General features: G+C 46.8%; 1 protein-coding gene across 6 annotated transcripts; it reads right to left on the bottom strand.

Annotated features, from left to right (window-relative positions):
* Nucleotides 1-3,124: 3,124 nt before the first annotated feature.
* LOC146811339 (phosphatidylserine decarboxylase proenzyme, mitochondrial-like) lies at nt 3,125-108,881 on the bottom strand. 6 transcript variants are annotated; one of them, XM_085618437.1, is made up of 8 exons: nt 108,837-108,881; nt 77,915-78,003; nt 58,505-58,631; nt 56,725-56,955; nt 55,973-56,114; nt 49,798-49,944; nt 10,023-10,183; nt 3,125-4,452 (listed from the first exon to the last, which is right to left on the bottom strand). In XM_085618437.1, the coding sequence occupies exons 2-8, from the start codon at nt 77,965-77,967 to the stop codon at nt 4,228-4,230; spliced, it is 1,086 nt and encodes a 361-aa protein (XP_085474563.1). In that variant the 5' UTR covers nt 77,968-78,003; nt 108,837-108,881; the 3' UTR covers nt 3,125-4,227. The 6 variants fall into 6 exon arrangements, with proteins under 6 accessions (XP_085474563.1, XP_085474561.1, XP_085474562.1 ...); XM_085618435.1 differs by lacking the exon at nt 108,837-108,881 and adding an exon at nt 108,464-108,585; XM_085618436.1 differs by lacking the exon at nt 108,837-108,881 and adding an exon at nt 105,737-105,847.
* Nucleotides 108,882-144,179: the final 35,298 nt, after the last annotated feature.

Here is a 144,179-nt window from a genome sequence, read left to right on the forward strand (position 1 = left end):
AATTTTTTAAAATGTAAGTGCCAGGGTCCAATGTATTTTGCATGAGTCCACTGCAACTAGCACCACTTACTTGTCACCTTAAACTGTCTTAAGCTATAGGCTTGAGTCCTAGTTTTAACCTTTTTTTAAAGGAATATTAAATAGATCAATGCTCCACTAACAAATCCTAGAAAAAATGCACACAGATCGACACAAAGTGGTGGATTCTATTATATTCATGCCGGAGTTTCCAAATAAGTGCCTGTGCCCTGCATCATCAAACGCTGGCACAAATTAAGCACTAATGCCTACTGGGAATCCTTTGTTAACTCCTGGCAGGACTAACATTGGTTAATTTGCTCGTAAACTTAAGGTTGCTACCAAATTTGCCTTTGCGATTAAAGGCCTCTATGTTTTGTGTTGCCACTGATAAAGTGAAGGCTGTGAGGAAGCCACCTTGTGTCCTTGGTGGAAGTACCATCTAAACCATGAAAAAAGCCAACTTTACACATCATGGGCCAAATTATGGAGCTTGGGAAATTCCTTTATTGATTCATTCACACCAAATGGACTAATATCAAACCAACAGAAGAAGTAACACACAGTTTTGGAATTTTTTATGTTTTAAAAAAAAGAAACTTTTAGAACTATTTTTCACAGAAAGTTACACCCACTGTACTTCAGAGGACTCTGCTTCTGTAATATGGTGCGGGCACAGAGTTAAAGTGTTTCATCATTTGCATTGGGAATACTTCCCTTGTGATTGCATCAGCACAATCATCTGCATCCCCTTCGAAAATACCTGGGGGCGTGGGGGGCAAGTCTGCATTCGCTTTGTGTGCAGGGCACAGGGTTTTGAGGAGAAACAAGCATTGGCATAGCCAATAGGTCTCGCCTTTGGGAACTTATAAGTGTTTAACCATGCAACAGTTGCATAACTAAACACTTATAAGGTCCCAAAAGCGAGACCTATTGGCTATGCCAATGCTGTTTTAACTGCTGCAATCTATTGAAGCCTCACAGAGAACATCAAAGCAGCCGTGCGGCCGCGAAAGTGAAAGTAATCGCGGTGAAGTGCGACGCGCGCGCCCGCGCACATGCCTTGTAGGTCTAGGCTGGCCTGGTAGCACTTTTTGGAGCCCTCACAAAATGTCTCGACAGACCAGCGCATGCCCAATATCCCCCTCAGTAACACCTCATCCAATACTGGGAAAGTTTGTAGTGAACGTCAGTGACTCCGGAGGGGGCTCTGTGTCTGGGGGAGGGCTCTGTGTGACTGGAGGGCGCTGTGCAGAGTCGTTTGAATGCATGGGCAATGTGGGCTCTGGCCCCGGGCCCCAGCCTTTCAGGGGCCCCTGATAGAGCCAGCTCTGTTCTGCAGTCTTGTCGTGATGACCTGAAATCAATCCTACACTGACAGTTTTAAGCACCATTTTCCTTTAATTTATTTTTAATGTGGGAATGTGTGAGTCTATTTCAGACAAATGTAGTGACATGTTTTGTTTGTTTCATGCATGAGCCATAAAAACAAGTTTCTTTTAGATGTGAACAGGGCCTCGCGTATGATAATTGGAATGGGGGTCACAGAGATTATTTTAAGTGTGCTTTTTGCTTCATTCTTTATTTATAACCACTCTTTGCTTACGCTTTACGTTAACATTGATTTCCTTTGCATCTACCATAGTGCAAGTGTCCGGTCCAAAAACTCAGAGCGGAAACATTGGGTCCCAGTGACAAAGTGCCATCTATTTCGTCTAAGCGCATGCACCTGGAATCATCCTCCCCTGAAATAAATCATCCTGCTCACCTGGCCGCATGCCTCCCCCCCTTCAAACCTCAGACCACGCCTCCTCACAGACCTTCCTTCTGCTTCCCACCTACTCAGACCCACTCACACTCCACAGACCTGACTCCCCCCTCACCTCACGTACCTACAGACCGCCGTGAACCGACCCACGTGGCATGTATTTGGTGAGTGTTTGCTAAACTTTCCCCCCACACACAGCGGCATGTGATGGTGAAGTGAGAGCACAACCCAAGCGCTGTCTTACTCTGTTCTTTTCCGCAGACTTCCTCTTTCCCAGATCTTGTAACCCAGGTCCCATTACCTTCCCACCTACCACCTCACACTTACACTACATCTTCCAGCAGCCCTTGCGCTGGGGCTTGGCGTCTGCTGCCGCCCTTCTCTCTGGACATTGTGCATGGACACTGTTGTTTCTCATAATGCCTGCCTCTAAGTTAGAAAATATCTGTTTTCACAGCCCTAAGTGGCAAAAAAAAAAAAAAATCACATTTTCGAAATTTCGCAGGCAGTGTTGTAAAAATCGCTGCATTTTTACAAAACTGCTGATTTTGCGATTTTTTTTTTTTTGGGTGTAAATTGTGAAATCCTGGAGGGTCTGTACATTGTCCATGAATGGTTAAGCTAAACCTGGATAATTAACTATTATATGTTCATGGAAAAACTTTACATGTTCAGAGTTTGAAGGTAGTCCTTTGCACCTCATGACACTTCTGGCCACCTCATGCATTCCCTCTTGCACCCATAAGCTCTGTGTGTTCCTCTAATACTGAGCGATTTATGCAGACACTTTCTGTTTTTACTGTGTGCGCTTTGAGTATAAAAAGATCTCATAAGTAACCCAGGTGCCAGTCTTTATTGGCGGAGGAGGGGCTCTACCCCCCCCCCCCTTGGCAAACATAAAGAGTGTATGTTAGGCTAAGCAAAGACCTGGTAAGGCATCCAGATGCTATACATGTGCTAGATGCACAGGCTCCTGGCTGCCTGAGCTGTAGTTTGCCAAGCTGAAGATGTCACAGCCCTGTGGGCATGAACTCCTCAGCTCGGCAAAGTGTGTATGTGCTTGTGAGTGGTAGGTGCACGGTTGTGAATACATGGTGGTGTGAGTGTGCCTGTAGGTGGATGAGTGTATGTGTGTATGTGTATGCGTGTGTGTGTGTATTTGTGTGTGCACATGCTCCTGCTCGAATTACCAGCCGCCACTGTCAAGGGCTTCTCTGCACAATTCAAGAGTCATCATGAATCAATGCAGCTCTGCCCTCTTAAGACAATCTTATACAATCCAGTCACTCCCAAACTAGCAAGGTCACCGACTGGACACAATATTGAGACACAGGAGGCTTCAATTATTTTCAGTTTTATTAGATTCTGTGGCCAGCACAGACATTTTCCTGCCACAAACGTTAACAAATGTTAAAAAGAGTTAATTTATAAAAAATAAAACACTTTTGTTACTTCAGGTACTGCATCCATGTAGTCAGGGCAGAGAACCATTCCCATGGGAGGCTGCAGTCTGTATTGCTTTTGGCAGTGGCACTTGTGCATCGATCGGAAGAACACTGCCGCGTTGGGTGGCAGTTTTGTCAGCAGTATCAGTAGAGTAGATAGGGCAGTGTGCTAGATTCATACTGCGTCGATCTTGAGGTGGACAAGCCTTCGGTAGAAATTAGGTGATTTCTTATTAAGCTACAAGGCGTGACTACAGCAAGTCACATTCAGATGGAGCCTGGCTTTAGGATGTTTGGTAACTGTAGGCTAATGTAAGTATGGTGCCCATAAGGCACTTTCTCTTCCCTGCCCTTGTTGGCTTTTTAAAGACAATAAGCATTGGCTTATTGGTTTTCTAAGGCCCAGTGAGATGGTATTTTGCTGTTTCGGCCCTCCCTTTCTCCAAGCCACGATGGTCATTTTTGGGGCCTTTTGTTGCAATGTGATGACCTCTTCTCGTGGTGGCTAAAGTAGTCATTCATATACATCTGCCTGACATGCATATGGCTACTCCAATCCTTGCAGATTTTCTTAGTATTTGACCTGTCAAGAAAGCCTGCCATCTTAAGTAGAGCCCGCTGAGTCTCACTGATAACACCTCGGTTGGATCCCAGTTAGCAGTGAGTTTAAGTTAGACCACCATTCACTCACTACCAATACTGCCTGAGCAAGTTGCAGACCATTTGTTAAAATCAACTATAATTTCTCAAGATCATCAATCTTTAGTAAATACTGTGCAAATGAGCGTCAAGATATCCCTGTCTCATCAGGGCAAACATTTGTTGAGAAATAGTCCCCTAAGCTTTCATACTACGTGTACTGCCCTTCCAATTAGATGCGCAGACCAATTCCAGGCAGACACCAAGGATGACCTGCATAACCTCTTCCTGCCGTCTCTTGGTTCATGGCTTTGTCATCATCGTTCACGTTTTTATACAGCTCCACTGGGTTTTGCCTCAGGGGTTCCCCAGTGCCTCACCCACACGAATCTTGCTGCCGGCCAACAAGCCAAAGTCAAAGCGTCGTGGGGCCTCAAAGATCAGGACAATAGTGGAGCCAAGATTAAATTCACCCAGATCGGCACCCTTTGCCATGAAGACCCCCAAGGGCCCATAACGTTCTGTGTACCTTGCGTCATGATACCGTCCCTTCACATGGCGTGAGCAGTTTGTGCGCAGTTCCTGTGACAAACGGGAACACAAGAGTTTATTAGGTAGGTAAACAGAATGAACATGGAATATATACGAAGTCACAACGACTGGAGAAAGAAAAGGAGAGCAATCACTCAGTGTGCACTGCCGGAAAAGAAGTATAGACCCAAAGTGGAAAGCTAACCCCACCCAACCCTAAACCGACTTTTTCTCTCTCTCTCTCTTTCATTATCCCCAATATGTATAAAATGACACACAAAAGCTTTCCGAAGATCATTATATCATCCTTTCAGCCGGGATGGGAAAAATCCAATAGTTAACTAAAACAAACAATTGAAAAAACAATGAAAGCGCACAGATTTCATGTGTAGGGGAATGTGCAGAAAGAAAATTGCACCGCTCGCTTGGAAGGTTTTTTCACGTATATTTTAATAGCATACAATTCCAGCAATTATATTCACCTTTATCTGGCCCTATTGCCTTGAAACTCAATCCTACCACACTTCATGGTGATGGGTGTAAGGAGAATGGTGCAGTTGGCAATCCACTGTTCATCTAAGGTTTACCTATAATTTATTTCCTACACCCTTTGAGAATCTCTGGAGGAGAGCTGACGAGGAACAGAGGGCTCAGTAACAGGAGATCCTGGGAATCTATCAGTATCTATTGTGGAAAATGGTGCAGACCCTTTCAGACCCCTCTGTGATTAAAGTAAAGTTCACTGAACATAAAATTGAAATCAAAAACTCCCTCAAACTTTGCTCGTGGAAAATCAACAGGGTGGGAGACAAGACCCTGGATCTGAAATTGCAGCAATACCTACAAAGCTTTGACATAATTGCATTCCAAGAAACTTGGAGCGACTCGCCGCCTGCTCTGAATGGATTCAATCTGCCATAAAGAGTGCCAAATTTGGTCAAAGCAAGGGAGGCCTGGCTACATACAGCTCCATAAAGAGCATCTATGCTATAGAGTCAATGACGCATAGCCTAGCATCTCCAAACGCTATGCAAGCGCTCAGACTAACCCTACAGGGGGGGGAGGAAAAAAACGTGCAGTCAATTCTCATAAATCTCTACCTACACCCCCGCGATAGAACCAAAGGCATCCTGCAGCTGAAAGAGAAGTTAGAGAAAATCTTAATGGAAGAGCAGACCAATAGTCTGATCATCACTGGAGACTACAAAGCAAACAAGTTCAGGAAAACACCTGAAGACATCGACACGGAGGAGGACCCTTTTCTTTTCACACCAACACAAGATAATAATGTAGGCGGGAGACACACGAAAACAGCACAGAGACTTTTAGCAATCCTAGAGCAGCTAGGCTTACGATCTCTGAATGGAAGATTTCCAGGAGACCGCCCCCAGACCGCAACTTTCCACAATACAGTAGCAAGCACCACAACAGATTTAACATTTGTCTCCCATTGCGTGTTCCCAAATGTAACGGACTACCACATTGGAACCTCTGAACACAGCGATCATTTACCCCAGGAAATTACAATAGGTTCAATCTTCATAACACAAACTCTGCCAGCAAACATCCTTGATTCAGAATTTACATCAAATGAAAAGAGAATAAAAGGCAAAATGGATGATCCGGAAGGCTTCCTCATCCCTGCAAAACAACTTGTGGAAGAAGCACAATCTGCAGACTCCGACGACCTGAGAAGCTGGGAGTTGTTCACACGAAATCTAGGAAGCAAATATGGTGTAAAAACGGGATCCCACCCAAATAGGAACTCAGGACCTGCTCGAACCAAACGCCTCTGTCCCAATATTGGACATAATGTGCAACTGAAAAACTTTAAAACGTTGATAAACCGTGCACTCCGGAGACTGAAGGAAAGCAACGCGGATCCTATGACTTTACAAGAACTGAGGGCCCTGAAAGCTAAGCGTAGAAGATTAATCTGGCGCCTGAAAAAAGACACTGAGGAGGCTTTCTGGGGTAAACCTCTGCACGACATAAAAAACAAGAAAAGTGACCAATTTTGGTTAAAGGTCAACACTCTAGCCAACAGGGCCGGACTGGGAACCAAAACTGGCCCGGGCAAAGTGCTCGGCCGGCCCCCCCGGAGGGTTGGGGGTGCTGCCGAGCTTTTTGCCAGGGCCGGTTTTCGGCCGATTTTGTTACAGGGCCAATTTTGCAGCTAGGCTGCAAAAACGGCCTTGTAACAAAAAAGGCCCCCAGTGGCCCAAAACCGGCCCCCACCCGTGCGGCCCACGGGGGATTGCCCGGTGCCCGCTACGGCCAGTCCAGCTCTGCTTGCCAACCCGTTAAATCAAGGCATCAACTCTCACGCAACAGAAGAGGCTTGAACAACCTACCTACAAACTCACTTCAATAAAGGCTATGAACTCCAACTGCATACCAGTACTCTCCGACGATGCTCGAACATCTCAATCACCATCTAACACAATTTCAGAACAGCCTCTTATAATCACGAGCGAACAAATCTGCAAAAGAATTTCAAAGGCAAGGCGCGAGGGAGCTCCAGGACCAAATGGGATCCCGCCCATATTATTCAAACAAGACCCAGAATACTGGGAATCCGTATTAAAACTGACCTTTGAATCAATCCTGCGCAAATCGATGATACCATCCTCATGGAGGGGTTCGATCATCTTCCCCCCCCCCCATCTATAAAAAAGGCAATAGGGACAATCCAAAAAACTACAGGTTGGTAGCTTTTCTTGACAACGAAGCCAAATATTACGCAGGATTGCTCTTACAAGAACTAACATCTTGGGCGACGGGAATTTCTGCAATCCCGATAAACCAAACAGGTTTCTGTAAGAACATGGGCACTACCACCAACATCATGACTCCCTCACTAATGATAGACGCCACACTCGCCATAAAACAGCCCTTGTATCTATGTTTCATCGACTACAGCTCAGCGTTAGACCATATAAACAGGAATTTATTGTGGCAAAAACTAAAAAAGCTGAATATTCCACCGCTATTACAAAAACAGTTAGTCCTCTTGCACAGCAACACGTATGTGCAAGTCAAATTGGGCAAAGGAGACGACCTAACAAAAAGATCCCAACCACCAATGGACTAAAGCAAGGTTGCGTGCTCGCTCCGCTACTATTTAATCTTTTTATGGCAGAGCTTTCAATTTCCCTTAATGGCAACAACTCACACGCACCCAAAATAGGTGGCCTCCAGCTGTCTAACCTTTTCTACGCAGACGACCAGGTCCTCATAAGCCAGACACCAGTGGGTTTACAGCGTCTGCTTGACACTACATCTCGGTACTCGGAGGAGAACAAACTCAGCATTAATAGAGAAAAAACTAAAACTCTCTGCGTGAACTGACGCAAAAAAAAGACACAACTTCGTTGGCATATGGCATCATGTAAACTGGAAGCCGTACAAAACTACAAGTACCTTGGAATCATCATTAGCACTATGAAACCCTAAGAACAACATCTCTGGCCCAAATCTAATCCCCTTAATGAGAGTGATTCAGGGGAAGCTTATACCATCGATCAGTTACGGAAGTGAAGCTATAAGAGGGAGAGATGCTGAAACTCTGGATCGCACAATAATAAGAGCAATTCGTCTGATTTTTGGGTTACCAGGATATACTTCTCCTGCACAATTAAGGCTGGAGTTCGGGATACAAAGGCAAGAGCTGGCCCGCAAACGGCCATTCATCAAAAGCTGGTTCAAAATCAAAAGGGGACCACCGGACTCACTAAACATGTATCTCTGGAAAGAACTGAAGACCAAGGGGGCATGCCCAGCCCAAAGTTATCTGGAATATTCACTTAACCAGCTGGGTCTGCAGGAACTTTGGGAGGTACCAGCGACCGTTGCCAGCTTTAAAAACATTGTAAATAACGTGATCAAAAAGGAATCACTCATACAGGACAAAGCTGCCCTGACAGAACGTGCTCATGGCTGGTTTACCTTGCAGTCTTACAGCAAGGCATCTCCACAAACCTACCTCCTCACCAACTTCTCCAGAGCAACAAAATAGAAATTCCTGAAATCTCGTCTAGGCATACTACCATCTGTATATCACATGCCACCTTGGCTACGCCCCCCGAAGCCAGCAATTTGCCGACTATGTTGGGAGGGGGAGGAGGATATAGTGCATCTACTGACCATATGCAAGACCCTAAAACAGGAACGACAGACCCTGCTAAGAGCTTTCTTCAACAAAAAATCCATCCGAACCTGCAGACAAGCAGTGCTAGCATCCTTCTCTGGCAAGGAGATCCAACTAAGCTGTCGTCTGGTAAAATACTTATCCGCTGCAGAAACGATCATAAAAAGGCAGGCTACCCAGGTTGCAGACTGCACTACAACTGAACGGACCATGGTGCCTGCTCTGATGCCCTAAATAGGAACTTCAGAACCGTTAAGACTGGTACTTCATGCACCTTAAAGACTGTGCTGCTGCCGCAAATGGGAACTTTAGTAATGTCAAAGATGTATATCATGCACCTTAAATGTTTCGCACTAGGTAGAAAGACTTCTCCAACCTTTTTTTTCTAAGATGACCAATCTACCCCTTCTAAACACCCAAAGTCCTAATGCATAATTTTATTGCAAGTCCCCGTATTTACCATTAAACTCAGCATCCAACAATCTCCAACGAAGGCATTTCTCCTTACCCTATAGTAAGATTCTAAAAAAAACAGCACTTTTAGCACACAGCACTTTACCCTGTTGCGAGTTAGGCCGAATACCGATGCTCGTCGCCAATAACTAGAAGAAGCAGCCCCCACTGCCAGCACTCCATACCCTTTATCTGCAAGAAGCATTCTTTCTAGCTCTGCCCCTCTATTTAAATTGCTGCTAGACACCAGACCAATGCTGCTGGGCACCTTACGGCACCTCTCAGGGTACGCACCGCTCCATATTTATATGCTATAGCAAGTTATAGCCACAGCTACCTAGCTTTCAGCTCCCCCAAGCACTCCACGGCTATGCGCACATTGCTTCACTTTATGCCTTGCATTCTGCACTTTACTCTACATCCCTAGCCTGCCCGATACTTCTTTTTTTGCTGTTCAACACTTTTGGGTCAAATTTTACTGTATGTTTATTATGTTTTTACAATGATCTATTTTAAGTCACTAAAAAATGTTAAAAAGATAAGGAATTTATTGCATGATTGTATAAGTTTTAATTAACTGTACAATAAACTCAACTTCAACTTCGACTATCGGCGTTACATCACAGTGCCACTGAAGGGATGGCGGATACACTAGAATATTGCATTGTGAGGGATAAAAGTTAATAGTAAAAGACTAACCCAGAAAGCTCCACTAAGTCCTTGGCTTCATATAACAAAAGTAAAATAGAACTTTAGTGAAAATATGTAGTACACCCATCCTTCATGCAATGAAAGACAGTGAATGCACAAACCACCCTCTTCCCCTATCTCAATTTGCTCTATAATCCATAGGTAACATGGGTTAGGTTGGAGGTTGTCTAAGGGACACCTTCCCCTTTTTGTGCTGGTGTTCACATACTTCCCTCTTCAGCTGTCAGGAAGACTGAGTCTAGGGAGTGGTGGGGTGAACTGAGTGTTGGAGCAGAAAGAGAGTTGCAAGGCCCAAGAGAGCACTCACCTGATCACAGTGGATCTTTATGGAACCCACGTTGGTGGCACCCACTGCAGTGAGTGAGAAGAATCCGTACTGCCACTCTCCTGAGAGAACTACCCGCTCATTCTGGCAGAAGAGGCCTTTGATCCAGTGGGCAACTCCGGGGTTCACTGACATGAGAGATCCTGTGAGAAAAGGAGAGTGGTCAGCATTGGTGATACATAGAAGATCTCATAATTGTAGACATCAGGACAGTGAGTTTTTGTATATACGGTGGAGATGTGTGTGAAGTTGTTGTTCAAGAACTGGTTAATTCTTTAGGGTTAGTGGTATTGAAGATGGTCCATCCAGACAATTTGGTTCCCATTGCAGGTGATGTTTATGAAGTGGCCATGTTATGGCAGAGTTGTCTCCCATTGGTGGATCTGTGTGATGAGGTTTCCATGGGATTGATCAGTGCATGAGGCTGGTACTCAAATGTAGTGTATCCACTAGTGAAGCAGTGAGTGAAGTGCTTGATGGGCAGGATGAGTTCTCATTGGTGGAATGCTTTTATGACACTCCCTCTAAGGCTGGTTTCCGTGAGAGGTGAAGTTGGAGTGGGATCCAGGAGAGGCAGTTAGTCATGGGTCCCTCTTGGGTACGGTTAGTTCTGTTGACTTGTTCCCATGCATGTGTGAGGTGGCAACACCGGAGTTGGTTTCCATGAGTGCAGTGGCATTAAATTATCCCTCCAGGCCGGGGTTGGCTTCTATCAGTGAAAAAGAGTGAGGTAGAGGCCCTCAGCAGCAGTTTGTTACCACAAGTAGAGCAGTGTGACAAGAAGTTCTCTGATTGTGAAGAGTATGCCTAAGTGAGACCTAAGGTCAGCGAATGTAGGTATGGTAATATGTTGCCCTGTTCAAGGAAATTGTTTATGGGGTTAAGACTTTTCAATCCTCAAGACCAGAGTGGGGGAACGACCTGCTAATCCCTCTCCTAAACCTGAGTGTTCAATCAAACTGCATTTGTGAAAGTAAAATTCGATACTACACACACACACACAAGTAAGAACAACAGAACAGGTTATATTTGATCAATTGAGCCACTTAGGTGAGAGAAGTAACAGTATTGGTGGAGATGCAATGTATTGTTGACCTTTTTATTTGAGGCTGTGGGTGTGAGAAGCAGTACTAAAAATTGACAATACATGAGAGTGATTCTGGCTTTGCATATATGCTTACGTTTTTCTCTGTGTAGGAAAGCATTTTTTAATGAACGTGGAACAGTTGAGCTATTTATTCCTTGGTATTTAGAAAGTTTGTGTGTTGTAATAGTTTGACTTGAGGAGTTTGGGTTTTGTGCAACAACACCTTATGTACTCTGTGTTTCTACAGCCAGTAAGAAGACTTCTCTTGTTTGAGAGAGGACCACTAAACATAATCAGCTAAGCTAGAGGGCAAATATAGATCTTAAACACCATGGAGGAGATATAGGAGCTCTATGGGACCTTGCAGGCGACAGACTGGGGACACAAGCGATAAGATGAATGTGCCACTGTCTGGTCTGCCGGTCAAGGAAGCAGGGAAGCCATGCTACATCAGGCCCTTCAAGTCTAGCTTCAGCTAGGAGGTAAAGCAGTGTAGCACAATCCACCATGTCAAAGGCTGCTGAGAGATCAAGTAAAATAACAGCAACTGAAATCCGATTGTCTAAAATGGATCTTAATTCATCAAGAGCAGCGTCTGTGCCTCAGCAAGGGCGGAAGCCCAGTTGCCAAGAAACAAGTCATTGAAATTCTTCCAGGTAATAAGCTAGCTTTTTAGCTACAATTTGCCCAGTGACTCTTCCCGATGCATGGAGATGGATAATTTGTCTTTATTGTGTTCCACCAGTGCTCTGTCCAAGTTCCCCCTTTCGAGAAGAGGGAATGCAACTCCCACTTTTTGTCCAGTGGGGAGATACACAGATTGATGACTGTAACAAACCTTTACAAAGCCAATAGGTCTGACTTTAACGTGGATTTTGTCAATGCTGATTTGGCATTTTTCATACATGACCTCACGTGACTTCCCTCCTACACGTGCGATGGGTACCTTGTTATCTAAGATGCATATTGCATATGTAGCAGAGGAAATGTTTTGCAGGTTAAAAGTGTAATGTACTGATTGGTGCAGGTTGGCAGAGAGAGTGCTGGTGGCCCAAGGGATGGAGTGGAGAAGAATCTGGGGCAACAAAGAGCACAAACATGAATGGGACAGAGATGGGAATCTACTTGTAAGAACTTATTGGACAGATCTGAGGCAAAGACGAAGGACCGTGACAAATACTTCATAGGAATGTGGGCTTGGAGGAGAGTGGTGAAGGTGAGGTTAGGAGGAAAGGAAAATGGAAAGTGTGGTTTCTGCCCTGTACCAACACTTGCTGTAAAAGTCCAGTGTACACGAGAGAACATCAATAGAAGACCGAGCCATTAAATGAGAAATGTTCAATGGCAAAGGGTAAAATGTAAACCATTTATATCACCTTTCATTGGTCCATAGGACAAGACATGAAATTTTTTTTTTATTTTTGTAACATTTTATTTTTCCAAATAAAGAAGGCAAATTCACAATGCATTGCGTGTGGTAATTGCACAACCAAAAGAAATGACAAATCGCACCTGACAGTACATGCTACAATAATGGAAAAGGTATTGATACATACTGTGGCAATACCTAATAGGCTCCGGAACCCGACTCCCCTTCCCCGTACCCGCCCACCCCCCTCACACCATCCTACCAAGAGACATTAAATACATTTTTCATACTTAATGTGTGTCTTAGTTTCAATGAGCCCTTCAGTAAACATTAAGTCCCAGGAGGAGGCAGCCTTGGTCCAATCATGTCTGAGAGTACTAAACATATAAAGGTGAAGGAAAGGTAAGGTCACATATGATTGCAATATATATATTTTATATTAGACCATTGGAGAGAATCGGATTTTCACACACAAAATCAAAAATGGGTCGTTTTGGTGCCAGTTACACAAAGTGTACAATTGAGTGCGCAAGAGGAACAGTTTTGCATAGTAGCCTTTTGAGACAAGTGTTTGCAGCAGCATATATTGGGTATGTTGGTGGAAAGAGTTTGTTGGGTAGCATACAGGATGATAGCAAATAATATGACATAAAGTGGATGTAAAGGCCCCTTAGGGCCAAGTCTGGACAGAGACAATGTACAGAAGACCCTGAGCAAGCCCTTACAATTATCAACAAAAAATTAAGGCACAGAGCATGAAGGGGCAAGTGTCATACCTGTGCGCATTATTAAAAGGGATGATGGTGACGGATACAGTAGGTCTGAGAGAAGGATGAAATTCCATTGTCCACATAGAGGCACCAAGGGCCCAACATTCACTGCATCCTTCTAGCTGATACCGCCAATCAGTGGGGGAAACACTGCACGCGCTTTTCATTTTGCTTTAAATCCAATGGGAGGAACGCCATGTTCTGGTGTTCGGGGTGGACAGACGCAGAAAGCAATGCTCCAAGCATGGGGCTGGCTGGATACTGATTAACACCGCTGGCGTGCTTCGGTGTCACGGAAAAGCTGGAGAACAGTGTTGGCAACAGAGATTGGGAATGATCTGTTGTAGCACCATAAACATGACATTATCTGGATCACAGAATGGCTTTCTGTGCCAAGCCCTAAAGCAGGCTGCAAAATCTCTGAGTAGCATTAGCAAAATCATAGTTATTCAGCTGCCTCATGACAACAGGCAGAGCTTTATAATCCATAACCACACATAGTGCACAGCACAGTCAGGTACTGTACTCATGCAGCACAGACCTATTTGCTCTTGTGACTTATTTACCTTCAACTGGGATTCAGCTACACAACTCTGTAACTACATTCTTTGCACTTGACTTCACTTCCCACCGTGTACAGGAGCTCGGAAAGCAGTGATGTAGGTACAGACTGTTTGTCAGTTTCACAGTGCAGCAAAGTTGCTGATCTGGTGCTGGGTGATGCAACTACTTCTGTGCTACTCTATGTTGATCAAGAAGGGCTAGGAAATGCCTCCTGTTGTCTCCAGGTTATACTAGCAGGAATCTGGCCTACCTTTCAATGGCCATATGCCCTCTTATTTTAATTTTGTGGTTTTATATGGTGTGGACAGGGCCAAGGGGCATCAGAGCTCTTTACAAGGGTACAGTTACCAACAGTCATTGCAAGTGTATTTTTGTGATACAGCTTGGGGAAAGCAAAACACAGAAATGCGAGACTGTGTGGGAGATTATAGATCTAGCCCAAGTGTCATTCAAAGGGGAGAGTCTTAGGTTCCTTTTTAACAGCAGCATGGCGTGGCATCGTACAGAGGGTCAGAGGAAGAGAGTTACAAATTCTTGAAGTGCTGCCAGAAAATGATTGGTTCATGTATTGTTCCCGTTTGAAGGTGTAAGGCTCCGGGAGAAAGGATTGTAAGTTTTATGAACCATGTTTTCCACACAAGATTTTAAATTTTCAACTTGGCAGATGAGCGAAGAGGAATGCAGGGCCTAACTGACCTCTCACCTCAATTGAAAGCCATTGAAGGGATAGCAGGAGAGAATATTTATTTGGGTCCAGTAGCACATCAAGCTACACCATGCAGAAATGCTCTGAACTGAGCTAAGTGTGCTCTAGTGATGCCTGAGAGGAGTGAGTTCCAGTGGTCTAGTCTGGACAGAACTAGTGCCTGAACAACTGATTTTAAGTCCTGTTCCAGGATGAGATTCTTGAAGCCCCAGACTTGTCTTAGTTGAAACTGGGTGCTCTTGGTCATGGCTGCGATTTGACTGTGGAGGTTGAGCCGATTGTTGAGGATGAAGGATGGGGTTCTAGACAATGGTTGGTTGACACTCCACGTCAAAGAGAAATTTTCTCCATTCTTGTACAGGTAGGTTGGTAATTCTTGTCAGGGTGTTGGAGAGAAGTGTAATGTCATCCATGGATGAGGCCTTCATGTAGATCTGCGTAACGTCAGCATACAGGTGAAATAGGATCCCAGAGTTCCTAAGGGTCTCACAAAGTGGCTCATACTAGAGGTTAAATAGGGTTAGAGAAAGGATCGAAATTAAGGAACCCCTTTTTGAAGGGTGACTCATTTTGAGACAGAGGTCCCAATTTTTTGTACTTCGACACTGTTCATGAGATAGAAGGTAAACCAGTCAAGAACTATCCCGTTGATGCCCCTTCAGTTCCTGAGGATGCTGATCAAAGCGTGGTGGTTGACTGCATCAAAGGCAGCTGAGGGATTGAGCAGAACTAGAAGACATGATTTTCAAGTGTCAAGAATGCAGAGTGAGTCATCAACAATCTGCAAAATGGTAGTCTGAGTGCTGTAGCCCTGTTCGAAGCCAGATTGGAGAGTGTCCAGGAGGTTATTTGCGTAACGTGAGCCCCTGCGGCACAGGAGAGATCCCAACCTTTCGAGGGGCTTCCAAAACTTCAGTGGGCCCCTATTCTGCCCAAGGCCAGAAAATCTGTGAAGTATGGGACAAACTGGGGTTCATCATCTCATTATGCCGAGGGTCCCCATCATTTTACGTTAAGCCACTGTTGCATGGACGGGAGATGACAGTTGGGAGTCTACACAGCTTGATATCTCTTTACCTAGGAATGGAAGGGCAGAGGCTCGATGTAAATTGGCTAGGTCATATGTGTCCAGTGATCGTTTTTTGAAAAGAGGAGGGATTTGGTCAACTTTTAGACAGCCAGGGAAAGTACTTTCTTCGATAGAAGAGTTGACTAGGGTGTACCAAAGGAAGAGGAGCTGTTTGGTGAGATCTTTACTGTAGGAAGGTAGGATCCTTCTGCATGGTTGCCCCCACGTTTTGCATGGTGTTGTAATGGTTTCTGACTAGTCTGACTGGGATCCTACTAATCAGGACCCTAGTCTCTGTGCTTTCTCCCCTAAATTGTTATGTTCAGTACTTAGGTACATCCCAGATTGGATACTGGGGTACCCTTATCAGTCCCTAGTATATGGTACTAAGGTACCCGGGGCATAGGTACACCAGAGGTCCCCCATGGGCAGAAGTATGTATTATGCCATTCATGGGAGAACTTTCAAACTGTAACTACAGGCCTGCCATTGCAGCCTGGATAAGCTGGTGCTAGCACCACTTATGAAAGATATAGGTTCCCTATATCCAGGGTCACTGCACTTAAAACCTATAAGTAACCCCTATAGCAGGCCTTTTGCAATCCTGGAGACAGGGTGCCCCTGCATGAGCTGGACACCCCTACAGCCTACGGAGTCTATTCTCCCGGGTTGTAAGTGAAGCAGGCATATATCATATAGAGGGGCACAGCATAATTACGCGATGACCATCTCGAAATCGGCTGCAACGAATCATATCATGTTTGGTATGAAACATGTTTGAATCCTACACCATACCGTAAATGGTGTGGGAGGTATGATTCCAAGCACTGGAATGGGCCTCCATTGTGCTCTCCGTGCTCTCTGTGCCAGTCTTCTAGACCCGGTCAGCACAACATGGTTGCTGCTGACCAGAGACACGATTCTGCCCTCCTGCTGATGGGCCAAGCTCGAGCAGGGGAAGGCAGAACAATAGGTATCCTGTCACAGGGAGGAGTGACCACCTCCCAGACAGGATTTAGTGTATTTGCTTGCCAGCACCACTCAGTCTGCATGAGGGGCATATTTGGTGCCTCCTTGCATAGTCCAGTTCAATTGTATCCAAAAAAGGAGGGAGGGGGGGGACCAGGAGCAGGTTAGTGGTCCAGTGCCTGTGCTCCGAAAAGTCAATTGGGTAATTACTGTAAGGCACTGTTCCAGGGTCGGTCTGATTGAAAATTAACCCAGACCGTACCTCAACAGAGAGAAAGTAAAGAGAAGTATCTATATGATAGAGGTCTAGGGTGGGGTACTTAGGAAGGGGGGAGACAGCATGAGTGTCTCATGTTGCCCTCACACATCCCGAGGGATGTCATGCTTCATCATCGGGCGGTGCTCCTCGTCGGGCCGGCGGTGCAATGCCCTACGGGTCCCCCGAAGGGTCTCTTTAGCGGAGATCTTTTAAGAGCGCTGCCGTTTGGTGCATGCGGGTATGTGGAGGGGAAGTACCAAGGTCAGTGGTGCTAGTGGTGTGTGCAGGAATAAAAATACCTAAGGGTTACCAGGGAAGCTAGTTTAATACGAAGGTACCCTTGGTACATTAAAATACGTGGCAAAAGTGTTACTAATTAAAACGTGATGTGTTTAGTAGTAACTAAAGGTACAGGTCAAATGGTCGACATGTTTCGCGCCTAGTGGTGGTCAAAATGATCCGGGGCGCTTCATCAGGACCAGTAGAGGTGAATAGTGTGGGGAGAGGTGCCCAGACTATGTGTAGTGGCGGGGGGTAAAATATCGCCCTCCCACTCGGCAATAAAGGGGGGGGGTTTAGTGTCTCCTAAACAGGTGGTGTCTGCAGGGAGAGGTATGTTATGCCCCCTTTGAATTAGACCTAGATCAAAGGGAAGATAAAAGAAGGAGAAATGCAGAAGTTAAAAACATATGCGGACTGGCCTTGTCGGTCCGCATAAGTACATAGTGATCCTGAGAGATCACACTTTTACAATGAGACAGTCATAATGTCGTGCACCCTGAAGCCCAGGCTATTCTCAGATTTCTATAGGAGCGAGGAGGCGTGGGTGTGGTCCCATGCCAGTCAAGATGTGGTTGGTCCCGGGCCCCGGTGGCGGTCACAGAACCCAGCTAGAGGTTCGATAGGTAAACTGCTGTACCCCGCGGGGCCCAGACACCTCCAACCTGGCTGTGCAACGGGCTCACCCGGCGTGTCATCCACTGGGAGAGTCAAGTAGACACGTGTGTTGTATGTCCAACTCGAATCGTAGTTACAACACAGAAAGGTGCATTTAGAGTAATCTTACCTAAAGTAGGAGCTGGAGTTGCTCCTTGAGTTTAAAAAGCGGCGTAGGAGGCCCACACCATCTAGGGCTGTAAGTTGGAAAGAAAGCATAACAGTAGGAAATACCCAAAGGGTAAAAAGAACAAAAGTGAGGCGTTAGATTTAACTTACATCATAGCCGTTTGTAGAGCAGGAGATTTTGCTTACGTAGTGATCTGGGTAGCCTCGAATCATACTCACGGGTTGCTCAGGTGACGGCACTGGAAACCTGCCCGGTCCTGACGCCTGCTCGAAGGTGAATGTTGTTTGCCTTCCCCATTGTATTTAAAGACTGAGCCCCGTGATTGAAGGAGGTACCTGTTTCCGGTTCTGACGGCACGGAAGGTCATGAGAGGCCGGAGCTGCGCATGCGCGGTGAACTAAGATGTTTCCAGTGTTCTCTTGAGCATGCGTGAGGAGGTGCTTTTGGCGCATGCGTGGTGTGTGTTAGTTACTAGTGCATGCGGGCCTTGTTTACAAAATGTAAAGCCAGGAGCCAGAGACCAGATCACAAAAAAGTGGCAAAACATGGGTGTGACATTGTCTGCCCATCCTGTAAGATTGCCCGGGTCGAGGAGGTGATGGTATGTGGGCGGGGGCATATGTGAACTTGCTCACGGGTGTAAAAGATGAGAAAGTTCACATCCGTTGCAGGCTAATGTTTTCAATTGAGCAGTGCACCTAAACGCTAATGTGACACACTAATTATTCAGTTATGTTGCTTCAGGCTGGTGTAGAGCGGTTTACACATAGTACATGCACACAACAGTGTCAATGTCAGAGCTCAGTCCATGGGATATCGTCATTAAGCCCCTGGGTGTCTGTGTGCAGACGGTGCACCCAGCGTTGTTCACGCCTAAAGAGCGACTCACTACTCCAGTTATTGTTGGATTCCAGAATGGTCCATTGGATCGCTTCGCACGGGTGTCCTTTTTCCAGAAAGTGGTTTGTCAGTTTTGTGGCTGCGCGCGCTCGTCTGATGGTACTTTTGTGTTCGCTGATCCTAGTTTTGATGGGTCTGGTGGTCATGCCTACATAGTAAAGTTCGCAGGGACACGAGATCAAGTATACACAATTTGTGGTGTTACAATTCGTGTGCTTCCTTTGTTCCCACTTCAGCTCGCCAATTTCTAAGACTTTCGTGTGTCGTGTCGTGGTGCAAGCACTGCATGAGCCACACGGGTAGTGCCCCTTGACTGCTGGCAAATCCCAGAGAGTGTTCTCTATTCTCGCTGGTTTTTGGCGTGGCCGTGTATTGATCAGTTGGTCTCTCAAATTGCTGGTTCTTTTGAAGGCAAACCGAGGTGCTGGGATGTTAAGTGTATCACTATTGATGATTTTCCAGTTGCGGTTGATGATTTTTTTAATTTTGTTGGAGAGGGGGGTAAAGGTTGTGACGCAGGTGATCACGTTGTTGGTCTCGGGCTCTCTTGTTTCCAGGAGGCCCTCACGAGTGTTGTTTCTAGCCCGTTTTTTGGCTTGGTTAATTACTTTTACTGGATAGTGCCTCTTCGCCAGATTGTCAGATAGGGTGTAGGCTTGTCTCTCAAAGTCCTGTAGTTTGCTGCAATTTCGCCTGATCCTGAGAAATTGGCCATAGGGTAGGTTCTCCCGTAGAGCTTTAGGGTGGTGGCTCTTAAAGCTCAGGAGGCTGTTGCAGTCAGTCTCTTTTTTGTACGTGCTGGTGTGAAGTATCCCATTTTCTAGTTGGATCAATAAGTCCAGGAAGGGGATTTTCTCGTCACTGGAAGTCATGGTGAAGCGTAAATGGGGGTCCAGATTGTTGATCCACTCAAAGAATTTTATTGTCTTAGATGCCTGTCCTCTCCATAGGATCAGCACATCGTCTATATATCGTTTCCAAGTGACCATATGTCGATGAAATGGGTTGGCGTCTGTGAAGATGTGGTTGGCCTCAAAGTGTGACATGTACAGTCCCGCCAAGCTCGGCGCAAAAGTGCTCCCCATGCTGGTCCCTTGTACCTGGTGGTAGATGGTGGTTTTGTACATAAAATAGTTGTTAGTGAGAGCAAGGGTAATGAGGGCCGAGATGAAGCTTGCCGGTGTCGAAGTTGGAAGTTCTGAGTTATGTAACAGACTGCTTACCACTTCGATGGTTGCTTCCTGCGGGATATTTGTATACAGTGCTTCCACATCCAATGTGAGCAGTAAGTTGATTTCCTCAGTGTTTTCATCATTGATGGTTTGGATGAGGTTGAGCACATCTCTGGTGTCTTTGAGGTAAGCTGGAGTGGCCTGGACCAAAGGGCGCAAAAAGAAGTCACTGAACTGACTCAAGGGTTCCAGAAGGGAGCCTATCCCTGACACGATCGGACGGCCGGGGCAAGGGGTAACCCCCTTATGAATTTTAGGTAGAAGGTAGAAGTAGGGCATCCTAGGAGACGAATTCACCAGAAAGGCTGCTTCTTTTGAGGTGATCCATCCCTCTGTGGCTGCTTCGTTGACCATGGTCCTGATCTGATTCAGTAGCCTTGAAGTGGGATCGGTCTCTAGAATCTCGTAGTACTCAGTGTTGTTGAGTTGGCGCAAGCACTCCTTATCATAATCCTGTATGTCGAGGATCACAGTGGCTCCCCCTTTGTCCGCAGGTTTTATTATGATGGAATCATCATTCTGAAGGGTGGTCACCGCCCTCCGTAGTTTTTTGGGGAAGTTGTTGTAGGCGTTAGGAGGTTCTAGTCGGTTAACCTCCTTGAGGACAGCTTTTTCGAAAGTGAGGACCTCGTGTGGGACCATACCAGCGCTGGGGGTGAATTTCGACGGAGGTCTCAGGCCAGTGTCGTCCTCAGTCTGTGTTTGGTTGTCTTTGAAAAAGGCCCTCAGTCTCACTTTGCGAAACAGTTGATGCAGTTCCTCGTTGGTTCTGAAGTTATCCTCCTGTGGGGTGGGCACAAACCCAAGTCCTAGTTCCAAGGCTGTGGTCTCGTCGGTGCTCAGAGGTCTCGAAGACAGGTTGACGATCAGTTTTTTTGTTGGTGTTGTGCCATGCTTCTCGTTGTTCTCTGTTGGTTGTCCGGGTCTTGCCAATGTACCTGTTTGTTCCCTCTTCTTCTTCCTCTGCCTCTGCCCCTGCCTCTGTTCTGAAAAGGTGGAGGAGGGTTATGGAGGAACGGTTGCTGAAAACCCTGTTGTAGTGGGTTGTATGGTGGGTACCACATGGGTCCGTGTTGTGGGAATGGTTGGGGCGGGAAACCATAAAAAGGTGGTGGCCCTAGTGGTGGTGGTAATAGACCCTGTGGGTTAGAACGACGACCCCAGCTATTGTTACTCGAGTTGCTACCCGAAGAGTGACCTGAACGGTTGGACGTGGATGATCCATCGTCAGAGATTGTGTCGGTCTCTGTGGGTTGGAAATCCTCTTTTGTATAGGGATAGATTTTCTCCCTATCGAATCTCTTCAGGTCCTTTTGTAGTTTGTTTATCTTCTGGTTAAGCAGGTAATCTCGGTGGTCAGAGATTTCTGAGTTTATTTCTGCTAAGCGAGTTTTATATGCAGAAAGGCTGATACTGGTTTTTAGGCCGTTCTCAGCTATATTAATTTTGACAATCAAGGCATCCGACAACCGTTTTGCGGTACTGATGATCAAAATGATCCAATCTCGAGTGCATTTCCATGCAATTTGGCTCCATTCGCGTCTGAATATAAGGTCTTCCAAAAAGATCCTTGGTGCCGTGCGGACCAACAATCCGTTAGGTGCTGAGTTTGCTCTGAGGTATTCGGTCATAATAGAACCGTGAAGAGCGGTCTTAACCTGAAGTTTTTTGAGAGAGGTAAGGGTATTCCAGTCGCCTTGTGCGCTGGTCCCTGCTGTGTTGCCATCACCATCTAAGAGTGATGGAGTTCTCAGGATTTCAGCCACAATGTCCTCACCGTAGCTGAGGCCTAGGTTCTCCCCCAGGGTTGAAAAAGACATGTCTCGGGGAGAGTAAGGTTCAGGGAGTGGAAAAGGGAGTGGGAGAGGAAGAGGAAAGAAAGGAGAGGGAGAAGAAAAAAGGGGGGAAAGACAGGTGAAAGAGAGGGTCCCTCGGCTGATCCGCCGTGCTAAATACTGTATCCAAAAAAGGAGGGAGGGGGGGGACCAGGAGCAGGTTAGTGGTCCAGTGCCTGTGCTCCGAAAAGTCAATTGGGTAATTACTGTAAGGCACTGTTCCAGGGTCGGTCTGATTGAAAATTAACCCAGACCGTACCTCAACAGAGAGAAAGTAAAGAGAAGTATCTATATGATAGAGGTCTAGGGTGGGGTACTTAGGAAGGGGGGAGACAGCATGAGTGTCTCATGTTGCCCTCACACATCCCGAGGGATGTCATGCTTCATCATCGGGCGGTGCTCCTCGTCGGGCCGGCGGTGCAATGCCCTACGGGTCCCCCGAAGGGTCTCTTTAGCGGAGATCTTTTAAGAGCGCTGCCGTTTGGTGCATGCGGGTATGTGGAGGGGAAGTACCAAGGTCAGTGGTGCTAGTGGTGTGTGCAGGAATAAAAATACCTAAGGGTTACCAGGGAAGCTAGTTTAATACGAAGGTACCCTTGGTACATTAAAATACGTGGCAAAAGTGTTACTAATTAAAACGTGATGTGTTTAGTAGTAACTAAAGGTACAGGTCAAATGGTCGACATGTTTCGCGCCTAGTGGTGGTCAAAATGATCCGGGGCGCTTCATCAGGACCAGTAGAGGTGAATAGTGTGGGGAGAGGTGCCCAGACTATGTGTAGTGGCGGGGGGTAAAATATCGCCCTCCCACTCGGCAATAAAGGGGGGGGGTTTAGTGTCTCCTAAACAGGTGGTGTCTGCAGGGAGAGGTATGTTATGCCCCCTTTGAATTAGACCTAGATCAAAGGGAAGATAAAAGAAGGAGAAATGCAGAAGTTAAAAACATATGCGGACTGGCCTTGTCGGTCCGCATAAGTACATAGTGATCCTGAGAGATCACACTTTTACAATGAGACAGTCATAATGTCGTGCACCCTGAAGCCCAGGCTATTCTCAGATTTCTATAGGAGCGAGGAGGCGTGGGTGTGGTCCCATGCCAGTCAAGATGTGGTTGGTCCCGGGCCCCGGTGGCGGTCACAGAACCCAGCTAGAGGTTCGATAGGTAAACTGCTGTACCCCGCGGGGCCCAGACACCTCCAACCTGGCTGTGCAACGGGCTCACCCGGCGTGTCATCCACTGGGAGAGTCAAGTAGACACGTGTGTTGTATGTCCAACTCGAATCGTAGTTACAACACAGAAAGGTGCATTTAGAGTAATCTTACCTAAAGTAGGAGCTGGAGTTGCTCCTTGAGTTTAAAAAGCGGCGTAGGAGGCCCACACCATCTAGGGCTGTAAGTTGGAAAGAAAGCATAACAGTAGGAAATACCCAAAGGGTAAAAAGAACAAAAGTGAGGCGTTAGATTTAACTTACATCATAGCCGTTTGTAGAGCAGGAGATTTTGCTTACGTAGTGATCTGGGTAGCCTCGAATCATACTCACGGGTTGCTCAGGTGACGGCACTGGAAACCTGCCCGGTCCTGACGCCTGCTCGAAGGTGAATGTTGTTTGCCTTCCCCATTGTATTTAAAGACTGAGCCCCGTGATTGAAGGAGGTACCTGTTTCCGGTTCTGACGGCACGGAAGGTCATGAGAGGCCGGAGCTGCGCATGCGCGGTGAACTAAGATGTTTCCAGTGTTCTCTTGAGCATGCGTGAGGAGGTGCTTTTGGCGCATGCGTGGTGTGTGTTAGTTACTAGTGCATGCGGGCCTTGTTTACAAAATGTAAAGCCAGGAGCCAGAGACCAGATCACAAAAAAGTGGCAAAACATGGGTGTGACATTGTCTGCCCATCCTGTAAGATTGCCCGGGTCGAGGAGGTGATGGTATGTGGGCGGGGGCATATGTGAACTTGCTCACGGGTGTAAAAGATGAGAAAGTTCACATCCGTTGCAGGCTAATGTTTTCAATTGAGCAGTGCACCTAAACGCTAATGTGACACACTAATTATTCAGTTATGTTGCTTCAGGCTGGTGTAGAGCGGTTTACACATAGTACATGCACACAACAGTGTCAATGTCAGAGCTCAGTCCATGGGATATCGTCATTAAGCCCCTTCCTAAGTACCCCACCCTAGACCTCTATCATATAGATACTTCTCTTTACTTTCTCTCTGTTGAGGTACGGTCTGGGTTAATTTTCAATCAGACCGACCCTGGAATAGTCCAGTTCAAACCAGCTCTGGGAGCTGTTGGCTCCCACTCTGGCGCAAAACTGGACAAAGGACATGGGGAGTATCCTCCCCACTGTCCAGTTCCTCCCTTGGGAGGGATCCCTGAATCTTTCTAACCCTTTCCTTAGGGTACCGAAGGGCTTACCTGGGTGTAGGTCCCTAGATTCGTAGTGGGACACGATTCAATTCGGACACCACTTCAACTTCTACTGTGTGGGCACTCTGGACTTCGCTGGACTGAGTTTGGGCTCAACTTGGTCCCCCCTCAAGTCTGCTGCATCGTCTGTGCCTGTGCACCTTACAAGAACTTTCCAAGATCTTTGGGCTCCAAGTAGCCCCAACCTCAAGCATCTCCAGTAACCAGAATCTTCATCCACACCACATTGTTTTCATCGTGGCCTGCATCTTTTGGTGAGCTGTTCGAGGTCCTCTTGCGACACCAGTGGCTCCGGCCTGTGGGTCCTGTTGAGAGTCACTTTTGTTTATTTTGGGCTACCCTGATTGCTCGGGCCTGCCCTGACTCCCCTGCTTGTAGTGAGTCCCCTGGACCTTGCTGGTCCCGATATTGCACCTTCTTCGACTTCCAGATTGTTTGCTGTTGCCAAGGCTTGTTGGTGCTTCCGAAGGACACCAACCCCTCAAATCTCGACATCCGACGTGTGAAAGCTTGTGCACGGCTCCTATTCTTCCTACGCTTCGCCGGGTCCTCATAGCTGCAGAGTTAATGTCATTGTCAACTCTCCTGCAACACCCAAAATCGGTGGGCATTCGTTTTCCAGGTCCACGGGTCACTCCTGAGCAACATAGACTCTGTCCCCTCTGTTTGCAGGTATCTCTCAACTTGAATCCACCTTCCGATTCCACCAGACAATTTCGCCTTCTCCAGCAGTGGCACTGAAGTCCTCCATTGAGTTCGACTGCGGTTTCCGACACAACTTCACACATATGCACCGGCTTCCCTGGTGTAGGTAGTGTGGGTACTAGGGTATCCATGGGTGGGGTGGCTCTCTAACCTTCTGTATTCCACGTGGTTTCTTCAGGGTCCACTGGGAAGGGTCCTTAATCTTTAAAATTGCAACCGCGACTTACAAGTTGATTTGTATGGAGAACGCGGTCGTGTTCGCACACTGCCCATGATATCCGTGGGGGTCCTAGTCACTCAGCTTGGGTGGTTCCTTGGGTCCCCGGCACTTCTGCATCCTCTGGACATTGTCTTGACACGAGTCGTGGTTCTTATACCACTTATATGGTTTTGTTTCCCCCTGGGGTTCACTGTGTATTCTGTGCTATTTACGTAATCTCTATGCAAAGTATTGTGTGCATATCTCCGAGTAGGCGATAACTAAACATGTTACTGAGTATTATATAATAAATACATATTTTTATAAATACCTTGTGTGGTTCTTTTTCATTTAATGTATACCTATAAGATTGCATTCTGATAAAACGAGCTGCTTTACACTCCTTCTGGACTAAGCCTGAAGGCTGCTATCCACAGTTACCACTTAGAGAGCTTTCTATGGTTGTCTAAGACCTCTTAAACCACCATAAGGGCTGTCTGGACTGGTGCAGGGTGTCCACTTACATAAGTGTACATCATATACCCAGCCAGCCTCTCACATTTACTGATAGAACCATGGATAGCGTCAGAAAGGTGGTTTTATGGTTTCACCTTAGTTATGGTCTCCTTTAATTTTGGTTGAAAAGTCATTGCATGAGGACATGGGCGTGGTTTTAGAGGAAGGGTTGTTTGCCAGCCTGATTACTTCGAATAGATGTTTAGATCAGTTCTTTATTGTGTCCAGAACAGATCTGATACGCATTGACTTGGCTCTGAAAATATGATCTTTGTATCTTGGTCTCATGGTTCTCAGCCTAACCAGATTCAGTGGAGATGGTGATTGTCTATCTTTCTCAAGCTCTCTGAGGTACTTTCTTCTCTCACACATGTCTTTTGAGAACCAGGGTAGAGAAAGAGGTGATATTCCTCTATCAAGTTTTCAATTCATTTATTAAATTTATCTGTGGCTGCATTGATGTCCAGTTGAGGAGCTAGCGAGGCGAGATTCGGGTGTTTCTGCAATCCCTAAACCAGATTTTCTCCTTCTTTTGGATGGCCAGAGGTTTTAATGCACAAGAAGGTCACTGTGAAGGGGATTAGAAGGTGGCAAGGCCAATCTACTAGGATGAGATTATCTGATGTTAGGCGAGGGGCTTTGGATATGATTACATCCGAATTTAGCCCTTTTAGTGTGTGGGTTTCTGTTAGTGTTGCAGGGATCATTGTCACTAAGAAAGGAGGAGAAGGAGAAGATGCCCATTGGTTTGCTGCCCTTGGTACCCAAGTGAAGATTGAATTCACCCAAGAAGATGATGTTGTTGGAGCTAATGTATTGGGATGTGATGAACTTCATGCTTTCTCCAACAAAAGTTTTAATTTTGTCTGGAGGATGTTCACTTTGCATGTGAAAGAATGATAGCGATTCAAGGGAAGAAGCAAGCAACTTAGAATTATTGTGGACAACAGCTAAACCCCCACTGTGCCTGTTTTCCCAGTCGCAGCGAAGAGTAGAGCAGAGTGGTGGCAGAAGAGGGTCCAGTATATTGTTTGCAGCATCACTGAGCCAAGCTTCAGTGAAAAACTTGATGTCCAGGTAGAAACTCGTGATCGTTTTAATGAAATCTCAAGGCAGTGTTCAGCTCCTTAGCAGCACTTCTGAAGCATGCATCTGACAGAAGTGTTGGTGAGTTTAGGCACCGGGTCTCCAGGGGGTGCGATGGGCATTTAGATAAGGGTAGTGTGATTTTGTGTGGCTTTGCGAGGTGGGTCAGGGGGATCTGTGGTTCGTGATGATGGTGGAAAAGAGTAGGTAGCTTTGAGCTTGTTTGAGTGATTGCCTGCCAGTGGATTTGGGATTTTTGTAGCTTTCAAGGAGAGTGACTGTTCATTCTCATCAGGGAAGGAATACACCCAATGGGGTCTAGGGGGTGGTTGTTTCTGGGAATACTGAACCTCTGTGGGCAACATTTGTAGTGTGCAAGTGCATCACTATGCAGACAAAAGATTTGGCATTAGGGACCTTCCAAACGTAGCAGTAGTAGTTGTACTAGTAGCAGTACTAAAGTTTGAAGAAAGCTATTTTGAGCACGTTCAGAAACGTTCCTGGGTGGAGGTGGTAGAGAGATCATGTGCTCCACATCCATCATACTTCCTGACCGCGACTCCATCTTTCTCAAAAACCAATGCATCCTCGCTTTCCCTGGGGATATCCGGGTCCTTTAACATCCGTTGCCACCTGCTCACAATGCTGTTTTTAATTGGCGATACCGTAACTATTGAGCATTCCCGTTTTAGAATGAACCACCTATCTGGTGATTTCTCTTCAGATCCGTGCAACTGTTTGTTACCAACTCATCTGACTAGCACACAGGAGGACTGCCCATTAATTCAATCAGCGCTGCATTAACTACCGGTTGAATGTGGCTACGCTGCTGCTTATGGGCTGCTCCACTCCAAATGATTATATTCCTCCTTATTGCATGTCTTAAAGGGAATGTGTTCCTAAAGCTGTGTTGTATATCACACCTTGTGTGTTGTTGCTCCTCCTTGCCTGCAGTGTCGGACCAAGAAAGAAACACAGCCCTGGCAAAAAATTTCAAACTAGCCTGCTCCCTTCCTCATCTTTGTTACTCTCTTTTTCTCCTCTCTCTCTCAAAGCTCATGTTCACTATATGCAGGACTGGGCAAGTGACATCTCGTCAGGCCACTTGAGGCGATGTCGGCCACACTTGCCTCTATAAGCTACAGCAGAGGGACCCTGAATATTTAAATGTGTGAGGAAAACGTCAGGGAAAAATTCTATATAACAACAACAAGGACTTCCTACACCTATATACTTCAATTTAAGGCAATGTGTCCATATAAATAAGATAATGCCCACATGTACGGTGTACAAAAAATATGACTAATTCATTTATTAAATTTTTTCATTTTTTGTGAGAGACAAATAATTGTCCATTTTGAATTGAAAAATAAATTGAGTAAAATACATATTAGATATCAGTATTAAGAAAAAATCATGTCAACAACAAAACACACCGTAATGACATTAATAAATAACATCAAAATACAATACAGATACAAAAACTAAAAGCAATAGGGACAGAAATCACAGAAACAATTTTAAACAAAAAAATGTAGTACAATCAATTTTCTTAAAAAAACAATACATCATAAGAATACAACATTTAAACAAACGCCAAGACAAGCGCCTGTCTTGGCGTTTGTTTAAATGTTGTATTCTTATGATGTATTGTTTTTTTAAGAAAATTGATTGGACTTGTGGGCATTATCTTATTTATATGGACACATTGCCTTAAATTGAAGTATATAGGTGTAGGAAGGCCACACTTGCCTCTCCCTAAGATACTAGTCCGCAATAGGAGTCTCTTTTCCCAGGCCATAAGGGTAGCATATAGCGTTGCTACATTTCCCAGAGAAAAATTCTGACAATTCGTTCACAATTTAAGATTTTGCAAAGTCCCGACATGATCCCTACATACAACTGTATATAAAATAGCCTGCATTCATTTTTAACATAGCCTTTCTGACTTATCTCACTTTAATAATTGGTCAAGGAAAATACATTCCCATCGATATTTTTTCAAAATCTTCTCCTTTCCTGCTCGGAAATGTTGGTATGTATGAAATAGTTTTTAAAATGTCGAGGGTTTTTCATTGATTTCAGTTCTCCATTACCTTGCATTGATTGGAGGACATTTTAAGAGAAAAAAAAGATAAAATTAAGCAATTCTTATCTTTAAAATTCGGTAGCCCCACGCCTATCGGGAGTGCCGTCATCGGGCATGTGATAGCCGCTGAAACGCTCACAATATATTGGCAGTTTCCTGTTTGATCCGGGGACAGGCAAACAAACACAGCTGGTACGGCAACCGCGCCAAAAGGCGCACTTAAAGGCGGTAAAATAATCTGATGATGGAGTCGGTTACGGGTACTTCGTGGGTTTCCGGTAAGAAATTCCAGACAATAGATGAGAAAAACAACTTGCAGTTTTGGATTATTAACACTAGATGGCGGAACGGGCACGAAAAACTGTACGACTAATAAACCGTCTTCTCTCTTTGTATGTGTCGCAAGAATAATACCGAACTTACGTTTGAACCCTGCGACCTCGTTTCAGAATCAAAGTCATTATTAATGGAGCTCCCGGAGCCCACTCATGTATTTTGTTGCCTCCTTGGGACGATGGCTTTAATATCTTAATTCCAGCTAGAAAGTAGAAAAGCAACCCTTTTAGCCTTGGACCGCCAGTCAACTTGCTGGCTTATCTCCAGTTATTTGATGTTGTTGGCCAAATTGAAAACAGTCAGATTATGGGTCCCTGCATTGGTTAAGAGTTGCTAATCTAAAAATTCTCTTCCTCGGTCTATCGGACTACCCTGGTCGACCTTTACTTCTGATAAATTAATTAAATCAATAACTTGTCTGTATACTAGTATATGGTTTGCGCACTCTGTTTTTTTAATCAAAACACCCAGGGGACGGCTCAGTGAGCAATAAGCGTTTCCAACCCAGGATGCGGAAACCCTTATGAACCTAAACCGTTCCATAGAGATTTTAAAAACTTGCTCTTGGGCGGGGGTCTGGAATGGCAGCCTATACCATGAGCTCTCACCAGGTGTAGTGTCCTGCGAGACACGTTCTAGTGTCCCGCAGGAAGCTGTCATTCCAGCCACTCCCTCGAGGGCTGGACACACTGCACCCCCACACCCATCCATCACGGGTGCCACGAGTGACGTGGCCTGTCAATAAAAGAGCCCGAGTGCACGTGCTCGCGGCTGGTTACTTCACTACCTTACCTGGTGTCCGTGTGCCATCCTTAACATAATGGGGGCTTTAGGCCCAACATTACACTGGCGACGAGGCGGGTCGATAACCCCGCATGCACACTGGCCGGCCCTTCATCGCTTCGCGTGAGGGACGTGAGGAACACGGCAGGCGATACCCCCGGTGCCCTCCTTCACGCCACCCGTGACGGAGGACGGAAGAGTGCTCCTCATGTCGCCCGGTCATGCTTCCCTGCCCCCGAGAGGATCGGCGCCGCCTACACAGTGACCCACACATGCCCCCTGCCAGCATGCCAGCTGCAGCCCGCGGTAAAAGGAGGAAGACCCGTGTGCATACACAGTGCCGATGCTGCAGCCCCAGGATCCGACTGCCCGACAACTGGACAACTGAGGTTAGTCAAACGCTCCGAAGCGCCCACGGTGGCCCCGCCTGCTGTGTCCTCATGGCCCACCTGCTGTGTCCTCATAGGAGTGAAGAGGGAGGGCGCCGTTTTCAGCAACCGCCCAAGGCCCGGGGGAGAGCGCCACAGCCCTGCAACGACCGTGAGGTGCCCGCAGTTGCACCGAGGAAGCTGCCTCACATGACCCCCAAGAAGCAGCGGTAGGGAGAAACCTCCGGACCCATCCCGCTCCGCTTACTGTACAGCCCCGAAGCGCCGAACATCCTGCCGCACGGACAGCTGCCCAGCGCAGTGGTGCCGTTTGAAAAGGCAAGAATGGGCCCCGCGGCAGTTGCTGGTGGCGTGCATCGTCGCCCGGGAGCTCGAAGAAAGTCGCAGCAACAGGCCCAGAGACGGAACCGGCAGACAGCGCTATCTGGCGGCGGCCGCCACAGTCAATCAGCCCAGCGCCTCACACTGCAAATATATGTGGGTCCCTACCGGACAGGAAATGGAGTCCTCTGCCAACACTGCCAGTGGCCACCAGCTCCCCATGAGAGTCCCAGGCCCCTCACCCACGCATGCCAGGCAAGCCCGTGCTCGCGTCGCTGGACTCGTGTAGCCTGCCTGTAGAGGGGAAGCTGCTGCACCACACGCTGCTGATGACGACAGCGCCCTCTAGTGCGCACCCAATCTCCACGAAGGCCTGCATGCATGCGCCACAAGTCTCGGCGACACCACGCTAGGTTCGCCTCCTCAGCGCCAGGAGCAGCAGCGTGTCTGCGCCAGGGAGGAACACAGAGCATCGGCAAGAGCGCCCCTCCTTAAGGCTACCATAGCCAAGGAGAAGCAGACCACGACGCAACGCCACCCAGCGGCCACGTGCCTGCGCCGCATCTCAGGAATCAGCGCCCAAAACCTGCAGCAACCAGGGCAAGCCAAAGCGACGACCACAACGCCACCTGGTAGTTCCCCAGATGCACCGCGCCAAAAGACAGATGAACTGACTTGGCCAGAACGGTTAGCCAGCCGTGCCCTTTGACCGTCAGCCCAGGCAGCACCACGGACCGGAGGTGAGACCAGGATACCCCACTACCCTGCAAGAAGCACAGGATCAGCAAAAGGAGGTTTCACCGTGATCCTAGCAGGAATTTCCGCACTGGCGCATCCACAGAACGGTCGAGCACACTGACTGCCTACCGCGACCGACATCAGGGTAGCTACACTGCACCCTACAGGCCAGCAGTACGGGAGCACAGCATCCTGCTAACCAACCAGTAACGGCGGGCAACGGATCCAAGTGTGCGCACCATCACCACCAGGAAGACCGCCTGCTCACGACCAACAACTGAGACGTACGGCACCAGGTACTGCAAGACGCGCCCTCAGAGAAGAACGCTCATAGAGTGGCCCTCTGCACTCTGCAAGTGGGAACAGCCAAGATGCCTTCGAAGACAGCGAAGTCTCCAGGTAGCTGCCACACTCAGGAGCCCCCAAGGTGCCCCCAGCTACACCAGCGCAGAGCAGCATCATAGAGTCAAAAGCACTGCCTGCAACCTCTACAAAATACGGGGAGAGACTGACAAACCCCGCAAAGAGCTGTCTGAAACTCAGAGTTACACACGGACAGCCACCACTAGCAAGAATGGACGATTAGCTAGAACAGCAGCGTCTCAATGGAAGCTACCCCCAGCAGTAGCGCAAGAAAGACTAGTGCAGAACGCGCACCACACGTGGCTGCCCAACGCCATCGCTAGTGAAGAGGTCGCATCACCCGCCCTACTGGTGGACAGGCACAATCGCCAACCACACCACAGGCACCCCAAGTGCCAGAAGAAAATGTCCAAGAACAAGACATCTCCACAAAGAAGCACTGCTGAATGCAGGTAGGTGAACACCCATGTCTCCACCGCCCCAGCGAAGCCCTGCAGTGGGCTGAAGAACACGCAGAGTGTCCTCCTCAACACTGCCTCAAGATGGAGTCGGCGGTGACCCACGACAGGCAAGAGAGGAGTCGCACACTCCACGTGGCCGGCCGCCACAGCAACATGCGCTCCAACGCCAGCGACACGCGACTGAACATCACGTCGCCGAGCAAGCAAGGAGCGCGCCGGAGCAAAGGCAGAAGCCGGTGCCAGGACAGCGCCACCTCGAGGTCTAAGCGCAACGCCCTTGATGAAAGAAGAGTGACAGCCCTGTCACCCTAAAAACCGGATAAACACAGGTGGGCTGAATAGACCAACAAAAGAGAGAAGACCGAGGACTCGCCCAGCAGCCAAGAGCACACCCTGACACACCAGACAGCCACCGAGGCGGACCGACGTCCCTGGATACAGCTCCACGGGTGAACCGAACATAAGCCGCAGCAAGCGCATGCTGCGTCTCATCCCTACGCTTCCCCAGGCGACCGTGCATCCCCAAGCGTCGGCAGTCTAAGTCAAGTGGCATCCCTGCTCCTGTCCGCAGATGCCACGGGTGAAGATCAGCACTGAGTGTCCGTCCTCACACCGCCTCAAGACAGAGTCGGCAGTGGCCCCAAGCTAGGGAAGAGAGGATCCACACACTCTATGTGTCAAGCCGCCACAGACACTCCACATCAGCAAGGCGGAGGCACGTGGCTGCCCAGGTCCATCCTGACATCCAAACTCTACCAGCAAGTCACCACCACCTGTCATTCCGACTCACCACATGGCTGGCAACCATCATCACGCCAGCCATCAGCACATGCGTCAAACACCACTCCTCGGGTACCGATAGACTGGAGTCCGAAACCGTTGCCACACAAGACGACTAAACGAAATCAGAAGCCACCTGTGAACCTGGCCTACACTGGAACCGCGACAGCGAGTGCAAGTCTTGACCAAGACTCATCCACCCGTGAGGGTTGTGCATGCGACCAAGCAACGGCTCCTCGGCGGTCCTGCAGCTACCCCCAGACGGCGGTACAAAAGGGGGTGGTGATGGACGGAGCATCAGAACCAATCAAACACTCACACCCAGTCAACAGATCTGGGTTTGATCCATCACCGTTCTTTAGCCCACTCTGCCACCCCAGTTCAGACATGGCCATATGCAAATCAGTCTGACCCTGTGCCTCATGGGAACAGTCCAGCCCGAACTGCCAAGCCATGCCTTTCCTGGACCGGAAACAAGCTTCCTAGGACCGGTTTCTGGCATTTCAGCCGTTTTCAGCCAGGCTTGCTTGAATCCAGTGGCAAAGTGAACAAGGGACTCACGTCTGAGCATACCCTGCCAACTAATGGCGAACAAAGCGGTACAAAAGGGGGTGGTGATGGACGGAGCATCAGAACCAATCAAACACTCACACCCAGTCAACAGATCTGGGTTTGATCCATCACCGTTCTTTAGCCCACTCTGCCACCCCAGTTCAGACATGGCCATATGCAAATCAGTCTGACCCTGTGCCTCATGGGAACAGTCCAGCCCGAACTGCCAAGCCATGCCTTTCCTGGACCGGAAACAAGCTTCCTAGGACCGGTTTCTGGCATTTCAGCCGTTTTCAGCCAGGCTTGCTTGAATCCAGTGGCAAAGTGAACAAGGGACTCACGTCTGAGCATACCCTGCCAACTTATGGCGAACAAAGCGGTACAAAAGGGGGTGGTGATGGACGGAGCATCAGAACCAATCAAACACTCACACCCAGTCAACAGATCTGGGTTTGATCCATCACCGTTCTTTAGCCCACTCTGCCACCCCAGTTCAGACATGGCCATATGCAAATCAGTCTGACCCTGTGCCTCATGGGAACAGTCCATCCCGAACTGCCAAGCCATGCCTTTCCTGGACCGGAAACAAGCTTCCTAGGACCGGTTTCTGGCATTTCAGCCGTTTTCAGCCAGGCTTGCTTGAATCCAGTGGCAAAGTGAACAAGGGACTCACGTCTGAGCATACCCTGCCAACTTATGGTGAACAAAGCGGTACAAAAGGGGGTGGTGATGGACGGAGCATCAGAACCAATCAAACACTCACACCCAGTCAACAGATCTGGGTTTGATCCATCACCGTTCTTTAGCCCACTCTGCCACCCCAGTTCAGACATGGCCATATGCAAATCAGTCTGACCCTGTGCCTCATGGGAACAGTCCAGCCCGAACTGCCAAGCCATGCCTTTCCTGGACCGGAAACAAGCTTCCTAGGACCGGTTTCTGGCATTTCAGCCGTTTTCAGCCAGGCTTGCTTGAATCCAGTGGCAAAGTGAACAAGGGACTTACGTCTGAGCATACCCTGCCAACTTATGGCGAACAAAGCGGTACAAAAGGGGGTGGTGATGGACGGAGCATCAGAACCAATCAAACACTCACACCCAGTCAACAGATCTGGGTTTGATCCATCACCGTTCTTTAGCCCACTCTGCCACCCCAGTTCAGACATGGCCATATGCAAATCAGTCTGACCCTGTGCCTCATGGGAACAGTCCAGCCCGAACTGCCAAGCCATGCCTTTCCTGGACCGGAAACAAGCTTCCTAGGACCGGTTTCTGGCATTTCAGCCGTTTTCAGCCAGGCTTGCTTGAATCCAGTGGCAAAGTGAACAAGGGACTCACGTCTGAGCATACCCTGCCAACTTATGGCGAACAAAGCGGTACAAAAGGGAGTGGTGATGGACGGAGCATCAGAACCAATCAAACACTCACACCCAGTCAACAGATCTGGGTTTGATCCATCACCGTTCTTTAGCACACAAGCAGCTGATCCAGCGCAGCCTCCCTACAAGTCCCGCAGCAACCCCGACGACGGGCCTCCTCAGGCGGGAGAGCGAGGAGAGACATTGCCCCACCGACAGGTTACCGGTCACAGCCAAGCGGGTCAACAGGGATAGTCGGTCTAGCAACACTTCTGTGAATTCTCACTTGAGACTCCATCCATGGTCATGACGCAGCACCCTAAAAAGAACTGTAAGAACTCAACACAGACCATCACCGACGTAAGCCAAGGGGAAGCCATGCAAGACAGCAAGACATGGCAGTGTCAGCGAACTGACGTTATGCAGCGGACATCTCCAAGCCAGCAGTCATGTCCTGAGTCCCTCAGGTTAAACTACGGGTGTCCGCCGAGAAGGTCCTGCTGCAAGCCAAGTTCACCAGCCCATGTCTGATGTCGTCCTGCCACCTGACTCGAGAGACTGATGGACCCTGTGGTATTTAGTTAACTGTTTGTTTCTTCCTCGCAGGTTGGACTGACACTTTGCTTGTCCTTCAATAAAGTTGGGGAGGAATGTAGTGTCCTGCGAGACACGTTCTAGTTTCCCGCAGGAAGCTGTCATTCCAGCCTTACCTGGTGTCCGTGTGCCGTCCTTAACATAATGGGGGCTTTAGGCCCAACATTACACCAGGGTCAGGCAGGCTTATAGGCAGGGCTTCATTTGAAAAAGAATACGTTCTGGGGCCAAAGTTCTGCTCAGAAGCCCGCAGCCGGCGGCGTTGAAGGTCGGGGTGCGAAATACCAAGACTGCGTAGTCTTGATTGCATTTCATGCCTCTTTAATCTACTCCATACGCTCCATGTCTCTTTATCTCATGCTTGAGGGTTATTTTTCATCCCTCCTTTCTCCTTTTGACACTGGTTCTCCCTTTTTCTCTTCCTCCTTATTTCTCCCTTTTATATTTTTATCTCTCTCTTGCCCTGGATCAAAGTGTGCTAAGGAAAAATAAGTGCTGGTCCCTAAAAATGAGTGTTGGTGGGGCTCCCTGCAACCACCAGCTCAAATTAAACACTGCCTATAGCATGCATGTCAATCCTTCCGATTCAGGTGGGGGACCACCGATTTTAAGGCTAGTCTCCTGCCTCCTGATTCCTGTATGCAAAAACCTGATTCCTCGTTAAAAAGATGCACGGAGACCATCACTGTGGTAAGCGTAAGCTTTATTGACCGTCAGCCATCCACCTCAAGCAGCAACTGCCGACCACAGAATATTGCAATGAGAACGTTGCTGACCCCAACGTTCCCATTCTAATACAGACCCCACACATATCCCTTCTTACATTAAAGAACATAACAAATAACAATAAATGGAGAAACAATAAGCAATAATGAAACAATAAAGAAAACGCAATGTATATACAAGAATAATGCAATGATGGGAACACAAGAATGAGGTTGAAAGTAAAAGCTGAGAACACAATAGCACAACAACATCAATGCATTACATAATCACTAACGTGTGGGAGGTTTCCTGATCCGCACAGTACCCTCAGCTAAAACACCACTGCAATTCTCACCAGTAACAGAGGCATCATTGTCAAAACAACCATCCAACTGAGAACCACCGTGCTCGAACATAGCATCACGCCGACCACCCAGACTATCACGCACCACAGAGGTTTTATTCTCAGGAATAAGCTCGAATATAGCATCACGCCGACCACACAGACTATCATGCACTATGGAGGTTTTATTCTCAGGAATAACAGACAGCACACTCTTACTCCACACCTTTCCTCCAGCAACCACAATCACATGATCACGAACACCAGCCACTCGCTTGGGAGAAGAAAATTTGGAGCAACCTTTCCTCACAAAACCAGGTTTTTTGATGCAGACCCAGTCACCAGGTTTGACCGTGCCAGAAACCTTCATGCTGGCTTTATTAGCCAAAGCTTTTCCCACATCCAACACTTTTCCTAGCACATCATTGTTCACCATCTTACGATCCATCCAACTCCTGTTCAAATTAGTTCCAGCCACTCTTCCTCTCATAAGGGTGAAAGGAGACACTCCAGTGACACTATGCGAGGTAGTCCTGTACATCCACAACATGTCCTTCAAGACCTTCTTCCAGTTCAAGTTATTCACCAGAGCTAACGGCAACTGATCTTTCACCACACGAATAAACCTCTCCACTAAACCATTACTCCTGAGGTGGTAAAGAGACGTTCTAATATGGCGGATGCCATGATTTTAAAGAAATTCACTCATCTCAACAGAAACCAACTAGGTTCCATTATCAGTGACCAGTTCCTTGGGATACCCTTCTCTGGCAAAAACTTCACTAAGAAAATCCAACACAACAGAAGTGGAAATATGTTCAACAACCTTAATATCGGGCCAGTTAGATAAATATATATCGGGCCACCTAGATAAATAATCAATAAGTACCAAAACAAATTTGGGTGTGCCTCCAAACACAGCAAAATGTAGCGAAATATCCAAAGCCAACTTGTTCCAAGGCATGGGCGGTGGCTCCATGGATACAACAGGAGAAGGTACAGTAACTTGGGACTTGTCACTAATGACACAGGCATTACAATCTTTGACAAAATGTTCTGCCATTCTGTCAATACCGGGTCACCAGAAGTCTTCCCTAATTCTACGTTTAAGCGCCCTAATGCCACAATGGCCATTATGGGCAAGGTGTAAAATATTCATTCTAAGGCCTTCAGAACAACCAGTAAACCACCTCTACGCAAAATGCCATTGACAACAGATAGTTTATCACTAACTTTCCTAAAAGCAAGAAGATTTTCATGTAAATCCTTAACCTTGGGCTAACCCTGAACCATAAACTTTTGGACATTTGACAAAACATCGCGCACTGAAGATTGCTGCACCTACCGTGAGGGGAACGGTTGTTTTCTTGATTATCTGCCACACTCCCTCATTAGTCTTACACCAGTTATTTCAAAGCCGTGAGGGGAACGGCACTGTTTGGCGATGTGGAACTACAACCCCCAGAGGCCCTTGCGCTGCCAGCGCGCACGACGTCAGCTGAGGGGAGGAAGCCCTCATAAGACCGGGGCGCCTCGCGCAGCGCGGGACGCGCGTGGGCAGCGCCCAGGCGAAGCCCGGGCCAAGGGCGGGCCCGTCCTTGCCCGTCAAAGGGCAGATAAAGCTGGGCTGGGCATAGTCCCTAACGTCTGTGGTGGGGGCATCGTCCTGTAAGTACTGACGTGCCACTTGATGGTTGCAAACTTTCTTCGAGCCCGCTTGTCTGTGGACTGCATTTACGAGGAGTTGGGTGGCGTGGTGATGCGCTAATACCTCTAAGCTGTTTGAGACTATACGCCTCTGGTATAGGTACAATAAGAGGTGATAATGTGAATGTTTTGAGAGAGCAAAAGGTGGTGGGCTGACTCATTTTTGTGGGTCTTTGATTCTAACCTCGCCCAGTTAAGTAACATCATATTACTATTTCACATCGGAGGCACCCATAAGAAAGGTTTTTTCCTATACTGTAAATAATGAATACTAGGCCTAGTATGAAAAGGAAATTGTCGGTGGGGGGATCTGTTAGGGGCACCCTAGATCAGTTCCTTACAAGGGCTGCCTCAATGCTAGAACGCGAAATTGTGCACACTGAACGACGTTTATCCTCCGAATTACAGAGGAAACGTTCCTCTTTGGGGGCAATTCAGCTAGCAACTACCCCCTCTTATAATACTAAGCATACTAAACATATAGAACAAATAAATGACACAGATATCCCCCCACAATTACAAGATCTATCAGACTCACAGTTGAGAATAAAGGAATCGTTTATTATAGACAACAGCATAGGATCGCAAACTGAACCCTCTATTGAGGAGCAGCTCCCGACCCCAGTAAGTAAGCCCCCTACAAAGAAGAATAGTACAACCAAAACAAAAGGTTTGGGACCCGGTCTGCCAAAACAAAAAAGGAAGCGTGGTATAAATAAGCAAAAAGGAGGTTGTACTATAACCCCAAATATTGCCACGAGCCTTATGAATACAGCAGACCCAGTAGAATGTAAAACCGGTCCAGATAGTCTGGCAGCACACCCCTATCAAGATTTAATGAGGGACATAGAACAACTAGTTAAGTCTTTGTTATTACCTTTGGTGGAAAGGGTAAAGAGAATGGCAGAGCAGCTGGGGTCTATGCAAGACACTGGCACGGTTAACACAAACTTATTGAGGGAACTATCAGCTAAAAGGTGTACCTCGAACTCTCTTGGCCCGGTACCCGAGTTACTGATGAAATCAATTAATTCCGTAAATGGTGCTAAGACACTCATTCCTTCCAACGAGAATAGTTTGGCTGTACAGATTAAGTATACGGACCCTAGGAAGCCAAGAGTTAGTGGGGCCTTAAATAAGCAGTCAGGAGCACAGTAAAACTGGTGTGAGAGCCCACACAGATAAAAATCCTAGGGGACTTTCCCAGCACATAGATCTCCCACCAGAGGCAGCACCCTATGTTATTGTACTCACTGGGGTACCAGAGCTAGAACTGGAGATTTATGAAGGCTATCAGACCCTTAAGAATAAAGCGATGCATTGGCTAAGAGTGAACAGGCCATTACCCCCAATTTAGACGGGGAGATCCTTCATGTCAGAAGGTTAGGCTGGGTGGGACGAAGACCGAAAAAAGTACAAGGGGATGTTATTATTATTAATTTCAGGGACTATAGGGTGGTAAATCATATTAGAGATTGGTATCCAGAGGGCTATGAGGGAGGTATATCTACCCACGATTTAAGCTATTTCTACCCAAAGACTCTGGTAGGAAATCAGGTGAGCTCAACACACTTAAATACCCAGACAATGGCAGGTTCTACGTTTAACATTTCTACCTCCAATCGCTTTGCCACACTTTCTGGATTGGAGGGGGTTGACTGACTAACCATTCCACCCCTCAGTAATCCTACTCCTTTGGAGAATCTACCGATTGATGATATTGGTCTAGTGTCCTGGAACATAGCTGGCCTGTCCTCCAAATTTGACAATTATGAGTGGAGGGAATATATAACCAGGTTTCATGTTATTTGTCTCCAAGAAACATGGGTGGTTGACCATAACCCCTTTCAGTTAGAAGGGTATCGGTGCTTTGCTGTTCCTGCACAAAAATTAGCACCAGGTAGAGCTACAGGAGGATTAATTATCTATGTGGACCTGCAACTGGAAGGAGTGTGGACCAATTTGAATTGGAATTCCAACTATTTCCAAGGTTTAAGATTTCAAAAAAATAGAATGAGCTTTACTCTCGTTAATTTTTATAATGCCATAACCTCGAGCAAGGAAGCCTCTATATTACGTGATTTACACAGTCATTTGACTGCTGTGATGGAGCAGAGCAAATCTACAGTGGCCCCTTGTATAATCCTAGTGGGTGATCTAAATTGACATTTGTGTCCAAACCTAAAACACCGCATGGGTGGCTGGTCTGAGTGCACCATGTTAAAAGGTTTGCATTTTGAACACACCAAGGAGGGGAGGGAGCTAGAGAAAGTGATGAAAACTCATTCACTAAAACATACACTTGATCTGGTGGGTGTAGAAGAAGGTATTGGTGCTCCAATAACTTTTAAATGGAGGGGGTGTAGCTCCATTATAGATTTTATATTAGTTTCAAACCTATTTTGGGACTGGATAAAAGAGGCCACCGTTGACTGGAGTATATTTAGTGACCATAATCAACTTACTCTATGGATCAAAAATCGGCCCACTCATAAAGAAATAAGAAGTGCGCAGAAAGTTAGTTTAGAGAATGTCACGGATCAGGGGAGGCGTCTAAGGTGGTCCCGTATCGGCGGAGATGCCTTCTATAAGTCTTTAATTCAGGAAGGGAGAAACGAGTTTGAAACTTGTACCGATCCCCTAGTAGATGGTTCGTCCGTGACTAAAGCATTTGAATTAATGGCCAACCATATAGATAGGCTACTAAAATCTACCCGGCCCTGGAAACAAAATAATGTGCCCAGATGGTTTAATAAAGACTGCTCACGAGCACAGAAAGACCTTAAAGAAAGTCTGAAATCGAGACCAAGAGATAAACCACGAGTAGCACAGTGTAGGACTACCTATAAAAAGGCTATCAAATGCAGGAGATTTGCCTTGCAGTCCCAAACTTGGGAAACTTTAAGGGCAGCTGCGGAAAGGAGGGACCTAAGTACTTTCTGGAAAACTATAAATAATCCATGTTTTCAGGACATTGCAGCGCCGGCAGTTGGTACATCTATTCTTCCCGAGTGCTGGTTCAATCACTTTAAAAGTCTATATAATTTTTCAACAGAAAGCCCTCAGGTTGAAGAGGAAACGTGCCCGTGGAGGGCAGCGATTGAATTCACACTTGGGGAAGTTAAAGCGGGCATTTTGGGACTAACACACAATAAGGCACCAGGCCCAGATGGGATACCACCAGATCTCTTTTTATACAAAACAGAATTCTGGGCTCCGATATTGACACGCGTAATCAATGTAGCTATTGCCGTTGGCATGCCACGTTCTTGGTCAACAGCCACTATAGTGCCTATTTTTAAAAAAGGTAAAAAGGATGACCCGCAGTGCTATCGTCCTATATCTTTGATTGATGTGACAGCAAAAGTTTTAGGAAGAATGATTTTAAACCGTCTACTAGACTGGACAGAAGAACACCATATAATCTCAGATTTTCAATACGGTTTCAGGACTGGTAGATCAACTACAGACCAATGACTGAATCTTTATTTACTGGTGGCCGCATTCGACCGCGTGAATAGAGAAAAATTATGGAGCCTTATGACTAGACTGGGAGTAGATCCAGGTCTAGTAAATATCATGAGAGCACTCCATTGGAAAACCTCTGCAAAAGTACGATTTAATCTGGCTGGAGAAACAACTGCATCATTTCGTTGTACGAGTGGAGTAAGACAGGGCTGTATATTGGCCCCGTTCTTATTCTCTCTGTATACCAATAAATTGGAACAGACACTGTGTAAGTTGAACGCAGATACCCCAAGGGTGGGGCTTCGCCCAATCCCAGTGCTGTTATACGCAGACGACGCGGTCCTTTTGGCACGAACACCGAAAGGTCTGCAGTGTTTAATAGACGGCTTTGTTGATTTTATGGACACATTAGACCTGTCAGACAATTTAACCAAGTCCTATGTCTTGTCAGCAGGAATGAAACCCTGTAAAAAATTTACTTACCAAATAGGAACACACATACTAGAACAAGTGAAAACTTTTTCCGGCCTGGGTCTTTTATTTGATGGGCTTTTAAATTTTTAATTTTTAATTGAAGAACGGAGCATAAAACTGGTCTCGTCATCAGGGGCAATAATGAGTTATGGACGAAGGTTGGGCTGGTGGTCGCCGGAGCAGGTTATGCATCTCTATGGCTCCATTTGCTGTACCAAAGTAATGTATGGAGCAGAAGTTTGGGGATTTGCCGGGATCCAGCAAAAACAGGTTGAAGAAAATAAATTTTTGCGTAAGATACTTACAATCCCTCAGAGTTCCCCGGCTTATATCACCCATGCCGAACTAGGGAGGCCATATATTGAGGACCTGATCAAGGCAAGACCTGTTTTGGCTTGGCTTAGGATCTGGTCTAATACTGATGCGGAACTGGGAAGGCAAATTATTAGAGATTGCATCAGTAGGGACAAAGGGATGCGTATCCCGTGGCTTAGATATGTAAAGACAACCCTGGAGGGAATAGAATGCACAGACCTCTTCACCAACCCATCCACAATCATCCCCCAAGACTAGAACAGAATTAAGAGTTTGCTCCTGACAAAAGCTGCAGATTGCAGAGCCGATACTGAAGGCAGGAAGTCCTTAGCTTGTGCCTACAGTATGGCCAAGACAGTAGACGGCATGGAACCATACCTCAGCTTAATACATAACGCACAAAATAGGTTTCTGTTCACTCGTTTTAGGCTCAACCTTATACACCACTTACTAGCGGATCCTCTTGGTTATACCGCTACAGTTGAGCAGAAAGGAACCTGCGGCTGTGATAATAAATCTCCGCAGGATACCCTTCATTTTGTATTGTTATGCCCCTTTTATTCTTTTATAAAAGAAAACAACAAGAGAGGGAGGGTTAAGTCACACTCTTATACCCCCTGAGCTAGAACATTAAACAACAAAAGAGTGTGCATTAAATACCCGTGATAGAACTAAATATGTCTGTACGGGTAAGCTTATAATGATATACACATAAGTATTCTTTTCCCAGGCGTCGTTACCTAGTAAGAATATTAAAAAATGGTAAGTTTAGACAAGCCAAGGTTGCCTTATTACAACTACAAAGGGCTGAAGATCCATTGACTCTGGTATGTATAATAAGCTTTTTAAAAGTTGCATTTAAAATAAGAAATACCAGAGGGCAGTTAGGATTAAATCATGGCTGAAGGTATTTAATTAAAATGTTTTCATTTTGCAAATGAACTGAATTGAATGTGGATAATATTGTCCCATTTGTATTTGTGTGGTATTTTAATTATCTTTCCAAAGATATAGCACTAGCACTTTAGGAATTGTCACATATTTTTACTCGTTAATAATTAAATTTGTAGGATAGGATGTTCTAGTCCCTGTTTATCCGATAATGCCTTGTTGTTTTTTAGCCCTTCATGCACACTAAATGAGTACCTTATGGCTGGTAAAGATATTACAAATGTATTTTAAATTGTTAGCTTTTTATTTGTATGAACTAGAAAATTTATTGTAGTTGAATGTATATTTTTAAAGACGTTTTGCTTTTATGGTGACATGTATTGCACCGAATAAAGCTGATTTGAAATTGAAATTGAATTGACAAAACATCATCCTTTCCCAAGAATTCTAACCACTCCTTTTCGCACAACGCCACTTCAAATGCATTGTCAAGGGAACTCATCACACAAACCATAACCAAATCTTCGTCATCAAAATTCACATCCATGTTACAATCGTCTTGTACTGGTAACTTATATAACCAATCTGCAGCAAAATTCTTTTTTCCAGAAACTTGTTCTAGCTTATACTGAAACTCTTGCATTCGATACTGCCACTTGGCAATGCGGGGAGTAGCTCTTCCACCACCGCGGGTACAAAATAAATTCACCAAGTGTTTATGGTCTGTACGTAGGATGAATTCTCTCCCCCACAGGTAAGTTTTAAAATACTCAGTTCCCCAACACATGGCTAGGGCTTCCCTTTCAATGGTGGAATAGATGGCTTCTGCCCCACGTAAAGTCCGGGATGCAAAGGCTATTCTCACTGCCATTCGAGCGCTTTTGCAATAAAACTGCACCTAAACCAACGCTGCTGGCACCAGTCATCAAATCCTCAAATCCTCAGTGTTGAAAGACTTCAAGGGATGTGCAGAAGCTATGCATCTTTTAATTTCTTTAAAAACACACTCACATTTGATCGTCCATACCTATCTAGTATTGTTCTTGAGAAGATTACGTAACACTGCAGTCTTACTAGCAAATTGACTAACAAATTTGGCATGAAACTCAACTAGTCCTAAAAAGGACCTGAGTTGATCTTATACCTAGGTGACGGTGCATCCTCAAAGGCTTTCAAGAGCTTCAATTTCGGTTTGACCCCATCGGCAGACACGTGGTGTCCCAAATACCCTACACCAGACTGGGCACATTTGCATTTGTCTTTTCTCAACGTCATGCCGTTTTCCCATAGAATTTCCAAAACCCTTCTTACTCTAGCATCATGCTCCTTGTCATCTTTACTATATATCAAAATATCGTCTTGAATACAGATTACCCCTTTCAAGCCTTTGAACAAAATGTCCATGACTCTTTGAAGCAAGAATGATGCTGATGGCAAACCGAAAGGTGTGACAAATGAGGTTAAATGTTTAGAATAATGAACCAGCTCAATTTGGTGATATGCTGCTGACATGTCTAGGGATGTGAATACAGCAGCATGGTCTAAAGTGGCCAACATTTCATTAATATTGGGCAAAGGTTGTCGATCAACCCAAATGTTGTGATTAAGATTGCAGAGGTCCACACACAAACGCAAAGATTTGTCCGCATTGCGGGCAAAAACGATTGGGGACAACCATTCAGAACCTTCTATGGGTTCAGTGATAGACATGGCACACAATTTATGAAGCTTTTTTTTAAGTTCTTGTCTAAGACACAAAGTTACCTTCCTTAATTTATGAACCACAGGAATGGCATTGAATTTTAACACTATGCGATGTTTAAAACCATGCAGCTTGCCTAAACGGTCACAAAATACCTCTTTAAATTTATTGATCCAATTTGTGCCATTAACATCTTGTTCCCTTACAACAATATTAAGACTTGGATTCATCAAACGACCCCTAGTTATCACTCACTAAGGATGGTTGGGATCCAAGATTATGTTGAGACTACCTTGGTCATCCCAACCCAATTTGATCCATTCTTTACTAGAAATACATCAGTGTTAGTGGAATTGTCACAAAACTTTAAATCAGCTTTACACTTGCCAACAACTTCCACTTTTTTCCCACCATACGCAAGCAGCTTAATGTCAGTTGACTCTAATACAACATCATGGAATTTGGCAAATTCATCTTCACATAAAAGGGTAACCAGAGAACCAGAACCCACCATGATATTTACTCTATGGCCAAAAACTGAGAGGTTACAAAACAGAGGTTTCCTTTTAGCAACTTGTTTGATGAATACACAACTATCATCAAGTTGACTTGGCTCCTCTTCACTAATCATTAAGAGGTAACCATCACTACTCACACTTGTATTATTAGCATCATCTTCACACATAGCACTAACAGCTTATTTGTTTTACCACTTGCCCTGCAAATATGAGAAAAATGGCCCCTATGGCCACATTTGAAGCAAGTTTGATTCAAAGCTGTACAACGTTTACAATTTCCCAAATATTATCTACTACCACACCTGTAACTAACAAAATCCTTATCATAACTTAATGAAGACCCCCTTGGCGTTTTTGCAAATTTGAAACTTTGGTTCTTAGGTTTATCGCCCCCACTCTCTTGTACAGCATTAACTTCCTTGGATTCTAATTTGGGGCAACTAGCAGCTAATTCTTTCATACAAATATCTGATTATTCAATGCTTCTTGCATTTTCAATGTCAGTTTCAAACTAGGATCCTTAGTAGCCAATAACCGCTCTTGGATTCTTCTATTGCATGTTTTTTCAATAAGTTGATCACAAATGATTTCTTCCTTCAAATCTCGATAATTACAGTTCAAGGACAAAGTGCGTAGGGCTGAAACAAAATTGTCGATTGATTTTCCGGGAAGTTGTGCCCATTGTAAAAACCTATGTCTTTCTAATACTACATTCTGTTTAGGGGAAAATCTTTTGCCCAAAGTTTGAATTAAAGATGCAAATTCATCAACGAGAGGTTCAGCATCTCCCTCACTGCTGGGAAGAACATGTACAATTTCGATCTGCAATGTTTTCAAAATCGATCTACCCTCGTGTCCTAAATTATTCACTAAAAGTGCTTTTTTCTTTTTGGATGGGAAGGTGTCACCATCTATAGCATCAAGATAAGCTTCGAAAGCCTCACGCCATAGTACCCAGTTCAACGGTGGAGAACCAGGATCTGCTAAAAAGGGAGGTGGCGGAGCTATTCCCTCCATGACTAAAAGTGAAAGCAAGGATAGTTGCTGCCAGCATAAAAATAAAGTAAAGTAAGGACTGAATATATTACTGACTCGAAGAGAAAGCACAACAAAGCAAAAGGTGTGATTATCAACACATATACAGTATTGCTAAAAAGTCAAGCAATCAACCAAAAAACACCCAAAAGTTGACAGATGCTAGAAACAATGGTCCTAGACCTTTCTTATAGACGATGGATTCAATCAAACAATAATCATTCACTTAATTCTTTTTAAGCATGGGTCGCGTCAGCTTACGGTAAACTAAATTCCATATTCAGTTGGAATATAATGTGCAAAAACCACTGGATTTCAAAACAACATGTATTTATTTAATCATAAATTCAATGCCAATAGGTTTAGTACTGTGTTTAGGAAGGATGAAAGTAAAGGTTGCTCAATTCGAACGTGCAGAAGGAGGTGCTCAACAAAAGAAGAAATTGGAGTAAGGAAGGGGAAGAGTTCCCAAAGTAATCGTGAGACAATGATTTGTAAAATTCAAGACGGACTGATAACAATTTATCAATCAATGTATATTGAGCACCTCCTTTCTGCACGTTCAAGTTGAGCAACCTTTTCTTTCATCCTTCCTAAACATAGTATAAACCTATTGGCATTGAATTTATGATTAAATAAATACATGTTGTTTTGCAATCCAGTGGTTGTTGCACATTATATTTCAACTGAATATGGAATTTAGTTTACCGTAAGCTGACGCGACGCATGCTTAAAAAGAATTAAGTTAACTATTGGGTTACCCCATTTTCATAATGGCCCAAAAATTGACAGGCAATGATCAAAGGTGTGCCTGTCACCGTACACAAGATGGCACTTGAAACGTTGGTCACTGCATATACAGCGATGGCATTAGGAAGAAAGCTTGGAGATCAACAAGCAATTCTTTAGGGTGTGCCTGTCACCGTGAAGAAAATATACCTTAAAGATGGGTGCCGCACGTACAGCGGGGGCGTCTTGATGTCAGCGGTAACTCTTTGTAGAAGAAAGACACGTGCACAGCCACGCGATCATCCGCTGCCGCACGAGCTGCGATCACTTGTTTTCACACGAGCTCGAACACGGGCCACCCAAATCCTGCTGAGGTCCCGATGGCTCACCAATTTGCAGAAAAATGCCATGGACACCACAGGAAGAGCAGCCAGGAACCCTGATGAAGAGAAGAAGACTGGAGAGCTGGGAACGCCAACACAGCAGCGCAACGCACCAGCGTAGATAAACCGGCACACCCAAGAAAGCAGGAACCTGGCTCCAGGAAGGGCACAGGCAGCACAAAGGAGGTGGACAGACTGACGATCACTTGTTGCCACTGAAAAGATGTACAGAGACCATAACTGTGCTAAGAGGAAGCTTTATTGACCGTCAGCCATCCACCTCAGGCAGCAACTGCCGACCACAGAATATTGCAATGGGAACGTTGCTGACCCCAACGTTCCCATTCTAATACATACCCCACACTCGTCAGGCTTCTGCAGCCAGGGACTGGTCTTGAGTGACTCAGACTATGCACTGCCAGTAACCTGTTCCTGCAGACCACTGCACAACATTTATTATCATACCCTCTCTGCCTGCCACATGGCTTTCTCCGTGCACCTGACAGGTAATTTAAAAAACACGATATTTTTATTTAGTCCCAGTACATGACGATAGACCCGATTCAGCTGGTGCTTTCCGGTGCTCAGCACCGGCAGCAAATTGGTTTCCGGTGCTCGGCACTGGCACCTAATTGTCAACACCATACTAGGAACAGTCTACCACATGGTGGCGCTGCTCGGAGCAGAACAACGGTTGTTTAGGAATCCAATATACATTAAAATTGCTAATACCTGCCTCCCTAGCCATTCTTTTAGCTTTTGGGACTTGGAATAATCTGAACTGTCGAATTTACATGCGAGAGAGATGATTAGTGGTTGTTTTGGTAGCGATGACAAGGGCGATGGGTGGTGCAAGCTGCAGTGGCCTCCTGGTCAGAGCCCTGGCACTTAATATTTTACAAATTAAGCACTAGTTTGGTGGCTGTTTGTGGGCCTGTGTTACGGTCTGTGGGCCGTTTTTCGGTGTTGAGATTTCCCTGATATTACCATAAACATTGCCTGCAGCAAGCACAAATGCATGCAGTCTTGCATACTTTGCAAAATAACTATACAGCTTGTCTTTTCAAATTCAAAACAGCCCTGATTTTGCAAAAGTAGGCCACATTTTAAGCTGTTTCATTCACTAACGGGGGTTACTTTTATTTTGGAGGCTGGGCCTATTTTCTGTCCCAGTCCAAGCCTCTTTCTTACAGATGCCTCCTTCTCTGGATTGTTACACCAGCAAGACAAGAGAGGCCGGTTTTACCTGTGAAATCTGTTGGATTTAACTCAGGAATGCAATGTAGCTTTTGGCCACATAATGAGCAGTGGTAAAAGAAGAGAATCAAGCAGATGGAAATACACCATTTACCAAGTTCTAGATTTCAATTGTATCTTTGATTTTATTCTCTTATTGACCAACACCCCAACCCTCAAATAGCTGCTTCTTGTCCAGGGTCGGCAAGATAATGCAAAGGTTGTCAAAGAGATGTGAATAACGGAATTGTGTCACCATGTTTTTTGGTGTTACACCTTGTTGAGAAGGTCATGCTACGTGTTTTGTTTATCAAAATTGGTTCATTGGAAAAAAAATAAGTACATAATATAAAAAGTAGCAACATCTGCTAGCTATGAACACATCTGAGTCTTGTGCAAAAAGATATCTTTCAATTTCCATTACCTCTAAAATAACACTGCTTGACGTGAACAGGTTTGTTGTCTATTAGTTGACCATCATGTGAGGCTGGACTGCCATGGTTGGTTCCCATGGGTGGAATAGTGTGTAAGGAGATCCAGCGGGGGCACTGATGGTTCCTTGAGAGGGACGGTGCATGAGGTGGTCTCTCCAGGGATGTTTCTGTGGGTGGAGCAGTGTGTGAGAGAGCTCTCTAAGGTTGGGTTGTGGGCTGAAGGTGGTTTATCAAACTAGTGTTGGTTCCAGTAGGTGGAGCAATGTGCAATTTGGTAGTACATACTAGCACTCACCAGGAAAATGGCGCCGGTGGTGGATGCACCAATCTGCTGGAGAGTGAAAGCGGTGGTAATCCCCCGGAGCGAGGTAGATGACACAATGGTACAGCCGGTTACCTTTCTGCAAGCCCAGCTGCTCTTGGAAGGATCCTTTGTCATCACCTGGTGGAGATAAAGAATATTGAAAGGTGTTCAGTAGCCTCAAGACTCCCAGACAAACCTTCAAACAGCATGGTGAAGTACAATCGCAATGAGGTCTACAAAGATGATACCTTTAGCGCAAATGTTGTGTGTTGAAGGCTGCTAACTGTAGCTGCTCGCTTTGTTTGTTTTAGTTAATACTGCGGCTCCGTCCCCTCTCCTAAATACGAGGGAAGGTATTTGCACGCACTACTCGTTTTGCACTGCAATATTTTCAATGCTCTTTAGCTGTTTTAAAAAAAAAAGTTATTTTCCTGCCCACTTACCTGCACATAAAATTGGCTACACTCCTCGCTACTTAGCGAGTCTTATTAGATCTCCTAGGGGGTCGTGCCAGTAATCGGCCGCCTTTTTTGTTAGCGCTCTAGCGCTTTTCTATTTGGGGCTATTTTAGACAGGACCATGCAAGCGCGCAGCGCGCTCGCGCAGCGGGAGCGCCGACGGCGCGCCTGAGGCGCCACACAGGCAAGCCCATCTGCGCCCGTCCGCGCCAGTTCGCCGCCAGCAGCCAGGATTTCTGGTAGGTTATTATCATCTACATTACCTACCTTTAATATATCTCGCAGATATTCGCGTGATTTTTTAGTGGACCTTAAGCCTGCCCCCTGCAAATCACCTTCTCACCTCTATCGTGTACTGGAGGGCCCCTTCTCATGCCAAGCTTGTAGATTCCCGTGTACTGAGTGTCTTTGCCCCTCTTTGATCACTACTCCACAGCTTGATTTCAAAGACCCATCTCATTCTCTAAAGAACATCTCTCCTAATCCTTCATCTCCCCCAAGGAAAAATATCGAGTGGAATAGTTTTTTGGCTAATGAAGGTCTCTTCCTAAGCACGCCATAGACATATGGGATATCCTGACTGATCTAAAACCTGATATGGGTTTCATTACTGAGACCTGGATTAAACCATCCTCCACTCCTGCTATTGCCTGAGCTATTCCGGAGGGTTATCGGATTTCGAGATTGGACAGAGTAGGCAGAGCGGGCGGGGGTATAGCTATAATCTATAAAGAAGATTTAGCAATTATCATATTGGATCAAATGGGTACAGAGGCACTTGAATGCCTTGTATTTAGATTAGATCTTTCTGCACGTTGTAACTGGAAAGGTGCTTTGGTCTACAGACCGCCTGGCCCAATATTGGATTTTACCAGCCAATTGCAAGACTTCATTTCTCCTTACATAATTGCTACTCGTAAATTTCTCCTGCTCGGAGATTTTAATATCCACAGCGAAGATGCCCTTAACCAGGATGCAAGACTATGTTTGCAAGTTCTGGCTGCCTCTGGATTGGTTAAAATTAATTCTGCTCCTACTCATGTAGCGGGTCACAGTCTGGATCTCATTTTAACCAATTCCCAGGACATCAAATGTGGTGAGACTTACCCGCTCACCTGGACCGATCATTCACTAATACATTTTCAATTTCTTAGTCCTATTAATTATATTTCTGCTGCAACCACAATTCCGGCCACTCGTCAGTATAGACCATGGCACAAATTGACCCCTAATCATCTTTGCTTGCTATTCTCTGCTTGGGACAGGGAAACGATGTTCTACAATGTCAATCAACAACTTGACCTTTTTAATTCTCTTATTTCTAATTTGCTTGATAAGGTAGTCCCCATGAAGCCTCTCACTCATCCTCCAAAAAATACTCCTACTGATTGGTATTCATCTGCTTTACGAGAGGAAAAAAGCTCCTGTAAGAAGCTAGAACGCGTATGGCGACTTTCGCATAATGAGCAAGCTAAATCCAACTATAAGGCTGCACTATCTAACTATCACAATAACATTAAAAAGGCTCGCAAAACGCATATTGCGTCCGCATTAGATCAAGCGGGAAATAATTCTAGAATGCTTTTTCAAATTGTGAGAGATTTTACTAATCATAAATCCTGCGAGACAAGGGACATTTCCTCTCACACTTTATGTGATAATATCTCCTCCTTCCTTATTCAGAAGGTGGAAAATATTTATCAAAAAATTGTTTCATCCAGCACCTCCTTTCCTGTCTCCATTGCAGCTTTATCGAATTACACTAGCGTAAACTCTCAATTACTTGCCTTTCCTAATCTTACTATCACAGAAGTATCATCTTTATTGGAATGTACTAAATCTGGGTCCCCTCTTGCCATTATCCAAAGTTAAAAATGCTTCTAAACTCTCGGCTCAACTTGCTTCACCTATATGTTCCATCATTAATAGCTCTCTAAAATCTGGTAGTCTCCCGCAAAATTGGAAACATGCCCAAATTATTCCTATTCGCAAAAACTTAAAAATCCATCCTTCCGAGTTAACCAATTATCGTCCGATTTCCCTGCTTCCTCTACAGAGAAAACTTATAGAAAAAACATATTAATAAGCACCTATCGGCGTTTATTGAGTCCACTCATGCACTTGACATTTCTCAATCAGGCTTTCGAGCCAAACACAGCACGGAGACTGCCTTAGTGGAAGTAACGGACAATATTAGGATGGCTCTGGATAATGATCAAGCAGCACTCTTGGTGCTGCTTGACCTTACAGCAGCGTTCGATACCATCTCCCATCAAATTCTGCTGTCCAGATTACAGGGGCTCGGGATTAAAGGACTTGCACTGAAGTGGTTTGTCAGAAATTCTGACAAACAGAACTCAGGCAGTCACGTTGGGCTCTTTTAAATCTGCTCCCTCCCAAGTTACCAGGGGTGTCCCCCAGGGCTCATGTTTGAGCCCTACTCTGTTTAACATCTACGAGATCCCCCTGGCGAAACTTATGAGAAATTTGGGGTTCAGCCCTATTTCTTATGCGGATGATACCCAACTCCTCCTCACCTTTGACAAAAAAAGATCAGACACACAACATATTTTCTCCCAGGGTATGATGGCTATTGCCTCTTGGATGCAAAGTAATTTTCTCTAATTGAACTCCGAAAAAACTGAGATTATGTTGTTTGGAGGTGCTGCCATCAGAGGAGGTAAAAAATCTAGGCATTAAACTCGATCAAAAACTTACCCTAGATACCCACGTCAATACCACCGTTGGCACTTGTTATCATATTCTGAGTCTCCTTAGGAGAATTTTTCCTCTGCTCCCTATTTCCACCAGGAAGACTTTGATTCAGGCCCTGATTATGAGCAGAATTGATTATTGTAATGCTCTGCTCTTTTCTACGCATGTAGCCTCATTGGGAAAATTGCAGGTTATACAAAATACGGCAGCCCGTCTAGTGACGGGCTTACCGGCTAGGACTCCTTCTCTGCCTCTGCTAGTAAAGCTTCACTGGCTCCCAGTAAAAAAAAAGTGGAATTTAAGATAGGATGCATGATCTTCAAGGCCTTAAACAAGCTTAGTCCCTCTTATCTGGCCAGGAAACTTAATATCTACACTCCTGGATGCTCACTAAGATCTGGATCTAAAAGACTTCTTTCGATTCCCAGAATTAAGAAGGCACGAACTGGAGGTAAGGCTTTTTCTTACCTTGCTCCGAGTTTTTGGAACAGCCTTCCTCAATACCTTCGCGCTGAAATGACCCTTCTCCAGTTTAGAAAGCTGATGAAGACTTATCTTTTCTAACTTGTTTGATAGGGTATTATTTCTGTTACAAGCGCAGAGATACCCCTAGGGGTGATTCAGCGCTATATAAAATTATAAAATAAATAAAAATAAATAAATAAAGCGATCTGAGTGCAGGTGCACAGCAATGTAAATCTCCTGCACCCAGAAATTGATGACAAGAGATATTATTGACCACTTATTGACCACTTAAATGGGCCGTAAGAGATGATGCTGCCTCTATTGAGTCCCCAGTACAGAATAGTCCCTCTACCCTAATGAAAGATCATAAGGTGGCGGCTCAAGACAACAAGACTGAAATAGCGCAAAGAAGCCCATTCCTCCTAACCCTGGTCCTAGTATAATCATGTATGGCCCAAGCCAGTGGTAGATTGAGTGAAAATCTAGGGGCCTGCAAAATGAACATGTAACTCTAGACCTTCTGGCAGTACAATTCACCTGGATGTACACATTTGGCAGGCAATTACTTACCCAGTGGCCTGCCCCTTCATGCCCTTCTACAGAAGGGAGGGGCATCAACCACATGTGTACCATCCCACACTGTGTAAACTCTGTATGGCCTACACAATTTATACCTCTCCCAGGACTCCAACAGCTTTCGGGTAGGAGACATCAAGAGGTGATTTCTGGAAGATATACCCCAATGCATACACTGATGGAAGATTCCAGGGAAAAACACACATGCACACACTCAATGAGTAGAGATTACATGGAAGAGACGGGAAAACACCAAGAGACACAAACCACGCGACTGGACAGAGGCATAGATGTGCAAAACCCTGAGGCTTTTTTTGCAAGTGCAGGGCTGAACTGTGCCTACACTTGTTTGAGCAGGGATTGGAATTACAAGTTGTGTGATAATTAGAACTCTCCCACAGTTTTTCCGTGATACATTTCCACAGGTTTGACCTGGCTGAATCTATCAGGGAGAAAGGGCTGCAAAAAAAAAGCCATAACTGTGGAATTTGGTGTGTTAAATAATGATTCCAAGGGTTATGCCTCATTTGAAAGTTAGAAACTTAAAATAGGAGCTCTTTACCATAGGTGGTAAATTTCTCACCCCGGGGTAAAGGTATCTATACCACGTGTGCTAAATATCTCGCCATATTTTGCTTAACTTGTAATGAAAGCTTGGGACTGTACAGCATAGAGACACACCTCTACAGACCTCTTAGGGGTTTTCCAGTGAGGAAGGCAGACACACACTTTCTTGTTCAGACAGAGAAACACTTATACAAACAGCGATAGTGAATGATACAGATATGGAGGCATATAATTATGAGAAGAGGCTCTTGGGAGGTGCGCACATGTAAAAACACAAATGCAAATGAGAAAGGCATGCATGCAATTCGAGAACGCAGGTTACACGGATGCACAAACCCAAAGAAGTTCTAGGAAGGCACCCATATTCTAGGCTGATATACAAAGACTAAGGGGCCTATTAGGATGGCACACTGTGGCGGTGGCATACCCTATTCCCAGCATTGTGGCGGGCGATGCATGCAGCACCGCCTGCCACAATGCTGGGAATGCACGACGTGCATTGGCATGCACAAGGTGACAGACACCGCGTGGTGCCTGCCACTTTGTCTGTGCCAATGCAGGGGGGTACCATAGGTACCCCCCATATGCACCCTCCAACTACCTGGGGGCCCGCTACGGGCCCCCCCATAGGCAAAGACCGCATGCCTTTCCATGGCAAAGGCACATCTCCGCCTGCATGCTAATATGGATGGCGGTGTCTAACAGACACCACCACCATATTCAATCATTTTCCACCCGATCGACTCATCGACCGGTCGGAAAAGCGGCGGACGGTCTTCCCGTCCGCCGCGGTACCCCCACCAACATAATCAGGCAGGGGGTAAATTGCATGCGGGCGGTGGATAATGGCGGGCGGATCGCCACTGCCATACGGGCGGTGGCGATCCGCCCGCCATTATAATAGACCCCTTAGAGTGGATTTTGGAGAGACACACAGGCTATTTTATGAAAACATTTGTAATTACATCGAAAATTAAAGGGAGGGACTTTATTTTTATATGAAGGGCCTGACTGAGTATCACACACACTTTTTTTTCACCCTCGGCTGCTGGAAACCCTGGAGTTGTCACAATGTTTGAGTGGGATTGGGGCGACATTCCGGGCAGACATATTCACTATCTGAAATAATTCAATTACATTTGGTTCCAAACGTTACAGAAACTTAAAAGACAAACACACATTGTAGACAATAAAAGCTACAAAAATAGATATGTGTTTACACAAAACATTAAAGAGAGTCGGTCTACTGGAGGTCTTGATATAGTGTGAGGAAGGAATGGGGACACTCTTCGTCCATCCATGTTTGATATAGTGGGTCTTAGGATGATGCATTGCCAGTGAATTGGAATCTAAACAAATTTTTCATGCAAGAAACCATCACTCACCTTCGATCTCATCATAACAGCTCGCTCGCCAGTCCTGCGGCCCGAAGAAGGTCTCGAGCGGGTAGGTGAGACCCTTCACCTGCTCCACCTGGCAATGCTGCACGCGCCCAAAGTGAAGAATCTTCCCATCTGCCGGGCTGACCTAAAGGAGCAGGAACAGTGAGGGTTAACTGGGGCTACAATGGAGAGGCAGAAATAGAGATGCAGGGGTGTAGCTTCAAGGGAAGGGGTGTTTGGGGTGTTACACCTACCCTAATAAATATATTCTGTGATAAATGGTTGCTTACAGGTGCTTTCAGTCGGGTATGGTGAGGTGTCTGTCATATTTCACCAGGACTTTTAAAAAAACAGACAAAAACGCTCACACACACTCTCCCTCTTTCGGTTTGTAAAGACTTTAAAAAGCTTGGTTATTTCACAAAATAATGTGCACCAATCCGCATTCCTCTCCCTTTCCGCTACCCCTTAAGATACTGTCATGCACCCTGCTTGTCATATAATGTATTTTAACATTATGAGTGATTGCTGGGAAATCTGAACCCCACCCCCACCAATCGTACTGACCAAGCTAAGCCCCTGCAGAGATGGGCAGCTTTGACACCAGGAATCTAACGAACACTTACCCAGGACCATGCAGAAACGAGTGGTAAAGAATAAGCTAGCAGGACAGTCCTGCATGCTCACCACAGCATAGACGGCCTCCATCCCCGGCGCCTGCGCAAACCCAGCTACAAGAAAGATTGGCCACATACCAGGCTGTGGGAGTCGATAGGCCTCACGGAGGGCTTGAGTTGGCGCCGGAAGAGCTCGCCCAGGTTGCGGTACTTCTCCAGGTCCTCCACAGCAGCCTCCTGCATGTTCACAGAGAAAGCCCAGACGTACACTGCAAGCAATGGCCGACGCAGCCAGAGCGGGAGGTTCAGGGTGTTTAGGAGCCCCCAGAGGCGGGAGAGGATGCGAGTGGGCGCTCTGCTATACACTGCCTGTGGGAAGGGATTTGGATCATGGATGTGAGTTCCACTTGTTAATACTGTCGTTCACACAGACCATCACGCACCCAGTAGGAAACCTAGCTCTTCATGCCATTAACGCTAAATCTACCTTGTTCTATTGGTGCAAATGAATCAAGTGAAGTTAATTCAACTGTTTGCGTCCAATGCACTTCATCCAACTGCATACATCAAATTCAGATGATCCTGCAGACACCAAATGCATCACATTTCGCCCCTGACAGCAACAGCATCTCCTGCCAACCCTGCAGTGAATCCAGTCCACCTTACCACTCCCACCAGAGCTCACTCATATCACTCTCCCTCCACTGACAGTAAATGTAGCTCATCCACACGGTGACACCAGGTATAGGACATTTCATCCTTGGCACCAGATTTTGCTTATCCCAGTGCTGACATAAAATGCAGTCTATCACAAAACTGAGATCAGAAGTAGAGCAAGCCAAGATCAATTGAAATGTAGCTTACCCTGTCTCTGATACACAAAACCTACCTCACCACCAACACAAAGCATAGTTCGATCCACTGGTAACACCAGTTGTAGGTCACTCGGCCACTGATAGTAAATGTAACTCATTGCCCTGTTGAAATCAAATGTAGCTTATACATTTACTGACATTAAATGCAACTCATTCCACCACTGATCCTGAGAGTAGGGCTACACGACTAGACACATTGCATCTAGTGCACTGCCACTCTCTATATATTTTTAATCAGGCGGTTTACCTTATGAATAAAATAATGGTTAGGATTAACTGACCTGTTTTAATCCACTTTCATTTACATCTACACACACTAGGCACCTCACCCCCACTGCACCCACCGGCAGGAACAAAAGATCCCCACTAAAGAGCCCCGACTTGGGAGCCCGTCAGGTATTGCAGCGCTGACCTGACGAGGGGCAAGCTCATATGATGAAGCATGACACCCAGCTTGCTGGGTGTGTGAGAGCCCTAGTTCCGCAAAGGGGATCCCCCCTTTTCCCCCCTCTTTGTTCTTATCTTTGAATAGGTGTGGGATTACCTTTGACCACCCTCACCTTATAGTATCTCCTCCCCTTGTCTCTTGCTTCTGAGGAACTTTGTACCTTCTTTGCATACACTCATTCCACCACTGCCATCAAGTGGAGCTAATCTCACCACCAACACCAAATGTAGATCATCTTACGAGTGGCATCAAATGTTGCATATCCCTTCACCGTAAACAAGCTTTGTTTGCCCAACTATTGATACCAAATATAACTCATCCCACTGTGAAATGATATACAGTGCCATAACTACAGTTAATTCAAAGTTTGACAATAGCTTTTTCTACATTTCAGTGCTTCCAGGCTATGATTCAGTTTTTGATATGGCATGGTCCGGGTCAGCCATGCCTCCTGGAAATCCAGATAGCTGGCCCATCTTCTGGTCTAATTAAGAGGAGGTTTGGGTCAACACTCATATCTTCATACATGTAATAGGTGAAACATTCCCTGTTCCTCTCCCGACCAGAGTCCCTACCACTGTCCGCATGATCATACCTTGCTTGTAGGCCTCAGACCAGCAAATGCCAGGGGTTTCAGCACCTGCCAAGATTTCAAACGAAGGGCATGGCGAGGAAGCTGGCTAAGGCGCTTCTTCAGGGAGAATCGTGGCATAGATGCAAGCCTTCGAGAGGGACAGAAGGAGAAAATGCTATGTTAGATGAAAGCATATAATCACAATAAATATTTAATAAAACTCACATCTGCTCAGACCAGTCCATATGCTCCAAAGAAATGCCCTCTAAGACCATAACCAAGATCAGATATACATACCCAGGCAAGCTCAAAGAACACCATGCAAAAACAAACGTTCCTTAGGGCAAAGAGGCCCGTATATCTTAAAAAACACCTTGTATGATTCAACACACTGTTGTCTTGTTACCCAAAAACTCATCCATACATGTGAAAAAGCTCCACGTACAAGCTATTTCAGTCCCCAAAATGCTTTGAAATGATCTGTGATAGAACATAGTACTAAAAGATCTAGTCATCATTACAGAGTAGTCTGTATCGTATAATTCCTCACAAGGTCAACATTGTCCTCTTAACCCAGAAAATGGTGTAGATGACCCCATCAAAATACTCTTACATGGCTCCTGTTTAAAGAAAATAGTTTGGTAGCTCCTGGCACATCCTATACATGAGTGATTATACCAGTGGTGGCTCCTCCGCTAAAGCGGAGGAGCATCGCCCCACTGCTTTTTTGCAGTGACACAAAGGGAAAATAAAATGATAATAACTCGTGTTATTATCATTTTATTTTTCCTACTTCCGCCCACTTTGCGTTAGGGAGCAGGGGCTGGGGAGGCGTGGTAGCACCCTTCTAAAGTGCGCAGCGAGTGCTTGGCCAGCCCTCTCGGTCCACCCAAAACAGTCTTGCACACTTCACATGTTCTCCGTGCAGGCTGTATTAAAGCCTACTGGAGAACATGCCCAGGCCCCCAGTCAGCGTCTGAGCGCAGAAACACGGCGCTCAGACTAATCACAATGCTGCTAAGGCAGCGTGGTGATTGGCTGAGACTGGTCACCTGGGTGTTCTTCCGGTAAGGCCAAGCGAGGGAGGACTACGGCGGCGAGGAAGTAACGAGAAGGTACATTTTTATTTTCGTTTTTTTATTACTGCTTCCCCGTGTGTCCCCCACCCCTGCCCCCCTAACGCCCACGTCCGCCTCCCAACCTGCCCCTTGCCTCCGATCAGTGCCGGACGCCGCTGGATCATACCAAACCGAGAAAATGTATCCCATGCAGTTCTATGTGTATCTGTTTTGAGGAATTCTGGTACATTTAGGCAGGACAGTTGTGTTATAATGTACTGCGACTTTTTATCGACAATTCACAACAGGGAGGAGAAAGGGGAACTTTAAAATAAGTGAGAACCAGCCTCTGAGATACTGACTGAACCTCATTTCTAACAGAGCCTGGAAACAAGCATTGACAAAGGCAAAAGGCTGGCAGAAATTACACACCTATTAAACTTTACAATTCAATAGTTTTCATGAATACTAGTTATAGCCTTAATGCTAAAAAAAAGAATTCTAGATTTGTAATTATTGACCTAGTATGAAGGTATTAGACTAAATAATCATGTACTGTAACGTTTTTGAAAGTGGTAATCACTGATAATAAATTTGAGAACTACTTATTTTTTACTTCTTTTTGCAATGAATTTAAGGCTTTCAGTACTCACCTGAGGGCTGGTTGATTTGATGTAACTGGAAAATGTACGTTGATTTTCCCACATAAATGAAAACTTTACAACTATTTTGTCCATTCTGAGGGTTTTAGCTACCACATCGAATTTACTTCTGTATTTTGAGTGAAGGCTATGTCCAGATAAAATTTATGTTCTGTTTCCGATTGAAATGTTGATTGTGTAGCTAGATGTAGTTTATTTATTTTAACACCATTTTTCTTGCTGTCTATATGTTAATTTTAACAGTGCACACCTATTTGTGTCCCTACAAGTTGAAATTGCCACAGTAGTTTGTGTTAGAATTGAGTATATTTCACTGAAGTTTTAAAATAATGTTTGAGCTTTGTAAGTTGGGGCCATATGTATAAAACGGTTCTTGAGATTGCAAATTGCTCGATTTGGAGAACCGGACTGTTTGCGACTGCAAATAAGGTTTTTAAATGTACATAAGCCACATTGCGATTCAGTAACCTGTTACTGAATCGCAATTTGGGTTTGCGAATCTGGATTTGGAAGGGGCTTGTTAAGGGTGCCCCTTCCTAATAGCGATTCCCAGTGGTATGTATGAATGTTTTGTGACCAAATTACGGTTGCAAAACATTCATTTTTTACCAACACCTCAGAGGAGGTAGTAACCATTCAGAAATGGGTAGGAGTCCCCATAGAACTCCTTCACTTCTATGAATGCTGATAAGAATATATTTTTAAGAGCAGGCAGTGGGTCCAGAGGCTCTTAAAAAATTTAACTTAAATGATATTTTTTATTCTTTTTAAATGCATCCCATTTTGCTTTAAGGAAAACAGGCTGTATTTAGAAAACTATTATTATTATTAAAAAGCAACCACTATCCGTGTGATGGTTGCAATTCCTAATGGGTCACAAACAGTGACCTACCTCCTTAATAGTCATGAGGTAGGTCGATTTGCTACCCACTAGGAACCGCTAAATAAAACTCAAAGTGTTTCGTACATTGCTGGGTCTATTGGCTCCGTGGACTAATTCGTCCTCTGCAGGAGCCTGTGTTCGACCTCATAGTCACAGGTTCAAATGCAGGCGGGTCACTCAGCTTTTCGTCCATCTGAGGTTGATAAAATGAGTACCATTGAGTTAGGTAAACAATAAACATCTGTTATTCAGCGCCAAGATACCTACAGGTGAATGTACGCTTTACAAATACAAAAGGTTATGTTATTAGGAATAGCAATTTCCTAATTGCGATTTGCAGACAATCACAATTAGGTAATCGCTATTCCAAAAATGTGCGCATATGGCCCTTAATGTGTTGTAAATGTTTATCGCAGGGTGGTGCATGAGTGTTCGAAGTATGAAATGGTTAAGATTCCCTATTTTTGTTGGTGGTTATTAAGATTTATAAAAATATTTTCAATTCCAAAATACAATTTTTATACTGTTGAATGACGTTGTTGTGTTCTTTAATGTGAACAGGATACTTTGTACTACAATTGTAATGTTCCTCTTGAGTTTGGGTAGAGGGCGTACATATTTGTAATAAGACCAGCAGAGATGGTGCTAGTAAAATTTGCTACCTGTTTTTCCTCTGTAACATGTAGCACGCCTGCAGGGCCAACATGCCACCTCACGTTCTTGCTCTGTCCGCCACATACCACATGAAGGACGCTTGCCCCTTGCATGTTCAACTGTCGTTTTGTGCTATGGTAAAATTAAAGCACATATAATATCTCAATTGATTCTGGCAGAATTTGAAATAATGATTAACAAGAAGGATTAAATAAAGAAATACAGACGAGATTTGAAATAATGATTTTACCAGACAGGATTAGAAATAATAACCAAGCCAGGCAAGATGAGATGCGAAGACACTACCAGAAAGAATTAGAAATAATGTCTATATCAGACAGAACTAAAAAAAAAATACAATGCAAATGTAAGGCAGGTTTAGCCAGTACTATTTACAGGCTGTGGCATTATTATCATATAATGTAGCCTTTCAAAGAATGACTATATAATACAGGATTTGAGACAACAACCATATGAGACATGGTGAGCTACAATATCCATATTAGGCAGGATGGGAAACAAAGACCCAATGAAATGACCACATGAAGCTGGCACTGAAATAATGCCTATGTGAGGCACGGTTTGAAATCCTGGTCGTTTCAGACAGGCTTTGGAAAGTAAATCATATCAGACAGAATGATCAACAATGGGCTACATTAGGCAGGACTAGCAAAAAATGGCCGCGACAAGCAAGATGTGAAATGAAGACCATCTTAGGTGGGTTTTTAAACAATGGCCTATGACACAGTGTTAGCAATGACTATCAATTAACATTTGGAAAATTGACCATCATGCACAACCTCACCTTCCACGTATGCACATTTTCAACCAAGCACGTGCACTCATAGATTTCGACATTCAAAGATAGCCTCCATGGATGTATATCCCACCACATATGTGGTATACCAAGCACACACAAACCCTCTCACACATTGATCCATGACATAGAGATCCCAATACTGACGACCATACACAGACCCACTGCACATGTCTCTTTCAAAGACTGCTCAGATACCAAACACCATCTTATCACATTTACAGACTCTGTCACAAACACTCTATCTGTGCCATACGGAGGCATCCCCACATATACACAGAGTAATACTTCACTCCCAAACCCTCCGGCACATACATTCACACAAAGACTTCTAACATACATTAAAGCACATCCCACAAGACACAGACTCCACTATACATAGACTCCACTATACAGACTTCTATCACACGCAAGCTGTCTGTCAAATTGACTTCCTGTCACAGATATTCTCACACCACACACAAACACACACTCCTAGGCACGCAGCCTGTACACACACGGATGCCACAAACGTTCTCCCCACACACAAAGCTTACCATACATCATATGTTGTCCCATAGGCAGACCACAGCATACACAGTTCCCAAGACACCTACGCTCTACAAATGTAAAAGAACACTCTCTCTCTCTGTCTCTCTGTCTCTTTCTGTCTCTTTCTGTCTCTCTCCCCCTCAAAATTACACAAGCAAAACACACAAAGAAACTTAATGAATGTAAATATAAGCTCAACAAATACACACACAGAAACTTCCCAAGCAAGTTTTCATATATCTATGTATTTATTCACTTTTGTAACCAGTCAAACACTTTGCTATTTACACAGAATGTTTTGTCATATTTGACTCCAGTTTCTCGGTTAGAATCTGTTGTCTCAGCAACAGCTAGGATTCCTTTCATAAATATCTCTTTACCATTACCTGCACAGGTGAGGAGGAGGAAGGAGGCGGGGATCAGAAAGAGACGTGGAGAGAAAAAGATGGAGAAAGAGGACTGAGGGGACAAAGAATGCCCCAGAGAGTGTGGAGAGGGGCTGGCATTTGACAAAACGCGATAGGGTGGAGAAGTGTGGCTCAATGATTAGAGTGGCAGACCCTGATGCAGAGGTCTAGCCCGGGACCAGGGTTCAATTCCCCGCCTCGGCGGGTCTTGGGCTAAAAAATTCCACGGACCTGATAATTCTTGCCTCGGTGCCTATTCCAATCATGGAGTCCCACTCTGCGACTCTGGGCAATAGCTTGCTTAATCTCCACAACGGCCCCCACAACGCTAAGGATGCCTGGCCTCCACCTTGGGGGTGCCCAGGAGTGGACGCCTCACAGGGAAAGCCAGGATGGGTTCCACAGCAGTATTCGTACAAGCGCCTTGAGACCCTTGCGGGTGAGTAGTGCGCTATACAAGTATAAATTTACATTTACATAGGATGAGGAGCAGAGAGACAATGGACAGAACGCAAGAGTGGAGATAGCAATAGGACAATACAGTTTTCATGAACGAAGTGGAGCGAAGGAAGCGTATGGGTCTAACAGAGTGTGAGAGACAGTAAAGATCTGAAAGTTTAACTGAAAAAGTCAAGAAGAGAGACAAATAATAGACATAAAGGAGCACCGTGGAGGTAGACGAGAGGAACATAGCAACAAGGCTGTTTGTTTTGATGAGTAAGGTTTTTTTCTTGGGTACTTTTATAAAATGTAGGTAAATCCTGAACTTCTACTATTAATACCAGTAAAATATATATTTAGTCACCAATGTATCTGAAACAAATTAACTTGACAGTGTGTCCTTTTGCCACAAGTGGAAATTGAATAGGGTTAGTCGGTGTCAGAATCCATAAACTCTTTGAGAATGAGGGGGCTTTGAGCAGGATGACCCAGATTTGCCAAATAAGATAATGGTTACCTTGGCCAAGCTGAACTCTTTATCAGCCCGGGGCAAAAGCAAATCGCAGCAAAGTTCTTTATTAGAACTTTATGGGTCTAGCGTGTTTCGGGAGTCGGTTGGAAATGCTTGCAATTGTCTAATATAGAACTAGAGGGCTAATATTCTATCCGGATGAGAGAGAAAACACAAGACAGCCATGGACGCCACTCTTCTGGAATCAAAATGGCAGAATTCCCGGTATTTCTAAATCAGTAGGCTGCAGGATATCAGCAGAATATTGTTTTATTGCATTGTGTGTTTTGCTTACGTTTAGATGCCCCTTGCTTATTCAAAAGGAGAAGAAGCATGTGAGTTCCAGTGGGTGACTGCTGTCTGCCGGTATTAAAACTTTGAAAATAAGTAAGTGATTGTTCCATGTATGGTTGGCACAAACGTGTTACAGGGTGAGTAGTTGATAATGTACATTTGAAACAGGTGATATTGTAAATAGACAGTTCTTACTGGATAGTGCTGTCTGTCAGAGCTGCAACAGAGCTGGGAAGAATCAGTACAAGTGTTGATCCGTGGTGTTGTCAGAGAGAGTGTTCTACAACGTATTATTACATGTTCTTCAAGGAACACATTAACAGGAATATTACTGACTCTATTTTACTGAGTCCTGGTAGTCAAGTTAGTCAACTTCTGTTTTGCTTTAGACCGGTGGCCTCTGAGCTTTTTTAAGATGTAATGTTTCTCTTCAATCGTTTGACTGCTTATGCACTAAGGCAGTCGTCTTCAAACTGGGGGGTGGGCCTTCCTAGGGGGGCCTCACATGATCCTGGGGGGGGGGTGTGCCAGGCTCTGGACAAAAGAAGCATTGTGCTGATAACAGTGCTTTGTTTTAAGCAGGGGGGGGGGGGGCGTCATTAAGCCACCCAGTAATGGGCCATCATAAACATGTTTTGTCATTTATATCCTAACTGAGAGAAGGTGTCGAAAGGGAAGGGACTCCAAATATTCTTCAACCCCCCTACCCTCACTCCTTATAGTCACACTGTGGATACTTGTAGATGTTAGTAAGGCCTGCCTGGCCAGAATAGTATGCTCGGCAATCATGTATTTGATTGCATTTTTAAAACGGTAACAGAAAGTAACTGTTTAAATATGTATAGACATATATAAACATTTCCAATTTACCAAAATAATTTTGAAAAATTCTGAGGGGGGCCCCCGATAATTTTTTTCCCCCCACTGGGGCGGGGGGGGGGGGGGCATTAAAATGTTTGAAGACCACTGCACTAAGGTCATTTTCAGTCATCTTTTATTTCTTGTACGGTCCTTCTTTTGTCTCTTCCTAGAGCTCTATCTACATATTGCCCACCTGCTCTGTCTCTTCATGCGTCAATCAATTTAAAATACTGTATTAAGGGTTATTTAGAAACTAAAAGGTGATATTCAGACTTCCATTTCTTGAAATTGAGTGTTACTTTAAGAAGCAGGATACTGTTTGTAGCTGTACCATGTTCAAATGGATAGCTGTGAGATAAAATGGATGTGATTTATTTTCTTTGCATCTCAAAACTCTTTATCTTCCTAGATGCATGAATGCGAAGGCAAAGTTTTTTGTTTTTGTGAGTAGCACGTAAGGGGACCAGTGGCCACCAAGACATGGAGTCTGCATCACATGTGTGGTGCTTTTATCCATTTCGAGGTTGAGCGATGCATGAATGCAAAGAGAGCTTCTCAGATTAATGGCATGAACATATTGTTGTATATAGAGTTTTATTTTAATAGCATTGCTATTAATACATACTAGCAAAAAGAAATATGAAAAAATAAAATATGAAAATGGCTTTTTGTCCATCAGCACATCACGGCATCCCATGCAGCACTTTCTATGGGGCTCAGTTTACATTATATTTCTTAGTTCAGCCTGACTGCAGAGTCCCAGAGCAGAGCTGAGGGCCAGTCTCTCCACTCCCAGGTCTCATAAGTAGTGGAAGATGGTCAGTGCTTTATTTATACCGGTGTTTGCCAGCATCTTTTTCTAAATGCCACAACGTATTTATCCATCATATGGTGGCGTTGTGTGTCTATTTTCATTTTTACAGAATTCCTCAATGGTGATTTAATATATATTTTTAAAACTACCATGCATGCACTGCTGTCACTGTAGTGAACTCCAGAAAAAACTTTGGGCGCTTGCGCTTATGTTTTTACAAATTAAGGACTGAAAGATGGTCAAAGGTGTTGCTCATCCGATCTGTCACCATCATAGAGCCCTTCCAACAGAGGCTTGAAAGGTTCATGTTGCATTTATGAAAGCCTCAGCCATCCTGCTGGGGTAAGCCCCCAACGAAGGATGCTTCAGTGATATCAAGGACAGCCTGAAACAGTAACTATGGGTCACGACCCACTGGTGGACCGTGAGCCGGTTTTCGGTGGGTCGCAGAAATCCAAGCAGTAAACAAAGATGACTTGAAATTCTGTACTTAGCTTGTCAAATTTGCTGTGCTTCAAAGACAGAGGTCAAATGTAAAGCTATGTCTTCTGCCAAATGTCTGCTTATTTTTAAACATGGGGATTGATGTTTAATAACTCCTCTCACTTTGAAGCCAGAGAAAGAAAAGGAAAGTGAATTATGCGGCAGTCTTGTTGGGGTAGTGTGATATAAAAGAAAAGTTGTACAATGTCTTTTTGTGACAGATTAAATGATGTAAATACCTATAAATGAACTGTACTCACTCAGCAGTTAGCAAAGTTCAAATGAAGCATAACATTTTTGTATTTCTGGAGTGTGATGGAAACAAGATTTTAATAGGGTCACAAACAAATCAAGACACTTTTAGTTGGTGATGTTCAAATGATAAATATGCAATGAAACCCACTTTACACCCATTATCATTTGTGTGCTAGATAATGTTATCAGTAAAACTGTATGTCTGTGCAAATGTAGTGCCCATTTCAATGGGAAATGTGCTATCTGTAAATGACAGTGCGTTATTACACGAGGCTTTAGTTACATTAAAAAGTCCCCCACCTCAAGTCCATTAAAGCGAGGTGGGTCACAAACGTTTTCCGCTCTAAAAAGTAGGTTGTGGTTCTAAAACATTTGGGAAGCACTGCCCTACAACATTTTCTGCCCTGCTTCCTAAATCAGGCTAGGGTGAGGCAGTGCAGGTTAACCCCACTACTACAGACGAGGCCCTCTTGTTTCTTTTAGGGACCCTGAATAAGGAGGACTTCCAAAACGATGGCTCAATGAATTACAAAAACAAATGAAAATTAGGATATGGACGCCCACAAAACAAAGATAAATTAGGGTACCATTTCAAAACCTGCCTGCATAATTGTTTATCATTATTAAGAGTGCTACATGGCCTACTATGCATTCTAGGCAAAAGCCTCTGTTTCAAAAAGTGCTACAAACTGATTTCAGCCACCTATTTGAACGTATGTGGGAGGCTATCTGACTTTTGGGGAATTTGAGTCAAGTATTTGAAAGGTAATGGGGGGAAAACTGAGATGAATTCCCAGTAGAAGATGCAATGTCGCTTTACCTATGGTTGCACAGGCACCTGCCGCCGGCACTGCCGAATGCCAGGGTTGCGGAATACCAAGCATGCCTAGTTTTGATTCCATCTCATGTTTCTTTCTTCCACCACCCTACATTTCCTCTCTGTTTATCTCACTCTTACAGGTTCTCTTTCATCACTCTGAAGTAAAGAGGCTCATAAGAGCTGGGAAATTCTCTGGTAAGTTTATGTCAGTAACTGTCATCACCAACTAAGCTTATATATTTATTAATATAAATATATTAATAAAAGATTATATATTTATCCAACATTTTCAAGGAGCAAACCATTTGGCAAGTGCGGAAAGTGGAAAGCAGGTACCAACAGGGAGCTAAAGGGAGGGGTGAAGATCAAGAGAATAGGTATAACAGTGTTTATAAACTAGTAACTTAGTATATGACATAAACGCTAGAACCTTAGATACAATAGACAATAAGGCATAAATGCATTAGATGACAGGGAGTATTTATAAAATAAAAAGGCACAAAACACTTTTATCTCTCAAGTCTGATGATGTAAAGAATATATTGGTACCCAAAATGATTGCCAGTGCCCACCGCCTCCAATCATCACCACAAATTAAGAACTGGAGTTGCAACTGCCCTATATAAAATTGCCTATAGATGTAGAACGCTTTGAGAAAGATTCGGCAACTTTCAAATAATCTTTTTCAATGCACGTGTAGTTTGGTGACACCTAGTGAAATGTAATACTTCAAAACACGTTTTGAAGAGATTTTTTATCCTTTTTTTAAAGTGGGCTACTCGATAGTACATAGAAAAGCAAAAATTGTTCAGAAGTTTTCCACATCAAAAGCATATTACAAGCACGGAACGTATTTGGACCAACGGCTGCAAAATTACAAAATGGTAAACAATAGTTTTAGAGAGAAAAAAAAACAGTTTTAGCCCCATCCTAATTTATCAATAATGTGGGTGTATCCAAACTGAAGGAAGTGATATTCAGTGACGCGTTGGGAAGCACAACATCTGCCATACTCAAATAAGCTATTACCCATGCATGTTCAGGTGTGATATAGCCGCAATGACATGTGCATTCCTAAACAAAGGAGGTATATTAATAGCAACTCAGCCCAAACGAATATGCTTACCAGCTAAAGGGAATTTGGACTAACAAATGTACATTTGAAGAAAGTAATACAAATTGATTGTACATTATTTTTTATTCATCAGGTTATTTATAATATGCAAACCTAGCATAGAAAGGCAGTTGAGCCAATAAGTAGCCAAATATTAAATTCCTTGGAGCTAACTAAGGGGCCGATTACGATATTGTTCGGAAAGGCTCCGAATGGCATTCGGTTCGTACAAATCCCATTCAGAACCCGCTTTTCAGACCGACTCAAACAATTTTCCAAATGACCGATTATGATGGTTGGAAGCCGTTTGGGCTTTCCGACTCGGTTCCGAATGGCATTTGTAGTAACTGAGTCGGTCGAAGCAAAATCAGAGAGGTCTACGGACTGCGTTTCAGACCGAGCGATTAGGATGTCGGATTCGGAAGCCTTTCCGAATCCGTTGTTCTGACACAGATCGGCTGTTGGAATCTGCATTTGGGGGCCTGTAGCATGCTCCCCTTCACCTGGGGGTCTCCGAATGGGGCCTGTGGGGGTAACCCTGGGTCCACCCTTTCCATGCATACACAGTGTGGCAGGGACAATGGGGTGCCTGCCACAGGGTGCACAATTTTCCATAAGCACCCCTTACTTCATTGGGAGCCTGTGTAGTCAGTCAGAACACAGGCTCTCATTGAAGTTAATGCGAGTCCGACCGAACGGTGTTCGGAACCATCGTAATCGGTCGGTCAGACTTCCCGATTCCGATTCAGTCATAGGGCATTCCAAAACCGATTCGGTCGGAATGTTTTCCAACCGACATCGCAATCAACCCCTAAGTGTGCTCCAAGTAAAGAGGCTGTAAAAAAAGCCACCTTCATTCATGCAATATAGAATAGTCACACCATTAAAATTAACGTGTAAAGAACTAATTTCTGGACTGGATTACTCCAAAAACACAGCCCCTGGTGGTCAGCATGCCAGCTCACCAAGTCAGTGGAGATCCTGGCCTCCCCTCCCCTCCCCAGGCGGATGGCTTGCCACCTTCTATTGAGATCCCCAACTGCCTGTTGGGGATCTCTGGGCTTTCGGTGTAACCACTGGTGCAGCAGCAGACCTATAGGCAGAGGAGTGCGACGAGTGAGCATCATGGTTGTTTGGCCCAAATCACCATCCTTTTTCGTTCCCTGAAACAAACTCTCAAAAGCAGGAGTTAGTTTCAGAAAAACAAATATGCAATGGCCCCAATACACATGAAGGTTTCTCTCTTCACACCAGGGTCATTGTGTTGTTTCCCCAGGTCAGGGCTGTATGGCACCCCCAGGCAAGGACACCCAGTGGCAGGGCGACCGTCACTGTGACCCCATGTCTCAGAGGCAGACAGGTTGCCAGGCCAATGGTTTACACGACTGGACTGGAGTCCACTGAGGCCCTGCCGGTGGAAACTCCATGGTTTGCCCACTTCTATGTGAGTCATTTAGGGAACGCCTGAATCCGCCAACCTTTAAATGACCCCAAAGTTTTCAGAGGGAGTTGGATGTACAGTGGGTGCAGACAACTATAATCATAAAAAATTGACACAATTAGAGAATTGGCAATGAGGCAATGAGTTTCTCGCTTCTTTGCCCATTTTTTCCAAGCTGCTTTCAAAAGTGTGCAATAAATGTTTAAATGTAAAAATGACTAGTGCAATCATTTGTTGATTTGAAAAGTTTTATATAGCGCAAACATGACCCGTGAGGGTATCAGAGCACTGTACAAAGGAGCAGAAGCGAAAAGGAGGTAAAGGCATAAATACAACAACATAAAGGAACTTAACAAGCACAAATACCAAACAAGAGCATATAAAGTAACAAAAGAGCAACCAATGTTATGGTGCATGTAGAGTCACAAAAATTGCAACGCTGAATGAGATATCAAAGTTATCAACAAGAAATCATAGCTATATTTTCTGACTTGCACAAAAACAAATTTAAGAAAGCGAATGTTCATGCTCTTGGCACACCTAGCACCACACACACAAAAGAAAGAAATTGAATATGCTACTTACCAGTATGCATCTGTTCTTGGCATGTAGGGCTGCTGACATTCATATCTGTGCATAGATCGCCGCCTAGTGTTGGGTCCGGATGTTTGCACGTTGTTGTCCTGGAAGAGTCTTCGAAGTATCCTTGGATAGGTGACTCCTCCCATGGACTACAGTGCGCATGGGCATCCTCTCCATCCTCAGATTGTTTTTCGCCATTGTGGCAGTGATGGAGTAGATACAGAAAGTGATGACCATGCTTGCAATAATTCTGAGAGCTGCAGCTGCGACAGGCGCCGGGGAGGAGGGAGGGCGATATGAATGTCAGCAGCCCTACATGCCAAGAACAGATGCATACTGGTAAGTAGCATATTCAGTTCGAGGCATGTGGGCTGCTGAATTCATATCTGTGCATAGAATACATAGCAGTGCCCTCTATTGGCGGCGGCTACCCGTGCCAGCTGCAGCGGTCTGAAAAAGTGTTTTGAGAACAGCCTGTCCTACAGCTGCCTGCTGTTTTGACTGCACATCTACGCAATAGTGTTTTGTAAATGTGTGTGTAGTGGACCATGTGGCTGCTCTGCATATATCATGCAGGGGAATATTTCCTAGGAAGGCCATGGAAGCCCCCAACTTGCGTGTTGAGTGGGCTCGTGGTGGAATAGTTAATGTGCGTTTTGCCTTTTGATAACAGATTTGAATACACTTAACTATCCATCTGGCTATCCCTGCTTTGGAGATGGCGTTACCTTTGTGGTGTGGGGCAAAGGCAACGAATAGTTGTTTTGTCTTCCTGAAGGGTTTAGTCCTGTCGATGTAGTACATGAGGGCCCTCCGTACATCTAGTGTATGTAATGCCCGCTCTGCAACAGTTTGTGGGTTTTGGAAGAAAACGGGCAGTTCAATAGTCTGGTTCATGTGGAACTGCGATATTACTTTGGGCATGAATTTGGGGTTGGTACGTAGTACGACCCTGTTGGCGTGAACCTGAATAAATGGCTCTTGAACGGTTAGTGCCTGGAGTTCACTAACTCTTCTTAGGGAAGTGATCGCTACCAGGAAGGCTACTTTCCAGGTAAGGAATTGAATCTCGCATGAGTGTAGAGGTTCAAAGGGTGGACCCATCAGGCGTGTGAGGACCAAGTTGAGGTTCCACATTGGAGCCGGTGGGTGACTAGGTGGAATGACTCGTTTGAGTCCTTCCAAGAATGCTTTGATGGCAGGCACTCTGAATAGAGAGAGGTGCTGCCTGGTTTGCAGATAGGCTGATATTGCGGTCAAATGGACACGTATAGAGGTGTACGCCAGATTGCATCGGTATAGGTGTAAGAGGTAACATATGATGTCGTGGATGGATGCGTCCAGCGGGTTAATGTCATTATTACCGCAATAAATGACGAACCTTTTCCATTTGGCTGCATAGCAAGCTCTTGTAGTGGGTCTCCTGGCCTCCTTGATGATGTCCATGCAGTCAGGTGGCAGATTGAGATAGCCAAACTCTAGGACTTCAGGAGCCAGATCGCCAGGTTCAGCTGTTGCGGATCTGGGTGCTGAACCTCTCCATGGTTCTGCGTCAAATGCGCGGGTTTGATCCGCAGCCTTTGATGCGGTACCACGGAAAGTTCGAGGAAGGTGGTGTACCACGGCTGGCGTGCCCACGTGGGAGCAACTAGGACGAGTGTCAGGGAGTGTTGTCGGAGTTTGCGAGCCACCAGCGGTATCAACGGTGCTGGGGGAAAAGCGTACGCAAATCTGCCGGACCAGTTCATCCATATCGCATTGCCCTGCGACTGCGGATGTGGGAATCTGGCGGCGAAGCTTTGGCATTTTGCGTTTTCGCTTGTCGCGAATAGGTCTATCTCTGGGTGACCCCACTGCTGGAAGTACGGTTGGAGTACTGATGGGTGTAACTCCCACTCGTGCATCTGGTGGCTGTGTCTGCTGAGCAGATCCGCCATCTGGTTGTCCTTGCCGGGGAGGTGTTCCGCCATGAGGAACATGTTCCTCTGAATGGCCCACTTCCACATGCTCTGAGCCAGATGAGACAACTGTGGAGAGTGTGTCCCTCCCTGTTTCTGTATGTAGTACATTGCGGTCATGTTGTCCGTCCGGATCAACACGACCTTGTTGCACAGATGTACTTTGAAAGCCTTCATGGCCAGGAAGATTGCCATCAGTTCCAGAAGGTTGATGTGCATCTTCTTCTGTTGTGTCGTCCATAGTCCCTGCACTGTGTAGTGTAGTACATGAGCTCCCCATCCCTGGAGAGACGCGTCCGCTGTCAGTACTATTTGTGGAACAGGCTCTTGGAACGGTCGCCCCTTGCAAAGGTTTTGTGGATTCCACCAATGCAGAGAGTTGTATGCCCGACCGCTCACCAACACTAGGTCTTTCAACTGTCCTTGAGCCTGATTCCACTGACGTGCTAGGCACTCCTGAAGTGGGCGCATATGTAATCTCGCGTGCGGGACTATGAAGATGCAGGAGGCCATCATGCCTATCAACTGCATAAACACTCGCGCTGGAAGCGAGTGATTGGGTTTGAACTTGGAGATCAGCAGTTGTATGCTGTTGATCCTCACTAAACTTGGCTGAGCTGAGGCCGCCAGAGTGTCTATAGTCGCGCCCAGGTACTGTTGTACGTGTGCGGGCTGGAGATGGGACTTTGGGTAATTTAGTGAGAATCCCAGACTGTGAAGAAGGTGAATGGTGCGGGACATATGGCTTGCACATTGCTGGGCCGACTTCGCTTGAACGAGCCAGTCGTCTAGGTAGGGGTAGACGTGTATATGCTGCCTCCGTAAGTGTGCTGCCACCGTAGCTAGGCACTTCGTGAAAACCCTGGGCGCTGTTGTCACGCCGAAGGGAAGGACTTTGAACTGATAGTGCTGCCCCTGAACAGTAAACCTGAGGTATTTTTTGTGTGAGGGGTGGATGGGTATGTGGAAGTACGCATCCTTGAGGTCCAGTGATGCTAGGAAGTCTCCCTGCTTGAGAAGCGGAAGGACTTGCTGTAGAGTGAGCATGTGAAAGTGCTCTGAAAGAATGTACTGGTTCAGGGGTCTCAGGTCTAATATAGGCCTGAGCGACCCGTCCTTTTTTGGAATTAAGAAGTAGAGGGAGTAAACCCCCGTGCCCTGCTCGTGGATGGGTACGAGCTCGATAGCGCCTTTTAGAAGCATACTTTCTACCTCTTGCTGTAAGAGCGTTAAGTGCTCTGAGGACATAGGACGGTTTCTTGGTGGTATTGTGGGTGGAGTGGAAGTTAACTCCAGACAGTAACCGTGTTTTATAATATCTTTGACCCACCTGTCCGTGGTGATGGAGTTCCACGTGGACAGGAACCGTTGTAGCCTTCCCCCGACAGGTGTTATGTGGTCGGGAGGAAGGGAGAGGGCGTCACTGCTTGTTCTTGGGGGAGGACCTGGTGTTGCCGTAGCCACGTCCTCTGCCCTTGGTACTGGAGCCACGATAGCCACCTCGGGTGTTCTTATCGTAGGTGGTCTGCGTATTACCCTTGTTATATGTTTGTTGTGACCCCTGTCCTCTACCTGCCCCCTTGTTTCCGGGGCGACGAAAGGAGCCGCTCCGAAAGGACTGAGTTTGTAGGGCGCCCATGGACTTTGCAGTGTCCGTGTCCTTTTTTATCTTCTCGAGGGTGGTGTCAACCTCAGGTCCGAACAAAAAGTCGGGGTTGACGGGCTGATTAAGTATATTGTTTTGTACCTCAGGCTTGAATCCTGAGATACGTAGCCAGGCGTGACGTCGTAGGATGACGCTAGTGTTGATGGCCCTGGCAGCCGTGTCTGCAGCGTCTAGTGCACATTTAATGGCAGCATTTGTGAGTAGCTGTCCCTCTCTGATAAGGATTTCTGCACCTTCTTTGTAGGGGTCAGGGAGGTGCTGAAGAAGTTGCTCCAGTGTGTCATAGTGCGCTCTATCGTAGCGAGCGAGGAGCGCTTGAGTGTTAGCTATGCGCCATATGTTTGCAGCTTGTGCGGCAACTCGCTTGCCGGAGGTCTCTAGCACCTTGGACTCTTTGTCCGGGGGAGGAGCGTCACCCGTTGTCTGCGAGTGTGCCCTCTTGCGGGCATTCGCCACAACGATGGAGTCGAGTGGTAATTGGCCTCTGATGTAAGTAGGATCCCCAGGTGCTGATCTGTATTTTTTATCGATCCTGGGGTTTATCACTCGTGCCCTGGTGGGTTCCTTGAAAATGTCAGTGGCTGGCTTGAGGACCCCCTTCAACATTGGCAGAGTCTTTACATGTCTTTCTGAGGATGCAAAGGTGTCCATTAGAAAGTCATCTTCGATGATATCAGAGTGAAGCTGTACATCATGGTTGTTTGCCGCACGTTCAATCAGAGCGTTGAACGCCGCAGTATCCTCTGTGGGTGATGTTTTTGGCCCATATAGTTGTGTGTCCTGTGCATCAAGAGGTGCACTGGGGTCTGCAGGGTCGCCCCAAGTTTGGTCAGGGTCCTGCTGGTCATCAGGGTCCGTGTCCACATGGTAGGGGACTTGTTCATCCAAGTAGTCCCCCAATGCATCCGTGTCGGAGCGTGTGGGGGAGGCCCGGTGTGGATCCTGGTAGGGTGAATAGAAGGGTTCATACAGGAGAGGTTCTGAGTCCACAGGCAGCTTCCTCTTTAGCGGGATCCTGAAAGGTTCCAATGGCGGTTCCGAAGTTATCCTTCGGCCGTGGAGAATCATCCTGCCAGTGTCGGCGTCGATGACGTGTGACGGAGACGGCTCGACAGGTGTAACCGCAGTTTTGGTGACCTGTGTCCTGAGTTGAAACGCCTTCGGGATTGTGGGTGGAGGCAAGCCGAAGGTAATGCTGGTCGGCACCGACGAAACCGCCGGAGCCGAACCGGAACCCGACGGGTCCTGGAGGGCGTCCTTGGATCTGCAGCCTGGCATCGCGCCAGGCCGTACTCGGGGCGCCTTAGAGGTCGTGGCCCCCGCCAGGGTCGTCGAGGCGGCTGCAGATATCTTCTGCGCCCGTGGCGCATCGAGTCGAGGTGCGGAGATCACCGTCGACGTCTTCGACACGTGAGGTTTTGGTGTCGTCGAGGGAGTGCTGCGAGGCGTAGCAGGCGGGACGGCCCTCGGTGTCGGTGGCGTCGACGCCGGTAACCGGGCAGGTTTGTCGGCGCCGATGACCTTCTTCCGTTTGTCGACTCCCATGTCGCCCGTCTCGAGTTCGGCACCGAAGTCTCTCTTGGTGCGGTCGGTGCCGACCCGGTGCGCTGGCGTCGAAGGTGTTGAAGGCCTCGATCCGACTAGCGCCACTTTCAGTTTCGGTTTCGTAGGAACCTGAGCAGCTTTCGGTTTCGGTTTCGTGGAAGGGAAACCAGCTGGCTTAAGCGGTAATGGCTGCCGCTGAACGTCCGAGGCCGGGCCCGAGGGCGGGGCCGAAGGACTGCGTGATAGGTCTCGGGTAAGGCCCGAAGGCGATCCCTCGACCGGAGCCATAGTCTGTGGCGCTGGTGAAATTTCGGTCTGAACAGGTAGGCCTTGTTCATCATCGGAGCTACTCTCTTCGGCTCCTAAGGCCTCCTCGTCGTCTCCTACCTCGGTGTCGTCTTCACCTCTGTGGAAGAGTGACTCGTCGGCCTCGTCCGATCCGGGTTCGTGTTCGTGTTCGGAAACGGGACTGGAGGGTAAGACTTCTACTTCTTCGACGTCGTCAGCCTCGTCGAAGATGTCAGCTGGGGCCGGTGCCGCGTGCTGCGCTTCGAGCCTCGCCGCTCGACGATTCCGCAGAGTCTTCTTTGAACGGAACCGGGCACAGGCCATACATGTCGATTCGTCGTGGTCCGGCGAAAGGCATTTGTTGCACACCGGATGGACGTCGATGTGTGGGTACTTCGCATTGCATACCGGACACCTTTTGAATGGCGTCCTGGATTCCATCGTCGAAGTAGAGTCGATGGACAGGCAAATGCGAACAAAGTCGGTGCTGAAAGTTAGTAAACTAACAAAAAGTATCGAAACCCGATCGATAAACAGTACCGACGCGAACTAAAGGCCTTGTGGCCTCGACAAAAGTTTTTCCTAACTTGAGCTAAGATAGCACATCCGAACCCAATGGCGGAAAAAAACAATCTGAGGATGGAGAGGATGCCCATGCGCACTGTAGTCCATGGGAGGAGTCACCTATCCAAGGATACTTCGAAGACTCTTCCAGGACAACAACGTGCAAACATCCGGACCCAACACTAGGCGGCGATCTATGCACAGATATGAATTCAGCAGCCCACATGCCTCGAACTAATTCAATCGAGGTAAATTCTCGTTACGTTTACACATTTCAGTTCTAAAATTTAAAAAACATCCTCATATATGTAGTGGAATGCCAGCGTCAAGGTACCATTGCAACGTTAAGTAACATTATCCCGCTCAGTAATGCATTGTAAGTGATATGTCAGGTCACATCAGGCCATGTGTTGCAATGGTATGGCTTGCAATGTGCTGTCATATCCTGTCACTTGATGTTCTATGATATCATGCAGACTGAGCTCCAAACAGTTGTGCCTGTCAAATTGCATCCATCTTAAGTGGGGGTTAAGGCAATATTGACGCCTCATCTCTGCTACATTAAAGTCTTTATTTTTTCTTTTTTTCTAAGTAATTGTTAGCTCTGTAAATAAAATGTATCTCATTGTCAGACTCTTGAAAAGTTTTTTCTAGTGAACAGCTGCATGAATATGATCATAAAAAGCTAAGGTGGTGTCATTGACGAACTCCAGGATATTATGCAAAAACAATAGAGAATCTGCCAGTTGCCACTGGTGAAAATGTAGCACAGAGACACCTACCAGCGCTTGGGGCGCAGCAGCCCTTGACCAGAAGCCTTTGCTGTTTTCCGCATCTTCTGGCACAGCAGCGATGATATTGATAAACCTGTCTAAAAGTTAAAGAAGACTGGGTCAACATGGCTTCCACATCAGTGAGTGAACACTCCGATTCCCCCACTTTCACCCAATTACGTTAAGCATATATGTTATTTTTGAAAAGTAATACATATGTTGAGATATACCGCGTTGGCAAGTGTCGGCAACCTTTTTAGTAGCAGGATGTAGGTTCAAGAAGTTCAAAGGTTGTTATGATCACCATTGAGTCTTGGTGCAGGCAGCGTATGCACGCCATACATGTCTCCTTACATATCTGTTTTCCGCTGAGAGCTCACACGGACTGACTCACACATGCCATTCGCTCCAAGTAAAGGCAGTGCATGTACATGAGACCCGACATGGACGTGAACTTGGCTGCGAGCTCTGGACGCATCGCACTCATCATCTGCTCCCAGAGAAAGGAGAACCCGCATGTCTGAAATCACTGTGGTCTACACTCAGAAGAGAGATCTCTGCATGTCACATTCATTATTCAGTCCCAGTGGAAGCATTACATCTATGTAAAGATCCACCCAGATATGTTTTCAGTAGGGGGTTCAGCTTGGGTCGCACTTGCCGTTTGCTCCTAGTGAGGGCAGTGGATGTATGTGAGAGTCCTCCTGAATCTGGGCTCAGTAGAAAGCTCTATTTCTGGGTCACAATTGTGGCTGGTTTGCACGGAGACTGTGTCTTCAGCTAATGCTTGACTGTCATCTTGACAGGATAGGGAAAGCTCTCCATTTCACACTCTTCATTCACTCCCAGCTGAATCAGTTCAGGCAAGTGACAATTCAGAGGACACTTGGCTCGAAAGGAAACCCCATCCCCAAAAACTCAGCATTTGCTTTGGGAGGGGGTACGTGGGGCATCCGGGTCAAGGTCCCAGAATCTCGGCTCAGATGAGACCTCTGCCTGTTAACCCCACGATTCTCTAATGGTGCATCCATATGAAACTCTGCCCCATGTTTTCCCTGCACATCTATGGAACCCACAGACTACTTCAAGCTATGACCCTATGACTGTGAGAATACACAGCTCTTGATGAAGCCAGCGTTGAATAGTAGAGCTGTCGTTGAGGATGTGCACACCTTTCAGGCTCTGACCCTACACATCAGGGCGGTACCGCTTGTACAATCGTTTATGTTGATATATATGAGAAAGCGGATGTGTGTAGCAAAATGTAAAATGGGAGTAAGATCTCTGAACATGCCAATAAATGGTGTTGTAAACTATTTCAGTGACTTAAAATAATAACCAAAATAGAAAACAAATCTAAAAACAAGACAGTCCCAGTGGACTTGGTTGCATCTCTCAGCCCCGAGTTAGGGCAGTGTGTTCTCCATGCAAAAAGCTTAGACAGATGATGCTACTCTTAACTTAAAGCCTTTCAGGCTCTGGCCCTACACATCAGGGCGGTACCTTAAGGGACACAGATCTTACACACCGCAGATTGTAAGGATGTTCCCCAGAAAATGCTTATTCCGGATGGGGTCTCAGTGAGCAGATCTGTCTCTCTGGTTCAAAGATCTCATGGTTTGATGTCTCGGCTGGTAGATCAATCCCTCATTTTACACTGGTCTCCCAGGCCTGAAGCATCCAGAGTTGAAATATTGTGGAGACAGACACAGGGCCAAATGTACAAAGGGTGTCGGGCAAAGTAAACTGATGCTCCTTCAAGAGACAGAGACAGGTTCAAATGTACAAAGGGTGTCGGGCAAAGCAAACTGATGCTCCCTCAAGAGACAGACACAGGTTCAAATCTACAAAGGGTGTCAGGCAAAGCAAACTGATGCTCCCTCAAGAGACAGACACAGGTTCAAATGTACAAAGGGTGTCGGGCAAAGCAAACTGATGCTCCCTCAAGAGACAGACACAGGTTCAAATGTACAAAGGGTGTCGGGCGAAGCAAACTGATGCTCCCTCAAGAGACAGACACAGGTTCAAATGTACAAAGGGTGTCGGGCAAAGCAAACTGATGCTCCCTCAAGAGACAGACACAGGTTCAAATGTACAAAGGGTGTCGGGCAAAGCAAACTGATGCTCCCTCAAGAGACAGACACAGGTTCAAATGTACAAAGGGTGTTGGGCAAAGCAAACCGATGCTCCCTCAAGAGACAGACACAGGTTCAAATGTACAAAGTGTGTCGGGCAAAGTAAACCGATGCTCCCTCAAGAGACAGACACAGGTTCAAATGTACAAAGGGTGTCGGGCAAAGCAAACTGATGCTCCCTCAAGAGACAGACACAGGTTCAAATGTACAAAGGGTGTCGGGCAAAGCAAACTGATGCTCCCTCAAGAGACAGACACAGGTTCAAATGTACAAAGGGTGTCCGTCAAAGCAAACTGATGCTCCCTCAAGAGACAGACACAGGTTCAAATGTACAAAGTGTGTCGGGCAAAGCAAACTGATGCTCCCTCAAGAGACAGACACAGGTTCAAATGTACAAAGGGTGTCGGGCAAATCAAACTGATGCTCCCTCAAGAGACAGACACAGGTTCAAATGTACAAAGGGTGTCCGTCAAAGCAAACTGATGCTCCCTCAAGAGACAGACACAGGTTCAAATGTACAAAGTGTGTCGGGCAAAGCAAACTGATGCTCCCTCAAGAGACAGACACAGGTTCAAATGTACAAAGGGTGTCGGGCAAAGCAAACTGATGCTCCCCCAAGAGACAGACACAGGTTCAAATGTACAAAGGGTGTCCGTCAAAGCAAACTGATGCTCCCTCAAGAGACAGACACAGGTTCAAATGTACAAAGTGTGTCGGGCAAAGCAAACTGATGCTCCCTCAAGAGACAGACACAGGTTCAAATGTACAAAGGGTGTCGGGCAAATCAAACTGATGCTCCCTCAAGAGACAGACACAGGTTCAAATGTACAAAGGGTGTCGGGCAAAGCAAACTGATGCTCCCTCAAGAGACAGACACAGGGTCAAATGTACAAAGGATGTCGGGCAAAGCAAACCGATGCTCCCTCAAGAGACAGACACAGGTTCAAATGTACAAAGGGTGTCGGGCAAAGCAAACTGATGCTCCCTCAAGAGACAGACACAGAGTCAAATGTACAAAGGGTGTCGGGCAAAGCAAACCGATGCTCCCTCAAGAGACAGACACAGGTTCAAATGTACAAAGTGTGTCGGGCAAAGCAAACTGATGCTCCCTCAAGAGACAGAGAGAGGTTCAAATGTACAAAGTGTGTCGGGCAAAGCAAACTGATGCTCCCTCAAGAGACAGACACAGGGTCAAATGTACAAAGGGTGTCGGGCAAAGCAAACTGATGCTCCCTCAAGAGACAGACACAGGTTCAAATCTACAAAGGGTGTCGGGCAAAGCAAACTGATGCTCCCTCAAGAGACAGACACAGGTTCAAATGTACAAAGGGTGTCGGGCAAAGCAAACTGATGCTCCCTCAAGAGACAGGCACAGGTTCAAATGTACAAAGGGTGTCGGGCAAAGCAAACTGATGCTCCCTCAAGAGACAGGCACAGGTTCAAATGTACAAAGGGTGTCGGGCGAAGCAAACTGATGCTCCCTCAAGAGACAGACACAGGTTCAAATGTACAAAGGGTGTTGGGCGAAGCAAACTGATGCTCCCTCAAGAGACAGACACAGGTTCAAATGTACAAAGGGTGTCGGGCAAAGCAAACTGATGCTCCCTCAAGAGACAGACACAGGTTCAAATGTACAAAGGGTGTCGGGCAAAGCAAACTGATGCTCCCTCAAGAGACAGACACAGGTTCAAATGTACAAAGGGTGTCGGGCAAAGCAAATTGATGCTCCCTCAAGAGACAGACACAGGTTCAAATGTACAAAGGGTGTCGGGCAAAGCAAACCAATGCTCCCTCAAGAGACAGACACAGGTTCAAATGTACAAAGTGTGTCGGGCAAAGCAAACCGATACTCCCTCAAGAGACAGACACAGGTTCAAATGTACAAAGGGTGTCGGGCAAAGCAAACTGATGCTCCCTCAAGAGACAGACACAGGTTCAAATGTACAAAGGGTGTCGGGCAAAGCAAACTGATGCTCCCTCAAGAGACAGACACAGGTTCAAATGTACAAAGGGTGTCGGGCAAAGCAAACTGATGCTCCCTCAAGAGACAGACACAGGTTCAAATGTACAAAGGGTGTCGGGCAAAGCAAACTGATGCTCCCTCAAGAGACAGACACAGGTTCAAATGTACAAAGTGTGTCGGGCAAAGCAAACCGATGCTCCCTCAAGAGACAGACACAGGTTCAAATGTACAAAGGGTGTCGGGCAAAGCAAACTGATGCTCCCTCAAGAGACAGACACAGGTTCAAATGTACAAAGGGTGTCGGGCAAAGCAAACTGATGCTCCCTCAAGAGACAGACACAGGTTCAAATGTACAAAGGGTGTCCGTCAAAGCAAACTGATGCTCCCTCAAGAGACAGACACAGGTTCAAATGTACAAAGTGTGTCGGGCAAAGCAAACTGATGCTCCCTCAAGAGACAGACACAGGTTCAAATGTACAAAGGGTGTCGGGCAAATCAAACTGATGCTCCCTCAAGAGACAGACACAGGTTCAAATGTACAAAGGGTGTCCGTCAAAGCAAACTGATGCTCCCTCAAGAGACAGACACAGGTTCAAATGTACAAAGTGTGTCGGGCAAAGCAAACTGATGCTCCCTCAAGAGACAGACACAGGTTCAAATGTACAAAGGGTGTCGGGCAAAGCAAACTGATGCTCCCCCAAGAGACAGACACAGGTTCAAATGTACAAAGGGTGTCCGTCAAAGCAAACTGATGCTCCCTCAAGAGACAGACACAGGTTCAAATGTACAAAGTGTGTCGGGCAAAGCAAACTGATGCTCCCTCAAGAGACAGACACAGGTTAAAATGTACAAAGTGTGTCGGGCAAAGCACACTGATGCTCCCTCAAGAGACAGACACAGGTTCAAATGTACAAAGGGTGTCGGGCAAAGCAAACTGATGCTCCCTCAAGAGACAGACACAGGTTCAAATGTACAAAGGGTGTCCGTCAAAGCATACTGATGCTCCCTCAAGAGACAGACACAGGTTCAAATGTACAAAGTGTGTCGGGCAAAGCAAACTGATGCTCCCTCAAGAGACAGACACAGGTTCAAATGTACAAAGGGTGTCGGGCAAATCAAACTGATGCTCCCTCAAGAGACAGACAAAGGTTCAAATGTACAAAGGGTGTCGGGCAAAGCAAACTGATGCTCCCTCAAGAGACAGACACAGGGTCAAATGTACAAAGGGTGTCGGGCAAAGCAAACCGATGCTCCCTCAAGAGACAGACACAGGTTCAAATGTACAAAGGGTGTCGGGCAAAGCAAACTGATGCTCCCTCAAGAGACAGACACAGGGTCAAATGTACAAAGGGTGTCGGGCAAAGCAAACCGATGCTCCCTCAAGAGACAGACACAGGTTCAAATGTACAAAGTGTGTCGGGCAAAGCAAACTGATGCTCCCTCAAGCGACAGAGACAGGTTCAAATGTACAAAGTGTGTCGGGCAAAGCAAACTGATGCTCCCTCAAGAGACAGACACAGGGTCAAATGTACAAAGGGTGTCGGGCAAAGCAAACTGATGCTCCCTCAAGAGACAGACACAGGTTCAAATCTACAAAGGGTGTCGGTCAAAGCAAACTGATGCTCCCTCAAGAGACAGACACAGGTTCAAATGTACAAAGGGTGTCTGTCAAAGCAAACTGATGCTCCCTCAAGAGACAGACACAGGTTCAAATGTACAAAGTGTGTCGGGCAAATCAAACTGATGCTCCCTCAAGAGACAGACACAGGTTCAAATGTACAAAGGGTGTCCGTCAAAGCAAACTGATGCTCCCTCAAGAGACAGACACAGGTTCAAATGTACAAAGTGTGTCGGGCAAAGCAAACTGATGCTCCCTCAAGAGACAGACACAGGTTCAAATGTACAAAGGGTGTCCGTCAAAGCAAACTGATGCTCCCTCAAGAGACAGACACAGGTTCAAATGTACAAAGTGTGTCGGGCAAAGCAAACTGATGCTCCCTCAAGAGACAGACACAGGTTAAAATGTACAAAGTGTGTCGGGCAAAGCAAACTGATGCTCCCTCAAGAGACAGACACAGGTTCAAATGTACAAAGGGTGTCGGGCAAAGCAAACTGATGCTCCCTCAAGAGACAGACACAGGTTCAAATGTACAAAGGGTGTCCGTCAAAGCAAACTGATGCTCCCTCAAGAGACAGACACAGGTTCAAATGTACAAAGTGTGTCGGGCAAAGCAAACTGATGCTCCCTCAAGAGACAGACACAGGTTCAAATGTACAAAGGGTGTCGGGCAAATCAAACTGATGCTCCCTCAAGAGACAGACACAGGTTCAAATGTACAAAGGGTGTCCGTCAAAGCAAACTGATGCTCCCTCAAGAGACAGACACAGGTTCAAATGTACAAAGTGTGTCGGGCAAAGCAAACTGATGCTCCCTCAAGAGACAGACACAGGTTCAAATGTACAAAGGGTGTCGGGCAAAGCAAACTGATGCTCCCCCAAGAGACAGACACAGGTTCAAATGTACAAAGGGTGTCCGTCAAAGCAAACTGATGCTCCCTCAAGAGACAGACACAGGTTCAAATGTACAAAGTGTGTCGGGCAAAGCAAACTGATGCTCCCTCAAGAGACAGACACAGGTTAAAATGTACAAAGTGTGTCGGGCAAAGCACACTGATGCTCCCTCAAGAGACAAACACAGGTTCAAATGTACAAAGGGTGTCGGGCAAAGCAAACTGATGCTCCCTCAAGAGACAGACACAGGTTCAAATGTACAAAGGGTGTCCGTCAAAGCATACTGATGCTCCCTCAAGAGACAGACACAGGTTCAAATGTACAAAGTGTGTCGGGCAAAGCAAACTGATGCTCCCTCAAGAGACAGACACAGGTTCAAATGTACAAAGGGTGTCGGGCAAATCAAACTGATGCTCCCTCAAGAGACAGACAAAGGTTCAAATGTACAAAGGGTGTCGGGCAAAGCAAACTGATGCTCCCTCAAGAGACAGACACAGGGTCAAATGTACAAAGGGTGTCGGGCAAAGCAAACCGATGCTCCCTCAAGAGACAGACACAGGTTCAAATGTACAAAGGGTGTCGGGCAAAGCAAACTGATGCTCCCTCAAGAGACAGACACAGGGTCAAATGTACAAAGGGTGTCGGGCAAAGCAAACCGATGCTCCCTCAAGAGACAGACACAGGTTCAAATGTACAAAGTGTGTCGGGCAAAGCAAACTGATGCTCCCTCAAGAGACAGAGACAGGTTCAAATGTACAAAGTGTGTCGGGCAAAGCAAACTGATGCTCCCTCAAGAGACAGACACAGGGTCAAATGTACAAAGGGTGTCGGGCAAAGCAAACTGATGCTCCCTCAAGAGACAGACACAGGTTCAAATCTACAAAGGGTGTCGGTCAAAGCAAACTGATGCTCCCTCAAGAGACAGACACAGGTTCAAATGTACAAAGGGTGTCTGTCAAAGCAAACTGATGCTCCCTCAAGAGACAGACACAGGTTCAAATGTACAAAGTGTGTCGGGCAAATCAAACTGATGCTCCCTCAAGAGACAGACACAGGTTCAAATGTACAAAGGGTGTCCGTCAAAGCAAACTGATGCTCCCTCAAGAGACAGACACAGGTTCAAATGTACAAAGTGTGTCGGGCAAAGCAAACTGATGCTCCCTCAAGAGACAGACACAGGTTCAAATGTACAAAGGGTGTCGGGCAAAGCAAACTGATGCTCCCTCAAGAGACAGACACAGGGTCAAATGTACAAAGGGTGTCGGGCAAAGCAAACCGATGCTCCCTCAAGAGACAGACACAGGTTCAAATGTACAAAGGGTGTCGGGCAAAGCAAACTGATGCTCCCTCAAGAGACAGACACAGGGTCAAATGTACAAAGGGTGTCGGGCAAAGCAAACCGATGCTCCCTCAAGAGACAGACACAGGTTCAAATGTACAAAGTGTGTCGGGCAAAGCAAACTGATGCTCCCTCAAGAGACAGAGACAGGTTCAAATGTACAAAGTGTGTCGGGCAAAGCAAACTGATGCTCCCTCAAGAGACAGACACAGGGTCAAATGTACAAAGGGTGTCGGGCAAAGCAAACTGATGCTCCCTCAAGAGACAGACACAGGTTCAAATCTACAAAGGGTGTCGGGCAAAGCAAACTGATGCTCCCTCAAGAGACAGACACAGGTTCAAATCTACAAAGGGTGTCGGGCAAAGCAAACTGATGCTCCCTCAAGAGACAGACACAGGTTCAAATGTACAAAGGGTGTCGGGCAAAGCAAACTGATGCTCCCTCAAGAGACAGGCACAGGTTCAAATGTACAAAGGGTGTCGGGCAAAGCAAACTGATGCTCCCTCAAGAGACAGACACAGGTTCAAATGTACAAAGGGTGTTGGGCGAAGCAAACTGATGCTCCCTCAAGAGACAGACACAGGTTCAAATGTACAAAGGGTGTTGGGCGAAGCAAACTGATGCTCCCTCAAGAGACAGACACAGGTTCAAATGTACAAAGTGTGTCGGGCAAAGCAAACCGATGCTCCCTCAAGAGACAGACACAGGTTCAAATGTACAAAGGGTGTCGGGCAAAGCAAACTGATGCTCCCTCAAGAGACAGACACAGGTTCAAATGTACAAAGGGTGTCGGGCAAAGCAAACCGATGCTCCCTCAAGAGACAGACACAGGTTCAAATGTACAAAGGGTGTCGGGCAAAGCAAACTGATGCTCCCTCAAGAGACAGACACAGGTTCAAATGTACAAAGGGTGTCAGGCAAAGCAAACTGATGCTCCCTCAAGAGACAGACACAGGTTCAAATGTACAAAGTGTGTCGGGCAAAGCAAACTGATACTCCCTCAAGAGACAGACACAGGTTCAAATGTACAAAGGGTGTCGGGCAAAGCAAACTGATGCTCCCTCAAGAGACAGACACAGGTTCAAATGTACAAAGGGTGTCGGGCAAAGCAAACTGATGCTCTCTCAAGAGACTGATACTCCAAGAGATCAACTCAAAAGAGAGGCTTGTTTTCTTCTTGCCCCTCTGATAGCGAGTACTTCAGCTGCTGCGTCCTACAAAGAGTGTCAACGATGCACCCGGTTCTCATTTGTAAATAATGAGGCAGCCCATGACCCTTGACCCGCACCGTCCCCTCCTGTCTCCTTTCGATTAGCTCCAGGTTTCAGGCTTGCTTTGTTTTCCACATCCTTCTCTTCTTTAACCTGCTCATTGCTGCCTTTAGCAACTGCTGGTTTCTTTTAAAATGTAACAGTTTGTTATGCTTTATTTGGGGAGAACTCCCTCTCCCCCTGTACAGCAAACAGCCCAATCCCACATGCATGTACTATTAGTCATATAGTGTGTGAAAAGTGCTTTAGAGTTACTTCCTTGTCTCGCGCTCTTCCTGGGGTGGGGGAGGGGGTGCAGAGTGCTCTGAGAGTCCTGCTTCAGCATCTTTCCCTCAGTGCAGTAAACTGTGACGTGGCATCGAACACACAGGGGAAGCTGTGGTGTGGCGCGTGGTCTGCACTGCTATTTGACGACTCAGAAGACTGTGTATATACAATACACCAAGCCACGGTATACATGCAAACACACACATACATACATACATATAGACTGATCCCATGCTATAGCAGTTGACAGACCTGTGTATGCTACTTGCGATCCTTTCGACACACTGCTTTCTTTACAACCATAGTGGTAAGACGCCCCTATGTGCTACTACACCCAGTCTGGAGGGCAGACTCTAGGCCTCGCACATTACACCAAAGCTCACAACCAAAATGAGTACTGCCAACGCCCTTATTCCGTCTGTGGGTCACATGTGTAGCAAGGTGTATTACAGGTGTAGAAATGTGGCATTACAGGTGTAGCAATGTGTATTACAGATGTAGCAAGGTGTATTACAGATGTAGAAATGTGGCATTACAGGTATAGCAATGTGTATAACAGATGTAGCAAGGTGCATTACAGATGTAAGAATGTGGCAGTACAAGTTTAGCAATTACCCACCTGATAGTCTGGAAAGTGTTTTGTGGCATCAACAAGGGGTAGGGAAGTGCTAAGTAAATGCTAAAATACAATGCAACACATACACCTGTGATGTAATAGTGCACATTCTGGGATTCTTGCCCCACTCCCCGGCTGATCAAAAATCTAAAAATAAATAAATGCAGGTTATAATGTCAGTTGAAAACTGAATAATTAACTACCCCCTAGGTAAGAAAGCCATATCTCAAACGTGTGACAATTTAATAAATAACTCACCAGACCCACTAAGATAGAGTAAATAAAAAATGGGATTGTGATGTTGCCCATGACAAGGACGATGAATGGGAGAAGGCCAAGTGGGAGGTGGGTTCCGACAGATACAATTTAAAGTGATTCATCTTACATACTACACAGGAAAGAAACGTTGTTCTATACAATGTGTGCAGCCTGACCTCTGCTTAAGAGGATGTGAAATGTGGGAAATTACATACGCGCATGTTGGGAATTCCCTAAAGTTGCCAACTATTGGAAAAGAGCCCGTGAATGCTACAGCAGAGATACAGGGACTGAAACTGACTGGAACATTAAAAAGATGTCCGTGGAATATGGGGGGACCGAGCCCATCTGAAACATAAACTGCTGTTCTGCAATATAGGAATGGCCATTTCCAGGCGAAATATACCCCGCATATGGGATGTGGGAACAACACCGAAGGTGAATGACTGGCTGAAGAGGACGGATGGGTGGCATAAATGGATGGGTGGCATAAGGCAGAAAGACAGGAGAGGGTGTCTAAAGCAGTATCGGAAGATCTGGGGAAAAAGGTGTGAGTTACACAGCCTTGACTATGAAAGACAGCATAATTCATACATCTCTATATATTTCCATATAGTAACAGGGCATAGACTGAACATAAATATACGACAGAACCTATGTATATGATGTATGGAGGGCTCCCAGACAATTAATAACACAGTCTATTGAAAGAGACCACGGGTGACGCTTGTACAATCGTTTATGTTGATATATATGAGAAAGCGGATGTGTGTAGCAAAATGTAAAATGGGAGTAAGATCTCTGAACATGCCAATAAATGGTGTTGTAAACTATTTCAGTGACTTAAAATAATAAACAAAATAGAAAAAAAATCTAAAAACAAGACAGTCCCAGTGGCCTTGGTTGCATCTCTCAGCCCCGAATTAGGGCAGTGCTTTCTCCATGCAAAAAGCTTAGACAGATGATGCTACTCTTAACTTAAAGCAAAGCAGGTGTAGTGGTCAGAGCGCTTTTAAATTCCCACCCTGACTTCTGTAATAATTCTCATGCTGGACGTACATCCCAGCATCTAACAGAGCCTCAAGCTGCCAAGAATGAGGGTTTAGACAAAGTTGTGGTATTAGGAAGTAGAACTACATATCTGGAGCGTGATCATCACTTCCCTGGGTTCTAGCGCCTGTAAAGCGTTATCAATATGTATTTGTATAGCGCTTCGTTGCGATTTGTGTGGTCCCATGGTGATAGGCATCCTTTACTTTTCTGGGACAATAGTTGACAGAAGGGCTGTTAAAATTGGATCTGGTTGCTTACTGTTTTGTTTAATGGTGAATCGCGTTGGATAGTCGCTGACAATGTTTGAATAGACTAAAGTACTGTTAAGAGATGGATTAAATTAGATAGCGGTGGACTCCATCCCTTATGGATCGGTTCAGACAATTGTGTGCATGGACGTATGTGCTGAAGTACATGCTGTTTGTTTTGGGAGACATCTGTTACATCGCGGTGTTCACACCGCGATACGTTTACAACGTGGCCATTACAACGCAAGTCATTACAACGACTTGCGCTGGATGGCGCTATACACTAAGAAATAGTGTGATTTACTATTCCAACACCTTCCCTACTGTTACATAGGCTGGAGTTGGAATAGTAAATCATACTATTCCTAAGTCCAGTGCCCTCCAGTGCAAGTCGTTGTAAAAACTTGCGTTGTAACGAGTGCGTTGTAAACGTATCGCGGTGTGAAGACTGCGATGTAACATCTTATATTCGTTTGTTTTATTCCAGTGGGGAGTATAGGCATGACCTACCTCATCTATAGCTATCTCTCAGGCAGCAACCCCTATATCAGAAGGAAACGCTCTTTATTTTCTGTGCAGAATGTTATGGTCTACAGACCAGAGCTGGTGGCCATCGTTCGGTTTATCCTCACGCCCTTGGGGGTGGGATTTTTCACATCAGGTATTTGACCTCCAGAATTCGCTGCCTGATCTTCTCTTTCTTGGGCCTTCTGAAAGCAGGCTAAACTCTTGCTTTTCCATAAAATCAGTTTGAGCCTCCTCTGCGCCTAAAGACGGCCAACAGGCAGTATAAGCGCGCTATGTGAGTGCCTTGACTCACTCATTCACCTTGCATCAGGCCAACTGTCCTAAAAGGCCTAGTTTTGCACTGCACCTCCGCAGTAAATGAGGGTATGTACATCTATCTCGGCCTATAGAACAGCAAACAATTGGTCATTCGCAATGTTAAACAAAGTTGAAATGCAATTAATGTTTCCAGTAATGTCGGGACTCAAGAATTGTACACATTTTGCATGATGAAAACATTTTTTTTTTAAATCTCCAATGCTTTGCATAGAAAATGTACAACACCATGCTCATCTTTTAGCCAAGATTTTTGTACATTGAAGAGATCTCCTTGAGAGTAGGGACATGCTGAACAGTTGCACGATACATTGTCTATCTTACAGTTTTAATTTATTTGCATTCTTTGAAAACCCAAACATATCCAAATGGATTATTTTACTTTCCAAATAGTCTCTAAGAGGCCGAGCAGGACAAGTACCTTAAGGCTTTGTTTCTTTACCAATGAAAGTGGTTCAGGGTCCCTCCACCTGTTCTTATTCTTTGTAATATTTACTGTGGATGGATTCGCTCTGACTTTCTGATTAGAACTTTCAACTCTCCCAGCACATTGCAGGGATTGGGAGAGAATTTGTTGTATTCTATTTGACCAATCTCTTCTGCTTGGGAAGGAATTTCCCAGCGATTGCACTCCCACACGCTGAGAGCTTGTTCTACTCCATTTGGCTCCTCCAGTCATCATGTAAGGGAGCCATGAGATGGAGATGGCTTCTTCCACCTTACTGCTTTGGTCCTGGGTACCGAAGACCAATCCTGGTCTTTACAACAGCGGAGCCTGAAGGTGGTTCAGTCCAGCCGGTGATGCCAGTGGAGTGGACTTAGAGCTGCAGCACGGGATCCTCTGAAGCATGAAGTGCCCCCTGTGCCTCGTGAGCAGGTCTTTGAAGACATGCCCAAAGCAGCGACATTGAAGTAAGGCGTACAGGTCCCCTCTGTACTTAGCTGTGAAGCTTGGAAGTTGAGGGCAGAGAAGCCTGCTGTGCAGAAGGAAGGGGGTTTCTTAGGAGTCAGAATCTGTGCAGGCCTGTGTAGAAAGCCTACACCCTGGATTACTACAGGAGTCTCTGTACTCCCTACTGTTAGCACCTACACATGCTCAAATGCTTTTCTGTGGCTACCTATTTATGTGACCCTGCCCAGGGCGGAGGACTTCTGTTTCCAATCTCTGTTTTGTTTTCAAAAGCACCAAATGCAGAACGTAAATTGTGAGAAGTTGGCCTGGCATATGCTGTCTCCTAGTTATAGGGGACACCTTGCACCAGTCCAATTCCACTCTTATTGATGATAGGTTTAAGACAACCTTTAAAGAAAGCTATCCCAGTGGTAGCTGTGGAGAGCAGCCTTCAGGCTAAGTCTTGAAGGAGTGTTAAGCTTATTGTTTCACCATAAATAACCTCTTGAATAACCAAATGAAAGAGTAGCCTACACAGGTATATATATAAAATATATGTATTTATTCTAGACAGAATCCCACAGTCTCTTTATGAGGCTAGTGGCAAAGTTACAATTCAAACAAGCATTTATAAACACAATAAATAGCACAGGAATCACAGGGCCCCAGGGGGGGACCAAACCATATATCAAAAAAGTGGTATAAGAACCACGACAATTCTACAGACAGTGCCTAGGGCATTTAGGATCGCTGGCCCCTTAAGAATCCACCCCAGGTTATGAGGAAGGGGATCCACGGGAGGCGCGTGCAGTGGAAATAGCTGCTATCGGGATCTCTATTAAAGCCTATGGAGAATGTCGCGGTTGGATTTACACAGATTAAAGACACTTCTAGCAGGAGTTCAAAGTTAAAACTTTAGAGTTAAGCTTTTGAGGAGCCCACTACCACGAGAGTACCGAGGTACCACTGTTACCTGCCCCAGGGAAGCCGGGTGCAAAGGTCGTTTTTGATGTCGGGTCGCGGGCTGATTTTCAATGGGAAAATGTTCAAAAGTGCTGGTAGCCAAAAGTGTCGATGATGCCGTGAAGATTGAAGTTGTAGAAGTTGTAGAGAAGAACCTGAAAGTAGAGGGGACAGAGTCTGGGTCACGGCACAGTGACCAGGGAGTTCAAAGCAAAGAGCCCTTCAATGTTGGGTGCTTCAAGTGGAAAGAGGTGTAGCTTGGATCTGCAGCCACGGGCTCCGGGAGGCTTCAAGGAAGGCCAGCTTCTGGAGGGCGACTGTCCCACGTTGGATGAGGGTTGCTGCGGTGTTAGTGTCCGGATTGGATCCACTAAGCCTTGGGAACCGCAACCCACGCAAAATCAGCTACTGGTGCAGACCCACGAGGTCTGTGAGAGGTCTCCTTTGGAGAGACTGTAGAGCAGGCCTGGAGCAACTAGGGGAATTCTTAGATATCGAGATTGTCTCCGCTCGGGCCCACAAGTCGAGAGACAAGGGACCGCGGAAGGCAGCAAAATGGGGTGCGTAAAAGGGAGCCCACGGGCCACCGGAGGGGCTAGGGCGCTGATCTTTGGCACAAATGCTGCTTAGTGGTTGGCTCAATAATGGGCAAAAGCACAACTTCCCCACTGGTCAGGGTCGTGTGCTATGCAAGAGGTGGCCGGTGTCCTGGGGTATTAGGAATCTCGGCACCCACGCGGTCCACTGTGTTCAGGTTTGCTGAGCACACTCACTGGCCTCTGGGATGCTTAGGAAACCCACCTCAAGGGTGCTGGAAGTCGACGACGTCCGCAGGAGCAGCGAAGTTCCAACCGGGTCACTTGCAGTGTTTCAGGTGCCTGCCAAGCAGGGGGATAACTCCTTTATCCCAAGGGAGATTTCTTTCGTCAGCTGGGCAGCAGCAAGTCGAAGGTCAAGACTGTAAAGTTCAAGATTAATCTGAGGCTCTGGGGCCACGTTATTCACCTTTATCCCCAAGATTAGGGGAGTGTCCAGAGTAGTGTCCACCAATGAGTGGTGAGGCGGGAAAGGGTGGCTACACCCTCTCCCCTTTGTGTGTTTCCCGCCTGGGCGAGGGGCAGGATGCCCCTAAAATGGTTCCAAGCAGTGTATGCAGAATGCAGGCGCTGTAGCTGCCTACGTGCAACTCTGAAAGGACATTTGGTGCACCCACCCTGTTCCAATCCACATTATCCTGTCTGGGGAGATGCTAACACCTCCCTGCCACAGGAGCCCTATTGTCCAGCTGGCGAGGCTGGGATTTACCCCAGCAACAGCCAGCCAGGGTCGTGTAGGTGGCGGGTAGTAGCCATTTTGTACTACGTGTGCACTTTTAAATTGGTGTCTAAATTCTGCTGCTTTTCCCATATCGCCCCTTTAGCAGGGGGGAATCGTACCCTCATGCCCATGACTGGACTGGGGGTATGATTCCTACATGTTTGACATCAAACACAATATGGTTCTGTGTAGCCATTCTCAAGTTATCGCGTTATCGCAATAGACTTATAATGCGGTTAAGAGTATATGGTATGGCTACACTACAAACAACCCAGCAATGATTTTACGAAGGTTGCAGAGAGGCCCTACTCATGTAGGGGTCCCCCCTCACACATACCTCAGCACCCTGCCTTGTAGGATTAGCAAGGCCTGCTATAGGGGTGACCTATGAGAGTATATGTGTTGTAATGGGGTGGGATATAGGGTACCTATATCCCTGTAAGGGGTGCTAGCACCACCTTACCCAGACTACAGTAGTGGTCTGGTGGTGTCAGTTTGTATGGCTGTCCCAGGGTGGCACAATAAGTGCTGCAGCCCTGGTTGGCCTACTGAGGGACCCATGCCCTGGCTACCTAGGGTACCATCTACAAGGGACTGTCAGGGCATCTTCAGCATCCAATTGGTTTGTACCTAGGGTACTCACATTGTTTAACAGAGGAAGCAGATAGGCTGGGGTCCTGGATAGCAGGGCCACAGCCTGGCTAGAGTCATAAAACAGTCAAAACATCAGCAAAACGTTGGGGGCAACTATGCAGTCGATGCCACTCTCCTACATAAATGTACGCAAGTTCCCAGACAGGAGTTCATTTGGAATGGGCCCCTGAGGAATAAACTCCTCTGTCCGCCTTCTACGGAGCCCTGTGTTGGTGACCTTCCAGGCACTGGATTATGTGTTGCATATGATATGCCTGATGAAGGCATCTTGTGTTCTGATTGTCCTTGACCTTGTGATCATTTTGTACGAGGACAGTCGTGAGACTTCACTTTCCATTCTCTCCATCAAAAGCAAGCCATACAAAAAGGAAAATAGGTCACTGCGCTCCAAGGTTGCGCCACGGGTCAGCACGCCTCCTTACCATAAGAAATCCATAGGACGCTCTGCTTTCTCAGTACAAGCCTCCAAACTCTGGACACTGCCAGCGAAGACTCAGAGCGTTGTGACTTCAGAAGAGAGCTGAAACACAGCTATTTCCAAGATAACTATATCACCCCATAACCCTGATAAAGAACGGAACCCAGAAAAATAATCACTTCGCAAATACAATCTGCAGCCTCCAGGCAGAGACATGGAAACACCCAAGCAGCACACAAGGTTCTATGTCGAGGTGAGTTATGTTGGGCTGACCTGTTTCTAGCCTGGGTATTACGTAGTAATGACAATTCATATATAACCCGCCTGGCCCTCGCTGATACTACTGCCATGAGAGTCGGGGGTCAGGCAGCGGCTGCAGTTCAATCAAACAAGCTGTATAATGACTTACTTATATTGCTTGACTCTTGTGCCCTCACATAATGCAGAACTCCTATGGGTTGCGTCCATCGTCCAGTCCAATACCAGTCCACACTAATCAACCACCCATCACCAACTGAATGGACATGGAATAAGCGAAGAGATCTGCGACATGCCGCTGGCCAATAGAGGACTTTAATTTAGTCCACCGCTGCGAGTCCCAAATGGCTACATACTACGACCACTTATAGATATCTCACACTGATTATCAGATAAGGGATGATGTAACGAAGTCCATACCAGCAGAGCTCCCTCCAACCTATGCCTCCTCTGGACCATTAACCCTATGCTAAAATCTCAGGATGGACATCCCAGTGCAGTGACCAGGTAAGTAGCAAAGCTGTTCAAAGCTGCCAGCTTACTGAAAACCATAACCTTTGACCCTCTCCCACACTTCTTCGCCCACCACAGTACTAAGCGCTGAGTTCCAAAAGATGATAACCGGACCTCGGTGGTCATCACGCACGACAAGGAAACATTTCCCATACAGGATGTAAGCAAAGACAACACCCCTCCAACCACACACCCTACACAATGTAGACTGCTACCCATGTGGGCAACTGCTTCAGCGCCTAACATAAGGGTAGTAAGCGCTATATAAATGTTACAGGACAGTACAATACACTACACGGCTTCCCAGACCTAGATTAGCACTTGCATCCCAGCACGTCTTTCCTGACTTGCATCATGCTCTGGTACCCAGTACTAAAACATTTACATGTACAATGCACCTGTATCCCGGCCTGCAGCTGGCAGTTCAGTCCTAGCCCTGAGACATCCACAGGGCTCTCATAACACCACTCTATCCTTGTTTCCTGTATGAACATGTGATCCAGTGCTGTGCCTAACGGAGGATCTCCCAAAAAGAAAACTATCTGAGTACCGAACAGCCCAAAGCTCCCACAATGCCCATCCATCCTGACCTGCACCACATAGCACTATCCCAGTACAGAGACTTCAAAGCACTTTCACAAAACTTCTCTATCATTGTTTGCAATGCTTAATTTGAGCCGGTGGTTTCCGGTGCTCAGCACCGGCACCACATTTTCCACACCAGCACTTATGACAGTCTGCCACGTGGCGGCGTTGTGAGTCCAATTCAGAAATGAGCACAACAACAGTAGTACATTAATTCACTATACATTAATAGTGACTTATACCTGCCGCCAAAGCTATTCTTATAGTGTTGGGCACCTGGAATAGTCAAAATTGTCACACTTTGTCGGAGCGTGATTGTCCGTAGTTGTGTTGATATTGTCATTGGCAGCGCAGGCATGACAACGGGTGGTGCAAGGGGTCTAGCACTTTTTTTTTTTTTTTACAAACTAAGCACTGCTTTTTTGCAGCGTGCACTGGTGAACCAATGCTGGGGTGCAGGAGGAGCTCTGGGAATATATCAGTATCTGAGGACTGTGCTGCCCAGGGCTCGCACAAAGCACCTCTGATCTGACCTGCACCCTATAGAACTCCCCAGTGCTGAGACAGTGGCGTAACGAAACTTGAGGGGGCCCCCCTGCAAAGTACATGGAGGGGGCCCCCCATTCTCCTCCCCAGTCAAGAGCCCTCAGGCCAGCGACCCGCCATACTGCAGGGGCTCACCCCAGCCATAAAAAAAGGATTCTGGTTCCTCTATTGGTCACATCCGCCTTCTCATCGAGCGATTTACATACATCAGTAAATGCTGCTGCGCCCTCCAGCAAAGTTACATAACACTGCCTCCAGCCGGCCCACCAAACACATCCTCCAACTTGTTGACCCACCTTCAAGTGAAGACCGCTCAGTTAACCACCTCCAAACGCAGGTCACTTCCGTCGTGCCTGCTACTAACGCATCCATTACACTCTACCCTCACCCCTATGAAACCCGCAATTATGCTTTTCTGCCCGCCTTTAAAACCGCCCCTCGGATGTCACTGCAAACCTGTGACCGCCACCTACTGCTCCCCTGTCCATCACCCACAGAAAGACTGATGACCGGTCACCATCTAACCACTGCCTACCAGTAAAGACAGAGCCTTTCAGCTGCTGGCTTCCCCAATGCCACTATGGAAGTTTTAAAAATGTTGAACAATCTCTGCAACTGACCACCTCAAAACATTTCTTCCTGCTAGCCTATACGGCATCAAAGCCGTTCCTGCTACTTTTCATCCTCTGCATGATGCACACAATAATATCAAATGTACAAAGTGTCCGATTTTTGTTTCCTCACGCCAACATTAATTTACACTATGTACCCCACTAAACCATACCTGCTGTCAAAGGCAAACCAGATCCCATATGTAGCACCAGTCAACAAGTACCCCAAGGACAAACACCAGAGAGAATGAGCGATTCATGAATTAAACCTACAATGACAACGTAGCATTTCCCCACCAACTGTCAGCCCAGCGAAGTCTGCAACCGCACAGTAGCCATCAATACCAGCAACGTCTAAAGCGCATTTCCACTTCCTTTCTTTGGCAGCTCCTGATACATATACGTATGCCTTCTGGGCGCCATCTACCACAGACCACAGCATTTTTTGTCTCCCTAAGACTAACCGAATGCTGTCGGTGAACGCTTCTCTTCCCCCTTCCTTACTAATAACTAATGGAGGATAACGAAAAAAATATATATAGTATTTTCTTATGCAAATAGCGTATCAAGCACTTGCTGCCCGCAGTCCTCGCCAGATCCACACAAATCAATATTCTGCTATCGCACCATCCTGTCACCCCTATTATTATCTGAAGATATTTTTTTTATCCCTTCCTTGAACTGGGAAAAGCAATACTTTGCACAAAAACAAGTCCCTTTAAAACCTTTGCTACTTACAGACTCGCAAAGCACTTCCTTGTTTTACTAACTGTTGTAAAGCAAACGGATAACTCATTCTAGGATTGGGATTGTTGTTTAGAGGTGTGGAAGTTAGTACTGAGACATAGGATGATTTTTTGCATACACTCGTTCTTTCCTGCATACGCACAAAAAGAAACATTACAATTTAGCTTAACAAATTGTTCAGAAATGTACCGGAAGGTAAAGAAACAGCCCAAATTATTTTTACAAAGAAAAATAGACAATCGTCAACTTTATACCCCATGACATAAAAGCCTTAGCGTGCACAGCTTGCTCAAATCCACGCTACCTAATTCTACCAAACTCAGCACATTTGAACCTCTCATAATTCCATGCCACACTATTCAACTATAAATAATTTAACCCTACATTCCATACCACATAATTACAATCCTAATTATGAAAAAACATATATTTCTACTTCACTACATACCTCATAATTCCACATCACATAATAACATTCCACACAACTTAATAGCACTCCAAACCACATAAATTACACTCCACACTACACAATTCAAGTACACATAATTCCACTTCAACCTATATAATTATACGTCACACAACATATTTACACGCAACTCCAAAACACAGAATTACCCTCCACAAAATACAACACTGCAAAATGCTACATAATTCCACTCCGCACAATTATACACCACACCATGCCACATAATTCCACACATCACAATTCCACAATTCATCCCCACACAATTCATCACACATAATTACTCCACATAATACCACTCAGCACCACATAATTAACCTTCACATAATTATGCTCTCATCCATATTGCATAAATACACTCCACATAAATCCAGTCTGTCACGTAGCAACATTCCACATAACTACACTTCACACCATGCCTCATAATACCACTCAACATAATTTTCACCCAGCAGCGAACACTTCCACGTCACACATTTCAACTCTACACATTTCCATTCCACACCACATAATTCAACAACAAACTACATAATTCAAACCAACAACAGAATTACATAACACACCACATACATCCAATCTACACCACAAAATTCCACATCATGCTATAATATTTAACAGCACACCACATAAGTAAACTCCACTACATACCACTCCACAACGCAAAATACCATTCCAGATAATCTCACTCCAAGACACACAATCCCACTCCATGACATACAATCCCACTCCACATAATTCCAGTACACTCAATACCACACAATTACTATACACATAATTACATTATTTCGCTACACAGATCCAATCCACACAACACAATTCCACAACTAACAATTCCAATCCAAACCACATATGTCCACTTGACACCACACACATTCACTCCACTCCAAGCAGAAAACACATAGGTAAAATACACTGTCCTTTACAATGTCAATAGCTCTAACTCTCACAAATGCGAGACCAATTGCATTGCAAATGCTTGTTTACCTTCCAATGTGACCGAGCAGATCCTGTTCATTTTTTTTATTTTTATTTATTTTATGGAGTTTTATATAGCTCGAACTTGACCCGTATCGGGTATCATAGCGCTTTACATGAGCACCAGTTGCGTTACATGAGGACACATTCATATTTGTTAGGCACAGGGAGATTAAGAGATTTGCCCAGAATCACAGGATGTTCAGCGTCATTGCTGAGACTTGAACCCAGTTCCCCAGATTCGAGGTCAACCGCCCTAGCCGTTAGGCCAACTCCTCTCCCAAGTATGAGTAAGAATAGGCATTCGAAGGGCTAAGCAGAAGAGCTGAAGTATGTAGATGTAAAAGTAGCGGAAGGTAGGTTCAAGTAGGAGTATGCAGGAGTAAGAGTGCAAGTAGGAGTAGGTAGGACTAAGTTAATGGTAATAAGGGCATTGGTAAATACGGTAGCAAAAGTAAGAATAGCAGTTAGAAGACGTAATAGGAGTAAGAGGAGAAATGAGTAAGAGCAGGAGGAAATAGGCGTAATAAATTGTAAGTGGAAGCAAGAGTATGTTGGAATAATAAAACGTAAGAGTGGGAACAAATATGAGGTGTAAGAGAAAGGTAAAATTAAGAGGTTACGTAGCACAGTAAGAGGAAGTATGAAACCTATGAGTAGAAACAAAAATCAGCAGTAGGCATAAGTAGGAAAAGTTAGTAAATTAAGTGCAAGATTAATGAAAGTAAGATTGAAAGAGACCAAGATGAGAAAAGAAAGACGAAGACAGCAAATCCTTCCATATTCTTCTACGACTCCAGTGCTAACAAAGCGTGACATGCTTTTCATTTTATGTACACATCAGATGAAGAGCAAGGACCTTCCATTAAGCGCTATTGTAACACGCTTCAGTTGGTAACTTGCGTGCAGCTGAAATAGGTACAATTTATGTGTTTTATAGCGCTCACAAACAGCATAAGCGTGTTTCTTGGCACTATTTCAACAAAAGTTAACACTATGCCACTGGCAGAGGTGCAATTTGTTTTATTAATGGGTTGCACACAGACCGGTCTCTGTGACGTGCTGTTCGACGAAAAAGTGCAAGAAAAGACTTCTTAATACCACGTGAGCAGCACTTCAGAACTGTTTGGATAAAGCTTAGCCGATGCCCGGGAGCCGAATAGTGATTTTTGTGTGTCTCTGGCGCCCAGTAGCAGTGTGTTTACCCCGAGGGCCACATTTGGCATGTTCTGATTTGAACTCACCATTATAGAGAGAATGTAATACTAGGTCATTTATTGTCACATGCAACAAGGGTAGTCAATCCCGGCCCCCTTTCTCTGTAGTCCCCGGCACCTGTTTAGAGGTGGACAGGAAGGAGCCCTCTCTCCTTCCAGCACAGCAAGCAATACCACAGAACAGCGCCAAGACCAACACAAACGGCTCCCGGTAGCTCAGCTCATGTGCCCCGGTAGATGTGAGGCTGTGAGCTGATGAGTAAGAGGTTTAGGAGCAGGGTGAGGAGCTGGCAGCCTACACCAGGGTGGAGCAACAGCACCAAGGCGTCTACAGCAACAGGGGACGGGTCTCCTCAGCTACTAAGTGTGAGGCCAGCACGTGGGAGCCATGCAGCGGCAGCCAATGCTTGTAAAGCAAGTAATCAAGCATAGGCAAAGGTAAAATAAAACCAAGCTAGTGCCAACTAACACGAAGGGTGGGACGGGGAATGGTAAAATTGGGGGCAGGAGGCAGGCCCGGCTCCGGGAATTTTTATTTGGGTGGGCCAAGGGTACATTCGGGTGGGCCACTGCTGGCCCGATTTATCGCTTATATATCTAGCCAGGCCTGCTTCTGGGCCCTCCTTTATCTCTCCTTACTCTTACAAGGCACAGTAAAACGCACTCTTTTCAAAGTCTCTTTCTAAATGTTATCACTCTCAAAAAGTGCTTTTCTTCCATGCAATGTCCCTTTGATGGGAAGAGGAAGTTTCTAAGGTGGGAGTATCTAGCAAGTGACACTACCCGGGCTTCCTCTGTGCGAGCCTTCAGGGAGAAACCCTCTTCATTACTACCTCCACCTGACCTTTGACTCTGCAGCGCACTCTCTTACAGGCTTGATTATCCACTTTTCTACCACCCTTCTCCATCACACCTTATCTCACACCTGACCTTGGGCCCTAGCCCCATATCAGCCACCATTCAGTTCCACTTTCACTATTCCCAGTAAAAAACAATAGTAAAATCACCTTCAAACTTGAAACATTGAATATAGCAGTAAAAATAATTAGCATGCATGATAAAGTATGCTCCACAGTTGTCCTAATCACCTGACTGTTAATTAAATAAATGAAAACAGAAAGGCCATGACAGGGCCGGCTTTATTGCTGGTGCAAACGTCTTTTTGACCTCTTTTTTGACCTCTTTCTCTGTAGATAGCTTAACTACCACCCTCCAACAGTACCCTTCATCTCGCCATAGCCACTCCCCCTCATGGCCTCAACCTCAGACTCCCTAACTACCACCCTCCACCAATGTCCCCCATCTTTCTGTAGCTCCCCCACACCCCATGACCTCCTCCTCAGATTCCCTCACTGCCACCCTCCACCAGCGCCCCTCATAGCTTTGTATTTCCCCCCCACCCCATGACCTCCTCCTCAGATTCCCTGCCACCCTCCACCAGTGCCCCTCATCTCTCTGTAGTTCCCCCCCCATGACCCCCTCATCAGATTCCTTCACTGCCACCCTCCACTAGTGCCCCTCATCTCTCTATAGTTCCCCCCACCCCATGACCTCCTCCTCGGCTTCCCTCGCTGCCATCCTTCACTAGTGCCTCTCATTTCTCTGTAGCCCCCCCACCCCATGACCTGCTCCTCAGATTCCCTCACTGCTCCCTCAACCAGCGCCTCTCATCTCTCTGTAGTTCCCCCCCACCCCTGACCTCCTCCTCAGATTCCCTCACTGCCACCCTCCACCAGTGCCCCTCATTTCTCCATAATTCCCCCCACCCCCATAACCTCCTCCTCAGATTCCCTCACTGCTCCCTCAACCAGCGCCCCTCATCTCTCTGTAGTTCCCCCCCACCCCTGACCTCCTCCTCAGATTCCCTCACTGCCACCCTCCACCAGCACCCCTCATCTCTCCGTAGATCCCCCCACCCGTGACCTCCTCTTTGGATTCCCTCACTGCCACCCCCCACTAGTGCCCCTCAGGTCTCTGTAGTTCCCCCACCTCATGACCTCCTCCTCCGCTTCCCTCACTGCCAACCTCCACTAGTGCCCCTCATTTCTACATAGCCCCCCACCCCATGACCTCCTCCTCAGATTCCCTCACTGCTCCCTCCACCAGCGCCCCTCATCTCTCTGTAGTTCCCCCCCACCCCATGACCTCCTCCTCAGATTTCTTCACTGCCGCCCTCCACCAGTACCCCTCATCTCTCTGTAGTTCCCCTCCACCCTGTAACCTCCTCCTCGGATTCCCTCACTGCCACCCTCCACTAGTGCCCCTCATCTCTCTGCTGTTCCCCCCACCCCGTGACCACCTCCTCTGACTCCCTCACTGCCACCCTCCACCAGTGCTCCTCATCTCACTGTAGCTCCCCACCCCATTACCTCTTCCTCGTTTTCCCTCACTGCCACCCTCCACTAGTGCCCCTCATCTTTCCGCAGCTCCACCCCCACTCCAGGACCTCCTCCTCGGCTTCCCTCACTGCCACTCTCCACTAGTGCCCCTCATCTCTCTGTAGTTCCCCCCACCCCGTGACCTCCTCCTCTGACTCCCTCACTGCCACCCTCCACCAGCGCCCCTCATCTCTCCGTAGCTCCCCACCCCATGACCTCTTCCTCGGATTCCCTCACTGCCACCCTCCACTTGTGCCCCTCATCTCTCCGTTGCCCCTCATATCCATTCCATTTGTTGTACAGCGCTACTCATATGAGTGTAGGGTGTCACAGTACTTTACATAACAGCACGCATTATACAGAGACAATAAATCAGTCTATGGGGAATGTCACATAAGCCTATGAGGATTACAAGTGTAGAAATCACGTCATCCATACTAGTGGGCAATATATTTTACGAGGGTTTGGACTGGAGAAGCACAAACTCAGGATTTGAAGAGTACTCCAGTGGTTGGGGGTTGGCTTTACTGATAAAAATGTAATAACTTCCCAAACAAACTCTTTTTGGCAACATTAGAATAATGAAGAAATGGAGAAGTTCTAACTATATCACAATACAAAAAAGCGAAGTTTGTATGCAGCTCTTTAAAGACAGTTCATAGGTCACTGTCCTATGTTAGGATAGTAACTTCTGAACTGCAAGTAACACAAGGATATCTGTGACAGCGGTAGTAACCCACTGAGCTATTCCCATAAAATTCAGTTTATCAGCATTTAAAAACTACCAACAGACAAATGGTTACTCTGCAGCAGGATCGTAAATCACAAGTTATCTGCACAGTTTTTATGTAGTTGTACATCGGTGGCAGATTCACTGGGAGGGCCATGGCTCATGTTTGGGTGGGCCAGGCTCATGTTTGGGTGGGCCTGGCCCACCCGGCCCACCCCACCCTCTAGAACCGGGCCTGGCAGGAGGTAACATATCCTGCACTTGTTAGTGGTGTGAGACAAAGAAAAGGGTCAGCGACAGGAGGATATTTACAGCGGGGACTAATTAAAGTCCCAGATAACCTATCTGTAGAAATGTAAATGCTGCATTTTAAAACATATTAGGCATTTGTTCTCAACCCACAACATAGCATGTTTTTGAAGGAGCACACAATTAAAACTTCACAATTAAAACTGCTAGACTTACCGACAACGCTGCAGAATGTTATCTGTCCTGCTCTTTACAAGTCTAACCTCTCTCCCTGAAAGCCCCGGTGTTTCTGAAGAGTGCGGGGCCCCATCCTTTTTCCGGCCGGGCTCTGACTGAAGAGAAACAATGTAACTTGTTACTTTGTTTCTCTTCAGTCCTGCCCTGGGTCAGGCGAGGAGCAGGCTGCAGACTGCACCTGCTTTTTAGAGCAAGCCTTTTCACTCACAGAGCTGAGGGGGCCCCCTTCACCTACCGAAGACTGGGGGCCCCCCGCACCGCGGGGGCTGCGGGGGCGTTTGTTACGCCCCTGTGCTGAGATATTGAAAGCGCTCTTCCAGCGCGCCTCAAGCTTGATCCAGTGTGGACTTGGAATCTCAGCGCTGCGACAAACACGGAACTGTGACAAAGGGCCTCAGTCCTGACTCGAGGTGCTCTTTCCTCTCACCACTGAGGCTCTCAACACATTCTTTAAATACCGTTTGCTGGATGCATTTTAATGTCAGTTTGAAGAACTTCACGTTCTCTTAAAATCGCGCGGGGAGGAGGCGGCGGGGGTCAAGGCACCTGCTGCGGAGAATGGATCGGCTGAACCATCATTCGTAAGTTGTTAAAGCCCATTTTCCCCACCTTGCTGGGAAGATACAGCTCTTAAACTTGCACGAAACGCACCTCTGCACTGTCTCGGTTTATTTCCAGTTTAAATGTGCCCTATACGTGTCCTCCACTTACCCCGAGACCATATATTCAGAACTATATAGAACGGGCCACATGTGAGAAGCCCAGCCACACCAAACACGATGAGCTCAGAGTTAAAAAACATCGTTTTTTCGCGAGCAGCCATCGGATCTTAAGTATCGATCTCAGTAGGATAGCTCAGGGGGTTGAGCTCCCACTCAAGAGAACTGTGTCTAACCTATAGGCCACACACAGTTTCAATGTAAGTATAATAGCCCAGTGGTAAACGGCTCACACCGGCTCCGATAGTGCGCCTTATTTACACACACAGTTTTGCCAGCTCTCCTCGCATTACACATGCGCATCCAGCAGAATGTAACCACTGGGTGCAAAGAATGTAACAGCTGAGTGTCCACCCGCACCGGGTGCGCAGTCCTCACAGACCGGCCGTATTTGCCCCGTTACACTCCCTTCCGTCCGCTCTTCCAGCCCTCCGAGTCTTCACCCAGTTCTACTCCTGCCCCCGTACGCTGCTCAACTCACCTTTTCCCCCACCTGACTTGCCATTCTCAACTCTCCGGCGTCAGTCTCATGCGCGGCTTGCTTCTCGTTTGCTCTTTTGCTCTCTGTCATTCTTTCTTCCTTCCCCCCTTCATCTCTGCCCTTACCCCCGCCCACTCTTGCTGCCTCTCATCCTCAGACCCCGCCTCGTTTCTTTTCCTTACCCCGCCTCCTGTGCTATTCGATATTTACCTTTCCTCTACATCCCTCCCCGTTCTTTTCATTTTCATCCCTCCGATCTCACCTCACCACCTCCATCTTTCCCTTCATTTACTCTGACATGGTTCTCTCGGCTCGCTCTCCCCTACCCTCCTCCATTCTCACCTACTTCCCTTTCCGCTCTGTCTTCACTCACCTCGCCCGGGCGCCGCTCGCTCGTGACAGCAGCTGTTCCAGCAAAGTTGATATGTTTTAAACCTCTCGGCGGATTTCATCACTTCCTCCTTCTGAGTCAGAAAATGCGAATTCGCCCCCACCCAGTCCGGGACACCGTCACAGGCCCACCCCCGCGACACCAGACAAAGGGCCTGAAGTAACAGCCTTAAAATAGCCTTCTGCCAACAAATGACCCGGAGTCTGGGGAAAACACATCCCTATCCAAATACACGAACCGGAGCCTGGGGAATAAACATCCCTATCTAGAGCCTAGGGGATAACACATCCCTATCCAAATACACAGGCCGGAGCCTGGGGAATAACACATCCCTATCCAAATACACAGGCCGGAGCCTGGGGAATAACACATCCCTATCCAAATACACGAACCAGAGCCTGGGGAATAAAATCCCTATCCAAATACACGAGCCAGAGCCTGGGGAATAACACATCCCTATCCAAATACACAAACGGAGCCTGGGGAATAAACATCCCTATCCAAATACATGAACCGGAGCCTGGGGAATAAACATCCCTATCCAGAGCCTGGGGAATAATGCTGGAGCAGGGTTTCCTATTGAAAATTTATTGAGATTTAAACTCCAGTTTATGTTTATATGTCATGATTAAAATTACTGATAATTAATTGATAATTATTAATTTTGTTAAAATCTCTGACTAATCAACATTACTAATGAGAGAATTACACGCGGGAATGCATTAATGTTGCTTTATTAATACGTGAACTAAATTGGTGAGCAAATTAATTAAATAAGTGTTGCAAAAGTGCTATTTGCTTCGTATTTGCGCTTTTAAATAACGTGCTATGATGCTTCTTGGTGTCGCAGACGGCTAGATAATTACATACACATAAGGGTATTAGTGGGTATTAACACTGTATAATCATTACGATGTGGTAACGTTGTTTTGTATTTCTTTTAATTAGGATGGTCCGTTTTGGCCTAATCCAAGATGGCCGATATTTACAGCCTGCACTCGAGTGATTGAAATGTGACGAGAGGCCTTGCTGAACATGGTTTGAAACCACCTGACTTCGGCCTCTGTCTGAATTAAAAGTTTCCGTGAGGACAGCAGCTCCAGGCATGTTGCCAATTGCCCTTGGAGAAGAATAAAGTCACAATGAACTCTGATAAACTTGCGGTGGCTTCACTATGGTTCCGAGGAAAAGCATTCATGAATGTATCATTTTTCTAGCTTGAGTTTCCTTCTTCCGTGTTTTTATTTTTGTGATTTTTCTGAGCGGAGGTTTTCTAAGTGTTGCCAGTCAACATCCTTTCCTGCTCATCTCTGCTCAGTGGCTCAACGGATGTTTAGAGTTTGTTTGTTACTTTTATTTTGTTAGTTTCATTATAAATAATGTTAGACTAGAGAGGGTCTAAGGCCACTTCTTCCCGAACCTATGCTCGTGAGGATCGACGCTGATTGAGAGGACGGCGACTCGGGAGACTTTACTGAGAGACCTGTCCTGACCCAAATGACACTTAACTAGAATAGGTAACTATGAGAATAATGATTTTACTATTGATTGACTTTCATTTGAATTAATTTAGATAAAAGATGACCTTTGTTTGAATTCCAGTGTCGGGTGGTTATTTCTTTGTCGTTTATTGAGTTTCAAATGTATTTCCTGTGTTTTAAATCATGACTCAAGACATATCTTTAGGGTCGCATTGACCTCGCACTGGATGCAGATTGGTTTAGGTTTCTCTCATATATTCAGTGTGGATAGAGTAATGGAATGAATGTTAGTGTAATGGGCCCTAGCGTATGATGAGTGTATGTGCGTGCGACTGTGGATTTACTCTGTCCGTGGAAGTAGGGAGAATTTATATGCTCCGATCTGCAGCAATAACACATCCCTAGATGTAGCGGTCTAGGTGTTGGCCGCTCCGATTGAGTAGAGACCCCAACCCGGAACCTCACGTCGACATTGTATCACCTTCTGGCCAGGCGTGGCCAGAAGGCTTTAAATAAAGGGACCGGAGTCGCTCGGGACTTCCGGTCCATACCAGTGACTCAAGTGTCTGTGTCCATCTCTGCGACGTCCCAATATACACATCATATATATATATATATACATGTAACCCCCCCCCTCCCGTTCCAGGGCTCAACACTGGCGATGAGGGTTTAGGCATTCGAAAACCCCCTCACCTCTGCTGCGGATCATCTCTGCCGATCGAGGGTCCTGCTCAGGCTGCCCGGTGGTTCCTGCCACGTGGGGTCCGCACTGTCGGCGGATCGTCGTGCGAGGTGTCGCCCGTGGGCGGTTCAAGGTGCGCTCTGCCATCGCTCCCTGCACCGCAGCAACGCACCAGCCAGCGACGCTCCAACTCGCGCTTCTCCAAGGCCCCGCGCAGAGTCTGGACGCACGCTGAGGCCTGCGCTCCTCGTGGGGGGGGCGCGCCTGACCAGAGTGGAAGGTGCGTCCGAGACAGCGGCAGCACACGACACCCCCCTAGCGGTGGTCGTCTGTCGAGTACCGGCAAAGGAAACACACAAAAACACACAAAAACAAAAGAAAACAAGCATTGGCAAAAGGGAAAAAAAAGGAAAAGAGGGTCACCGGAGAGCCATCAAGCACTGGAAAAGGGGAACACTGCCATACCAACAAGCATTAGCAAAAGGGCCACAGGAATGCCCACCACAGCCCACAGGGGAGGACACCAGTGTACGCTGCTCAACTCACCTTTTCCCCCACCTGACTTGCCATTCTCAACTCTCCGGCGTCAGTCTCATGCGCGGCTTGCTTCTCGTTTGCTCTTTTGCTCTCTGTCATTCTTTCTTCCTTCCCCCCTTCATCTCTGCCCTTACCCCCGCCCACTCTTGCTGCCTCTCATCCTCAGACCCCGCCTCGTTTCTTTTCCTTACCCCGCCTCCTGTGCTATTCGATATTTACCTTTCCTCTACATCCCTCCCCGTTCTTTTCATTTTCATCCCTCCGATCTCACCTCACCACCTCCATCTTTCCCTTCATTTACTCTGACATGGTTCTCTCGGCTCGCTCTCCCCTACCCTCCTCCATTCTCACCTACTTCCCTTTCCGCTCTGTCTTCACTCACCTCGCCCGGGCGCCGCTCGCTCGTGACAGCAGCTGTTCCAGCAAAGTTGATATGTTTTAAACCTCTCCGGCGGATTTCATCACTTCCTCCTTCTGAGTCAGAAAACGCGAATTCGCCCCCACCCAGTCCGGGACACCGTCACAGGCCCACCCCCGCGACACCAGACAAAGGGCCTGAAGTAACAGCCTTAAAATAGCCTTCTGCCAACAAATGACCCGGAGTCTGGGGAAAACACATCCCTATCCAAATACACGAACCGGAGCCTGGGGAATAAACATCCCTATCTAACTACACGAACTGGAGCATGGGGAATAACACATCCCTATCCAGAGCCTAGGGGATAACACATCCCTATCCAAATACACAGGCCGGAGACTGGGGAATAACACATCCCTATCCAAATACACGAACCAGAGCCTGGGGAATAAAATCCCTATCCAAATACACGAGCCAGAGCCTGGGGAATAAACATCCCTATCCAAATACATGAACCGGAGCCTGGGGAATAAACATCCCTATCCAGAGCCTGGGGAATAATGCTGGAGCAGGGTTTCCTATTGAAAATTTATTGAGATTTAAACTCCAGTTTATGTTTATATGTCATGATTAAAATTACTGATAATTAATTGATAATTATTAATTTTGTTAAAATCTCTGACTAATCAACATTACTAATGAGAGAATTACACGCGGGAATGCATTAATGTTGCTTTATTAATACGTGAACTAAATTGGTGAGCAAATTAATTAAATAAGTGTTGCAAAAGTGCTATTTGCTTCGTATTTGCGCTTTTAAATAACGTGCTATGATGCTTCTTGGTGTCGCAGACGGCTAGATAATTACATACACATAAGGGTATTAGTGGGTATTAACACTGTATAATCATTACGATGTGGTAACGTTGTTTTGTATTTCTTTTAATTAGGATGGTCCGTTTTGGCCTAATCCAAGATGGCCGATATTTACAGCCTGCACTCGAGTGATTGAAATGTGACGAGAGGCCTTGCTGAACATGGTTTGAAACCACCTGACTTCGGCCTCTGTCTGAATTAAAAGTTTCTGTGAGGACAGCAGCTCCAGGCATGTTGCCAATTGCCCTTGGAGAAGAATAAAGTCACAATGAACTCTGATAAACTTGCGGTGGCTTCACTATGGTTCCGAGGAAAAGCATTCATGAATGTATCATTTTTCTAGCTTGAGTTTCCTTCTTCCGTGTTTTTATTTTTGTGATTTTTCTGAGCGGAGGTTTTCTAAGTGTTGGCAGTCAACATCCTTTCCTGCTCATCTCTGCTCAGTGGCTCAACGGATGTTTAGAGTTTGTTTGTTACTTTTATTTTGTTAGTTTCATTATAAATAATGTTAGACTAGAGAGGGTCTAAGGCCACTTCTTCCCGAACCTATGCTCGTGAGGATCGACGCTGATTGAGAGGACGGCGACTCGGGAGACTTTACTGAGAGACCTGTCCTGACCCAAATGACACTTAACTAGAATAGGTAACTATGAGAATAATGATTTTACTATTGATTGACTTTCATTTGAATTAATTTAGATAAAAGATGACCTTTGTTTGAATTCCAGTGTCGGGTGGTTATTTCTTTGTCGTTTATTGAGTTTCAAATGTATTTCCTGTGTTTTAAATCATGACTCAAGACATATCTTTAGGGTCGCATTGACCTCGCACTGGATGCAGATTGGTTTAGGTTTCTCTCATATATTCAGTGTGGATAGAGTAATGGAATGAATGTTAGTGTAATGGGCCCTAGCGTATGATGAGTGTATGTGCGTGCGACTGTGGATTTACTCTGTCCGTGGAAGTAGGGAGAATTTATATGCTCCGATCTGCAGCAATAACACATCCCTAGATGTAGCGGTCTAGGTGTTGGCCGCTCCGATTGAGTAGAGACCCCAACCCGGAACCTCACGTCGACATTGTATCACCTTCTGGCCAGGCGTGGCCAGAAGGCTTTAAATAAAGGGACCGGAGTCGCTCGGGACTTCCGGTCCATACCAGTGACTCAAGTGTCTGTGTCCATCTCTGCGACGTCCCAATATACACATCATATATATATATATATACATGTAACCCCCCCCCTCCCGTTCCAGGGCTCAACACTGGCGATGAGGGTTTAGGCATTCGAAAACCCCCTCACCTCTGCTGCGGATCATCTCTGCCGATCGAGGGTCCTGCTCAGGCTGCCCGGTGGTTCCTGCCACGTGGGGTCCGCACTGTCGGCGGATCGTCGTGCGAGGTGTCGCCCGTGGGCGGTTCAAGGTGCGCTCTGCCATCGCTCCCTGCACCGCAGCAACGCACCAGCCAGCGACGCTCCAACTCGCGCTTCTCCAAGGCCCCGCGCAGAGTCTGGACGCACGCTGAGGCCTGCGCTCCTCGTGGGGGGGGCGCGCCTGACCAGAGTGGAAGGTGCGTCCGAGACAGCGGCAGCACACGACACCCCCCTAGCGGTGGTCGTCTGTCGAGTACCGGCAAAGGAAACACACAAAAACACACAAAAACAAAAGAAAACAAGCATTGGCAAAAGGGAAAAAAAAGGAAAAGAGGGTCACCGGAGAGCCATCAAGCACTGGAAAAGGGGAACACTGCCATACCAACAAGCATTAGCAAAAGGGCCACAGGAATGCCCACCACAGCCCACAGGGGAGGACACCAGTGAGCACCAAGCACGAGCAACATCCAACATACCAAAGAAACAAGAGGTGGTAGAGTGAGGTGCTGCAGGAAGACCAGGGAACTGTGGAGGAAAATAAAAAGGGGGACAGATAAGGAAATACGTAACAACAAAATCACAGGCAGTAGTAGGCACAGTCAATCCAGAAAAGGGTGCCACGAAGCACAGCCATGACAGACCAAGCAGGGGCAGCAGCGGCCCCACTGCAAGCAGCAGCGGCAGCTCCAGCAACGCCGGTGCATTCTCAGGTGAGCGTGCTACCACCGTTCAGCGAACTAATTGATCCCGTCACTGCATCCCCAAGGTGGAACGTGTGGGTTGGCCGGCTTGACAATTTCTTCACCGCCACCAGAGAAACAGATGGCGCCGTCAAGAGGTCGTTGCTGCTACACTTCGCAGGGGATGAGATATACAAGCTTTTCAAGCACCTACCGAACACCGGGGCCTCCACAGATTACGACGCAGCAGTGAGGGCACTCAATGCCCATTTTGACCCGCAACTAAACCCCGATTATGAACGTTTTAAATTGCGGCAGGCCCGTCAAAGAGAAGGAGAGTCAATGGATGCGTTCCACGCATGCTTGAGAGAGTTAGCCAGCACGTGCACGGAGGATGATCTAGTCACGGAAGTACGCGCGCAGCTCATCCAAGGGTGTCGAAACAATACATTGAGGACGCTCATCATCCGACAACCCAGGATCTCGTTGGAAGACATGCTTGTCCTAGCACGGTCACATGACCTGTCCGAGGTCCGGTCCACAGCGATGGAAGAGGCTCTCATGCCCACAGCGAGTTCAGCAGTGGCCATCAAGACAGAACGGGTGGATGCAGCGTACACCCCAGGGCGTGGCAGCAGAGGGCGGTGGCCCACAAGGAGGCCGCGTCAGTCGCAGTGCGGATATTGCAGCAAAGAAGAGCATGCCCCGAACGGGTGCCCGTCCCGAGGGAAGACTTGCTCGAAGTGCGGGATTCCGAACCACTTCTCCAGTGTATGCCGAGGGGGCATGCAGGGCAGAGGGAGTGCCGGACGGCGACCACCGACGAAAGCAGTGAGACATCTCTCGCTTGAAGAACCTGACACAGCACGAACGCTGAAGGTGACCCCGCAGCACAGAGGATACCTCGAAGACCCGTCCACTGACGAAGAAGAGGAATGCCTCCTCATATAATTCGCAAGTGATCTAAAACGGAGGCGACGTCCTAAACCGACTTGTGCAATCGAGATCGCAGGATCCCCCGTCACGGCCCTAATTGACACCGGAGCCTCGGTCAATGTGATGGGGAGCCAACATTATAAGAGACTAAACCCAAGACCCCAACTCACACCGTCCAAGGTAAAAATTCTAACGTATGGAAGTCCGACGCCCCTGCCGCTAAAAGGGAAAATGACTGTGCAAGTGAAGTCAGAAAGTCATGCAGTAACAACTACGTTCCACGTGGTTGACAGAGAAGCAGACATCCTCGTGGGGAGTCACACCGCGTAAGACCTAAGCCTGGTGATGTTCGCAAATGCGGTAAGAGTACTTCAGACAGAAGACATCCTGGAGCTGTTTCCACAGTTGTTCAAAGGGCTAGGGAGTGTGAAACGACCTCCGGTGCGACATCACATTGACACATCAGTGAAACCCGTGGCCTTAAGGCACAGACGCATCCCATTCCATCTATGGCCATTGGTGGAGCAAGAGTTAATCAAACTTGAACAACAAGGGGTGATAGAAAAAGTTACCGGACCCACCCCTTGGGTGTCACCCATGGTAATCGCTGAGAAGCCGAAACAGCCTGGACAAATCAGGCTCCGTATAGACATGCGCATGCCTAACCAGGCAATACGACGGGAGAGGCATTTGACACCAACCGTAGATGACATCCTTGCGGATCTCAATGGGTCCCGGTGGTTTTCTAAACTAGACCTCAACGCAGGATACCACCAGTTGAGATTGGCTGAGGAAATCAGGTACATAACTACTTTCTCGACACACCTGGGACTCAGACGGTACAAAAGACTACATTTCTGAATATCCTCCGCTGCTGAAATCTTCCAAAACGCAGTCCGGGAAGTCCTGTCAGGGCTTCAAGGGGTATTAAATGTCAGTGATGACATCTTAATCCATTCAGCAACTTTGGAAGACCATCACCGGTGGCTCAGAGCCACGCTCCATCGCCTCGCGGAACACGGGGTGACTCTACACACAGAGAAGTGCCAGTTCTTCAAAAAGACTATCGAATTCTTTGGATACGTTTTCAGCCAAGAGGGTGTTAAAGTGGACCCCCGGAAGTCGCAAGCAATTCAACTAGCTCCGGCCCCCACAACGGCGTCAAAAGTTCGCAGTTTTCTAGGTATCGCAACATACTGTGGGAGATTTATACCCAACCTCGCAACAGTCGCAGAGCCATTGCGAAACCTAACCAAGAAAGACAGCATGTGGAATTGGGGCCCGGAAGAACAGGAAGCCTTCAACAGGGTAAAATCCACATTACTAGAAAAGACGAATATGGCATATTTCGACACAAAGCAACCAACTGAACTAATAGTGGACGCTAGTCCCGTAGGCCTTGGAGCGCTGCTGTCCCAGGAAACAAATCCAGGAACATGGGTCCCACTTGTCAGGAGCCCTTTTTTCTTGCGCAGGAACAGAGATGCCTTTTCCCAACACCACCTCCAAGAACCACCAACGCAGCACTATGAAAAGATGCGTTAATGCCTTCTCCGGAGGGGGTAGGGGGATTGGATAAAATAACAAAAGAGAAGAGAAGAGACTGCCACTGGTTGACTGCTTCCTGTTGGGTCTTCTTTCTGTTTAACTGGCTTCTGGTTGGATCATTCAGGAGGCTGAATAAACATTAGACTATTAGTTTTATTTAATCTCCTTCCTCTAAATAACCTTAGTCTTATATTATTAGCCCCTTCTACATACCAGCTTGTAAACCCAGTGTTGCTTCTCTTCTATTGGACAGCTATCTTTTCTGCTCCGTATCTCTCTTCTAATTGTTCCTAATGTTAACACAAAAAATTAGTGGTCTTTTCTTATACCTCACAACAATCTATTAGATTCCCTGAAACTAAGTCATACCTATCTTCTACACAGGAAAATATCATTTATAATATTCCTTTTCTTTTTTCACAGGAACTGTTCGTAGAAAGATGAACTTGGGTTGTACCACAACACTATTCCTTATTTACATCATAAAATTTACACGGTGTGACTTTAGACTCAAAACTTAGCTCTGGTTCTTCTCATGGAACTTCGAACTCTTCACTGACTCTTCAGTCAAATGTCTCTCAGGAATTGGAACAGGCGCGTCACACCGACGCGTGACTCTCTGACGAAGGTTCTCCTCCTAAAACAGCTGACGGGTTTACTGTTGCGAAACTCCAAACTCTTTTGAACTGCGCATGAGCTCCAGCTGAACACTACCTCAGGAGCGGAAGGCTTGAGGTGGAACTACACACGCAGACACGAAATCCAAAACTGCCACGGTTCAAGACAAGGGTATTTAGGAATCTCTTCCTGTCAGGAAACTACGGGAAATGCCCTCACTAAAACTAACTCGGACTCAAGGATGCTGCTAGGGTGACGGGTTCAGGTGAAGTGCGCCAACGTTCTAAGTTGCGCGCTTCTCATAGAGTTCTGGAGCAACGAGAAAGACTAGAACGCTAACTCCTCTGGAGCGTCGGCCATCTTAAGATTCCATACTTCCCAGGCCTTACTCCACGTCAGAGTTCTTAGGGTCTTTGTGTTTCTCATTGGTTGATGGGCACTGATAGTGCAGATCGAAGGCTTCTTGTCGGTAATGGTTCTGACAGTACCCCCTCTCAAAGGAGGTCCCTCCAATCTAGGCTTCCGAGGAAATTTTAGATGAAAGGATCGTATCAAACGGGGGGCATGGACATCAGAGCATTTCTCCCAAGATCGTTCCTCTGGACCATAGCCTTTCCAGTCCACTAAATAGTAAACTGTTCCTTTAGATCTCTTAGAGTCTAGAATTCTTTTAATCTCAAACTCAACTCCTGATTCTAAATGCACAGGTTTAGGAGGAAGGTCCATTCTCACATCTGAGGATATTTCTTTTAGTAAGGAAACATGAAACACAGGATGAATCCTCATTTCAGGTGGTAAGGTCAAACGGTAAGTCACTGGATTGATTACTTTCTCTATGGGGTAAGGACCTACAAATTTTGGTTGGAATTTTCTATCTCCTTTGAGTCTAAGATTTTTAGCGTTTAACCAAACCTTGTCTCCTACTTGCAGTTTAGGACCTTCCCTTCTTTTCCTGTCAGCATATTTCTTGTATGTCTGCTTGGCTTGTATTAAATTATTAGTGGCAGTGTGATGGACTTGGGCTAAATTTTGTACTATTTCCTGCACGGCTGGGACTGAGATTTCTTTACCAATTACAGAAGCATTCGGATGCCTACCATAATTTAGATAGAAAGGGGAAAAACCCGTAGAAACATTTTTAGCATTATTGTGTGCGAACTCTGCAGCCCACAAATACTCTGGCCAATCCCCTTCTTGATCTAACAAAAACATCCTTAAATACTGTTCTAGTTCCTGGTTGACTCTCTCAGTTTGCCCATCTGTCTCCGGGTGATAGCTAGTGGAATATTTGGTTTCTACTCCCAAGCTGTCCATGAAGGCCTTCCAGAAGCGAGATAGGAACTGTGAACCCCGATCTGAGATAATCGCTCGGGGAACACCATGGGCTCGCACTATGTGTATGCCAAATTGGTAAGCCAGTTCTCTAGCCGTTGGAAGCCCCTTTAGTGCAACAAAATGCGCCATCTTGGTGAATGCATCTACAAATACTAATATGGTGTTAAAACCCTGACTGGAAGGCAAGTCCACTATCAAATCTACAGTAACCGTGTGCCAGGGATGTGGGGGTGTGGGCATAGGTTGGAGATACCCCCTAGGTGACTGTCTCTCCGATTTTCCTCGCGCACAGATCCCGCAGGCCTTCACATGAGAGTGAATGTCCTTAGTCATTTGTGGCCACCAATAGTTTCTTTTAATCAGGTCTTCAGTCTTTTGAATGCCCTTATGCCCGGCTAATTTGCTCTCATGATTGTTCTTCAAAACTAATTGTTGAAGCTCTAGAGTAGGCAGATACAGTTTTTCTTCATGCCAAGGTAGTCCATGTTGAATCTTTCGGAAAGGTTCTTGCTCTGCCCAATCATGCATTTCTTTCTGTGACATTGCTCCAGCTACCCTTTCCTCGAAGGTTTCTTGACTCACTGCCCCAAGTATTTGGTGCTCTGGAATGATTGTCTTTGATTCTTGGTCGCCTTCAGGCTTTTCCATTGTTAATCTTGACAGGGCATCAGCCTTCCCATTCTTAGTTCCTGGTCGGAAAGTGATCACGAAATCAAAATCCGCGAAATACAACGACCATCTCAGCTGTCTCGGGGTAAGGGTTTTTGCAGATTTCAGGAATTTTAGGTTCCTATGGTCAGTGAACACGGTTACAGTATGTCTCGCTCCCAACAGATAGTGTCTCCACTCCTGGAAAGCGTCCTTGATCGCCAGTAGCTCCTTTTCTGTGATGGTGTAGTTAACTTCAGCTGGTGTTAATTTCCTCGATCTGTAAGCCACTGGGTGGAGTTGTCCAGTTTTCTTGTGTCGTTGAGAGAGGACTCCTCCAATTGCTAGATCCGAAGCATCCGTCTCCAAATAGAAAGGTTCGGTAGGGTCTGGATGTAATAGAATTGGTGCGGAGGTAAACTCTTTTTTAAGTGACCTAAAGGCTTCTTCTGCCTCCTCAGACCACTCAAAAGGAACCCCCTTTTTGAGCAATCGAGTAAGAGGAACTAGCTTGTGTGAAAATTCGTTCACAAACCTCCGGTAAAAATTGGCAAAACCAATGAAGCTTTGCAATTCTTTCACACAGCTTGGAGATTTCCATTCTAGAACTGCCTTAACCTTCTTAATGTCCATCGTGATTCCAGCCGGCGTGAGCACGAATCCAAGAAATTCCACCTCTTTTACACTAAATGCACACTTTTCCAGTTTAACATACAAGTGGTTCTCCTTCAATTTTTGTAGAATTTTCTTCACCTGGCCTGGATGTTCTTGTTCTGTTCTGGAGTAAATCAATATATCGTCGATATATACTATGACGCATTGATCGATGTACTCACTCAAGACACTATTTATAAAATGTTGGAAGGCTGCTGGTGCGTTGCATAAGCCGTAAGGCATGACCTGGTACTCGTACAAGCCTAGCTTTGTTCGGAACGCCGTTTTCCACTCGTCCCCTTCTCGAACCCGGATCAGGTGATATGCCCCTCGCAGGTCTAGCTTCGTGTAAATCTGTGCCTCCTTTACCTGGTCTAACAGCACAGAGATGAGAGGAAGAGGGTACCGATTCTTGATGGTAACTTTGTTAATGGCTCGATAGTCTATACAGGTTCTTAACTCGCCTTCTTTTTTGGGCACAAAGAATAAAGGGGAGGAGACCGGAGACTGGGATGGACGGATAAATCCGTTGGCCAAGTATTTCCCAATGTATTCCTTCAAGTGTTCATTCTCTTTCTCCGTCAAGGCATACACTCGGCTACATGGTAATTGAGCGCCTGGCTCCAGATCTATCCTGCAGTCAAATGGCCGATGTGGCGGTAACTTCTCTGCCTCTATCTCGTTGAACACTTCCTCGAATTCCTTATATTCAGATGGAATTTCACCAGTGTGGATCACACACACTGAAACTTCTTGTTCACTCAAGGAGGTTGCTGGTCCTGATTCCTTAGTTTCCACGAGATGGTCAAAACAGTTGCCCTTACAGAATTCTGAATTCATGCTCACTGTTCTTGCTCCCCAATCGATGCTTGGATTGTGTTCCGTTAACCACGGCAGGCCCAATATAATCTGGAACTGAGGAGCATCGATTAAATTGAACTGGATAAGTTCGCGATGTTCCTCTTGAAAGGTCAACTCTACTTGTTCCGTGTGACTAGTGATCGGTCCGGAGGAAAGATTAGTTCCATCTACGGCTCTTACTGGTTCACTTCTTGACTTCAAGATGGGTCTTAGTCCGACGCTGGCTGCATATTTGATATCGCAGAAGTTTCCTGTTGCCCCTGAATCAATCATAACTGACACCTCAGTTAAAATGACATTCCTGAACTTAATTTTCATTGAAATTACAAGGTGGGGAGATGAAGACTGTAAAGTGTTCGCGATATGATGTTCTTCTGGAGTTGCCTTATCCTCAGCACCTACCAACCCAACTCCTCCTATTGGTGGTGCGTGGAGTTTTCCTTCTCCTTTGAGAACATTTTTGGCTTTTTTGGACAAATTCTGACGAAGTGTCCACTTCCTCCACAATACAGGCACAAATTATTCTGCCGTCTTCTCTCCTTCTCCTCCTTGGTCAGAGGACCCCTAACCACTCCAATCTGCATAGGCTCGGTTCCAGATTGACTGTCTGGTACTTTCGTTGAGTCATTCTTAGTTCTGTCGAATCTCGGTATGCTAAATTTGAAATCCTTTCGCTTTTCACCCCTCCTCTCACTTTGACGAAAATCGATTTCCAAAACCAAATCGATTAAGGCTGAAACGTCGGTAGGTCGATTTGGAATTTGGGCCAAAACATCCTTCAATTCGTCTTTTAATCCACGATAGAAGACTGCTGCTCTTTTACATTCCGGCCAGTCCGTTTCCACCACCAACTTATTGTATTGAGCTAGATATGCTACAAGATCCTTGTTCCCCTGCTTTAATTCTAAAAGTTCATTGTCTGTGGCTTGAGAAATCTTTCGGCGATCAAATATCCTCAAAAATTCTTTTTTGAAATCTTCGAAGTGATAAAGAAGAGCATCGTCTCTGGTGACTAAGGGCATGGACCAACTAGCGGCATCTCCGCTAAGGTATGACAAAATAAAGGCCACACGGGACTGTGCGTCTGGAAAAATCGAAGGACGACACATGAAGTGCAGGGAGCATTGCGTCAAAAAGATTTGAGCCTTCTGAGGATCACCACTGAATCTTTCTGGAGGGGCTAGAGGAATAACAGGAGAAAGTGAATGGACTACATGTGTGGCTACACTAGAAGTGGAGTGCTCACCTTCTGTGTCTGGGAATTTCAAACTGGATGTCGGATTAAAACTGGAAATTTTTGCTGCCAGCTCGACTGTTTCCCTCCTTGTGTCCATTACCTCCTGTCTCAAACCCCTGTTTTCCTCCCTAACTGCAGCTAATTCTTTTTGTATTATGTGTAAGACCTCTCCTAATTTTTGCAACTCCAAACCTTCAGCCATTCTGTTCGGGCGCAATCAATACGTGGGCACTTCACTCTGTCAGGAGCCCTTTTTTCTTGCGCAGGAACAGAGATGCCTTTTCCCAACACCACCTCCAAGAACCACCAACGCAGCACTATGAAAAGATGCGTTAATGCCTTCTCCGGAGGGGGTAGGGGGATTGGATAAAATAACAAAAGAGAAGAGAAGAGACTGCCACTGGTTGACTGCTTCCTGTTGGGTCTTCTTTCTGTTTAACTGGCTTCTGGTTGGATCATTCAGGAGGCTGAATAAACATTAGACTATTAGTTTTATTTAATCTCCTTCCTCTAAATAACCTTAGTCTTATATTATTAGCCCCTTCTACATACCAGCTTGTAAACCCAGTGTTGCTTCTCTTCTATTGGACAGCTATCTTTTCTGCTCCGTATCTCTCTTCTAATTGTTCCTAATGTTAACACAAAAAATTAGTGGTCTTTTCTTATACCTCACAACAATCTATTAGATTCCCTGAAACTAAGTCATACCTATCTTCTACACAGGAAAATATCATTTATAATATTCCTTTTCTTTTTTCACAGGAACTGTTCGTAGAAAGATGAACTTGGGTTGTACCACAACACTATTCCTTATTTACATCATAAAATTTACACGGTGTGACTTTAGACTCAAAACTTAGCTCTGGTTCTTCTCATGGAACTTCGAACTCTTCACTGACTCTTCAGTCAAATGTCTCTCAGGAATTGGAACAGGCGCGTCACACCGACGCGTGACTCTCTGACGAAGGTTCTCCTCCTAAAACAGCTGACGGGTTTACTGTTGCGAAACTCCAAACTCTTTTGAACTGCGCATGAGCTCCAGCTGAACACTACCTCAGGAGCGGAAGGCTTGAGGTGGAACTACACACGCAGACACGAAATCCAAAACTGCCACGGTTCAAGACAAGGGTATTTAGGAATCTCTTCCTGTCAGGAAACTACGGGAAATGCCCTCACTAAAACTAACTCGGACTCAAGGATGCTGCTAGGGTGACGGGTTCAGGTGAAGTGCGCCAACGTTCTAAGTTGCGCGCTTCTCATAGAGTTCTGGAGCAACGAGAAAGACTAGAACGCTAACTCCTCTGGAGCGTCGGCCATCTTAAGATTCCATACTTCCCAGGCCTTACTCCACGTCAGAGTTCTTAGGGTCTTTGTGTTTCTCATTGGTTGATGGGCACTGATAGTGCAGATCGAAGGCTTCTTGTCGGTAATGGTTCTGACACCACTAGCGTTCGCCAGTAAATCCCTGACGGCAACGGAGACAAGATACTCCCAAATTGAATGGAAAGCGCTGGCCATCAAGTGGGCCTGCAACCATTTTCACCTATATCTGAGCGGACATACGTTCCGCGTGGTAATGGATCACCAGCCCCTTGTCCCACTATTCAGAGGAATTGTACCCCACCCACTGCCGCGGATCGAACGGTGGGCGATCCAACTCCAGCATTACCAATTTGATCTGGTTTACAGGCCTGGTGCCAAAAATCCAGCGGATTTCTTGTCATGCCACCCAGCCGTTGCCCCGGAAGAAACCCACGACCAAGAGCAACTGACGGAGGAATTTGTCAGCATGGTCACCCAGTGGGCGTGCCCAAAAGCCCTAACTCTGTCAGAGATTGAAACGCATACCTAGTCCGACAAGGTTCTGAAGAAGGTGCTGGAAGCGATACAAAAAGGTTCGTGGGCTGGGTTTCTCCAGAACGTCAGTGGATGGACCGAAACGGACCGAGCTCGCCTCGGGAAGGTGTGGCGAGTCCATGAGGAACTAAGCGCCACAGCTAGCGGGGTGGTGTTAAGAGGCTCACGCATTGTCATGCCCCTAACCCTCCAGGACCAAGTGACTGCCCTAGCACATGAGGGTCATCAAGGCACCAGACGGATGAAAGACAGGTTGAGGGAGAAGATCTAGTTCCCAAATCTAGAGGAAACCGTAGAAGAGTTTGTACGCAGGTGCCGGGCTTGCCAGCTGACAGGAGGCTCGGAAGCTCCAGCTCCGGTGATCACAGAGGAACCGGCTCCGTCACCCTGGTCATGGATCAGTCTCGACTTCGGGAGTTTCCCCGATGGGCGAGTGACAGCCGTTCTGATAGATGGGTACACGAAATATCCAGTGGTGGAAGTACTACAGTCGACCACGTTCGACCACCTACTACCAATGGTGGACAAGACGTTCGCACTCTTCGGACTACCACATGTGGTCAAAACAGACAATGGACCCCCATTCCAAGGGCACGAGTTCAGGGACTTTCTGGCGCGCCTAGGCGTCAAACATCACCGCATCACGCCGCAGTGGCCACAAGCATACGGAGAGGCCGAAAGGTTCATGCGGATGCTGAACAAAGTGTTACAGATATCTGTGGCTGAACAGTCCGACCCGTAAGTCGCGCTTCAAAGGTTTCTGCGGGAATATTGGAGCACTCCACACTGCACCACTCAAAGGTCTCCATGGTCACTGATGCTAGCTGGGCAACGGTGGGACAATATTCCTGTAGCAGATAACTGGGAGCCTGAACTTTATGATCCCGCGGGCATGCAGGCAAGGAGACTAGCCAACAATGAAAGGGCAAGCAGGAGGAGACGATCACAGGTTCTGCCGATGACACCAGGCTGCGTCGTTCTCGTGAGAAATCGTTGTACCGGAGGGAAATTCCACACACCTTATGAACCAGGACTGTGGCTTGTCAAGGGCGTGAAGGACACGGCAATAACAGCCGAAAGAGATGGGGAAGTCATCACTCGAAACATATCGTGGTTCAAGAGGGTGCCTGACTCAAGAGTAGAGAGACCAATGGTCGAGGAAGTCCCCTGCAGAGACCATGGTCAGCTAGGCGGCAGCCATAGCGCAACAAGTAGCCCGAGTATGAACGTAGCGGGTCAGGAGAGTCCCAGGGATCTTAAACCAGAAGAAAGGCCACACGTAGAGGAGCCAGCAAACCCAAGAGATGACAACCAACGGCATCTGTACAATCTAAGACCCCATCCGAAGCCCAATCAAAGGCTCACTGACTATATGTGTTAATTTCATTTTGTTTATTCAGACTGATATGGGATGGGATGTAGCGGTCTAGTTGTTGGCCGCTCCGATTGAGTAGAGACCCCAACCCGGAACCTCCCGTCGACATTGTATCACCTTCTGGCCAGGCGTGGCCAGAAGGCTTTAAATAAAGGGACCGGAGTCACTCGGGACTTCCGGTCCATACCAGTGACTCAAGTGTCTATGTCCATCTCTGCGACGTCCCAATATACACGTTATATATATATTTATATATATATATACATGTAACACCCCCCCCCCGTTCCAGGGCTCAACACTATTCAAATGCACAGGCCGGAGCCTGGGGAATAACACATCCCTATCCGAATACACGAACCGGAGCCTGGGGAATAAACATCCCTATCCAAATACACGAGCCGGAGCCTGGGGAATAACACATCCCTGTCTAAATACACGAGCTGGAGCCTGGGGAATAACACATCCGTATCCAACTACATGAGCCGGAGCGTGGGGAATAAACATCCCTATCTAAATACAGGAGCCAGAGCCTGGGGTATAACACGTCCCTATCAAAATACACGAGCAGGAGCCTGAGGAATAACACGTCCCTATCAAAATACATGAACCGGAGCCTGGGGAATTAACATCCCTATCCAACTACACGAGGCAGAGCCTGGGGAATAACACGTCCCTATCAAAATACACGAACTGGAGCCTGGGGAATAACACATCCCTATCAAAATACACGAACCGGAGCATGGGGAATAACACGTCCCTATCCAAAAACAGTCTGGGGATGAAAGGATTCATCTCCCGGACACGAGTCGGAATAAATGATTTATTTACCAGTGCACTGAGGATACTCTGGAAAACACGAGCCAGCGCATGAGGAATAACGGATTCAGATCCTAGTGTATGCATTACATTTGTGGAATAAAGATTGAGGCCCTGATTATATCTTGGTGACAGGGGCGTAGGAGACACTACATTTCGGAGTGGGGCAGGGTCAGCCTTGGGGACCCAATACAAATTGCCAGTGGTCTTCACGTCGCTGGCTCCGATAAACCTGTACAGTCACAGAGTTTTGAACACAAATAGTGATATTAAAATAAGCTATGGTTTTATACAAACTTCAGGTGCGGTTTTATCAGACACAGCCTTATGAATGGTCGCTCAGGGAGTCCAGACATCTGCTGCCAAAGGCCAAACGCAACCTGGAGGTCACGGTCTGAATCTCTGTAGGATCTGCTGTTCATCCTTCTAAGGTTCATAACATGAGTACTATTGGGTTGGTATATTATTAACCCCTCTAATTTTCTGTTCTATTAGGCTGTGAGAACATGGATGGAAGCGATTCATAAGCAGAGAAAAGACTCTTTTTTTGTTTGTTTTGCAGTTTTATATAGCGGCAACGTGAGCTACAGTAATTGGAGACCTACACATGAGCAGCAGTTACATTACACAAGATCACATTATTTTTTTTCTTTTTTATAGGCACAGGAAGATTAACTGATATGCCCAGAATCAGAGGATGTTGAGCCCATGCCAAGACTTGAACCTGGTTCCCCAGTTCCAAAGTCGGCATATCTGGCCATAATGCCACATTATGTCTGTTAGATAAAGTACAACAAAATGTAATTTGAGAAGCAGGTAGCTCTGCTAACTGGATTTATGGTGTTAGAAATGGGGGTCTCTAGTTGGCAGAGGTAGATCCCTTTGTCCAAATAAGGACCCTTGCTTCTGGTCAGGGTAGGGGGATACACTCCTAAAATAACCCCTTCTCCCCCCTTGGTAGTTTGGCACGAGCAGACAGGCTAATCTCAGAGGCAGTGTGTAAAGAATTTGTGAACACATACAGTAATACAGTGAAAATACTACAAATGGCTACCACACCAGTTTAGAAAAATAAGTAATCTTCATCTAAACCAAAACAAGACCAAACGACAAAAATTCACAATACAGTTATCAAGATATCCTCAAAAATAGATAATTCACTCAAATAAAGCTGGTAGCAACAAATAACTCCACCTGGAGTTATAACAACGTCGTGACAGATGAGAATCCCAAAGTACGCCGCCAACCGCGAGGTGCACGGTGTCGGGCCCAAAAAGAACAGTACCTTGGAAATGATGAAAGCAAAGACGGTGCATGGCGTCGGGGAGGTAATGCTTCATTGGCGCCGGGCGGTGTCGGTTCCTTATGACCCCAGGGGAGGTGAAGCCTCGGTTCCTTACTGCGGTGCAGGCGAGGTGAGATGTAGGTTCCTTACTGTGTCGGGGAGGTGATATCACAGTGGCAGCAAGACGTCGGTTGCTAAAGACGGTGCGATGTTGATGGATTCGGGAGTCACCCACGTCGAGGATCGGCTCCGCGTTGATGAAGCACCACGTTGGTGAGGTTGGGGCTGCGGTGCAAGTAGGGACGGTGCATCGTGGACGTCACATGCGGTGTCCTCGGCTCCGGTGCAGGCAGCGGCCTCGGTGACGGCTTCGGTGTCGATGCGGCACGGCGGCAGCAGGCATCGGGCCTACGGTGCAAGTCGGGGCGGTGTGTCCTGTTCTTCACCAGCGGTGCCCACGGCTTCGGTGCAGGTTACGGCTTCGCTCGCCGACGTCGGTGTTGCAATTTCCTTCTGTGGCAGCTGAAACAGCAATTCCAGATGCAGAGAGACAGAAGGGGTAAAAGTCTTTGTGTACCTGAGACTTCAGAACAGGAGACAAGTTCAGTTTCAAGTCCTTGGCGATCTGTCAGGATTGTCAAACCTCGAGTCAAGAAAATGCTGTTGGTGAACTCTGTATTGGTCAAGAAAACTGGAAGAATCAGGAAGGCTAAGAGCCTACGTAAAACGCTGGCAAATACTAAAGCTAAGATGGCCGCCAGAAGTTTCCAGTTAGGACAGCGGGTTAGCTCTCTAGCGCTCACTCGCAATCTGGAAGATCCAGGTGTAGCGCCTGTGCTGTGGCGCACTTCACCTGAGTTCTGAGTAAGAGTAGGTTGCTAAGGAGCGTCGCGAAGATAGACCGGGAAACTTCGCCGCGCACTGCAACACTGTATCGCCTGTTCCGGAATCCCTGTGTATGTCGTCTGAGGAGAGCCATAGCCGTTCAGTGAGGAACGTTGTCGTCGGAGTAACGCGGTAAGACTGTTTCGTGTGAAGCATAAAAGGCATGCGCTAAGAGGAAAACACGAAGTGTTTGTCAGCAGTCACGCGCATGTTTGAGAGAAAACACTGAGAGCTTAAAACTAGTTATTTGGAGTAGAGCAAGCACTAGTAAAACATTTAAGTGCAGCAGACTAACTAGAAGATTTAATTTAGTCACTGAAAGGATACAATGAGTTAATACCAGCGGAAAAGATAAGAAAACTCACTGAGAAGAAACCTCGAACAATCACATAACATACAAAAGGTTAAAGACTGTAGAGAAAGAAAAAGATGTTATGTAATTCCTCAAAATAAGAAAAGGTGAAGCAAGACTGAAAAGATACTCACAACACAGAATCCCTTGTAACGCCCAGCTGTATTCGTAATTGGTGAGGAACCAGTAAATAAGAGTAGAATTGAGGAAGAGAGAAATCCAACACAGAATTAACACTCTTTTAAACTTTAGTTACAGCACATTGAAGCAAGAAAAAAGAAAACTATCAGAAGAGAGGCAAGGGTCACACACTGACAGGGTAGGTCATAAGGAGATTAAGTACAATAGGAAGAATAGCAGATAGATGTAGGACTAATAGTGTCATCTTATTTTACAGTCACAAAGATCTTGCGCTAGCCAGAAGAAGACAGAAGGAAGATACAGAAGCGAGTGCAGAATTAGCAGCTGTGTAGCCGTCTCTTCTCTGTCCCATCCCCTTTTCCCCCTTTGGGTTTGTTTGGCACCAGTGCAGTTACGTGTCGGTGCCGGAGAACCCGGGTGGGGCATTGGGAACTTTGCGACGTTCTGCTCCTGTGCATAGAATCGAGTCTGGGTCTGACACGATCTTCTTTCAAGCAGGGGACACAGCAAACAGCACAGTCCTTTCTCCTTTAATTGGCAGCAAGCAGCCACTGCAGACCAACCCCAGACAGCAAACAGCACAGGGGCAAAATTCCTCCTCAGCTTATCCGGCTCTTCTCCTTGGCAAAGGTTCGTCTTGATTTCCCATAAGTGATCTAAAATCTGGGCTCCTCTTTTTATACACCCAAATCCTTTGTTCTCTGAAGGCAGAGAGTGTCTGTCTGTACCTAGCCAATACCAGTTCTGTCTTCACTGGTGCAGCTTCCTGGCAGGAGGTGGTGAGATCATTGTTGAAGGCAGACCATGCCCATTCAGGTGAAAGGAAATCATCTCCTCCTACTCTAAATGCAGCTCAGGTCTGTTCTGCCCAGCCCTGACTCATCAAACTTCTGGAGCCACTGCCCCTCTCCAGCCCCTATCATCCAAAAGCCAGACATGCAATACACAAACCTAGCAGAGGCACACTGGATGGTTAGGCAAGAAAATACAAACTTTCAAAAAGTGGTATTTTCAAATACAGAATGTAAAAATCACCCTCACTAAAAGATGCATTTTAACATTCTGAGATCAGGCATACTAAACTTTATTTTTCCACCTTGTTCACAGGCCCAGTTATGTTTCTAAGATGTTATAAACAAAGTCCCCATTCTGTCCTCTGGGAACAGGTAGCCTTACAATAGTGAAAATGCAATTGGCAGTATTTCACTATGAGGACATTTCACACACATCAGGGCATGTCCTATCTTTCACTTACAATGCACGCTGCCCACAGGGGTACCTTGGGTCTACCTTAGGGGTGACTAACGTGTAGAAAAGGGAAGGTTTAGGGACTGGCAAGTGGGTGCACTTGCCAAGTCAACATGGCAGTCCAGACTGCACATAGGTTCTGCAATGGCAGGCCAGAGTTACATTTTACAGGCTGCTTCTGTGGGTGGCACAATCAGTGCTGTAGCCCACTAGCATTACAGCAAACAAATGATGGACGGAATGCTGACAATGCAAACATTCTCCCCCAGTCAAAAGATCTGGGTTAAATCCATCGTTCTTTTGCCCACTACAGCACCCCAGTTTGGACCCAGCCATATGCAAATCAGTCTTGACCCTGTGCCCCATGGGAACAGTCCAGACCGAACTGCCAGGCCAGGTCCTCCCTGGACCGGAAACAAGCATCCTGGGACTGGTTTCAGGGCATGTCACCCTTCTTCAGCCAGGCTAGCTTGAATCCAGTGGCGCAGTGAGCAAGGGACCCACGTCTGGGCATACCCATCCCACTTAGGGCGAAAAGTGTTACAGCAACAAATGATGGACGGAATGCTGGCAATGCAAAGATTCTCCCCCAGTCAAAAGATCTGGGTTAAATCCATCGTTCTTTTGCCCACTACACCACCCCAGTTTGGACCCAGCCATATGCAAATCAGCCTTGACCCTGTGCCCCATGGGAACAGTCCAGACCGAACTGCTAGGCCAGGTCCTCCCTGGACTGGAAACAAGCATTCTGGGACCAGTTTCAGGGTATGTCACCCTTCTTCAGCCAGGCTAGCTTGAATCCAGTGGTGCAGTGAGCAAGGGACCCACGTCTGGGCATACCCATCCCACTTAGGGCGAAAAGTGTTACAGCAAACAAATGATGGACGGAATGCTGACAATGTAAACATTCTCCCCCAGTCAAAAGATCTGGGTTAAATCCATTGTTTTTTGCCAACTAGACCACCCCAGTTTGGAACCAGCCATATGCAAATCAGTCCTCACCCTGTGCCCCATGGGAACAGTCCAGACAGAACTGCCAGGCCATGTCCTCCCTGGACTGGAAACAAGCATTCTGGGACCGGTTTCAGGGTATGTCACCCTTCTTCAGCCAGGCTTGCTTGAATCCAGTGGCGCCATGAGCAAGGGATCCACGTCTGGGCATACCCATCCCACTGAGGGCGAAAAGTGTTACAGCAAACAAATGATGGGCGGAATGTTGACAATGCAAACATTCTCCCCCAGTCAAAACATCTGGGTTAAATCCATCGTTCTTTTGCCCACTACACCACCCCAGTTTGGACCCAGCCATATGCAAATCAGTCTTGACCCTGTGCCCCATGGGAACAGTCCAGACCGAACTGCCAGGCCAGGTCCTCCCTGGACCGGAAACAAACATCCTGGGACCAGTTTCAGGGTATGTCACCCTTCTTCAGCCAGGCTAGCTTGAATCCAGTGGCGCAGTGTTCAAGGGACCCACGTCTGGGCATACCCATCCCACTTAGGGTGAAAAGTGTTACAGCAAACAAATGATGGACGGAATGCTGACCATGCAAACATTCTCCCCCAGTCAAAAGATCTGGGTTAAATCCATCGTTCTTTTGCCCACTACACCACCCCTGTTTGGACCCAGCCATATGCAAATCAGTCTTGACCCTGTGCCCCATGGGAACAGTCCAGACCGAACTGCCAGGCCAGGTCCTCCCTGGACCGGAAACAAACATCCTGGGACCAGTTTCAGGGTATGTCACCCTTCTTCAGCCAGGCTTGCTTGAATCCAGTGGCGCCATGAGCAAGGGATCCACGTCTGGGCATACCCATCCCACTGAGGGCGAAAAGTGTTACAGCAAACAAATGATGGGCGGAATGTTGACAATGCAAACATTCTCCCCCAGTCAAAACATCTGGGTTAAATCCATCGTTCTTTTGCCCACTACACCACCCCAGTTTGGACCCAGCCATATGCAAATCAGTCTTGACCCTGTGCCCCATGGGAACAGTCCAGACCGAACTGCCAGGCCAGGTCCTCCCTGGACCGGAAACAAACATCCTGGGACCAGTTTCAGGGTATGTCACCCTTCTTCAGCCAGGCTAGCTTGAATCCAGTGGCGCAGTGTTCAAGGGACCCACGTCTGGGCATACCCATCCCACTTAGGGTGAAAAGTGTTACAGCAAACAAATGATGGACGGAATGCTGACCATGCAAACATTCTCCCCCAGTCAAAAGATCTGGGTTAAATCCATCGTTCTTTTGCCCACTACACCACCCCTGTTTGGACCCAGCCATATGCAAATCAGTCTTGACCCTGTGCCCCATGGGAACAGTCCAGACCGAACTGCCAGGCCAGGTCCTCCCTGGATATTAGGAGTCCTAACTTTACTACTCCTAAACTGAGAAAAAATCCTAACTTTAAGACTTTCGGTATTCACAGAAGGCATTTAGGAGTACTAAAGTTAGGAGTCCTAACTTTACAACTCCTAAACTGAGAAAAATCCTAACTTTAAGACTTCCTGTATTCGCAGAAGGCATTTAGGAGTCCTAAAGTTAGGAGTCCTAACTTTACTACTCCTAAACTGAGAACAATCCTAACTTTAAGACTTTCGGTATTCACAGAAGGCACTTAGGAGTCCTAAAGTTAGGACTCCTAACTTCTGTGAATACCGAAATGAGTAAGTGTCTCCTGTGAATACCAAAATGGTAGTAAGTTTAGGATTTTGTCTTAAGTTAGTTCTGTGAATTGGGCCCTGAATATCTGGATTCTAGCCCCAGTGTGTAAAATGGTGGGAAACATTTCATTTCAAGCATGGAGAGAGGGTGGATACCAGGTGCTGGCATACCTGTATCCTAACAGTGGGTGCACTTGCCAAGTCAACATGGCAGTCCAGACTGCACATAGGTTCTGCAATGGCAGGCCAGAGTTACATTTTACAGGCTGCTTCTGTGGGTGGCACAATCAGTGCTGTAGCCCACTAGCGTTACAGCAAACAAATGATGGACGGAATGCTGACAATGCAAACATTCTCCACCAGTCAAAAGATCTGGGTTAAATCCATTGTTCTTTTGCCCACTACACCACCCCAGCTTGGACCCAGCCATATGCAAATCAGTCTTGACCCTGTGCCCCATGGGAACAGTCCAGACCGAACTGCCAGGCTAGGTCCTCCCTGGACCGGAAACAAACATCCTAGGACCAGTTTCAGGGTATGTCACCCTTCTTCAGCCAGGCTAGCTTGAATCCACTGGCGCAGTGAGCAAGGGACCCACGTCTGGGCATACCCATCCCACTTAGGACGAACAGTGTTACAGCAAACAAATGATGGACGGAATGCTGACAATGCAAACATTCTCCCCCAGTCAAAAGATCTGGGTTAAATCCATTGTTCTTTTGCCCACTACACCATCCCAGTTTGTACCCAGCCATATGCAAATCAGTCTTGACCCTGTGCCCCATGGGAACAGTCCAGACCGAACTGCCAGGCCAGGTCCTCCCTGGACCGAAAACAAGCTTCCTGGGTCCGGTTTCAGGGTATGTCACCCTTCTTCAGCCAGGCTAGCTGGAATCCAGTGGCGCAGTGTTCAAGGGACCCACGTCTGGGCATACCCTTGATACCAACTGCACCGTTGGCCCCTGGCTACGCAGGTAGGCAGATGCCTGTCTGCTGCAGACCCTGCAAGCGAAACCTGCTGGGTCCCTGAGAGGAGAGGAGTGGGCTGTGCCTAACTATTCAATGGGACTGCCTGGGGCATCTTGTGGCTTGGTGAGGGTATACCTGGCTGTGTTGCCTGGAAGGCACCTGTTGGGCTACGAATACCCTGACTGGATCCTTGCTACAGTGGCCGATGCGAGCCCTGGGGGGGGGGAGATGGGGTGGCACTCAACGTGGAGGGCCTGTGGGTGACATGCTGGGGGAGCAGCCGCTGCCTGCGGAGGAGAGAATGCAGTCGCAGAGCCCCTCTCAGGTGTCGGGCGTTGAGCAGTCCACTTCGCATGAGGCCATCCGAGACACCAGTGAGGCTTTGGAATGGAAAAAGGACACTGTGGTAGCTGATATTGGCATATTGCAGGATGATCAGTGCAAGATGGCAGACAGGACAATGAAGGGACACTGACAGACTTAGAACTCCTGACACGCAACTTTCATAGTTCCATTATAGGTACAAGACTCCACCCACACCACAGCAGAATAGGCATGCATGAATAAATACACAACACAACTTTTGTTTGGAGAAAATATTGCTGCAGGTTTATTCCATACAAAATTATGCAAATACGGTGGGTTATCTTACGGGCGATCCAAGGGCAGGCAGCTGTACCAACCTATGCTGCCCTGCCCGCCTGATGAGCCAAGCACTGTGGAAAACCCAATCAGTGCTACCCTTATAGGGGTGATCCCCTTACTGGATCACGTGACACATTGGTCCAGTATTACTAACGCCCCTTTCAGGGCGGAGCGTAGCAAGGCAAGCCCCCGTTTGTTCAGGCCCACAACCGCCCGAAGGACTAACGGGGTGCCAACGTCATTGTTCCAGGACCCTCCCATGAGGCTCCTGGGATTTGGCTCTGGCACCCCTATTGTGCTCTTGCAGAGGTATCCTTCTGTACCCAAGCTGCTTCCAGATCGCCTTGTAACTCCGCCTGCAACGACAAAGAAAACATTACAACATCCTCTGCAGTTCGCCTGCCTGTCCCATGCTGGGTAGGCGGTAGGGTGGGAGATGGCATGCCAGGCAACAAAGAGGACCCAACATGGAGGGGGGAGGCCTAAATATTCTCCCCACCTCACGGCGCGCCAGACATGACGTGTCTGGCACGCCCTGTAAGGGGACTCCTCCTGGAGTCCCGCAGTATTGAATGGGGGTGGCGAAGTGCCCAAATGGATCTAAGGGGGGCTGCCCTCTGAGGTGGCCCCCTGTAGGGGCCGTGGGCAGCCACATAGTTCCATTATAGGTACAAGACCTCACCCACACCACAGCAGAATAGGCATGCATGAATAAATACACAACACAACTTTTGTTTGGAGAAAACATTGCTGCAGGTTTATTCCATACAAAAGTATGCAGATACGGTGGGTTATCTTACAGGCGATCCAAGGGCAGGCAGCTGTACCAACCTATGCTGCCCTGCCCGCCTGATGAGCCAAGCACTGTGGAAAACCTAATCAGCGCTACCCTTATAGGGGTGATCCCCTTACTGGATCACGTGATACATTGGTCCCTTATTACTCACGCCCCTTTCAGGGTGGAGCGTAGCAAGGCAAGCCCTCGGTTGTTCAGGCCCACAACTGCCCGAAGGACTAACGGGGCACTGACGTCATTGTTCCAGGACCCTCCCATGAGGCTCCTGGGATTTGGCTCTGGCACTCCTATTGTGCTCTTGCAGAGGTATCCTTCCGTACCCAAGCTGCTTCCAGATCGCCCTGTAACTCCACCACAGCTCTAGAGGCAGCCCCGTCGCCTAAAGAGCCCCCCACCAACAAGCTGTATTCTCGCCTGCCACCTGCAATTTCCCGGGCCTCATTCATGTCCAGTAAGAACAGATTCATGCCCACCTGTGCCAGGTGCACCCCAACTTTGTCAAAATAACCTTTGGTGTTCGCCCGGCATAGCCCATGCCTGCTGAAGCCAAAGCCCCTTGCTCAGCAATCTTGCGCATGGAGCGGGTTATCCTTCTCTGGGAATGTACCAGTGCCTCACATGACCTGCAATACGGTGACGGCTTCCCAGGAGGGAGCTCTCTCTTAAACATCGCTATATTACCCAGCAAGCTGATGTGGCTCCCGGCTCCTGCAACCTGTAGTTGCAGCCCTTCTAGCATTTATGCTCCCTAACGCCTGTTTCCCTAATTTATAGAACAGCAGCACACTTGCTAAGAAGACCGCTTCCACAAACCAGCCGATATACTCTGGCTATGCGGACGAGGCGTGTCATGCATCACTGAAGCAGCCCGTAACCTGCCCTGGGAGCAGAGTGCACCTACTTTGTTGGGGTTTACCAGACATGTGCACAGACTTTTGCGATTATTAAGCCATGGCGAACAAGAATGTTCGCATAGCGCACACTATTGCAGTCACTGCAACCGTATGGAGTGACAACTTACGCCAACTACCAGGCTTGCTTAACTAAGCTCGATCACAGATACCCACATACCTGCAACCAGCTGTGACTCTTGATGCTCTATAGGTCTTGTCCCCACTCTATTTATGCAGATTCCTGCAATGTACCCTTCTGCCTCTGTATGGGCAGGAAAATACCTGTAACATTGGAAATCTCACTGCACTCACATTCTCAGGCAGTCCAGTGGGGGAGGTCCTTAGCATTGGTTCTGCTACATTACCTGGCCTCCTAGCCCGCAAGCACCCTCGTCTGACAGCAGACTATCTGCTGTGTTGCCCGTTCAATGACCGCACCCTGGCGCAAGACGTCCCGCTCTACACCTCTGCTAAGAGACTACCTTCAAAGGCTGGAGTGAACGGTTTTATGTTGTGCATCTGACCCTAAGAACTATGGTTTGCTTTGGCAGGGATCACATTGTTGCATCTGTCACACACATAGTGGCAATGTGCAGTTCTTTTGCATTCTACACTTCAGAGTGGGACTACATACCCCACGAGACCACGGAGTCGTGTGTATCTTACCAATGATACTATTAGGATCTAAGGTTCCCAGTGTCAAGTGGTGACTATCCCGCCATGGAATAATTGGGTTAAGGAAGGGGGTCTTCGTGTACTTGCCATTATCCCTCCTGTTATATGGTAATTTTGCCTTTAAAGTTTAATCTGTGGTATTCGCCCCAGACTTCCCAGGCTGCGTACTGCTGGCCACGTGCGCAGCTGCTGGTGTAATAAGGGAATCTCCCGTTGCAACTTGCAATAAAACAACGCCCGCTTGAATGTGCTACGTTGTAAGCAACTAAGTGCCTAACATATCTCTTCCCCTTGAAGATACCACAAACCGCACTGGTCATTAGAACCTTAAGCAGCACACAATTTTCACCTGGGCATACTCTACACCTCTGTAAGGCCAGAAACACCCATCTTTTACCCAAGCTGTTGCCTGTTCAGTTTAATCTGTGGTGACTGCATCCAGACCTCCCAGGCAGCTTTGTTGCTGACAATGTGACCAGTTGCTGAAATTGAGGGAATCTCACGCTTATCACTTGCAACCAAAGCGATTATTTAAATTAATATGATACGGTGTATCTGCGAGAACTATGCACAGGTAACTGACACTCTCCCATGTGCAGTTGCTGTGAAACCTTTTGGACTAGTCCATCAAATTCAGTCAGCCACCCCCCTAGGTGGAGTTTTGCACTCCCAAAGTTCTGCTAGTGTAAACCACGGTCACGCCTCTTGTTCAGTTGAATTTTGCGATTCACGACCCTGACAAACCCTGGGGCCTAATCCTGGGCTGTGAAAATGAGGCACAAGATGACCTTAAATAATCGGCTTGGAGTGGCTGAGTGTTAACATTGCCTGGCTGAAGTGCAATGCCTTGACTCCTGACAAGATGTGCCAATGCAGGGAGAAGTAAAACATTATCCAGCCCGCCTTACTTCCTTCCCCAGCTATCTGTGTATAGCGCTTGTTGGAGCATGACGCTTGTGTATTTTTGAAGTGCAAGTGTTCCCGCAGGCATGTTGCCGCTGGATCAGAGATTTTTCTTACCCCGCTACTGATATTCATTTTTACAACCATAGAGGAAGGAAGGTTGATTGAAACCCGAAAGTGGCCAATTGGCTGACACCCCAGCGGGACCTGGCAGTCATATTTAAACTTTATATGCTTACAGCATGGCAACACTCACCGCTGCAAGATGCCTTGGTGCGTAAACGCCTGGTAGTTGCACTACTCCATACAGCAATTATTTAAATTAATAATACTGTGCATATGAATAAAACTATGCACCAGCAGCTGAAAACTTTCACACGTTAGTAAATGTGAAACCATATTGGATTTGTCCATTGCTTTAAGCCAGTCACCCCCTCAGTGAGGTCTTGCCCTACAAAACTTCTGCTAGTATACCAGGGAGCAGACAAGACAATGGGAACATGAGGGGAACAATATGTATCAATACCTGCCCTTTCTTGAATACTGGGAATGCCAAATGTTCTTCAATACATTGTGGCCTATTTGTGCCTTAACTTATTGCCCCCACAGTTTGACTAAAAACTATTGGAAAGCTTTAGTAGCAACATGCCCTTAATGGTATGTGACATTCTACAAGCACTGTGCATAAATCCCCCTTTGACCTGCTCGAGCCTGTGGCCATTCGGCTGAAAGCTCTGTGGGCGGGGAGTGCTTCTAACCCTCAAGTCCTAGGCAATCAGGAAGCATCCCTCACTGCTGCAGGTGCCCCAAAGTATTTTTTATTGGTAACCAACCGCCAAAAGACAGAACCTGGACCTGGGATCCTTGTATCCGAAGTAAAACCATAATCATCCTGCACCATTAACAGATGTGCCACATGCACCCATGCCCTATCTACCTATTGCGGCAATGGGCGGCCACCCCCCGGGGGCAGTGGTCTGTCCAATTATCCTCTAAATTCTCAGCTATGGAGGCTCCAGATAATCGCAGGTGTGAGAAAAGGCTTTCTAACGTAGCCAACCGATGGTTTATACGTTACGTAAGTGCTGCCCCCCTTGTAGTACGACCAAACCAAGGCTGAAGCAATGGGAGCATGAAGCCTTCAGCAACGGGTGACTGTGGACTGGAAACATTAATTAACCACACAAAGAACCATGGACATCCCCTTAAATGCCAGTCACCAGAATGTCAATGAAATATTGATGGATTTGAGACGTAGGTGTCATCCAAACTACTGAATTAAAATTGGCAAGAATAGTTCCTTGAAATAGGCATTGAATTAATCGCTCCTCAAAGTCAAAGGACATATCAACCGCTTTGGTCTACCTTGCTGAGAAGGATGGAGCAATGGCCATTATTGGTATTGGTGAATGCAGACATTCTTCATTCATGTGCAGCCAAGTGAGAAACTCTGCCCTCAAATGGCCTTCCCCTTTTATGGCACCCTGGCCATGCAAATTGGTCTAACACACCAATAATCAACCCCAAAATGATATACTGTTTTGCCCGACCCAGGGCACCCTGTCCGGTTACCACCAAGGCAGACGCACCGCAACCCCAAATGAAGGCAGGGTAAAACACAAGTTTAGACCTAGAGCTGTTCACGGCGGGACATACATCGAGACGCCCAATATTGCGCAAAACTAGAATCAGCATACGCCCGCGCCACATACAGCAAGGCAGTCCAACGGCCACTTCCTTTTGCACCACACCTTGCTCCTGCCATGCTGCCAACCATAGTAACACTACAACTACTAACCCTGACACGCGTGCAAGCGTGACACTTGCGCCATTCCAAGCCCTCAAAGCTATAAGAATGGCTTGGGCAACGGGCAATAGTGATTTAATGTCAAATTAATTAATCAATGCCTGTTGTGGTCATCTCTAAATAGACAGACAGCGCCAACTCCTGGCAGGCTGTCACAGGCGCCGGTGTGACAATTAAGTGACGTGCAGCTCACCAGAAACCACCCGGTCAACTTACACACGTAGCTTGATGCTGTAATTTTATCATTAGTGGCCCATTGCCACACTTTCTCACCTGTAACATTACCCCTAGAGCAAGCCGTAGACCAAAGCTGCCTTCAGCCACCGGAGCTGTTTTATGGCAGCAGGCACAGTTCCTCCGGTGCCCATGCCCCAGAGCATGCTTCCGCCTTGAATAGACTCAAAAAGGGGGGGGGGGGGGCTTCTACTCTCTAATAGAGACCACCTCTGGCTCGTTACTGAAATCTGCCTCTAGTCCCCAACAGGAGGCATATATCCCTCAGGAGGGCATCTCTAATTCTTGAACCAGAAAGCCACGGTTTAGTAGTCCACGCAAGAATGGAACGCTCAGCGAGGCCTGCTTAGAGTTTGACTCCTTTACACGGGAAGTTCCAATACTGACACCTCTCACCCCTGCATGTAAGCAGCATCTGCCTCCATAGCAGAAGACGTGAATTCTTAAAGACCATCAATTCCGTGTACCAGCGTGGTCTAGCGCGAGTCATCTGGGCGATCGTCGCGCAACTGTGTTAATTTTAAATTAAAATGATTAACCTTAAATTACCAGGGCCTGCCTAACTGCCCAGAAAAGTATACATCGGCCCGTACGGGAATCGCACCCGCGACCTAGGTGTAACCAGCACCACGCCCCAACCAACAGAGCTAGTCGGCCTCGAATGCGAACCCTCCTCCTCTCCTGTGGCAGAGGTTCGAACCGGGCATCCAGAATCGAAAGGACAGCATCAAAACACCTGCACGCAGCACGGTCGCTCACAAAGGCCCCAATGTAATGACACAACCTTGATCACACTGCCACCTCCATGAAACTTGAGTGCACCCATAAACATAGGCTGTGGTTTGCCAGACACAGCTTGCTGACCGGATTAGGCAGCATCGCTGATGCTGCCCCTATGCCACTCGCGTCCTGACTGGGCGCTTGTTAAGCTGACCAGGCAATTCAGTGGAAACTGCTTAGATATAGGGAGAGGCCAAAGAATGACACGGGTGAGGGACCCACTTGCAGCGCATTCTCTAATCAAAGGAGCTGCGCCTTACCAGGGGCACTTAATTACTGTATCCGGAGCAGCTTACCTGTCCTGAACGGCTGGCAACGTCGCTGCAAGGGTGCAGTTGGCGCCACCCTACCATACTGTGAAGATTGGCTTGAGCCTGTTCAACTTATCACCTTCAGTCTGGAAGAGTAAGCAACCAAAATAAAGGCCACTTGTAGGTGCAGGCCTGGTGGGCACTGGATGCTGCACGGGATATCTTAAAAACAATCAAACAGTGGGCAGATGACGGCCCTAAATGCAACCCGTTGCGTTACCCAAACCTTGGAAAAGAAAACCACGCGCTAAAGTACCACCAAGTCCGGGGTGCCACTACTCCTAAGAATGGTTCTAAGAGCAAGGCCTGAGGTATGTCTTTCCATGAATTTCAGGAGAAAACCCATTAAATGGTCTACTTCCAATGCACTAGCGCGAAAGGAGAAATAACAAAAACAGCGGGACAGTGCCACCCGGTGGCGTAAACACCTCATTGCACTCAGAAATATACATAGACTAACAATGGGTGTACTAGTACGTGAGCCTCCCGTGTTGTCGTGATCGTTCAGAGGCTATGGCACTCTGTTAGTAGCTGCCGTTTTTGGTCACATTTTCCTGCCCTTTTTATGCACCGCCACTAGTTATGCCCACCATATACAAAACAAAATGTACAATTAACAGGGCACAATCAACGGCAAGGAATACTGCCCTAGTGAAACATTGTCTTGAATGCCCGTCTCCCGCTCCCAGCTCAGACCAAGCTTTGCTGACATCGGCTGCTGTATGTATCCCGCCAGAAGCGCGTGAGCTCACCAATGAGTAGATCACCCTAACATAGTAAGGGCTTGTCTATACCCCCCACGCATACGGGGCAGCCGCCTCGCGGCTATGATACCCACAATACGCCCATCTTCGGTGGTCGGTTCAATAATCACCGCCCGCACAGTAGCGAGTGCAAGCCTCCAACTAACCTGCATGCACGTTGTTACTGTATGCGTGCTAATAACCTTATGTTACAACTATCACGTCAATCACCCTCAAATAGAAAAGAAGCTATCAAACGTTATGACACATCCAATAACGCCCAGGGCCGTTTCTACCATTAGGCAAGCCTAGGCGGCCGCCTAGGGCGGCAAAAGGGGAAGGGCGGTGAAAAACATGAGTTTGGGAATATCTAATGCATTAATTCTTCTAGCCTGGATGACGGGGAGAGAGTGATGGTAGTAAAAGGGAGGGGGTGGCATTTTTCAATTCTCACCTAGGGCGGCAAAACACCTAGAAACGGCCCTGATAACGCCACCCGCTCGACAGTGCATGCCTCACTGGCACTGCGGCCTTAACGGCACCGAGCGCAGCCCAAGGTGCGGGGCTGTGTAGAACTTGGCGGCCACCCGGTGAGCCCACCCTATGCCAGAGCAAAGGCACACAATTGTGATGGACAAAGCATAGTGCTTATGCCACTAATCTATGCGGTGTCATTTTCCTGTACGAGGCACCTTTAGCCATGCCGGCTGACAGCGTCTGGCGTGCCACTGCTCTAAATTCATTTGGAAATCCTCAACCCCGCATATGCACACATGTTGCACAAATTGCCAGTGTTTGTAAAACAACCTTTACCAACGGGGCATGTAGAGACGTGGTTTCGCATATAAAAGTGATACTTAGAAAGTGTTGGTCACGTGGAAACGCAAGCCTCACATCAAGGTCCGTTCCGGCGGCGTGTCCAGCGGACAATGATTAACCACCAAACGAGCGAAACCCGAGGCTCACGTTGCGTTTGCATGACAAACCCCCTTAATACCTCTGATAGTGTCCCAGGATGCAATGCGTTCTCAGCTGCTTAAGCAGAGTGACGCGCATTAGGCATCGCGAGGGCCACGGTCAGCTATGGAGCTCAGTGGCGCTCTTGAATCGCGCACTGAACACTGCCTGGACCTCCATCGGACATCTCATAAAGGCCAATGCGCCCATCATTTAAATCCGCTTTTGCCATCAGTATATAGCATAAGCGGTGAAGGGAGTTTCGTACATTCACCAATGTCTTCCCTTCCACGGATATCTTAACTTCTGCAGTGCAAGAGAGAGGAAGCGCAGCTCTTTGCTCGGGGCAGGCCTCGCTAATGCTGTTTACTATGCCCGCAGTGATTTGCCCCTGCACTCATAGAAACACCAACGCCAGACCAAGCCACCCATGGCTCAAACCTGCCCCTCGCTGTGCACCCCCCAATGCCCAATATTAACCAGTGAACCACCAAAGGACACTGGGCACACCCCAGTCGACCTGGACTCACCGTAAAATCACCGACACAGCTCCCTGACAAACGGCGTGATGAGGCACAGCGAGGCGGGCACCCATTGCTGCAGACGGCGTGCCAGGAAACAAAGAGGACCCAACATGGAGGGGGGAGGCCTAAATACTCTCCCCACCCCATGGCGCGCGGGACATGACGTGTCTGGCGCGCCCTGTAAGGGCACTCCTCCTGGAGTCCCGCAGTAGTGAATGGGGTTGGGGAAGTGCCCAAATGGATCTAAGGGGGGCCGCCCTCTGAGGTGGCCCCCTGCGGGGCCGTGGGCAGCCGCAGGTACAACATCAAGGGCTGGAAGGGCAAGTACAGGTGCTGGAGCGTCGGGCTGAAGAAGCCGAGGGCAGGGCACCACATAATATCCGCCTTGTTGGCCTACGGTACGGGACGGTACGCACATGGTTTCCTTCCTAGAGGCCTAGCATTGAACATCGGTGTCACCTGAGGGCGTCTCTTCCGTCGTTGCGTTGGAGCTGGATAACTGTAGGGTCATGATTTTTCCCGATGTTTCGATGACGGCGTGATGGCATGTTTATTTCACCGTATAATAAAGAACAAACTGAAGCATTTTTAGCCCAGTTGACCACTGTGAGTGCCACCCCTCTACAGTAAGACGTGTTTTCGGTAGTCCCGGGTCGCTGAATGCTCGGCATTTTTATGGGTTTTCCCTGAAGTTGTTTATGAAGTTTCCTCTCGCAGCCCAGGTGGAAAACAAGAGCGTTAAACTTTCTACCGCCTTTGGGTGAGTAGAGTGACAGTACGTGCAAAGTGAATATAAAGGTGATCCACGCTGTTGTACACGTAGCAGGCAGTGGGGGTTGCATGCTTTGACAAATGACTCGTGGCTGATGATAGGCGCAGTTTACTCCACCTTCTTGTCTCACTCTTCGGGGCCGTGCAGCACAGTATTACGGTTTGAGGTAACTGGAGAGTTCTTTCATTTTCTATAACTCCGGAATGGCGCTTCCTGCTGGAGAGGCCATGTGCAGTCGTCTGAACATTAGTGCGCGCTGCAGCCGCGGAATGGAAGAACAAGCTGATCGCCCAATACCGCTGCCAGAGAGTTCAGGCCGAGGCTGAGGGCAGGAAGCTTGCTGCAATGCTGGAGGACGCACAGAAGAACAAGTGCCGACACGCCCACTGCCTCGTGAGAAGGGAGAAATGAAAAGACGCAGCGCGCATGACCAGCAACAGACGACGAGTCCAGTCTGGGTGGGCGGGGCCTAAGGGAGACAGGACGGTCACCAACCCCACTTCCAAAAGAAAACTGAAGACAATAGATCTCGCAAGCGAGCAGTGCATGCTCTGTGTCGCTAGGCAAGACCTAAAAAGCGCATCCAGACTCTCCTCCACTAACAAGTTACATTTGTCTGAAGCATGTTTATGCAGGAAACAGATGTCAATCAGGGCGGCCTTGAATTCCTTCCGATTTTTATTTGGGCCTAACCTACTCATCCCAAGCCTCCTCCTACTGCTATGAGCCCCACAAAAACACTTTCTAGACCCTTTCCTCTTCTACCTCTCCACTATCCTTTTCAACCTGACTAAGAGACTCACATGTCCACCGGTCAAATTAATTTTGTATTTCCCTATATTAATTCCCCACTAATCCTGTTTGGGTTCCGGAGTAGCATGCTACATGACAAAAAGCGCTTCAACACATTATCCGTGGTAGGCAACGCTAAATAAATGAAAACCCTTCCCTCTTCTATCCCTCCACTATCCGCTTTCAATCCAAATAACAAAGTCACATGTCCACTGCTCAAATTAATTTCATATCTCCCTATACTAATTCACCACTAATCCTTTTTGGGTTCCGGAGTAGCATGCGACTCACCGAAAAGTGCTTTGATGCCTTGTCAGGGGTAGTAAGGGCTATATAAATGCAATTAAAGTTACTTCCTACACCCATGCTTGGCGGACGGGTTACTTGTCCCAACGGTGAAGGATATCTCATCCGCCAAAATATAAATCCCATTATTTCCTATGAAATTTGTATTTCAGCGGACGGATATCTGTCACCGTTGTGAGGAGTTAACCCGTCCGCCAAGATCTAAATCAGGCTCTTAATCTCCCACTATAGGCGCTATAGTCAAGGGACTTAAGGAGCTACATCTCAAAACACAAGATAGTTCAGAAATAAAGGACTCATCTTTCTATAAATTAACCAGAGTCTGAGGAGTAAATTATTAGTCTGCCACAACAAGAAGCACAATGCGGAAATTAAAATCCGTCTCCCAGAACTTGAAACAGAGCCTGGGGAATAAAGGGGTCATCGCCCAGCGCATGAACCCAAATCTGCAGAAAAAAGGAATCCTCAATATCCGAGCCATAAGGGAATAAAAGATTCACCTCCCAAAACATGAACTAGAGTTTGAGAAATAAAGGATACATCTCCCAGTACACAAGCCACAGTCTGCAAACGAAGGATTGTTGTTTTATTTTTATGTATTTATTAATCATATGAACAATGAGTCAGTCGTTCACCTGGTTGCCAAGCTGGGGTACAAACTATCAGGATAAAAAGACAACAATGGATATTAAATTGGCTGGCGCCCTGCACTAACCCTTATTATGAAAGACAACAGGATTCTTCTCCCAAAACATGAACAAAAGTCGGGCAATACAGGATTCATATTATAAAAACGAGATTCGAGTTGGTGGTGAAAATGGTGCATCTCCAAATACAATACCAGAGTCGGCTGAGAGAAAGGATTCATCTTCCTGCACCTACAATGGAGTTTGAAGAATTAACCCTGTGGCCTCCTCATTAATAATACCCCAGCCAGAGCCTGCGGACATGAAGGATTCATCGGCTGATAAGATAGATCAGCGAGCTAGGCGCCTGCTGCTGGGCTGGACCTGCATGCATCCTGTAGGTCGGAGGTTTGAATCCTCGTCATTTCCGGGTCCATCAATTGTGTAATAAAGTAGTAATCACCACATAAAACATTATCATGTTTCGGTGCGTGTATTACATGCTCTCATTTCTCTATACACAAAACAGAATGAGAAATAAAGCAATCAGGCCCAGGGGCGTAGCTATCAATAGTGCAGCTGGTGCAGTGGCACCGGGGCACACTGCACCGCTAATATGACTGCATTTTACCTCCCAGCCAGGTATAAAGGGGGCGTTTTCCTGCTTGTATTACAATCCAATGCACCCCTCCTACGCCGCTGCTCATGCCCCTATATTAAAAAAAACAGTGTGCGGAAATAAAGGATTCATTGCTCACTGCACGAGACAGAGTTTACAGGATAAAGGATTAAACTCAATGTGCACAGACGTTTCTGCATTAATAATGAATTGAGATCTCAATTAAAACATATTACGGTGGATGTATCATCAACACCAGGGCCTCCAAGCTAAGTATTATATTTACTTTGGGATCTATCTATGACCCGCAGGTTTAACACTTTTCTCTGCAGCAAGTGCCTTAGCTGCTGAGCTACGTCACCCAGATAGCAATGTATTGACTCATTGAGCTGTCTCCCTGAACTCCAACTCTGAGGGCACAAGATACTGAGAGATCGCTTCAGAAGGTTAGCTCGCTCGGTTATCTTCTGGGACTGTAACTTCTGACGCACGCCAGGTCTTAGTAACCCTTTTAACTATCTTGTCATGCCTGGAGTCCGTAACGCGCCACTACTTCTCACAGGCCGCTTCCCGGGCTCTCTTCCATGCAGTACCCATTGTGTGTTTTTGTGGGGAGGGCGGGTGGTG

This window comes from Triturus cristatus, chromosome 7, assembly GCF_964204655.1.
Source record: "Triturus cristatus chromosome 7, aTriCri1.1, whole genome shotgun sequence".
In the NCBI taxonomy this organism is placed as follows: domain Eukaryota; kingdom Metazoa; phylum Chordata; class Amphibia; order Caudata; family Salamandridae; genus Triturus; species Triturus cristatus.

Coding starts and splice junctions, on each gene's coding strand:
- LOC146811339 (XM_085618435.1), bottom strand. CDS start 108,553: ATGACAGAGAGCAAAAGAGCAAACGAGAAGCAAGCCGCGCATGAGACT. Junction 56,115..56,724: donor CTATCGACTCCCACAGCCTG/GTATGTGGCCAA, acceptor CTGCTCCTTTAG/GTCAGCCCGGCAGATGGGAA. Junction 4,453..10,022: donor TAAAGATCCACTGTGATCAG/GTGAGTGCTCTC, acceptor CGTTTGTCACAG/GAACTGCGCACAAACTGCTC.